The sequence below is a fragment of the Neodiprion pinetum genome, chromosome 1 (genome assembly GCF_021155775.2).
Source record: "Neodiprion pinetum isolate iyNeoPine1 chromosome 1, iyNeoPine1.2, whole genome shotgun sequence".
NCBI classification, from domain to species: Eukaryota; Metazoa; Arthropoda; class Insecta; order Hymenoptera; family Diprionidae; genus Neodiprion; species Neodiprion pinetum.
Window position 1 is genome coordinate 1,359,054 of NC_060232.1, and position 122,579 is coordinate 1,481,632.

Here is a 122,579-nt window from a genome sequence, read left to right on the forward strand (position 1 = left end):
TTCCCTGTTTGTATTTATTTTCCAGTCTCACTCTAATGCATATTAAATGAAAGTAAAGAATCACTATTGAACAGGATTTTTTGGAATCAAAAATAGGATACCGGGCTTCGAATTAAATCGGAGTTTTCACTCTAAATGAAACTACAAACACGAGTTGAAGAAGAAACCCGACGTGATGGAACTTTGTGAGTATTTTACCCGGTTTCAGTGAATCAAAATCCATAAAAAAACAGTATAAAAAACCTGTACAGTTTTTTTGTTGTAGATCTGTCCATCGTCCTTACGTTTAACGGCTGACCGAATCCTTGGAAGGCAACCAAGTCGCGTAATGAAAGATGAAGAACATGAAAAGAAAGGAAATATACATATATTCATAAAAAAAAAAAACCACAATTTATTTTACTTACAGGTAAGAAGACGCATGCGACATCATTGTGGAATCAGACAAAATTACTGGAAATGTGACATTGCTGTATATAATTGTACTCCAATAATTATAATTAATGTATAAATATGGAGTAGTATAGAATAAACGAAATAAAAATCATAAGTTGCGAATACAACCGAGTGATAAAATATAGACCTATGATTATTTTCTCCTTAATCACCGACACGTTATAAATGATTATCATAAATTTCTCGTGACCGAACAATTGTCCGACTACTTTGCAGATTTCGGGGGTCTGGTTTACAAAGTACTTTAAAAATCGGAGGTGCCTGTTCGCTTGTGAAAATTACAATAGTATATCATATGTATAACCCAATTGAAACAAATCACTTATTCTCGGATCATTTGTACCTGCGCATCACAAGTGATGACTGAGAAAACTGAACTGATTGTGAAGTTGCTGCATGGCCAGCGTGCGTAAATCGCAATATGCAGTACAAACACAAAAATGTATATTTGAATCAACGTATAGGAAATGATTTCCGGACAGCTGGTGCAGGGAGTACTTGTCGAAAAGAAAAAATAACTTGCTAAACCAGCAAGTTTTGGTATCAATATCGTCGTAGCAAAAAAATTCGGTTGCAGCAGCCAGGAATTTGCAAGTTTAGTTGACGGGTTTGCTACATTGGAACTTCGCTTGGCTATGCTTGTGAAACCTTTGCTGTTGCGTTGAAAATTTTGATTTCGACAGCTAATATCTTGCTGTGACTATATTATCATTAAAATTTGCTAGTCCAGTGAATTATTTCAATCGGATGAAATTCAGGTTTGAACACGGATAATTCACTTGCCTTATATCGGCATTCTTTCTGCCTACCTCTGACATCTGTAGGGCTACAAACAGACCGTATCTCGCGGGTAACCAAGTCTCTCGGCAACTGAACACGACTACACACGAGCCTGCCTTCATTACCGGCTGAGGTGAATTCTACGAGTTTTGCTATGCTTTTTATCAGTGCATATTTATTCTCGCTACGTCTTTTGATCGAGTATACTTGCCTTGTTGAATGAGTATTACGTTTTTTTTCTTCAGATTTACGTGTTCCTGTTTTACCGATTAACTACACATTCAGATTTTAATTTTCCGCGCTTCAAATCATCCGTCGCTGTGGAACTGGCTGAATTTTTAAATCTACGTTTTAAAGTTCTTAATAAAATATGTTTGTGACGTATTTTCAATATGGCCACCATTACACGCTTGAAATTTCATCTAGGCTGCAAGATAATTTCCATCACCTGTCATTGGTCAAGCGTTGGTTCACGGCAAACAAAATTGCAGCAAGAATAGTTCGGTCATAAATTTTCCTATAACAAATGCCCGAGCACTGAGAATTCAGCTTGTAAAATTCCATCGTACCTACGTAACGCGCGTTGCCTATGGTTTTCAATCAGATTGCGCTTTTTCGCCGCCTACCCAGCTTACGTCTTATGGACTGCATTCTTTGCGTGCGCAGATTTTCACGAAAGAATTCCTTGACTCCATGCTGGCAGGAAGGTACCGTTTCGTTGAAACAGTCTTCGTTTCTTTTGGAAGACGGGGAGTGACTTTCGCACCTGAAACACAAAACAATGAAGCTTACTTGAAACGTTCCCGTAGGCAATGTGTAGCCTGTGGCCGTAGAAAGTTTCGTTAAGCCGAATTACTCTTTGTCAAGTTCCCGGTTCCTCATGGCGATGTCGAAAAGGGCGTCGATCAGCTCTTCGGAAATCCCAGTGTTCTTCTTTCCGTACTCCGTCAACACGCCGAGCGTTATTTGGGTCGGGATCATCTTCTTCGATTCGTACATCATCCTCAGGTATCTGGGAACCAGCCGGCTTTTGAAAATCCGGTGGGACGTGACCCACTCCAAGTGAGCAACGAACTCGGCCTGCTTCAGCAACCGACGAATGTAGCCCTAGTCGCGCAGGAATTTCAAAATTTACATGCATTAGCTGAGTCATTTTCCGATCTCTCCCACAGATATAACTCATAGTCAAGGGCAATCCGGGTCGGGTTGCTGGTTGCACTACCTGCTTTCAGGTAGGTCCGTCGTTCTCGAATAACACCAGGACCATGCCAACGCTAGTAGAGTTTCAAAGGTCATTAAATTACCTCCTTCAAGATTCCCTGGATATCGCTGACCGCCAAACCGATCATTAGATTCATCAGCACAATACTGGCAAGCATGACAAACATGAGGAAAACGATCCTTCCGACAAATTGGAGAACGACGTTTTTCTCCGTAATATCCATCGTTTTCACGAGGTCGTCGAAGTTGTACTCCCCGGTCATCATGACCATGGTCTTGATCACGGCCTTCCAGGAGTCGGTGAACTGTCCGCCGCCGCAGAACAGAAGCGAGAAGCTCAGAGCGAAACCAATGATAAGCCATACGAAGGCTATGAGCACCTTGAAGACGTTTTTCAGTACGGTCGAGAACATGAGCGTGTAGTACCCCAAGGTTGGAAATCTCCCGATGAGCAGCATTATCTGGATCCAGGCGATGAGTATGGCCACGCTGACGGACTGCAGGATCCACTGACGAAAGCTTTCGCTCTCAGCCTGGTTCGTTGCTTCCATCATGGTCGGACGGTACTCTCCGGCAATCGCCACTCCGATCGAAATGGTCACACAGATGGCTGACAACCAGGTTTCGAACTGCCTCGTGTGGTGCCTGAAAAAGTGAACCTCAAATAATAACTCGGTCGATCGAATGAACTCGGCAAAAATTAGCGAGGAGCCTGATAATCGCTAATAAAACTGTTCTCTCGGCGTTATCTTGATAATCTTGATAATGTGTATGGACGTCTAGATCTCGAAGGTCTCAATAAATAAAGTCAAATTTATCACGCCTGACTTTCGTTTAATTGATCTTAAATTCAATTACATTATGTCTCCAAAGGAACCGAATAAGAATGTGTCATTTTTCTCTCAACCTAGGTGAGCTTTTTAATTCTAAGAATGGTGGATCAAGGTGGATTTCGGTGTGAGAATAAACTTATCCCTCTCCATGTCATTGCTCGGGTGATGACTGGACTACCACATGGACTAACTGACGTTTAATTGAATTTACCGCCGCTATACACTTTTATGTATTTTCACCGTCTCGATGGCTGTTTGATCTTTTATATTGAAAGTTTCACCTCCCACGTGAGGTTTATTGTATTTAAACGTAAGTGATTCTCAATGTTTTTCTTCTTCCTTCCTTCTGGTGAAACAATAGTCATGTAATTTCTATCAGTTACAGTAAATGACATATGATAGTTTTCCGAGGAGGACCCCCCTCAGAGTCAAAGCGTCGAAATTTGACCTTATTCATTAAGACCTCGACACCGAAACGTCCATACTTAAGAATCACCTCGGCACTATGAGCAGCTGGAGTAGATTGTGGCCAAGAATAATACAGGCGCAGAGAATGAGGACTCTGCCTGCAGGTATCGCGATATCGAAAACTTTCTGAAGGAGGATCATCGCGTAGCACGACAAGGAGAGGACGAAGACCACGTGGATGATCACGAGGAGGAAGAAGAACGGACGAAGCCGGTGCCACTTAATTCCAAGGAAGGCTTCGATTAGCGGGTGTTGGAGGATCGTCATCTGCTCGATGCTCGGCACAGCTCCAATCAGGGCAGAAACCACGGCCATCTGAATTTCGTCTCGGGGTGCCAACGGCTTGAAGTCCAGGACGACTTGCTGAAAGGAGAATATCAGTCTTGTTGTAGATCAGCGCCGATGAAGAGGGACTAGGGTGGAGGTGTGCTTACGTTCACGTTTTTGTCCGTCCCCCGCACCAGCGAGTCTAGAATGTTCGTGATGAAGGTGATCGGCCGGGCGATGTTTTCGAATATGGCGTCGATAACCGTCACTCCCGTCTTTGTCTCCGAGGCCAAATTAGACCCGCTGTCTACCAGAACCCGAATGGAAGCAAGGTGACCTTGGTAGGCTGCCGCATGAAGCGGTGTACGTCCAACCTGCGCGAAGCCATCTTAATGTGAGTCGGGATTCCACCTCGTGCCGGCAACTTGGAACTCAAAAACACACTAACCTCGTCCTGGACATCGACGAAAGAGGAGTCCATGTCAAACAGCAGGATCCGTAAGATGTCGTGGAACCCGGCGCTAGCCGCAATATGTAGCGGGGTGATTCCTGTTCCGATGCAACGAGCCGTCGGCCAGGCACCGCCCTCGAGAAGTCGCTTCGTAGCTTCCCGGCTACCCAGGGTCACGGCGTGGTGCAGCGCCGTCGTGCCTTGGTGGAGAGCAAGAGGTCAACCATTTGCGACTGAACCACAGACGATGGGAACTGGATCGACACTCACCTGTGTCCGGGTGGACGATGTTGACGGACGCCGAGGCGGACACGAGGATATCGACGATCCTCTCGAACCGCGACATGTCTTTTGGGTCATTCGAGTCCACAGTAACGGCGGCCAGATGCAAGGGCGTCACTCCTCGCTGGTCCCGGGCATCCGGGTTCGCCCCGGCTTTCAGGAGGAGGTTCACTATGTCGACGTGTCCAGCTTTCACCGCCTGGTGAAGCGCCGTTCTTCCCCAACATTCCGGCAGTGGCAGCTGAGGATTTGGATGGATTTGGATCAAGATTTAGATTATTCGGAAATACCATGCGACCGGATACTTATACGTATATCAACAGGATACTTGTAAAATAAGAATGAATTTACAAAATTTGGTAATCCTACCGGAATAAAAAAATAAAAGCCTCAACCGGCTTTCCCTTTCGCAAATATCTGAACAATTAATTGTCTACGGACTCGACTCCTTGGACACACTGTGATTTTTGTACGTACACTATGTCCGATATCGCACTTTGGCCAGGAGTTTAAAGCGGTGGCACTGTAAGGTTCATCCTTGGGTAAGAATCTGACTTCGAATCGGTTTTCGACGGCAGCTCCTCGCTCCAAAAGCCACTTTACGACGTCGACGTGATTTTGCTGTGCGGCCAGGTGAAGCGCACACCTTCCTAACTTGTCGCTCGAGTCAAGGTCCGCATTCGAGATTTCAAGCCGCTGGAGGATGCTGAGGTATCCTTGCCAGGCTGCGAGGTGGACGAGGGTTACTCGGAGCGAACCGCAAGGCTCGACGAAACTTCGGTGGTCGTTTGTGTTGCTGGACTCGATGATTTGCACCGCTTGTTTCACGTCGCCGTTCTCGACGAGAGTCATGAGCTCGAGTTTCGTCGCCGGGGCCCGGCAGACCGTCATCTCTTGATCAGATTTCAACCTGGGGATCTACGAACGGCGTTCAAGAAAAGAGCGATCCTTACTCCGACTGTAATCTCGTGAGTATCAAACGCAACTAACCCCCAACACCCACGAACGAAAGAACACCACTAACAATTTCTACTTCCATTATTTATTCGAGGATGTGGTTACCAGAGGAAGTCATTTAGCTGTTTGCAATGTCGCTGCTCGGTGCGCTTATAACTCCTAGTTAATTCTTGTGAACCTTATTATCGCCCCGCCGTATATCGGCCTGGTAACGACGAAATCTTGGTTCAAACACTGATTTCGGCTAAGCCAGATTTTCATCTGAGATTGAGCCCAGCCCCTGATTCTGAATTGTTACATTGAACCAAGGAGACGGAGCTCTCGACATCGGTCAAAGTTCCGAAATTCACTCGAGTCAGTCTTAATTTCTCTTCGTCACTGGCAGTAATTGGAAAATTATTCGATATATATCGTATCAGAGATCATAGGGCATAGATCGTAATAAATTTTTTCTGGCTTTCTCCACGTGCGTGGGACGAAATTCATACTCAATAGAATGAGAATGGACGAAGGAAATCATAGGTTGCTTACGCAGACGCAGGTAAGGTTTTACTACGACAGGAGTAGGTATTAGAGGCTGATCAAAACTTTCCAGCCTGCGCCTCGATGACTTATGGCTTCGACCTTGTCTCAATCAATCAATATCAGATCCCGCCGAGCTTCTCCCAGCGTCTGAGATTCTTACCCATTATTTGTCTCTCCTTTCCTTTGGCTCCTTTATTCCTTCAATCTTCTATGCCAAAGCAGTAGGTTCCATTCACCACAGATCATTGTCGAATTTAAGTGCGGCGATAAGCTTTAGGCGTAAGTCAATTATACAAGGTATTGACCTACGGGTGAAAAGAAGAGCGAATGAATTGATTTCTCAGAGAATGAAAGAAAATAATCCTCGGACTATCTAATTGACCTTCCTTGAAAGTACTATGTCAATCAATCCAAGCGTTACAGTAGATCGGAGCACAAATCACCCGGTCTTGACCCTAAAAAATTGGGTCAAAGAGTACGAGGGTGATAAAAATTCGGGGTCTCTGCGTCCAGTTGAGGCATTTTGAATCGGGATGCTTGTTGCATTGATTCCAGAAACATTGCGATTGGCCGGATGACAAGAGGGCCAAAATACGAACCGATTACATCAGCGTTTGCGGTGATCTCATCTCTCAGAGCCGGGCTGCGATCGGCTCGAGTGGCTGCTTGAACGGATCGAACGCGATGCATTATAACGCAGAACGTAACGCGTTGCGGGACGCAAGAAGCAGGACGGAAGGCCAGAGGAGGGGAAACCCGGCGACCGGGACCAGACGCGATCTAGTGAGCGGTTGACCACGCCGAAGAACGCTTCTCAGACTTCAGAGACGATTCGCTTCTAGCCACGCTCACGCCCAGTTAGCCTGCATCATGCCGAACTGCCCAAAGTGCGAAAAGCCGGTATACTTCGGTGAGTCCTCTGCTTTCACTGCTTTTCCATCTTAGATTAGATTTTCCCCATTTTTCTTCTGAACCCTGTTCCACACTTTAAGGCTGAACAAAGGTGTGTCGATTTTTATCTGCACTGCCTGGAAAAAGAAGTTGTACAACTCAAGTTATTGTAAGGAAGTTTGATAAAGTGGGCAAAAAATAAAGAGCTGCGGAAGCTGCGGTTAACTGGTCGAAACCATTTACCGAATGTATATAACTCAAGGATAATTTCAGGCTCGCTTAACAACGCTCTTAGTATTCCTTGTTTATTCCGGTTTCATTCTCTCGTATTGTTGGTTTTGATGTTGAAGGGAAATCGGTTTGCAGGTTGATACGCTGCTGAGTTAAATCAATTACAAATGAAGCCTTAGGTAAAACAGTGTCGCGAGTCTTAGCACCGAGCTTACAATTTTCGCTAGGATTCAGTTTTGATGATCCGGAGATTCCCGCGTCACTTTTATTTACGACTATGCCGTAATAAGCTACGAGCCTCGGTGTATGTGGGTGGGTCCCTCTGTGATTAATTATAATTATCGTTACGAATGTGTGAGCGTCAACACGTGAATACATCAGCCAAACGCAAACGAATGTGATGACGGATGTCTGAGCTCCGTATCGCGGTGCACAACCGGATGCGGAAAATGTCGAGAGACTTCCACATAAAAATTAAGGATATTTTATAACACGAATTTACGTTTTCTCGACTGGACGTGAGGGTATATTCCTTGCCAACACGACCGGCGATTCGTTTACGCGTCTCTCTTGGTCAGCGATTTTTGACAAACGTTGCAAAAACGAAGGAAGCGCGAGAGTCGGCAGTTTGCTTGCATCGCAACGCGATCCGGAACGAACAAGAGAAAGAAAATTCACAAACACAATTTTACAAGAACGAAAGAAAACGTCCACAATTTCGTTGAAGCGTAATTGGTGCAACGAACCGAGCGCATTTCTGCAAACAAAGTCGAAGAGAAACAAACGTCCTTGCGGAAACGCGTTGTGTGTCAGCGGATGGTGGAACTGTGTCAAGGCATTGTTATCGGCGCTGTTATTCCTCGATAACGCGACTTTCGAGTTGTATTTTAATTAGCGATGATCTCAGTTATGCGTAAGAAAGAAGGCACACGTTCTCTTTTACTCTCCTCGTGCAGCGTACTTGAAAAATCGACGCGATTCTCGTTGAGTTTTTGCTACCGAATCCGAGCCAAGCGCGGAATTATGCACAGGTTGTTTAAAATTATGCGGACGGATGAATCACGCGGACCTAACCGTGACCTCATCTTCTCAACCTTCAAGAACTTTCTCTATCCACGCTTCGAGTTACGTGTAGGTTACAACTGCACCTGAGTACACAGAGCTCTAATACGTACAGGTGTGAAAACATGGACGTCGGTTCGAAGTCGTATGTTAATATAGTACATGCGAGTTGAGAAAAAAGAACTTCATACCTTTCACCTTTACCGATGAGCGCGTCGTTCAATTTTCCTCTTTAATCCGACAGTGATCGATCACGAGACTTGAATTCGAAAAGCTGTACATTTATCGCGTCGATTTATACATCGGTAAACCTTCGATTTGATAATCATATCGTCGAAAGGTTATTCTTTTGTAACGTAATCGAATTCGACTCCTCCAATCGATTGATTAACGATAGATCCTCCCTCCGTGATGACGGTGAAAGCAACGATTACGACCCTGCGGAAGGAAATGGCTCTGCACATTGATCGGTTTCACGGCGAGAGTGTTGAGATAACATTTTCGACACAGCGTTTAATGCTACGCCTCAAACACACGGTTCTCCGTATTTCCTTGATGCGCAGTGTCAGTATTTACACCGCGAATGAAATACCAGAAACAGAGTTAAAAAGAAGCTTGTGAAAAATTGAGGAAAGTTACGCGAGCTGACGCTTCGTTGAAGCCGACGGATATCCGCGTGAGCGTATAAAATTAATTATCAGGTAGCGATTAGTCGTTGAAAAATATCAGGCGTCAGTTGCACGGTTAAGCAGGAAACTATGTCGTTATACGGTAATAAATGGCACTAAACGTAATTGGGCGGCTTATCGCCTAGGTATATTGTTTGTTTTCCCATATAATCGGTATCGCGTTATATTATCAGCTTACGAAACATTTCGTAGTATTCGATAAACCTTCACACACCCCTCAAAGTGAAATAATCTCGAAATTGTCGGCGGATAAGATATTTAAGCTTTAAGAAATTGGTAAACTACAGCTGATTACATGAGCGTAGCAGCGTTGAGTAACTGTAACAATTCTTTCTCGATATAGCTCAAAATCTTCTCCAATAAGTACGTACTTATTATCATACCAGTATCAACGAACGCGGCTAACTTCTGGCCCCATAATACGACTCTCGCTCCGCGTACAAGGCGCGCACTTTTGGACCCCGTTTTACACGGTTCGGTACCTCGTGCATACCGACGCATGCTGTACATCGGAGTCTTTTGATAAAAACCCGTCTACCTCGTGAATAGAGCCCAGCTCTGTTTCGGAGTCGTTGACGAGTGACGCTGAAAGCGTCGTGCGTCTCACGCACCAGCGTTGCATACTTGAGCGTATACGAACTAATGTATCCATACGTGGAACCGCACCTACGCGGTGACCGAAAAGAATCTACGAGCCAATCGCGGTGTCATCCGGTCACAAACCGAACCAATCCTGAAACGTTTCCTATGAAATATAGAAATGTAGCTAAAAATTGTAGCCTCGGTCGAGTAATTGGAACCGTGAAAAATAAGTAGACTCTGCAGAAAAAGGAGCATGTAGGCAGAAATTAGTCAAGGGATCAAAAGTTGGTAAAAAAATAATTACCGTATTGCGGTCTTCTGATTCTACCCACCGAGTATCCGGACTCATCAGCCGGGTGCGGCGATATGCATGTACACTCGACGGCGTTGATTCTCTCGGTAAATATGCGTGGGTGATTCTTGAAGAGGGGTGAAACGAGGGGTGAATTTTGAGTAGCTGCGCACTAGGGTGATCCTTGAAAATATAATTTTTTAATTTCGACCGGCTCGCTCGGCAAATCGGCTCGAGATAGTTCAAGAAGAATTTCCTATTTTTTTCAGACTTTCATCTCTAACCTATGTCCCAAAAGGGATGGATCCCATTCCACCCTTTCAGGGGAAATCAGTTTTACCGAACGGATTTAGATGAAATTTGGTTCAGGGGGGTTTCGTGGGTCCGTAATTACGAATCTGAACTCGAAATTACAAAATTCAAAATGGTGAATTCAATATGGCAATATCAAGTGACGTTTGCGGTTTTAATCCACCATATTGGACCCGAAACTTTGAATTTTGTAATTCTGAGTTGAAATTCGTAATCAGCGACCCAAAAATCCTCTTTTACCAAATTTTGTCTAAATCTGTTCGGTAGATTTGATTTGATATGCGCGGGTTAGAGTCGAGATAAAAATCTGAGAAAATTAGGGAATTATTTTAAAATTACGTCGGGCCGATTTGGGGGGCGCGCTGCTGGAAATTAAAAAATGACCTTTTTAAGGACCACCCTACTCCGAACGTTTCGTCTTTGTCGAAAGAGCCGCGAGGGTTGCCGATGGCAGCATCGGAGTCGTTGATGAGCTTAGAGCGATTCGGTCGAAAGCTCGTCAGGACTCGGGGGCGGAGTGAAGTTGGCCAGGTGTACGCGGTGCGCAAATCCACACAGGCGCGAAACCGTAGAGAGGAAGGTTGCGTATACGGACCCGGCGTTTCGACATCGCCGTCGCCCACTGTACAACAATGAAGCATCCATCCGCCTGCGAGGACAGCAACAAAGCTCTTCTGCCCGCTCCGACGGCCTTCTTCTCTGCCTAGGTAATAACAAGAAGAGCGGACCGGGCGCCCGGAGATGAGAGCGACAGGTTTGTTTGCGGCGAAATGGCAATGAAAGTGGGGTTGCCCAGCATCCGTTATCCTCCTCCTCGTCCCTCCGGCCCGCACTCTTTCCATCTCTCGGCCTAGGGAGCGACTTGGATGCTTCTGGTTTACATAACGCGGATTTGTTACGCTGATGGACCCGTAGATGAGAGCCACTACACAACCGCAGCCTGCGAATTGTTCGCGCTAATAACTAACCCTCGAGGGTTTGGATACGCTGGTTAAGGTCGTATAGTTCTGCTACCTTTACCGACCAGGCAAACTCACCCGTTTGCTTCCTATATTAAATAAACGTATGGATAGGGTTCAAATTTCGACGGTGCATCGATAATCGTCAAAAAAATGTGCGGTTTTTTAACACGTGCTACTATTCCCAAATTTCCCGCATTTCAGGGGTCAAAAAGTGCATGGTTTAGATACTTTGGGCAATGACGGAAACAATGAGGAGTAGAATGAGCCTTCGTGAAACTGTTTTCATACAATATCGAAGTCGCTAGACGAGAACTAGGAATTATAATAATTACGTATGGACCGTCAAAACTTGAAGTATTTCCGTTCGTTTGCTTATCTAATATAGGGAGCAAAAGGGTGAGTTTGTTCTTTCGGTAAGGGTAGGAGTATTACACGACCTTACGGATTGCGGATCCCAATTTCTAAACGTCAGATTTTAATGACTCTACTCTCGATTCACGAATCAGCCCCGTTGTTCGCAGAAATTTCGCGCGATCATTTGGACCAATGAGATTCCGCGTGACAACTGTGAATCTGTATACATTTTGACGTGCACCGATTTTACATTGGCGCGGTGCACTCGACGCTCTTCGGTGGAACGATGAATCGGTGCCGTTGAGAAACAAAGGCATTGGCTGTTACGGCTGCCGATATCTACTCGTGATTGCCACGATGCGGTAATTCAAGTACCTGGCGGCGAGTAGCGATGCGTAATAAACATCCCCATTTAATACGATATCGCAAACTCATTTGGGATGATGGATGCATGCATGCGCCGCGGATTCTTTGAAAAGAACAAAACACCCGGTGCGACAATGCTCGGTTTTGCGGGCTCCGTGTTCGCTCCCCGCGGACATCGCCGAGTTCACACCATGCGTGAAAAGGGGTTTTTCATGAGAAAGAAAGCTCCGGGTCTCAGAGGGCGCCTGGTGTCTTCTTGAAATTCTTAATTAGAAAATTGCTAATGCGTCGGCTCGGTTGCATCGATTTATTCATTTCTCTTGGTTCCAAAGCGCGGCCTGCGAGTCGTCTCGCATTTTTATGCTTATTCCTCCCCCTTTTACAACCCGTTGGTTTTCCTTTTGTTCCTGTTTTCTACAACGCGTATATGTGTAAAGTCTCCATACTTCTCTGTTTTTGTGCAGCGGAACGAAAAACCTCCCTGGGAAAGGACTGGCACAGCGCATGTCTGAGATGCGAAAAGTGCAACAAGACTTTGACCCCCGGCAGCCACGCCGAGCATGAGGGTAAACCGTACTGCAATCAGCCTTGTTACGCCGCGTTATTCGGCCCCGGAGGTGAGACACTTTTTGATTCTCCGATTCGATGCCTGCGAACAAACGAAACCAGAATTATTCATAATCACCACAAGCGGACGAGAATTTCTTCAAGTTTTATGCATTTTATTATTCTCCTTTAGCAATTTTCAATTTCATTTTGGTTCACATTTAACTTGTAGAAATTAATTACCACTAACAATTCTCACGTCTTAAAGTTGGATAACTCATAAAATCCCTCTATGATAATTACAGGCTTTGGACGAGGCGGTGCTGAGAGTTATGTTTACAAGAAGTAAACGCATTTTACACTTGAGGGTGGTGGCGACCTACATTCCAAAAGAAACGTTCCAACCACAATAACGCCAGTATAATAACCGTATATGTTAACGACACATAAATATACCCTACATTATCTATGTAATAAGCATAACGTACCTAATTACATATCGCTGATATAAAGTACCTTCAACTATAAGCGTATAAAATAACAATTGTTTTGTAATTACACATGCATATAACTTTACAATAGCTATCGCACAAAGTTCAAGCGTAATGCATTTATTGGAACAGAATAAGATTAGAAAAAAAAATCATATGACAAAGTTCGCATGTAATGATCGTTCGGACTAATAAACATATCGTCATGACTCGTAAGTGATTATAACTCGATACCTCGTTACCCATTCGTGACAACCGGACAACATTTACGTCTTATCTCACAATCAGCTCCGTTTATTCATCCCGTGTACTCGCAGTAGTTTTGCCAGTTGCATCTTTTGAATTTATCGAACGAGCAGCTCGAGCAATATCGCAATTAGTAAGCTTGCAGTGTAAGACGAGTCGATGCTTTAACTGGTCAAGATAAAACGCAACTTTCCATTAGCCGGAAAGCTCAGATGCTATGGATCCTCGACCGGTAAGACAGCCATTTATCAGTTTCGAATGGTAATCTAGCTGCCTTACCAGCAGTCGACAAGTTAGCAGCGGTAAGTTTCAATATTGTGGATGCCACGCTAGGTATACGGTTTGGAACTGATTCTGATTTCACGCACTCTTGCAGAATGTCTGCAATTTTTTCATTCACGCATTCGGTACTTTGTAACTCGATATGAAAGAAAAAAAAACATCTCGATTGTGAAACAGAGTCGAGGGGCAGGTGAATGGGCTTATTAATGCTCGCCTTAATAGGCGCGAAGAATACGAATAAGGGGATTCGAGATCTCGATAGGCGCATAAATAATCCAGTAAAGATAGCGCATAAAAGTAAGCGAACATCGTTATGCTCCAGATGCGTCGCAGTCCACTTTACACATTTGTGTACAAGCTTCGCTCACCGAGAGCACTACACCCACACGAATACCGATCTAGGGTATAAAACGGCGACGATGGTTTGACACCCATCGTATATAAAACGGACTAGTTTCGTTAAAAGTTGACGCGGCAAATAACTAACTGTTAATACAACACGATCAGCGGAAATTCCGCAAGTCAACCGCAAGTCGAAACCGTCTTACAACACCAAGAGTCTCTCGACCGCGGTCGAGTTGAGCCAAATTCAATGATTACACCTCGTTTGTTTCCTCGATTCTATTCCTCGAACTTCAAATTTATTATTTTCAATTCACCCGTGTCGTACACTGTCAAATAGTACACAAATATTGCCCACATATTGGTGGATTCCCATATCGATATTCATTGATCGGTAATTCGGATCGCGAACGCCGAAAAGTTTCCATTTCCTCTACGGAGATGTAGAAAAAAGGCCCCAGCTTCGACACGGAATGAAATGGAATTGTATATTGAAAAAAGCGCATTCGCGACAGCGCGTATTAGAAATCGCTCCAGATTCTGACGGCAGGCGAGAACAAGGCATCTGTACTACAAGTATATTTTTAATCAGAATGGAACGGTGCAATTATACACGCAAGGTGAGAAGATACGCTCTCGCGAATAAACGCGTCGCTTATAATTCGATCCGATTAAAAGGTCTGCAGCTGGGCGAAAAATCGTCCCGGTTCGGTTGTACAGCTCAGCTACTGCATGGCGGGAGCCAATTGCAGCCTCATCATCGCTGCGAGTTTCCTAGACGACCCAATTACCGGCTCCAAATGAAAAATAGAACCGGAATTAATTGTCTCGTAATTCAAAAGGGTTCGGTGACCGAAAAATCGGCCTCTCATAATTGGAAATGGGCCTTGTTTACCAAACTGTAAGTGGTCCTCGGTCAAGTATTGCTTTGATTCGAATTCTGTATCGATTGATTTTCCTCGCTTCTGGGCAATGAGATATCGCGCGATAAAGCAGGTTATAGATCTCCAAGTGTGCCGATTCCTGTGAACCGAAATTTCACCGCGAGATATTCCAAGTCCGCGACGCGTTTTTATACTTTTTCTTCGCGACTCAGGTTGGTTGTAAGAAACGAGGGGCGAAAAAAAAAAAAAAAAAAAGAAAATGTGAGTAAGTATCATAAAATCGTTTACAAACGTTTAATTAAGAAATCTGAGCTACGATCGCGTTACGCAAAGTTGAAAGTATAATACACAGAGAAAGGATATATAAACTTCATATTTATTTAAAAAGGATTTACAGAGTTTTCATTCTTTTGGTATTTTATTTATTTATTTTTTTTTCTCTTTTTCTTTCATTTCTTCTGTTTTCTATTAATAATTTTTTCAATTCTCCATGAGTCGACAGCGAAACATGAGAAAGAGTGGTGCAAACGGAACGACGAGTTCGGAGGTTTAGGTTGAGGGCTTGTTCATTTCAAACACGCATGTACACGTAATCACACCCGCGGAAAAAACGCACGCACATCGAACGCCGAGAGTCGGACGATATCAATTAATCGATTATAAGTTCTAGAAAACAACACAACACAATGATAAATTTATTGTACAAAAGTATACTATATACTTTACGCGTGTAATAAAAGTTTAACTGATTTAAATTTTGGCTCTATACGTATATATTGCAAGTATGTGTATATGCAGATTCAAATAATTTAAATACAAATCCTTGTGGCGTACTTGCCGGTCGCAATAGTTAATTTGAAAGTTTTTCTCGTAATCTTTTTCACTGTTGTTGAAATTCTCGTAGCTCTGTTTCACGAGGAATGTACCGGTAGAATTCTGAATCGGTGTTGTACATTTACACAATCGCATTTTCGATCTGACGGTAACTGTTCAATATTTTTATATATATATATATATATATATATATATATATACATATACATGTACGTATATATGTGTATTAGAGAGGTGACTTTCCATTTCATAATTCTCTATATAATTCTTTAAATCGTTATATTTCTCATTCTTTCTTGCTTCGTTTTATTTTCCCTTTTTTATATAATTTTTATTCATTTATTAAAATTTTTATTTCAATTGCATTATTATAGTGGGCTGTATATATAATATATAAAGTATTACCGTTATATTGCTTTGTTCTGTTTTTTTTTCTTTTTTGTTGTTTGTTTGTTTGTTTGTTTTCGTTTTTTTTTTTTTATAGTGTTCTTTGGCAAAACTTATTACACTTAGGTCATCATCGTATGTAATTAATAAATAATAAAAGTATTAAATAATAATAGTAATAATAGTCATAGTGATAATAATAATAATGATAATAATAATAATGAAAAAAAAAATTAATAATATTCATAAAGTAGCTTCAACAATGAAAAGTACGTACATTTGTGGATAAATCGTAGCAAGTAATAGATGATGGTCGTGTTTAAATTATAGGTGAAATATGCACGTATAAGATCATAATTAAATACGCTAATTTGATAATAATAATTATTATTACAGATCGCGATCAGACTCTGTTTTCTCGAGGATCGCGGAAATCAAACGTGACACAAAATTGTTATGCGATTCTGTCTTCGAGTTAATGTTGAATACGTTATTACTCTTATTATTATTATTCAAGTTTTTTGGTTTCTTCCTGATTTTCGTAAAATGTTCGACGCGGAAATTTAGAAGAATAATAATAATTATTATTAAAATTACCACGAATTGGATTTTGAATATCGTCATTTTGACATATCATCAAGTGCAGTATTACATTATTTTATATATATACCTGTAAAGTATATGTATATACATATATTTATACAAATATATTGATATATACTTATATCAATTTATGTTACATTCTATTATATAGAGGTTGATTTTCACTAGTTACAATTTATGTAATCTATCTTACATAGGTGGTGATATATCGTATCATATATACCTACTAGTGTACAGAAAATAAAATGTAATTATCGTACAGTAATATAATATTATATATAAGCATTTATATAATATTATGATTAAGAACGTGATAATCAGAACGATCATCGCATACGGTACGTCGTTTAGCATACCTACGAGTGTATGGTTCTATACTTTCTTTCAGTTTCATTTCGCAAAAAAAAAAAATTTCCGGCGAGCTTTTCTGCCCCTGTATGGACATCGGGAGACTGTAAAGGCGATTCCGCGGCGAGACACGACGGCCATTTCCGACTGGCAAACCGAAAATGGGGGTGCAAAACGGGGTAGTCAAAATTCTTTCAGAGATGTACGACGTGAAAGAAAAATAGGGTAACGCGCGCGAGGTATAGTCTTTACAAATATACTATAGATTAATCGGGAAAGATACACAGCGACCATCGATTCGCGAAAATTGTAGCCTTCTTCGGTTTTCTTTAGTTTCTTGCTGTCGCAGTCGTGTTTGTTTTTTGTTTTTTTAAATTTATTTATTTCAAATTAAACGAAAGTCGGTTTAGACATAGGATTTATATATATGTATATCTATGACAATAATAATAAAAACACGGTGACGTACCGGCTTTCAGATGTATGTATATATATATATACCTATATACATGTACATAACATATAGGTGCTGTCAAAGAGTTGAAATTTAATCGATTTTTAATACACTCATTGTTTATTATTGTTGTTTGTTCTCATCAACTTGCGACTTTGTCATCTGCAGGTGTTATATCCCTCGACAGCTTTATTTTAGCTGTTATTTGACATAAACTGTCTTCCTTACGAAAGAAAAATAATCCATTTATTCTCATACAATTCGAGCTATTCATACAATTTTTATATGCATGCATATATAGGTACATTTATGTGTATACTATAATATTGAAAAACGTCGTGCACGCATCACCGTGTATAATAAATTTTATTTACAACAATTATGTATGATATAATCGTGATGATAACATATACCGAGAGTTCTTCTTAAAAGGATCTGTTCGTAGCGCGCGCGATCCAACTTCCTTAATCTTGATTGGCTGACATCCGTGCTCGAAGCCTGAAGCAAACCTTTGCTGGTAAGAATAAATTCCCTAGAATCGACACTACGCGTCGGTGACTCTGCCTACCATGCCGGTAACATTTTTACGAAGTTGGCCACGCTTATAAACTAGACGAGTAGCAATTGTCGAGCGGGTCCTTTCAAGAAGGACTCTCCGTATATTTATACGTGTGTATATGCCTATAATAACCTGCACAGATAAGTATAATATAAAAATAATAATATAGTTTTAATAATAAGAATCGCGTAATTAAAGTCGCTGTAAACTCTGCCTGTCGAACACGACTTCGTGGTCTTTGGTTTCTACAAAATATATATATATATATATATATATATATATATATATATATATATATATATTCATGTATATATAATATATTCTTAAAAGTACGATAATAATGACGAATAGATGTAATTACAATAAAAATGTGTCGTTATAATTTGAACAGAGAAGAAAATTTAAAAAGAAAGAAAACAAAATTGAAATAAAATAGAAATAAATAAATCTCAATCAAACCGCGATTATTATAATTAATTATAGATATCATACAAATAACAAAAGATTACCTGGGTTTTAATTAGTACGTACCGGGGAGACGTTATAATCACATCTGCGCACGTTAACGCAACTTATTCAAGTTATAATTTAATACAATAATAATCATAATCATAATCATAGTCATAATAAGGATACCATGTATCTCAGTGTGTATAAATAGGTATGTTCGGTGTGATTGGCAAAATGATTGCATAAAAATTACGCTCTATGTTATAGGAATTAATGATTAATCAGTTAATTAAGGATAAAAATTAAACTATCTAAAAGCTGCGGCAGCTGCTCGCGGGTCACCGGAATATACCTGCGTGTATAATATTGTTCTTTCGCTAATCGAATTTCAGAGACGATGATGGTATCGGCTCGCCTTTTACCCCGATTCGCACATTATATACATATAGTACACGACAGACGTATGCCACGTGCAACGTTGCAACCAGAAAAGGAATCATTTCAACGAACGCTGAAAGCGTCACCGTCCGCTCACGATTATCATTCAAGTCCAATTATACGATTATTCTCAATTCGATACTTTCACTCAGGGTGAAGGTTTGGTATATTTATCTACAATTTCTCCGCGTGTTGCAACAATCGGATGACATTGCATCGTCGTACGTTGTAATTGAACCGCGAAACTCGTCGCAATAACGTCATTCGTCATCAGACATACTACGTCCGTAGAATAAGAGATCAGTGGTCATGATTTCCCCCTTCCCTTTGCACCCTCATCAAACTTTCGGCAAGCCCCTCGTCGGCGTTTTCTCTCCCCCTCCCCGTTATGATATGGCGTCAGTTCACAAATCGAATGCTGCACTTTCGTCGTCACGATAACAACGATAACGAAAGACGAGATTCAACCGAGGTACAAATCCGTGGGCGTTGCGATCGGATGCTCGGGTTTTACGCAGGCGCTTCCGGTTGGCGAAGCTGCGCTAGCGCCGCTGCTCGCCCTCGTTGCTGCCAACGGCGAACGGCTCGCTACTTCTGCGCTGCTCTCCGAACCCGCGTTGTGATTGTGGTTATGGTTGTGGTTGTGGTTGTTGCCGTTGTTGCCGTTGTTGCTATTGCCGCACCCGACACCGATTCCCATCCCACTTCCGCCTCCCTGTTGCCCAGCGTTATGGGAAGACGCCAGCGTGTCCCCATTGCAGTAGTAGTACGTCGAATCTAAGCAACGCGAGATCAAGGGGGGAAAAATTAGCCTCAAGGGTCGGTCGATCATCGAGACTTCTTTCTCGTCGAATTGCCGCTATTCAAACCGCTTGAAACAACACAAAATTAATCGTCAAGGTAAAGGTTCGAAAAGCGGTCCTTATCCGAGAAAAAGATGTCTTCGGGTCAATACGCGCCTTCGTATATCGGCACACTGAATAACGTCTACGTCGGAATATTGTGACGAATCTTCACGACATTTCGCTCCGTTAGACAGAGTGTCAGCTTTAGGTACGATACAGGAGTGACTATATTTAAGCATCGAGCTGAGGTGGAGTTTTCATCGAAAATCTATAGGCAAGTGCGAATATCCTGGATCTGGACAATTTACAGCAGACTGTCTTAAGTTAGGATGAATAAATGACGACTCTTGGATCTACCTGATCTAATCGGTACTCATACTCACTGTTTACTTACTGAGCAACCCGCTTGTCGCCGTCCCGTACCCGTAACCGCTGTAAGGTGCGCTGGAGTACTGAGAGTACGCCGCGCTGTAGGCGTAGTCACCACCGCCTGTTGATAAGACAGATAAAAAGAGCCGGGTCAGCAAAGGATTTATTCGTTGCGAAGGCAGGCGTCGTAACTCCGTTTCTCAAACTGCGGTCAACGAGGTCACCCGCGTGGCTGAAGTCACCTTTGCATCCAGGACTTATTCAGGAGCTCGAGTGACTTTACGGAAGACTTTTTGCAAAGAAAGCGCGAGTCTCTTCGAGGCTCGTGACCGGTCGGTCAGTTCGGAGCATCGGTGAAGCGGAAAGTACGGTGTTTCGCGACTATCGAAGTGGGTACTCACCGGTGGCGTAGTGTCCGAAGCTCGGCAGCATGCCGGAGTAAGGCGGTATAGCCGACGATACCTGGGACTGGGAAACTGGTGGCTGAAGGACCGTCAGTCCCGGGTCCCCTCCGGGGGTGTTGGAGGCGGCAGGGGCAGCGTTAGCCTCGCTGTGGAGCGATATCGGCGGACTCTGCTCGCCCCCGCCCGCCCCAACGACAACGTACGGCACTGCGACGGCACCGTTCTCTCCTACGCCATGCACAACACAACACGACATTCGAATCAAGCACAAGCCAATTGAACGAAATAACGAAACGAAAGTTAAATAAAAACGCTCGGCGGTGTCTACTGGTTCGCGTTCCACCCCCGGTTGGTCCAAGCTTTCCTCTTCGACAATTATATTCGACGAATTCTCGTGACGATCTTCGACCAACTGGCGGTGTTATCGAAGCTTTTGCACCATTTCGTCGAGTTCTCAGCGACACGCGGAGTCGACTTGGAACCGGGAAATTTGCTACATAGGTGAAGGTGAACGTGAACGTGAACTCACCCGTGGTATGGTAAGGCGACATGTTAGCCGGGTCCAGAGTTTGGCTTAATTTAAGTTCCTGCATCGTCAACGGGGCGAGGGGCGTCAAGGTACCACCTGCTTTCGAAAAATCCCCCAAGGTTTTTCCCTATTTAGTCATCCCTCGACAACGTTCAGTGATCCGCTCGCATTATCGACGTCGCTGGCCGACCTCGCCTCGCCTTTAATCGTTCTTTCTTTTTGTCCTTTTTATTTCACCCGAAATAGGAGAGGGGGTTACTTTCGCCGATTTGCGAAAACCCCGAAAGGGTTTTTGATAGCTCCCGAGGTCAGAGCCGGGGGTTGTTGTTGCCCGTGGTCCCCTCGAATGGGGTTCAATCCGGCCACCCCAACCCACGTTACGTTATTATTCTCCGATCTCCGGCACAGTGCAGGAGTCATGTGTCTGAGTGACATTTGACGCAATCCATTATCGAAGGTTATTGTTGTACAGTTCGGTACGCGCCAAATACGCACACGATGCAAGGCGAGGTGAAAAAATGTTCGGCGACGTCGATCACGCGGCTTTATTTCACGACTAGAAACATTACGCCTTTCTCTTCCATTTTCAGGAATGATAATCAGCCAAATTCGAGCTTCCCATGGTCCCAACCACCGCGATACCGTTCTTTGACCTCTGCCTGCCACCGCCATCATGCATCGTTTGGAAATGCGAAATTATAAAGCATATAAAACACAAAGCCAGCGATACGCCGTTGCATCTAGATATTTACCTGCAGATGATATAACGGTAAAAAAGCTCACGGCCACTAAAACAAGACTATACCTACTTGAATTATACAGTAAAAGTGAAGAAGAAAAAAAAGAAAAAAAAAAAATACAAACAAACAGACGTGCACTTTTCGCAATCATTGCACAGCCGCAAATCGGCCAGCGGTGACGAGGAGCAAAGGTGCGATATACGTATGATAGGTATAATCAAGAGGCAGAGCAGAGCGCGGAAGAGAGAGAAGGAGATCAACACGATGTGAAAAAAGTAGCAGGAGGGAAAGAAAAAGCTAAGGGCAAATAGAGGGAGAAGCTCACCTATGGTACCCCCTATGGGCGGGGTATAAAGATGGGGTGTTTGCGCCTGCGTCATCGTTCCGATGGAGCCGAGGGAGTCGTAGAGTTCGGTGGAGGTGGCCACGGCGGACCCGGGGAATCCCCCGTGTTCGTAGTACCCCGGACCACCGCCGCCACCGGCGTTCGCCCCACCGCCCCCGCCGCCGCCCCCACCTCCGCCGCCTCCGCCACCTCCTCCGCCGCCCCCAAGTTCACTGAGGAGCTTATGCTCGTCCTTGATACTCCATTTACTCGACCACAGCTGCGTCAAAGAGGAACAAAGAAAGGAGGATTAAGCAACGTCGGACAAACGTGTCTCCCGTGGCTTGACCGTGACGGAAAAAATGCAGTTTCTCCAGTACAATCGAATCGTAGGAGGCCCGACTGGTGTCGTTTCATATTTCGACTGACGATAGAAGGAAACGTCGACTTACGTTGGAGTAGAGCTGATCTCCGTTGTAGCTACTTCGTTGTCTCTTCAAGTCGTCCTCCGGGTGATCGCTCAAGTCGCGATTATCGTCTGCGGACAGATAAAGCGGGGGTGTAACGGTACGGAGAGATACAAATAATAGGCCGTTGCGTGGGTATTATATGGGTAAAAAAAGCTCGAAGGCGGGCGGTGCAGCATCTCAAGTACAGAGGAGGCATGCACGACGTGCCTATTATACCTCGGACATATTTGCCGTCACCGCTCCGCATCCGGGAAAAAGATTTACTACACATCTATCGCGTGTTTATTATATATCGGGATTTACGATGAGAAAATGACGCGTCCCTGGCGCTTCGTAAATGTTTTACACCTAACTAAGCCCCCGTTAAACACGCCACGAATGGTTATAATGTATAAATTTTATTCGGTTCATCGATGCCGGAACTGTCCATACGTTTTTTTGTTTTATTTCTTCAATGTGCTTTTTTGCGCCTGGCCTATATCGCAGGTAGTAGGGTCGTTAACTGTTATGGCGCCCCATCCACGGACTGTGGAATTTGCACGATGCGATTGAAAGACTCGTTTTCGTTCCATTGAAAGATCGATCGTGGTTTCGATCGGTGGAAGACCTTTTTCCTTTCGAATATTCGAAAATTCTAGGAGAGTAAAACAGACCTTCAATGTTCCCTCTTACTTTACTCATTGTCAGTAATACCAAAGCTATCGAATGATCCGCAATTTGCTCGAAGCTGTTCTGCGGCCGTATCGATGTACATTGTATTTCTCTTTTTTACTACTCAGCGCGATCTTACATGCCCACATACCTGAAACACACGTCCCGTTCTGACATCAGACACGGGTGTATAGTTATACTGTTTCGCGGAACGGTCTTGGATCGAGTACAGCGACACTTATCGATTTCGCCAAGAGCAGCGTTCACCCCGCATATTGTTCCGTAAGATGAGGGAATGATGCCAAGCTGGAGTCGAGGTTTCGTACCGTGGATACAGGGCGATTCAGGTGTAACTTCGAGAAAAATTTCACTTCGAGGGACGGCAAGGTTTCCAGTTCGAATCGGTGAGTGACGTTTAATTTCAGAAAACGTGGATCTGCCGCTGCAAGAGCAGAAATTGATAAAAACGGCTGATTTCGCCCCGTAGATTCGAACCAAGGTACGGATATATGAATTTCCGGTATCCGGAAAGGTCCTGTATGGCAGGTAGATCGACGTCACCTGCGCGAGAGGCCAAAGACACAAATGAAACGTGCGATTTAAATTGAATCCGTCGAGTCGTCGGTCGGGATCGAACGAGTTGTGCACGTGTTAGCGGCAGAGCCGGTGCAGCATCGCCGCGGGCATTGATGGATATAGAGAAACAATTTCGACTCCATTATACGTACACACATCTTTATTATCAGCGGGCGCAGCCTACATCCGGCGACGAACAACGCCGGCTCTCCTGGCTGCTCGGGGTTCGTTTGGGAATACAGTGGATCCGAGGGGCGGAGGGGGGCTCGAGTATCTCGAATAATTAAATGACCGGTCCGTCGGGGGCCTGGGGTCCGGGGACGAGCGTCGAGCAGAGGGCTCGTTAAATCCCGTCCACCCTGTCAAGTCGCTCCAATCGCAGATTGTCCGGCGTTTCGTCCGCGTGTGCGTGCGCCGTCCTCACACGCACGCATTTTACACCGTCGCGTCGCCAAAGTTCGCCGACACAACCCCCGTGTTTTACACCGCTCCGGCACTACCACTCGGAACCCGCTGCTGATGGCGGCAGTATGGGACTCGCCCCTTGCTCGGGATGACCGCCATAAAATCCGCCTTGCCGGAGGTACGCGCGTCCAGCCCGCCAGCTGACCGAGCCGCGGTCGTTGAATTTCGACTTTACGATTGAATCGTTTGGATTAATTGTCGTTGTAATTGAACGCGCATCCGACTCTTCTCTCTATTTTCTCTCTCCTCCCGAGAAGCCGGGGTGGTTTTGGACGGGGGCGGATTCCCGTACACTTGCCGGCGCGAGGTTTAATTAGATATCTGTATAATTCAAGGTCAACGGATCACTGGGTACCGATTAAAGAAATGGAGGAAAACAGGGAATTCGCAGCGTCGAGCTGGCTCTTCGGGGCCACGACGTTGCTCCTTTGACATTGAGAAGCGGATGTCGAAGCGCTTCTTCTCCTGCTTCTGGTATCCGTCGTCGGGGGAGGGGAGGGGAGGCATGAATAAGGAAAATTCTAGGGTATCCGGGAAAGAAACCGGCGACGCCAGAGGTAGGCAGAAAAGTTAACGTCTCCTTGAAAGGAGCGGTAAATTGAATAATTCGATCATAGGTTTGAAAGGACCCCGGTAGTTTCCCATGCGTTATTCGAAAGCAATTGAGTCAATGTCGAGCGATACAATACAAGGGTAATAATGGACTTTGGGATGAACCCGGCCCCCGTCTACGTACCCACCCCTCGACCTCTGTAATATACCAACGTCGACGTGTTGGTCCGACACGCACACGCTCTCGAAATACCCTGACAGGACAAAATCTCACCCGGGGGTAGTGGAGGGACGGGGCAGATGTACCGAAAACATTGATTCGAATTTCAAATATGCACCGCAAATCAACTCAATTATACTCCAGTATTTAATCAATTTAACACAGCTGTTATTCTCCCTCATTTGCAGAATTATATCGGCAAAATAGAAACATTGCAACGATACCGTGTAAATTTGTACAAATTATATAACTGTGGTAATTTTTATGACCAATTAGAGATAATACTTTTCATCCGGAGTTTGCTGCAGTGAGAAAAATTTCATTTGTTACAGTAATTAGAAAAATTTAGTGAAACATTTTGCGCTACCGTCGATGCTTTTTTGGTAATTTCAACGCAAAATCAGTTTTTTTTCGGTGTACTCTACTTTTTTATTTAAATAAGGCTTTATCGTCAATTTATCGTTGCACAAGCATTAAATTTTCGCAACAGTTGCAAGAAAATGTAGTAAGAGTGATCGTAATGAGAAAGAATAGTAACGGATACTAGACTCTCCGGTAACAGCTACGAAACTAATTTTCATTTTCTACCTACAACTATATTTTTCGATTGTGATAAAAAACGAAAATAATTAATGACTGAGCGGTAACCGAAACTAAAAATTTCTCTCGGTGTGTCATACTTTTTCGGAACAAAATCAGTTTTCAGGGCAAGATACCTAATTGATTTGCATGCGATCAAAGGCGCAAGAAATTCTGCGCTGTATGCATAAGCATAATAATCGCTGCGACGACGTTGGGAGGTTAAAAAATAACCGTGTGCAGCATATGTGACTCGGCGACGTCACCGGGGATTTTAGCCAAATATGAAAACGACGCCGGGCGTCGACTCTGATGAGCGCTAATGCACCCGCCGTCCGTTTGAATTAGAACCGACCGCGGTCTTTGAAGTTTATAATCCGATACGCTCGCCCCGACGCTCGTCGCCAGGGCATTGAGTGCTTTCGCCGCAGTACCTACGCGCCACTTTGCAGTCGCCTGGGTGTAATCGAGTTCCTCTTCCCGATGCCTGTTCGTCTCTCCTCGACTCAGATCTGCGTATACGTATACAAGGCACCGACGTTACAACGCGTCGCCGTTGTTATCGCAATTTTTGTCCTACCTTACTCGTTAATTTTTAATTTTATTCCTTTACATTTTTCGATCTTCCAACATACCCAGAGAAATGTAACAGAGATACAATTCTCTGTGAAAACTAGAAAAAAAAAAATAAATAAATAAATACAAAATGGACCAAGGGAAGAAACCGGAGGTCGGCCGCCTCGAGTATCCGACACGGTTTCGCAGGGGCGGATGAGCGGGGTACCCGGGGCCCCGAGTCCACCGCCTTCGTCGTAGTCGTCCACGTGTCGGGAATATTTCAAACGCGTTAAACTCACGCCGCGTGACGTAGAAATGAATGGCGGCACGTGCGTCGGGCCCGTTGACATTTGACCGATAGCCCGGCAAGCCGGGCGCGAATTAGAAATTCGTGTCGATAATCGCACGCACCTTACAACGCTACAGACGCCATCGTCGGCATCGCTGTTGCGAAACAAAACCCGATTATTACCGCACTACGGTCTTTTTACCCGGAATAATACGCCATTGTTGCAATTATATAGTCGAACCTCTTCCTCTCTCGATTCAGACCCCCCCCCCCCCCGCTCCTCCCCTACGCTCCCTCCTCAGCGTCTCTTTGTCGCTTTTTGCTTCCTCGTCTTTTCGCGCTCGCGTAAGTCACTTTTACAGGCCTCACTCCCTCTCTCTCTCTCTCTCTCTCACTCTCTCTTTGTTCCCGTTGTTATAGATTTAATTTGTATCAGAGCGACGAGCACCTCGGTATGCACACCCCTTGACATCCGACTCCTCCTACCGCGAGCCACTCTATCTCCGAAAGTTTGCAACAAAGTACGGCTGCATAACAATCGTCTTGTTTCTTGCGAAAAGCATTGTTTTCTTGTACGACGATTGTAACAAAAGCTGAATAGCTCAAAACTCGCCTCTACAAACGAATTCTACATCTCATTTCGTTCTAGATTCTTGCAATATTTCAAGTAGAATATAACAAAGTGAAGCTTTTTGACTCGTTCAGAGCTCGGTCAGCTCTTATACCGTAAAGTACGCTTAAAATTCTACCCTGAAGGGAAATAGCGGAATTTGGTCTCTTACCGTCGTCGGTGCGTTTCCGCTTTATGCTATTTCCATTGGGGTCCTGATGGTGAGCCGGGATACCGAGGATGCCGCTGATGCTGTAGGCGTTGGGGGCAGTGGCGGCAGGGTGTCCGGCAGCGTTGGCGGGGGCGTGGGTGATGACGGATACGGAACCGCCGGACCCAGGTTGACCCTGGGGTTGTCCTTGCTGCTGGGCCTGCTGCTGTTGGTGGGCGTGTTTCGCCTTCTCGGCAGCCTTGTTCCTCACGATCCTGGAGCGACGGATGGTTCATGAAAAAGAATAACCAGAAGAAGAATTGCGATTAGACGATGGTCGGTGATCTGCCGCGGCGAACGCATATACGCAGGTAGAAGAAAGGTCGCAGCGATCGACTACCGAAAGTCGAACGAAACTGGCATGGCGGTGGCTATTCACCGCACGCGGCATTGTTTTCACCGGTCGAGTGGATCCTCGGTTATCGAGTGATTAATTACGATTAGGAGGGTCGCTCGTAGGCGGTCCCGGTTACTGCCGACGTATGCAACACGTATATTATACGTTATTATAGGTCCTTCTGGGCGGGTTAACGTCGGCTGTGCCGATACACGCATTCACGGATGCAGACGAGGAACCCAGGATGATGACTCGCGTTTTGCCACGCGTCGAAACACCGCGTGGTGCCGGCGATTCACCGTGCTACATCATCCCTCTCTCCCTTTCCTCTCTTCGTCCGATACACGTAAAGATACCTACGACGTCTACTTACGCACGTGTATTGTGCATCCGCATCGATCTCGCATCATGATGTACCTACAACACTCCGATACCCCGTACCGGGGAACCTTTACATACATCGTGACAACCACTAGACGTCCGCATCGATTAGCTAGCCAATATTGTAGCCGGTATTACTTGCTAGTTTGCCCTTGGTATCAGATTATATTTATCATTTCTCATCCCCTCGAGATTGCACCCGCTGTCGTTGGCGCTTTTTTCTCGACTTCCTGTCGACTGCCGCCTCGTCTCATTTGCCGCGAATAGTTAATCGGTAGAAGAAGCTACTCCAAAACTACTTTCAACACCTTGAAAACATCGAGTTTCAGATCTAGACGTCGGGTGTGGAATTAACGACGCGACAAACTTGGATACAGAGTTTTTTTCATTATCAGATTGATAGAAACAACACGCATTTGAATGAAAGGTAACCTTATCTTCTTCCTTAATCCCCAACCACCATAACCTGTCCTGATACCATCGCTTGACCGTGCAGGAAACATACTAATTGCCCGAGGCTAACACCGATTACCGAATATCGATCAGTTTAATCTTGATCTCGATCTCAGGAGTTCGTGACCAGGCGGTGGGTTCTGCATGGCTATGCGTGGTGAAGTAAATTCAGGGGTGGGGTTTCGGCTCGGGGGCGACGCAGTGATCAATCAGGCGACACCTGTTGCCCCGTAGCTCTGGAAGTTGGGTAGATACCTCGACCTCCGCTAACTCGGGGTGATTAGGCCCGATTCTCGCGTCTAGGTCCGTCCCTCACCCCCGCATCTCCGGGGGCCGCGAGTGCAGACGATTGTGAGATCGGTCTAGGCCGATAATCACCGCGGTGTCCGCTTTGCGTTACGCTCGAATCTCGGCTCCTGCATGCCCGACTGGCTTCGATTTAACAAAATTGCGATGCCCTCGGTGATCGCGGCTCGGGCGCCACTCGAGTATCGCGTTATTGGAGCGCTGCGGGTGCTCCAGGTTCTGTGGATACAGATGGCACGTGACGCAAGGACACGAGGACTCGAGAGGAGAGCAAACAACGCCGTTCTGCCGCTTCCGAATTCCGGAATTGCTTTTTAATTACCTCACGTGGTAATGAAGATCACTTCGAGATCGATCAGGGAGATTTTATGAAATTCGCACGAGTCCGCATTGTTTCGGTAGATACTGTTTACAAAGTCTGGCCGCAGATTTCATCCGAAGGACATCAAATTTCAATTCCATCTATTCGTTTTTTCTTTGCGAAGATCCGAAATGTCGGAAGAAATTTTATAGAATTTTACAGCTTTTCATTTATCGTTAGAAATAGTTTTCCCTCTTTTTCGGAAAATCTAGAAACTCTGAGCGCTTACCTGATCCCGCGCACCGATTCGGTTCGACTCAAAATATCGACCTTACGTTTTCCAACAACTAAACCACCATTCACGGCTGAAACACATGGACGCCAACTAGGGAGTAAAGGATAAATTGTAGAGAAGCGGCGCAACACCGCGAGGTTAAGGATAAGTTGGAACCGGGAACGGTGGTCGTAGGACGCAGAGAGTCGAAGGAGGCGCAGCCGGGGGTCGGGGGGTGGAAAGGTGGGGTAGAATTATGGGGGCAGCGAGGCGAGGCGCCACGTGGGTGGAAGCTATGCCTCCCTTGGCGCCGGACGATCGCTCCCTAACGGCCACTCGACGACTAAACTACCCCGAGTCCTCCTTCTCCACCCCCGCCGCTGCCGAGGTCGTCGTTCCCGCGTCTTAACTCGAGTATCTCGCGGCTCTCGCGGAGAAGAATAAGAGCGAGAAAAACCAGAAAAAGATAAAGAACAGGGAGATGAGCAGAGAATTGTGATGTTAGGTATGTACCTATGGTAAGTACAGCCCGGTGAAAAGAGTTCCTCGTTCGATGAGAGCGAAGAATGAAAGAAGGAGAAATTGAGTTGAAACAAAGAATTGCGTACCATCGATTCGCTCCGAACTGTACGCGATATAGTGAAAGAGCCGGAAACTCGTCTGCGGTCGTTTTCAATCATTGCAGGAGTGATGAAAAAAAAGTTCATCGATGCGACAAAAATGATTGTTACAATTGTTCCAAATGACGAAGCCAGGGAATATCGTTTGTGGAAATAGGAATTAAAGCATCCTGCGCACACGCGTGACCGATGAAACGAGTCGTTCCGACCAAGTCTTGTTCCAAAAAGACGCCTCCTTCGCAAAGTTGTTAAAATTCAAGTTTTACACGTATACGGAGATCTCATGCGACCGTTAGAAATGAATAAAACGAGGAGAAATCGAGAGTCGGAGTGGAACAGCGTTACCGGTACCTATGGGTATTAGGGAGGTGGATAACGTTTGAGTTTCGGAACTTGTATACGGCGGGGGAAAAGGAGACGAAGCGGAGGCAAAGCAGCGGCTCCGGTCTGGAACCGCAAACTTTAACGTCGGCATTACTTTTATGCGCAACTTTATGCCAAGTATCCCATCAAATATATGACCCAGGTCTTCTACATTCCGAGTGGGTAAAGAGAGGAGTGGTGGAGGAGTATCTGCGTGCCTTCGTTATACGTTGTACATACGTGTGCAGGTACATTCGCGTATCCAGACCCGTAGCCAGCTGTGCCGACCGACGGGAGGCCGCCCATATCCACTGGGCTAAATTATTGCAAATAAAACTTTATACACGCGAATTTCCCGCCTACCTCTGCAGCTCAACTCTAGCGAAAACTTTATCGCATTACGCAGCGTGTCTCCCGGTGGGAGTTGTGAAAACGTAACACATTCATCCCCCTCGTGTGGAAAATTCCGGCAAGGTTACAGCGGCGAAAAAATACGGCCTGAAATTTTGATTGTCCGCGGATTTGGAACGCCCGGGTAAAAGGTTGTTGCGAAATTCATGCTTCACACTTCGGGATGGAGCTATTACGAGCGGTATTAGGAGTATTACGGTAAGAGGCGGCGTCCTGCGGCACTCGAGAACGGATTACAAGGGATTTTGGTATCCCCCACTCGGTTCGACCGAGCCCCGGTTCACGGGGAAACGGCAAAGTCAAGAGGGTCGCGTTCCGGTGCAGCAGCCGCACAATACTCGGGAGTCACTCTACCTATACGGATATACACGGGCATTGTGTGCACCGGGGCTTCACAATGCTCTGACTGCACGACTGGGTTATACATATACTCACACACACACGTACGTGTGATGCCTAGGCGAGCAGGCAACGCCACGGTGTATCAATTCATCTACTTATGTACTACACACACTCCGCGGTACGTACATGACCATGTACGACGCGATCGTTGTAGGTACTGCACTACGACGACGCGCACACTCGGAGAAACCACCGTGTCGGGTCTCTCACTGCGTAACTTTTTACCCCGTGCGGTAATTCGGATTTTCCTGTAATCAGCACGGATTCCTTTGTGCAAACCCTCGGTGAGGAGAAAAAGTGAAGCAACGCGACACGCGCGATACGATTAACGTTTACGAAATAAGAGAGAGAATCGAGATGACTGGTCTGGTTCAGCGCCGTTGGGAAAGTCGACGACAAACTTCGTCAATCGATTATCAACGTCATCGGTATAATCATCCGATCGGAATTAGCAAGGATGAACCGGTTTATACCGGAACGGTACAAGTCCGTACAGCACGGTAATCGAGTAGTGAATAATTTGTCGATGCAGCAGCAACGCCAGCGAGTATTGGGCTGGATGCGGACAACAAAGCACGAGGCGGACGGTATTCGAGGACGAGGAGCACCCCTGGTGGTCGAGCCATTTCGTCATTTTGATGAACTGCCGTGTGTATAGTGTACGGTAGCAGCGTGGAGTGCATTATATTATACGTACACCTATCTCGGCGTATATACCTGAATCGCATTGTCAAAGAGGAGCAGCTGCCGCATCCCGATCCCCGAGCAGCATTTACCCGCGATGTTCAGCGGTGCTGGTACACAGTGAGAGACGACTATATTAACCGAGTATCCCTGACGTCCCGGTGCACCGTCGCCTCGGATGCCGTGCACGCCGCCGTCGAGAGGACGCCGTGTTTGTTTGCGTTGTGTCCCCGACTGCACAAAGGGCCCAGGGGGCCCCCCGGAATACACCAGCGAGTCAACAGCGACGAGGACGCTTTTCCCGCTCGCAGTCCCATACAGCTCGCTCGATTTACGATGTATCATTCCACGCTGCCCCGTCCCTTCCCCTTTCACCCTCCATGGGGGGCACCCTCCTCATGGGAAGCATGGCAAGTTAGTTTTACACCTCCGAAGTCGAGGCAAGGGTCCGATCGTTCGGTGGATTGTCAATTTTTCTTTATTCTTTTTTATTTAGCAATCAACGGACCGATTTGATCCTCTTTACACGTGCAACATTCTGCTTTACAGAAAAGCTGCATTATCATTTGATTGGAACTTTGAGAATCGGTCGTTACGGTTTCTTGACCAAGGCACTGATTAAAATTCTATAACTACAAGACCTGAATCGAAACGCGTCGTAAGGCCGCATTTTTATGGGAGCTGTACGCTCGTTCAGCAGTCGAACCGGATATCCGAAAATGTTGAGTATCCGTAGAGAGGGTTTCTTTGGTTTCCTCGCATCGGTCCTCCGACCTCGGATTCTTGATTTCAAACCATCGCTGACAATCGAGGAAGTTCCCGTGTCTCGGGGTTCTCGAAAACCGCAGAGGCCACCGAGTAGAAAAGGTCGGCGGAAGCGAGGGTCACCGAGTGGGCGTATCGCGATATCATCACCCGAAACTTTGATCGGAATGAATAAAGCCCGCGTGAATAGGTGGCCGGGAATCCGCGGCAGCATCGTCGAGTCAAAATGGAATTTAGCGAGGTAGGATTTTCGCGAAGCTGTGGAAAAGGGTCCCCGATATTAGGGCGAGCTTCCGGTCCCGTCGTGGCTCCGTCTGTCCTCTGACGTCTCCAGGGCAACGGTTGCCCTCCTCCCGATTCCCAGGCCCGTTCTCTCCGATCCTCCGAGTGTAAGAGAGTCGAAGGGATCCGCCGCCACCGGCGCGTAATTGTAACTTCGTTTGAGGCTAATTTCGGGCTGGAGGGTATGATGAAACGCGGTAATAATTGCGTTATTCAGACAAAGGGCCGTTATGGATACGCGCCGGTGGTAACCGCCCTCACCCTCCGTCGGCCGGGGATCCTCCGCCGCCGTCGACGTTACCGCGTTTGGCGAATAAGGGAGGAGGGTTACACTCCGCAAATATGGCCGCTTTAACGTACCTCCGCACCCGGGAACCATATTGTCTCTCTATGCCGTATATTGTAAAACAAAATTATGTCCCTCGCCGCCGTGTCTACCCGCCCGAGGCAAATGGCGACCCTTCCACCATCCCAGTTCCCCACCCCTCTCCTCTCCTCTGCACCTACACCTCCACCTACACCCTCCTCGTCTCGTAGGTCTGCCCGAATACCCGGCTCACGTAAATCTCGTTACTCCCGAAAACCCTCTTTGTCATTTCGACGAGTCGAACGACGGGGATACTCCGCAATTGCACAGTCAACGCTTGTGCCAATCTCAAGGATTCGTTCCGTTTTGATCGTTTAAAAAGGTACTTTGGCTTTGACACCTGTGAATTTTCATCCACCTTAAGGCACCGCGATCATCTTCGACGCGAAACGGACCAATGCACGTCACGGATCAAGATGTACGTACACGGTTGGTACACCTGTCGCGATATTGGGCGGAGTGAATTTCCGCGGGTTATTTATGTAGGTGTAATTTAATAATCGCGAGATGAGGAGGGTAGATAGGAATATGTGGGTTCGAGTAGAGCGGAGGTCGAGTAAGTGGCACAAAAGTAGCGTCGGCGTGGCCGTTCCTCGTTGCTTACGCCGGGCCATATGGCTGCGCGGGAGTTTTCGCAGGGGTGCGAAATGACATGGAAGTAATGGACCCGCCCTTATTGTGCATCCGGCAGATTGACCCGTCAGATAGAGTCGAGAGTCCCGCTCCCGGTATCCACACCGAGAAAAATCTACGCGATGACGGATTGATACAATTCCCGAGAGCGAGATTTCGCTCGACAGATTTTCTACCAACTGTTACGCCTCTCGCTCGACTTCCTTCGGTCCGACCCGACGCCACCTCTGCCTTCGACGACCGTTCTCCCGCTCCGCTGGCCTTCCAGCTTCGTACCGCGAACACCTTCTGGGTACACGGTGTCAACATTTTCGCATGGTTTCCGACATCCGTTCCGTCCACACAAGCGGTTTTTACCGTATCGATTCGACCATTGTCGGCCTCTGGAGTATGTTCAGGGAGTAATTCCTTATCAAACTATACCGAAAAACGATTAACCTGCACTGTACAGATTACTCTCCAAGTGCGGTAACGTTTCCATGTAAGTTGGAAGAAGCTTGGTATACAAAGAGCACCCGAAGCTCGACACTCGCAGTTTTCGCGCAGACGCCAAGTTGCTTTTAGCTCTCCCATGACGAAAGATTTCCAACGATTCTGTCAGCTCTGACGTTATCCGATTTTCTGCTTTCTGTTTCACGATACTCGTACGGCGATATTCCGTTCGGACAGCCAGCTATTGAGGTTTGTCGCAACAAGCGGTGGAAATAAATTGTTCGCATGGGATCAACGATCGATTTGCAGTTTCCGTGAACCTGACCATCCTGACTTCGAAAAAATAATCAAACGCAGGATTGATTTCTGACGAGGTACCGTTTGAATGCTAATTTTAGACTTCAGTACCTAATCCGCGACGATAATTTCCGAACTACCAAAGATGTGACCAGTTTTCACAATCGAACAACGCCGACGACAGCTTCGTTCCAAAAGTTTGCCGGTCTTTTTCCCAAGGTTTCAAAGTAGTGAAATTGAACCGATCTCTTGAAAAAAGGTAAAAATAAAGCGCAACGAAAATGCGGCAGCGAGTTGGATAGGTAAGGGGATGAGAAGGACGGGGAATTTTCAGGAGGAAATATTGATAGGCTCGGCTTTGGCTGCGGAGTCACGGTTGAGCAGGCGGTTCTCCGCCGAGGTATATCTTACGGTTTGCTCGACGAGAGTCGTTTCGTTGTGTCTCGCACTCACACCCCCACGGTTAAGCCGGGTACCTAAGGAATACGACTTGCGCACACGATCGCACGCACGGCGGCACACCTACGTGCATGGAAGGAGCGAGTGGAGCTCACGGCAGACTCTTAGGCGCGGATCGATAGGCACCGAGCAGGCTTGCCCAAGGTTCCCCTGCACGCTCCGATATCCAGCCATCCCGCCATCCAGAGTCCAGCCGCCTCCTCCTCGCGCCTATCCAGCCGCACCACTTTACGGAGCCCATGGAACCCGCAACCCCGGCAGCATCGCAGAAAGCCTTTTTCCCGGCTTCCTGTTGGTCCAGATACGTATTTATCACCCCTGCGGCCGGCTTCCTCGTCCTTGGCCTTAATCCCGGTGGTCCGGGCCGCTTTTCGCTAGCAAAGCACCACGCCGCGGTTCGAGCGGAGCTTCGCAGCTTCGGTCAGTTCACAGCCGTGAAATCGGCGAGGATTGGAAAGGGATCCGTGCGATCTCGATTCGTCGCACTGTCGCAAAAACAAATTCGTGTCTTCTGCCTCGTACAAAATGGCCGGGATTTTTTGCTCGTTTATTCACCGCCGATGGCTGAGGATCGTTTTCCTCTACTCACTGAGCTCGGGCTCCGACTAATTGCCTTCCTCGCTCTCGCCTTATCCCCGTTTTTCACTCTCTCTCTCCCTATCTTTTTCTATCCTTTTCCGCTCCATCGAAGCCTCGTGGTTCTCGGTCAATCGGCGAAAACCTTCGCTGACCTACGCGCGACAAAACACAGGTCTAATCGGAGGGCGATAGTTTGTCAGAAACGGAAGGGACCAATTGAGTTTTGACGCTAGATTGCGGCGAGTTTTGTTCCGATGTTTTCTTTTTTTCTTACCGCAGGACACTCGTCTCAGATTCCCCTTCGTCAAAGGATCGCTTCAATTTTTCCTTACTGCAGCATTTGCGTTTTAAAATAACCGACGGGTAATTGTGTAACGGATACCTCACCGAGACACTTGAGTACAAGCGCGTCACTTCCGGACAAAGAGTAGGGGGGGGGAGGGGGGGGGGGACAGAGAAGAAGAAAAACCGAACTGAGAACGAGAAAAAGAAACGTACAAGAAAAACGATCGTCTCGTACAAGTAAAATAATGGTCGAGTGGCTCTTTGCGAAAATAACATCCAGGATATATTTCATCCCTAAACAGAAGAACGGAGGTAAATATGTCGCGTGATGGTCGGTTTTCGGGTGATAAATCCTGAAACGTGGAACAAAAGGATAGCTGGAATTGCCCGGACGTCGTGGCGATTGAAAAATTCTCGCTCAGTTCCCGCGTCCGCGTATAATTTGTCTGTGTTGAAAGATCGTTAGCGGATCCTAGGCTTGTGTGGGTATATTTATAAATTGGTTTGAATGTTCGCATTATGCGCGAGCTCGATCTGTACCTAATTTTTTGTTCCGCTACTCCGCAACCTTTGAGGGGGCTGATATACAAGCCGGTACATTCCCACCCGCGGAGGTTTATCCTCTCTATAGAAGGACTCGAGGCGAGTTTTTCCGAGCGATCTACTCTCCAGATTCAGATCAATACCCGACATCTGGGCTCTCGGATCGCGCGGGGCCGAAGAGGACAAGGAGCGAGGAAGAGGACGAGGAGCGACGAAGAGGAGGAGGAGGAGGAGGAGGAGGAGGAGGAGTAGGAGGAGGAAGAGGAGGAGGAGGAGGAGGAGGAGGAGGATAAGGATGAGGTGGCGAGGTGGAGGTGGAGGCCTCGCTCGAGCAACAAGCCACAGCGGCACACCCTTGGCTGCAATCCTAGGAATACGAAACCACCGTTTTCCGTCGCGGCGGTATAACTTGATGCCCGTTGGTGTAACAACGCTCTTGACAAACCCGAAATTCGAATCGGGAATTTCGCTTTGTAACTGAAATTCAATCAAATATTGACTACGAATGAAAACACAATATCAGTTCAATGTACCCCGGGAAGAAAAGCAACAAGATTAAAATTGACTTTATGAATTCAAAAAACTTGACCCGATATCAATTCGAAAGGCCCAGGAACTTGGACTTGTACCATGATTCCAAATTAATTTTCATGTCACGATTTCACGTGACTTCCGATGACTTTATAACAATTCTGACAAATTACAGCGGTACTGTAGATGATTGAAGCGAAAACTCGTTTTGTTTACACAACCGTGTCGTTTGTTCGATATTATACAGCCATTACCGATAGCACCGTCGCTTCGGCATATGCCGACACCGATCGCTCGAGTGTTTGGATCGAGGTTAAGACACTCGAGATCGCTAATCACTGACAACGAGACGACTGCACTGTCAGGCTGACGACATTCGAAACATTATCTTCATCAAAAAGTTAGCAGAGAATTTTTCCGTGAAATAAAAAAGTTAATCATCGATCCTGTTGATCCGCAGTACAAAATGAGTCGAAAAGGAAAAAACAATCCGTATCTTAAATTCACTGATCAGTCCAGACCACCAGCATGTTGTTTTTCGGTGCAAATCTTCGGTTCTCGACTCTCTTACAACAATCCAACACGATTATCAGGCTCTTATCTTCACTTTGAACACGCGTACCTACGCACCTGATTGCGTTTCTTCACCCCGCGATCTTTCTTATCGCTATTCATCGGTACAAAGTACAACCAGCGACTACTGCAGGGCGGCGAACATAAGCGTAGAACGACTACCGGCATGGTATAGTCCCGAGGGCTGGTTGACCTTTTCGAGAAGCGCGGCAGGTCCGCCGAGGGAATTGGGGGATTAATTCAAGTGTTTTTGGCCCCCGGGGGTCCGCGGCTGGGGTAGGGGGGGGGCGAAGCGGGCCGATCGACGGAGCCACGTTCCCGGCTGTTCCCGGCGCAGAAACGGGAACTCGGGGGTGGATGCGGCGCCCCCAGGGGAGGGCATTACGGCGTATCAGCACCGCACAAACCCGAGATCGGGTGGAAAGGTGGCGAGGGGGCGATATGGCGGCAAGGGCGCGGGGGTGGGGGGGGGGGGGGGAGAGGCGCCCCTCTTCATAGGCAGCCCCCGAGCCCGAAATTCGAATAGTCGAATGCTCGAACACAGCCTACATTCAACCCCCGAGTTTCCTTGCCCCCGTCAGTCACCTAGCTCGTCGTTGATCTGCTCACATATGTCCCGAGATTTAATCAGCCGGTACTTCAGTCGGCTTTATCTCCTGCTTATCTACAACCCCGGATCCCTTCGCCCCGCAACACTCAACCTCCTCCCCCTGCGCTCTTCGTGGGTGCTAATGAAATTGAGTGTAACGCGTATCGAATTCGCTACAAGTGGAATCCGCTAACGCGATCAACTAGTGTTAATGGTGCCTCACGCAAATTAGTTTGTTAGATGTGCGCGGAAGTTGAGCGTCGCTGTTATTATTATATATGTATGTATCGACCGAATGGATTTCTATAAGTGTGAACTTTTTTCAATGCAATTTTATGCCCGATTCGAAACTCGATGTGTGAGCGAGACGGGGGAAAAATATGTCTATATTTCATGAGAAGGGAGAGGAGTTTACGCGTTTCTTGATTTCGTTAAGGTCTGACGGAAAAACGAGAAAACAAAACCAAACTCGTCACCGCTGATTGTCAAGTGTAATAATTTCCAATTAAATGACGTTCGTAATACAAGCATACATCTTTACATCCATCTTTATTTTATCGAGTCAAATTTTCTATCCAAAAACTGTTGATAAAACTTCAAGGATCTCGTCGAAAATCGTAACATCTATCGTATAAGCTTGACGAGAGTCAAAGTAATCGTATTCCTCTGCAGAATCTATTAATAAGTTTGCAACCGACTGATTTTATTTATTCTTTCATTCGACTCACCGGTTGATCGACGAGACGGAGGGAACATTGTCCTGGGAGCAGATGCCCTCAGCCAGGAGCCTGTCCCGGATCTCCCACGCGAACATCGTCGGGTTGTCCCTCTTGTAGTTGGCGATAGCGTCGACGACCGGCGGCGTTGCTACCTTAGGTTTCGAGCCGCCTATCACGCCGGCCTTGAAGCTTCCGGTCTCGTAGTACCTGCGGGGTGAACGAGCGTGCGTATATACACAAGGAAACGCCTCGTAAAAATAAATGATACAACCAAAAATAAAAAAGTAAAAAGAAAAAGAAAAAAAAAACCAATAAAAAACAAACGCCCGAACCAAAATTTCACCGTTACGCAACAACCGCGTTCGAGAAATGGACACAACAGGATCGACCATTACGTAGATATAGAATACGTGGATTAGGACCCCCCGCCATGGCCTAGGCGGCGTCCGATCTTATCAATGCGGGGTGGCCGTGTTCTCAACGAGCCCTTTGTGCCTAATTAGTTAAATAATATCTTCGCTCGTACTTTGATTCAATTACGGAGAGCCCGCAATAATGGTTCGGTTGTGGCCCCGGGCTCGGTTTAAGGTCCTGATTGATGCCGGTCTCGTTGCCGCCGCTGACGCCGCGTTCTCTAATTCTCACCCATGGACAGTTTTCCACGTAAGTATATTACGCGTGATACGCCTGAGATTCTCTGCTTATGCGAACGTGAAATTTTCCACTTTTCCCCATGGAATTTCGCAACGTTCTTTCGCAGGGTAGAGGGGGGAGAAATAAAAAGTAAACTAAGAAAAAAACCTAGCATAAAAGAAGCACTCCAAAAGGGTAAAATTTTGAACGAATTTTTTCCATAAAAATCGCATAAAAATTCAGCCCTGTTGTTCAAGGCGGGTCCAGACCAGGAATAGCCTGTATAGGCATCGTTCTGCACTGTATGTGCGATTAGGTTTATACGATTATGACCCTCCCCACATCCCGGCTCGAGTCGAGGGTAGAAAAAAGGAAAAATTTCACCCGCGAACACATGGCGTCGTATTATATTCTCGACGGGTGAATAATGTACAGTGTGTGGGTGTTTGTTATACATATATTTACAACGTACGATACTTTCTTCTCTCTTATTATTCGCGATATCCTCCCTCGTGCACACCCTTTTCCAGAGTTGATTTACTCTTCTCGTTTTCACAAATCTACCGAAAGTCGCTTATATCCGAACACGTGTTGTGCTGCAACGTGTTATAACGTTCCGAAATGCATGGTGAACTTGAAAGTGTGATGAAAAAAAGGCGGGTTCGTAAAGGTATGAATCGCACATTTTTTTTTCTTCCACATCGTCTCTTCGCGATTTCAACCCTTTCCAACAAACTGACATTCGAATAACGGTATTATTTGAGACGTAGGTGCATCGATTCGTACTCTTCGAGTGTGAAATAAGATTGCAGATTGCAGAGTACAAAGAGAAAGAAAAAGGAAAAAGAAAAATAACCCGCGACGACGATAAAATGGCGAAGGGCTCGCTAGAGGTGGAGGGGAAATACCGGAAGGAAGGCCCCGGGCGGTGCCCGATGCGGTTTTCGTGTTTTTTCGTCCCGGGCATAACCGGCCTCGTGCCCGTTTGATGGACCCCCGGAATTGGCGACGATTCCGGACCGCACGCTAGCGGCCTCTCACAATAACAGATCCTTAATGCATACATGCCAGAATTGCTACCCAAGTGAGCGCATAAATCTAAGCAGATAGGCGTACAAATTTTCTAACGCTACGTTCGTCACTCATAAATTACATTATATTTATGCAAATAATAATACATATTATAATAGTTATTGTATTTATTTTATTTTATTTTATTTTATTGTATTTATTTTCTCTTCGCAAATTTGAAAGTAAAGTTGAACCAAAAATAATCCCTACATTATACTTCGAAAGCCATCTCGAATTTGTAAAAGAAAGTATCTGTTACTATTTTGTGTATTCGGATACGAGATAGTATAGAACATTGAATATTTCACAAATTATTGACGCATCTGGGAGCCAAGATGGTTTTCCTGAGGCAAAGCAGGAAGCCGAACACTGAAATTGTGCTCAAGATTTTAGATACAGATCTTCTAGTAGATTAATTTTATTCCGCTGCAGAATAAGAGTCGTTTGTTCTACTGGAACAACTATTTTTTACAAATTCATTGGAATAGTTTCTTGTTAACAGTCGATTCAATATTTCTCTATGTTTATCACTGGGTACCCGGACAAATATTTAAATAGTATTTAAAATGACAAAACATGTATATCCATTATAGACTTAAAAAAATAAATTATCGAAAATTGAAACTCCATTTTCTTGCTGCCAACATCACACTTTACGTAAAAAAAACTAAGTAAGGAATGAAAATGTTTTTTAATAAAAAATATATATCTACATCTTAATCCGGGCTCTATCGATAAAAATCACTACAAGCCATTGTTTACAATACTAGTCTACCATGTCTTGCGTCGTTAAAAAATTTCCCGTGGCTTGCCGATACCCAAATTCACCCAACACACAAAGTGCAACTACCTCGCGATGAAATGACTAAAAAGTATTGATTCTCGACTCGGCAACCACCTTAAACACGTTGGTTCAACGTCTCGTCGACGGATCTGTGAATGGGTACGAGTGCATTCGACGCGCACATCTCGGTATTGAACAGAAAAATATTCGCCGTTATACTCGACCCTCGAGTAGTTCAATCGCTTTCCTCCATTCCTTGAGCTTCCGGTCGCGCCGGCTTCCTTCCCGCAAGGGGCAAGGGGTCGTTTATACTTTCGCCTGCGCACCCCTCGACCGCGACGCATCACGAATCCCGAATTTTCCGGCGGCAATCGCGGAGCGGCGAACTTCCAAGGAACGGAGGAAATTTCGCGAGGCGCGGAAGAACGAGAAACGGACGAAAGGCGAATCGATGCTCGAAGGAAAACTCGAGCTACTCACCTCGACAGTATCTTCGAAACGCAGCCGTGAGATACCCTGAGTTGCCTGCTGATGTCGCAAGGTCTGACGCCGCTGTGGGCCAACTCGACGATTCTCTGCCTCACGACGTCCGGCAAAGGTCTTCCGTTAACAAAAACGCCCCCAAGTTGATTTACTCCACCGTGGCCTGGAAACAGAAAAGAAAAAAGAACGATCAGACTTGAAAGTCTTTTTTTACCCTTTGACGCTGTCGGGTCAACTCGTGCACGAGTGTATAACGCATGGGTGGGTACGTGCCGAAATAACGAATCGATCTGAAATCGATCGCGGTATAAAGTAAAACCGGCCGATTTATTTTTTAACTGTCCGTTTCTCGGTTTTCAAAGAAAAAAGGAAGTTATTGTAGTCGCCGCGAAAATCGACAGTTTGGTTTTCACTATATCTCCATATTTTCAAGTTTAGAGATTGACCTCCAATCATTTTCAGATGGACGTCTGTCCGCGTGTATGTTTATACGCATGGATTTACGTGTGTCGTCAATTTTTTTACCGAACGAGTTACCGGATTTCAATGATTTTGGTCTCAATCGTTGCGGCTTTTCCATACTTAGAACCGATAAGATTTTGTTTTTGATCGGTACCGTACTTTTTCAATTATTTAAATAACAAAATTCCAAGAAGGCAAATAAAAATTATGGTATTTTGAGAATGGATTAACGGATTTGAATGAAAATTGATACCTTGAGATTTTGCTAAATGAATAAGCTGAAAAAATGGAATAACATAGTGTGTATTTTGCTGAAAATTAGCACTCGCCGGCTCGTTGGCTGTCTGATCACGAATCTGAAGTCAGATTGCAAAATCTAAAATAGCGATTCAATATGACGGGAAAAAATCTTCAAATATCCCGATTACAGTAGAAATTAGTAATCGGAACTTTTTTGGGTCGCCGATAACCAATCCAAGTTCAGACTTCCAAAATTTATCATAGTGGTTCGAAATGAAAAAGATCGTCATATTTTCATGTAACACAGTATCCGAGGGCTTTAAAATCATTAATCACGAATTTGAATTTGTAGTTCAAAGTTCGAATTCGGTATATTATTCTCTTTCTTTCGCCACGAACTTGGAACCTGCAGTGCGAGAATGGAAAGTTCGAAGGCTGGCTCATGACCAGTCTAAATCCGCTTATTCACTGCAGAATTGCAATTTTTGAAACAGCGTCAACGATTGTAACGTACCGAGTGTAACTGGGTCCCGATTCGCTACGGAATGAATTTCAGCGAACCGTCAATTTCATGGCTGCCTTGTCGGAAAACAGCAGCTCGAACAAACTTCTCTCCGAGAGAGAGACGTACGTGGAAAGAAACATCGAGTCGTAATAACACCGTCGACAGAGACCAGGGCACGAGATAATTCTATTAGCCGGAGGGGTGGTTCTTAGGGGTTGTTGTCGCGGGGCGGCTGATCATTTGATCATTGGTGCGCTGGCCCGAAAGCAGGGACATATGTCGCCGAGGCCTTTTCGCGCGTGTTAAGGTGCCTCGCAGCCCTGCCATGCCCGACAGGCGAAAACTTCCATTATAATATTAGGCCACTGGCCGCACCGGGTTATGCGTCAATTTATTGCCGTACCAACGGTATATAATCTCATAACCAACCGCCAGGCTCTCTTTCTATCTTTCTCTCTTATTTTTTCTCTCTCCGTTGGCCACCCGGGGCAGCCAGATGTCGTCTCAATTCGCAGGACTAGAGGCTGCTTTTCATCCGCACAACTCGGTCGGAGAATCGGTTAGCGTCTTAATTTTCAAAATTAAGAAGATCGAGTAGGTATGCGAACAGAGAACCCGAGGTGATCGGAATCTCAAACGTTTCCTGTCACGGCGCAGCTTTGCAACGCTCGATAAATTTCCTGCGACGGTTAGCGCGGTGGAAACGAATGAAAAGCGACAAACGTTAACTCTGCGTCGTTGATTTCGAAAGTAGATGAAAAATTTTTCGCCGCAATAGCGAAACGGTGAAAATGAATGAGAATATTTCCAGACCTGGGAATCTAGCTTCGACTAACGCGATATTGTGAAGGGAATACTAATAACGTCTGCAACTTGCAGTGATAAATGACGTCGGTCTCCGAGAAGCGATAAAAACGTTTTCACCCCGCTGCAGAAATAAGAGCAGGGCATGGATGGCTAGGAAGTTGAAGTCCGCGCGTACACGCGTAGATTCCGCGTTTTTTCCACCTCTCATTTTCCCCGATCGATCGGCCGAGAGAATAAAGAAACAATGAGGATATTCGGAGAGAAAGCAGACACATATACGCGTTGCGGCTAAGCGCGGTGAACGGTCGTTATCGAAATCGGACTGCAGCCTGCACGGCTCCCGACTTCCGGTCGCAAATCAATTGCTATCCGCGTTTATGGTTGCGCCCCGCGGCGCGGCATCGGGGCATCGAAATCGCGGTTATACGCAAAAAGCTCCGCTGTGAGATGGACACTCTGGGATTTCCTACGCCGATCGTTCTCTGACCGTCAGCGACCATCGCCTCGCTTCCGATTGCCCCCCCCCCCCCCCCCCCCCGCACTTCACCCTCCAGGGTTGACTTCATTTTTCTTCTTCACAATTCATCGCGAAGCACAAAACGAACTCACGCAATATACGTATACATATATATAGTATATACTCGTATATACGGATTATAGATGCGCTGCTACATAATTGTGAGGTTTCGGGCGTGGGTAAAAATATAGAAAGATCATTAAATTGATGGAGAAGAATGTCGAGTTTTTAAAGAAGCGAAAGCTCAATTTATAGGATTTAAAATTTTTTAAAGTAAAGGTATGGAGAAGTAAAAGAAAAGAAAAGACAGAACATGAAATACCGAACTGTACAATCGTCCGAATTTCTCTCGATGATATAGAATCGTATAAAGATTTGCGATTTTGCCGTTCTACGTTCCGACTTTCTATATTTACAATTTTTTATACTCGGACTTTTCGAATTTTAAAATTGTATGCTCAAGATTTTCGCGTCTATGAAAATTCGATATTCTGATCCTTCTGTCAATCGAAAATTCTAGTTTCTTACCCCAACCTGATATTTTTCTTTTTATTCCGAAAAAGTTTTTCTGTCATATCAAAAAAAAAAAGCCTTCCTAAAGTGAAAATTCAGGATCGAAACGATTTCTGCTTCAACGAGTTAGTATTTCTTTGGTTTCAAGGACTAGACGCATAATTTACACGCAGTATAAAATCGAATCGTATCTATACGTAGGTCTGTGGGTATGAATCCGCATGCAAGGTGAATGCATAATGAAAAGTGGAAGGCACGCGCGTTCACGCAGATCTCAAATCACCGGGGTAAAGGAATACTCATGCGCCGCGACTTGTGTCACCAGAGAAGACGGAGTATCGAATACGGCGGGAATATCCTGGAGGTGATATTCGATACTTTTGTCGCGACGTGTGTGTATAAACCGTATATTCTGTATACTCCGCGTCGTTTCCTGTCGAGATAGATAGCTGGAACTCTGTTATTCCGCTCGCCGATTCACATCGAGATGATAAATCTTGCCGAAAATAATTTGAAATGGAATAACAATATTTATTACATTAAAACTACGAAACGCGTTGCAAATCCCAAATTCGATAATCAAATTCGTTGACATCTGGCTTACAGTCGTACTCGAAACATTTCCTTGCACAACTTTTTGATGTAAAAAAAGATTAATCGTCAATACTTGTTTGCGTGTAAATGTAATTACATCTCACGGTGATAACACGGTAAAAAATCTTTTCAACGAGTGGTCGAAGTGTGCAACAAACAACGTCTTGGACAAAATTCACATCCGTCGGAGTATCGCATCCGCGTGCAAAATATCCGCTACGAAAGAGCTGCCATTTTTTCTTACTGTTACAGATTGAAGCTCAGTGTACGAATTTAACAATTTTTTACTGTAATTAAAAAATTTAATCGGCACTGTTGACACAACAAGAAAATGAGAAATATGGAAATAGAATAATATCGTATGATGGATAAAACGAGTGTGAGAACGAAATCTCTGACTTTGACTGTAATTTGATTCCTGTTCTTTTTTTTCTTGTTTTTCCGTTTTGCACTCTCTTGTCTCCAAAGAATAAAATTTCGAATTTTCACAGTTTGCGAATATTCTGTACCAGATTGTTACGTCGTACGTTTCAAAGTACAGAGACCGTCGATCGGCGATGCGACGGCTCGACGACGCGGTCAGAATTTGCGACAGTAAAATATGAATCGCGTGAGTGAACAATATTTGTATTATTATTAACAGCGGTAGTGACGCGCTAAAGATCGCATGAGCTTAAGTAATTCCTCAATTATACTCTTCTACAATAGAAAATAAAGAAAAAATAATAATGTTTTCCACATCATTCCCGCTCCTCTATCAAAAATTTGCAACACTTGTATGAACAAAGTTTTGCCGGAAATTATTGTCACAGACAAACAAATTGGTCAACGATTGGCTAGAATCGAATCTGACGTACACAAATAGTATACCATGCAGATCGTTGAGAATAATTATGGAAATTATGTAACTTTTTAGACGGTATACAGAGCTCAGGGTGCAAAAAATCGCAAAATCAAAACACGTCACACGATTCCTTGAAACTAAAATAAAAAGAAGCAGCAAACGTCAACGACGGAGCAAAATTGATAGAACGAAGAAGAAAAATAAAATGCCAGCAACCGCTCACACTTATCCTAGAAAACTGTTTCACCGTTGCTACCGCATTTAATTAACAACCGCACGTTTGTCACTGTGAAGCGAAATTAGCACGACAACGTCCGAAAATCACGCGCGAAGGATGTAAATTTTATCAGGAACCGATCGAGCATTTTACCGACTCGTCGTGAAAAAAATCATGATTCATTACACGAGGTAACATCCGTCTCCCTTACAGGTATAATATTCCATCATGTTCTGATTGTATCGATAGGCGGTGCTCAGGTCCATGGCGCCTGTTTCGAGCACCTGGTCGAGCTCCGTTCTTACTCCGGGCTTCTCTCCTCTCCGGTCACTCGGAATCGCCTCCCCCGCACCAATTGTCAAATTTGAAAAGCCCGAGGCCGGTGATCTCGGTTTGGCGCTTACAGACGAAATCCTCGTTGATTTTTCACGGGGACAAACCGTCGTCAAGAAATCCTTTGTCGAGGACCGCGGGTGGCTCTTCGAGACCGCTGCGGCGGCCCGGCGGCCCCTTCATCCCGGGGCCCAGGATACGATTCTTCGACCCCGAGGATGGGAAGGGAATAGAAATAAAATCGAAAACAAATATCGCACAAGATTTCCACGAGTCGCACGGATTTCGTTCGTCCTTTCACGTCCTTTTCACTTCGGCTACTACGTTTCCATTTCGCACCGCTGACCACCTATACCTTTATACACGTCCGAATAATCAACCGGCACCACAACTCCCGACACGCACTGCACTGCCGCGGCCGCGTTTACTCTTTCCCCCGAAAATAAATAAAAAAACAAACAAACAAACAAACAAACTTATAATCCTCCCGCACTGGCGTAATCGCGAAAATCGCGGGCGCGGACGGAGCTGCGAGGCGGCTGCTCGCGGGCAGCGTGGCACGTGTGATTTTGACTTCTAGAAGCCCGCGAGAGAGAGAACGCGGTGGCTCTCCTCCTCGCTCTTGAACGGCGCTCCGCCCCCAACCCCTAGTCAAGGATCCAGCATCGCGACGCCGGGCACCGATTCGTTCGGTGGCAGCGTCACGTGGCCGAAAGGGGCGGGACGAGCTTCGGGGTTGCTACGACGACGCTCCCGCGACGCTCCCGCGACGCTCTCCGCACCACCGAACTATCCGACTCGATTACGACGGGATCGCGGGGCAAAGATTCCGCCAAATAAACGCGACGATTTTGAACTCGGATTCACGTTCGCGCTTCGGGCGGTTGTTACCGTACGAAAACAATATCGATTATTCCCCTTGGCTAATTCCCGCGTGCCCACGTGGGGATGGTCTTCGTTACGTATACGTGACGATACGCATGTTTATGGATTTTGCGCGCTTTTAAAAAAGGGGATCGAACGTGCATGCACTCTCCTTGTTTTCTCAGATGACATTGGAGAAATGACTCGCAGCGGAAAATTGCAGGCTTTGCGTATCGAAGTTGGAGTACCTGAGAATTCAAAGTCTGTAGAAGTTGAAAAAATTCTATCATTCGTAACTGACATATCCTGTGAGTAATGGATTTAATATAATAAGTAACTCGTAAGTTTTCCAAAGTAAAAGTAAAAATAATCCCAGACTCGCCTGAGTCTAGGTCTTTAGGATCGGCTTCTGTATTGAAAAAATACCAAATTAAATTGAAACCTTTTCACAAAATGAAAAACATTCAATATTGAATCAACAATAAAAATCATACAAGACAAAATTTTCAAAAATACACTTCATCCAACATATATTTCTCGTTCTACCCGTAAGCCAAAAAATTATGTGACCGTTCGAACGACTGCAAAAAAATGCGCTAATAAAATTAGCTCCAAGAAGACGATATCCCAAAACCCTCAGGGACATATATACCAAGAGTCTCGCAGTACCAAATTTTTTCAAAAAGTTCGAACGGTGAGTTTTCCGTGAGACTCGCCGTGCACTTAGAAGCTTACGCGTATAGAATTGAGCAGCGAGTTTTACAAAAAAAAAAAATTCCCAGTGTATTCAAAATCCGCAATATATATAAGTATATATTTTTCAGTATACAGGATCATGTTTTTTTATGACAATCAGCGAAATACTGAACATCGCGTCTCCTAGCCCATGAGGTATAATACCGAAGGTGGATCGGCTCGCTCGGGGGTCGACGAGGAGAGGGGAGGAGAGGAGAGGAGAGGAGAGATCACCCCGATCGGCCGGAAGGTGCGGTCAGCCTCTGTGGGATCGCCACCGAGCCGCGAATCTCACACGGACCGGCTTACGTTCGAGTGTGACACCCCCGCAACCCGGCGCCCTCTTTCACTCATTCTTTACAGCCGCGCTCTATACTTAAACACCTACTCGGCATCCAGTAGGTGTACGGAATTAGTTTCGCGTTGTCACCAGACACTCGACGGCCACGAGGCGACAGGTGCAGCCTGCATTCGTCGTCGTGGTGCTCGTCGTGTGTCTTGTATATTACACGTCTTTCCGTCTTCCTGCGCCGCCGCAACGTTAAGGAATCGCGACACCTTTGTAAGGGCGCGATGCTGACACGTTCGCGTGTTGATGTCCCGCGTTACGTACCCTCTACCTTCGTCGTGCGGATTGACCGGTGTTTCCGTACGGACACGTATGGAACGCAGATAATGTGTCACCGGCACCGTAGCGTGACGTCAGGCAATAGGGACGAAAAATCATAAGCAACAACTAGATTTTAGCGAGCATCGAGATTTGAGGATCGTAACGGAGGTGCCTGATAATTATACAACACGTAGGGATGGTAGTTTTTTTCAAAAATAACTTGTGCAGATAATTAATTCGTAGTGATAGCGATGAGTGGAAAGGTTAAAGGTATCTCGGTTCGAACAAGAAGATAAAAATTTTCACCCTATCCATTTTCCAAATGGGAAATACTCGTTACAGTTTACAAAGTGTATATTATCGTTACTGTATGGTATACGGTTTAACGTCGTTCCTTTCTTTGTATTTCCAAGTTTCATCAAATTGTGTAATTTGAGCATGATAAGATTTCAATCAAATTGCAACGAAAAATACAATTCCCCTGGAAAAAAAAATAAAAATAATCTCTCATCGCTAGAATAACGACGATAGTAACAACGACAAGCCCAACCATACCAGCCTAGAAAACTGATAACGAAAGTAAAATATCCGGTAAGAACTTCCAGCCTACCACAGGCGGCTGCGGAATATCGGCAGGGGCATCGTTTGTCACAATTCCGTTTATAATCCGGTTATAAAAGGAGCGAGATTCTCAGTTTGGCATATAATTTGCGGAAACGAACGAGGAGCTCAGTCCCCGTTGACGTGCAATATGTCCGTAACATGATTGCACCGAGGAGCAGCGGGTGCAGCAGGGCTGAAGAAGGTCGCTCGGGTGCATGCAGGGTTATCTCCGCAGCTCGTAGAGAAACACGCGAATCGGGGTGCCGGGGGTCGAGTTTAGAGGGGGGGGGGGGGCAGGAAGGGGGCAGCGCCAGATGCAGATGAGCCGGCCCGCCGCGGGGTGCATCGATCACGAGTGCACCGGGACACGTAATCAGTGCACGTCCGGGTCTCGGGGGTGGTTCCCGTCCTCCTCGTGATCTCCGCCGAGTCCTCGCAGCATCAATCATGTCATTTTTTGTTTTATTCTACTTTTTGCCAGGGTTTGCGTCGGAGTAGGTACTACCGACGATTTTCAAATTTAGATTTTCTTCTCGTTGCATATCGTTGCAAGCGCATTCAAAGGGCTGAGAATTGTTTTTTTACGCCATGTAGAAAAGGGCGCACGCTGGATGAAGGAAGAAAAATTTACAATCGGTGCAATGTATTATATCAAGAGACGGAGAGAGAGAGAGAGAGAGAGAGAGAAGGAGCAATTTATTTTTGCAGTATCAAGTCGGATGTGTCTAACTAGTTTGCGATCCTGGGTTTCGTAGAGGATAGGGGGCCGGCAGGGGCACGAGGAAATAAGAGGCCTTTTCCCAAGATTAACGATACTTTAGTGCTGTTTTAAAGAGGCCAGAGTCCCTCCCTCCCCCCTTCCCCCTCCCCCCATCCAACCTTCTTTCTCGTTCTCCTTCTTCGTTTCTTCCTGCTTTTCCGAGTCCCGCGAATCTCTTACATACATATATACATGTACACCTATACAACCTGTACAGTGTGCAAACGTATATATTTGTGCACGGATACAACCGTTGGCGAAGTTGTGTGCACGGGTTGCTCTCTGCGGGATAAACCCTATTTCGTTATTTTATACACCCCCGCTGCCGCCGCTGTGTTCCCCGTTCCTCGCAAGAGAAGAAGAAGAAGAAGAAGAAGGAGAAGAAGAAGAAGAAGCAGAAGTAGAAGCGGGAGGAAAAAGAGAAGCACGGCAATCGTCGAGAGTTGAGAGCAGGGCATTTTATGATGACTACAGAAGTGGTCGCGGGATATCGCTCGACCCGGACCATCGCGGTACGTACAGCAGTCTTGGTGCCGGTGTCTGCAGGGGTGGGGTTCCAAGAAAAGGAAACTTCCCCCGTGGCGGCGGTTGAGAGAGAGAGGAAGGGACGAGAGGGTGGATGTTCGGTTAGGGGGGGCTGGGAGTTCGCCCGGGGAGAAAGAGAGGGACTTGAATTGATTGCTTTCATTACGCAAAAAAAGTCTCCCCTTACTTGACTCGGTATTTTTAACTTCGCGGCTCCCGACGTGGCGGTGGCGGCGGATAAGTAAGTGCGCTATTTACATCAGGGATCTCGATAAGTTATCGCTTGTCGACGTTACGTGTACGCGTAGGCTATATACCTCTGCTACACCTGAATATTGAATATCAACACACGGGGATATTCGGAGTTCCTAATTAACTCACGCAATCGTCAAACCGTACGATGCCGCGCGATTTATTCTCTACGGGAGTCCGAAACAATGAGCCATTAGCTGTCCATTATCCCTCGTGCACAGAGCAACGCGGAGTGATCATTTGCGCCAGGGAAAGAAGAGATTAAAAAAAAAAAAAAAAAAAAAACTCGGCGATGCGATGTATCGGGGTTTCGGTTTGACGGTGCGCCCCGCGGGAAATGCTAAATGTCAAACACACCCCCGGAGTTCTTACCCGGGGGACGTAAAGGGCACGAGATCGTAATATTATTAGGCTCTATCCATCACGAGCTTATTTATGCCGAATAAGCTCTCACGTATATTACACGTATACACACGCATACCTGCACCTCCGGGCCTCGGCGAAACGAACGGCGGAAGGTGACGACTTGTGGTATTATTTCTCATTCCATTTTCCCTCTATTCATCCAAATTATAGTCAAAGTAAACAGTCAAAGTTTACCCGAGGCTTTGTCGCCCCGCAAACAGTACACAGCGCAAACGTAAACTCGCCGTTGCCTCTTGTCACTGTTCGGCCTTTCGGCAATATCGAAGCATTGTACACACGCCGTATGTTTCTCGCTTTACGTGACACGCGTCGTCTCTCCTCTGAGGATATATATTATCCCCCCCCCCCCCCCCCCCCCCCCCCTCCCCTCCTTAACTTCGCGCGTAAACCAATCGACCTGAGAGTTTCGTTGGTCGGACGGTATCTTTTCCCACAACCTTTTCCTACGAGGGAAGAAAAAAATTCCTACCTGCGCAGAATCGCAACGACGAAAATCTACGGCAGGGGGGGGAGGGGGGGGGGGGGGTGGATAAAATTGCAAAGATAAACTTAACGTATAAACCGTAACCACAACCACTTACTCAAGAGGAATATTTGCTCGTTTCCTACGTAGAATTCATTGGGTTCCTGGGACTGTTTCTGCCAGCTCTGATCATCGCCCCAGCAGCTGTTCGCGTGCCGAATGGCCACTGACATATCGTTAAGGATCACCTTTTAATCGCAGCCGCCGATACAGAACCCCACTAAATTCACTCGTTTAGTCGTTAACGTAACCGCGGAGACCGATTAACGAGCCGCTAAATAAACTCCGTACACATCCCTCGCTCACCGCACACGCAAGTGATTTTTTTTTACCACCAACAAGTGTCCCGATTCTGTGCGCGTGTAACACGGCTTGGCAGGTACTCGTAAATCGCTCGTCCCGTCGCGGTACTTGGCTCATGACTGAAGCTTGGACAGGTGTCCTCCCTTCCCCCCCTCCCCCCCTCCCTCTCTCTCTCTCTCTCTCCCTCTCTCTCTCTCTCTCTCTCTCACTCAAATCCTCTTACTGCCGAGGCTCAAAGTTTGTTTTGATTTCACTCAGATTCCGTTCCCTTCGGATCGCCGAGTCAAATGTCGGTGAGCGGGTAAATCGCGTAACCGGAATGAATGAACGTCGATGACGTTACGATTCAACGGCGTTTCTCCGTTTGAATGACGAGTTTTCCTCTGCGGTTGGATAAAATATTCTTTTCGGCAGGGATGACGGAATAATTGAAGGATCGCTGGCTCGAGGTTATCGACTTTTCCCCCCGTAAAAACAACGGGTAAGTATAGTAACAACCCCTGTATTCCGGCGATGCTAGGGTATTAAGGGTTGGCCGGCTCGAGTGGATTGTCGCTGCGGTGTCGCCGGCTCGTTTTGGCCGCGCCGCGCCGCGTCTCGCCGCGCGGCTGCTGCGGCACGTGCCGGCGCGTGGCTGAAGGGGGTGCTGCTTATGATCTATGCCCCGTCACCGTGCCCATATATATGGAAATAGTTGCTTCGTCGTCCAAAAATACCCCCTTTAACGTCTTGCGGCGACGTGAAAGTTTCATTGAGTTTCCCCGAAGAGTCAGGGGGGCTCGGTGTGTGTGTGTGTGTGTTCGTGCGTGTGTGTGCCGGAGCCTTTTAAAAATCCGCTCCGCACTAGCTGCACTCTTCGCCTCGAACTGAATGCCTCCGAGAGAGAGAGAGAGAGAAGCGGTGACGGGGTGAAGGAGAAAAAGGATCGGACTCTCTTTGTGCGGGTTTTTCGCTCGGGCCGACCTCGATCAATCGTGAAAACGGCGAAGAGAATTCTGCCGATTTTTTAGGAATGACGGTTCGGAAGCCTGACAAGACATGGGAATTATAGACTCGTGTAACGTCGCATTGTTTTAGTATGTCGCGTCGGTCTTGAAGGTGGCGATGTAATCTCGAAAATAAGGAAGGACGGACGGAAGGAAGGAAGGAAGGAAGGAAGGATGGAAGGAGCGAAGGTCCTTCGAGATTCCAGCGCGCCCGGGGTGCGGTACATATTTCACGCTCGGTGGTTTCATCTCGCGGAGAGAGAGACAATCTGAACCAGGATGGATACATCATCGCCGTGACGCGGCGTATAATAACCGGTGGTCCGCCACCGCCGCTGCCGCCGTCGACGTCGACGACGACGGGCGAGAAAAATCCTCCTTATTTATCCGTATCGTTGTCGTTGCGTGCGTCGGGGGGCCGAGGAGACCGGCGTCGCGGCGAGAAATCGCGGAAATCGAACATCGCGAGGCCTACGCGACGCCGGTAATGTATTCTGGGTAAGGAGGTGACGGTTGGAATAAGAGCCGGCGAAGAACAAGAAGAGGCGGAGGCTGAGGAGCTATTTGTCGCGTGACAAACGAGCCTCGAGCGACGCCGGGCGTCGTGGGTGGCTCGGCGCTACGCGGCATCGGGATCGACGGGCACCTCGCGGTCCCGAGGAGGAGGACGAGTCGAGGAACCGAACCCAGAGACCCGTGTCGACGGCTCGCGGGAGCCGGAGGAGAAATCAAAGAGCTGCATCGGCCCGCACACGTGACTCTCCGATCACTCATTTCGGTAGTTTCAACCTCGTTCCTCCCCCTCCTACACCCTACGCGGCTCTGAGTTGCAACACCGTCCCCGTATGCCCGATGTGTGGGTAAATACAGGGTGGCCAGAAAAAGGACGGGAACGATTTGAAACGTGAATAAAAAGCGAACGCGTTGCCCTATTTTCGAAAACTTTCTTTTCCTCAAGTCTGGAAGAATGGATCTTTCATTTCGCGTTTTAATATCCGAAATATCTTTATTCGCTGCTGAGATAGACGCTCTTCGAAACCCGGTTTTGTAAAAAGTCGATCTTAAATTACGATTTAAGGAATAATTTATTTTAGTTTAATTGATTACAAAAAAAAATATATATGTATACAACACTGTGCCTTTCATTTATTTCGTTGATTCTTAATATTTCAAAGTTTTCCGATAATTCACATTATCAACGTGAAAAAGCAAATGGGGAGCGGAATTCAGTTGTACGGTTCAGTGGGTCCAACATTCACGGTTAATACTGCTAGAAACAAAGTTTATCTTAGTAACGTTATAGTAAAGAAAAATTGGGGAAAATATCAATATTTTCTTAATTTCACAACAATTTTTGGAGAACTAAGATTTCCAAATACAAGTGCGTTTCCTCTTTTTACGGTTTACCGAATTTCAAACAATTCGAAAATATCGAATTAACGGTTTTTCCTCAGCATGAACCTTACGATAATGTTACTAACTTCAATACGATTGCCACAATTCTTCTTCGCCATGATGCAATATCTTGTGCATTGAAGGGTAAGAGAACAAGCCATGTGACCTCAACTTCCACGAGTGTGTGAAGAATTCTCTCCCGCAACTGAAAATGTGACGCTCTAGGTAATTCGCAAATATCAACAAAGTCAGTCGCAACACCATCTCGAAAAGTCTAAAATGTTCGTTATAACTGCCTGGTGGTTGGTCGTTGACCGAATCAATTTTGGTGTACTTCTCGACATCGTTTACAGTCGACTTTCTGGAGAATGTCCCGAAAACGGAAATTTAACTTTGAAGCGTGGGTTTTGATTCTAATTTTACAAGAAACGTTTCACGTTATGTGAATAAAATTTCAGAAGGAAATTGAGTTGAACATTCTTTGTTGCTAATTTTTGTCAGTATCAGTTTTCGAGAAAACAAAAACAGATTTTCGAAAATCGTTCAATACGTTTGGATTTTATTCACGTTTCAAGTCGTTACCTATTTTTTTTTATTCAAGCCCACCCTGTACATGTGTACGCATGTATGCTCAGCGTCGGATGCGTGCTTCTCGTTTCCTGGGAGCTTTTTAAACGAGCCCGGACTCATGGACCGCGAAGAGTGACACATTGCACCTCGTTTCGGTGCGGGACAATATTTATCAAAAATGAATTATCGCGCGAGTGGCGTTGCAACGCACGTAGGTGCAGCATTGCTTTATATAGCTCTGCTGCACGTATCACGGGATACAAATGCCGTTATGTCGCGTTTTCAAAAACAGCTTGTGTGAAAAAATGCTCTGCAGCTCAACCGATGCACTTCTCAAGTTCATAAACGGACTATTTTAAACCACCTTTTTTTCTATAACAGCATGTGGTTTGCCTGCAGCGAAAAATATAAACAAATTCTTCATTCAGCGAGTAACGATCGACAATTTTTAGTTTTGCGACTGTAAGCAGATAATCTAGTAGGTAGGTATTTTTCGATACAGTCACTCGTGACATATTTTGACATGACTTTTGCAATAGTAAATTTGACGTAGAGAGATCGCTGCTGTAAGTATTAGAAATTTTAGTATTGACAGGAATAACAGTCATTCTACACTGTATAAGTTAATTGTGCCACGTTTTACTGTAATCGCGATACAGTTTGAAACTATTTCGCCATAATCTGTCGCAAGAGTAGCAAAGTGAGATCCCTCTTATCGTCGGTATGCCTTTCGAGTAAATAAAAAAGACCATCAGAGACCACCTTTGATTCACTCTTGTCTTTCTATTCATATTTCATCCCAGGTACCCACCACATTCGCGTATATCTCCCCAATCCAGTTTTCTATGACACAGTGCAGGAATAGGTCGTACAAAGCGCGGTCGTATAGACGGATTCCATCCGCAGGGCGATGCGAAAATGCATTTCGGTGAGCCCAAACGGGCGGCGGCACGAGGGTTGGGGGGTGGGTACGGTGCTCTTGGATTTCGATGTGACCGGGAAACACATAATGTCTAATGGGGGTGATTGTGCTCGCCTTCCGTGACGGATCAATCTGCCACCCCCGGCCGCACCAAGCCCTGTCCCTCCCTCCCACCCTCTCACTCTCGGCAGCCACCCCTACAGGACGGCCGACAACTGAGCCGAAACCCAGGCGCGAACTCGAGCGAACAACGATCGTATACAACGATTTTATACGTTAATACAGATCGGGCCAGTGATCGCGAAGGCTGAGGAAGGACCAGAAGTGGCGCACGCGTAAACGCGTTCAAGGACTGTTATTATATCGTCGAATTATTATTAAGCGTCGTCGAGCGCCGATTTTCACCGGATTACACGGGGGCGAAACTGCGGGCTGGTTCTGAGCCCCGCTCTCAATTCCGTGGAGATTTATTGCCCCAAATTTTTGATTACACCGCACCCGGCGGTAGCCGTTATAATCCCGCCGTTGGCTTAACCGCTTGATTCAGTCTAATCGCCTCGCGTCCCTCCGCACGTTTTCGACTCTCCAATTTGAACCCTTCGAGTCCCCTCTCCCCCGCAAAAAAAATCTCGTCCGAGCAATTATGCAGAATCCCGTTCCGCTGATCGGCCGATCGGTTTGCGCGGGTTACATGTTATAATCGCAGGCGAGAAAAGAGTGGCAAATTTTTTGTAAAAATTTTTTTATGTGCGGTAGCGTAAAAAATTCGTCGAGCCGGACTCTTCGTTTAAATCTTACCGCACTGAAATTTCCCCCCATGAATATATGAATAACAGGAAACACCGAGACGGTCATTCTGGTCGTCTGTATGTGTAGAGACGGTGGATGGCGAATGATTACCCGAGGCCAGACAAATAAAGAAGCAATAAAGCGTGTGTCATAAACGACTGGAAGATTTATGAGTGTGTGAATATTTCTCTATTTCTGTTTCCTTAAGTTATATTAATTATCATTAATGTTTGTTTCTGTTTTCTTTTTTTTTTGTTATTCTTTCTTCCTCTCTCTCTCTCTCTCTCTCTCTCTCTCTCTCTCTCTCTCTCTCTCTCTCTCTCTCTCTCTCTCTCTCTCTCTCTCTCTCTCTCTCTCTCTCTCTGTCGTATTTGTCCGGTCAATAAATTAACGAGAACTCGTATAACAATAAATTGCGTTAGCGATATCGTGCGAGAGCCGAAGGGAACTATAACGCGTTATACGGTCATGTGTGCGGTATTACAGTACCAGTTCGAAAGACGTAGCGGTTGACATCCTTGCTCAATGAACGAGGCATCGGGAGAGAAAGAGAGAAGAGAGGAAGAGCGAGAAGGAGAGCGGGAGAGTGAGCGAGAGAGACGGGAGATCCAGAGGCACTTCCGTCGTGTGGCGTTAGGTGGCAGCAGATATTCGTCAAAAGTAGAAGCAGCCGTGTACCGTGGATATTGTCCGACTTTGTCGGAAACGTAGATTCTCGTTACCCGAGTCACGAGGCACTCTCACTCTTGTACCAACAAAAATTCACCCGATTATCATGAACCTGCCGCCATTGCTGCGAATTTTATCGCCCACGCAACGAATCTGGACCATAGAAGCTTAGTTTGAATTTTCGTCAATACATGGTTTGCGGATTTTGCATTCAACGAGAAAATAACAGCAACGAAATCATGCTTCTGGCAACAGTTGTCATAGTTTGTACGGTCGGAAAATAATCAAGAAGCCTCGAATCGGCTCAAAGAATACCGATGCAAGCCAAGTTTATAAATATGCCGAAAGGCGCGAAGCTTACGGTAACTCTGCAGAGTTAATAGTTTCGCCGCGATACCAACTCCGCTGCAGGCTTCTACTTCTCGTGACTGAAGCGCAAGACGCGTTAACGGAAAGGAGAAGTGCGTAAACGTTGGAAGTGGTCTCAATTTTTTTTGCCCAGATACGCGCGGAAAAATTTAGCGAATGATCGCCGGAAGAGAGGTAGGAAAAAAGAAGCTGAATAACGTAGAGAATGAAAATCATAACGCGGCAACGGAACGAGGCGAAGTGTCTTTATAAGGAGTCGAAGCGACGTCGAGATGCAGTCGTTGAATGTTGAATGGTGCACGGCATGCGGTGGGCACAACGTCGCAGTCTCTTATACGCATAGCTCGAGTCGAAGCCGTTCTTGGCGCAGAGCAGCGCAGCAGAAAGTGCATTAGGTAAGGCGGTGATTATCTCGTTGTGTAGTACAGCGTTCGCCGCATTAGCATTACTATCAGTCGAAACCTCTCCCTGAGCGCTAAGGCAACGCATGCCGCATTACGCAACTCCCGCGCTCGCACACACACATGCGTTACAAAACACCGAGCAACTCCCCAGCGTGCGGTAGGCAGGTACCCGAGTTATGAGTTTTGTCGAGACATTCCTCGCTGAATTACACGAGCTTTCGTCGCAAGCCGCGAATACGCGCGTTGTCCTTAGGGAGCACGGAATCCGATCAGCTTCGTGCGGTGTCTCTTTTTCTCCGAGCGAGGCCGCGGGGACCAGGACCAGGATCAAAAACTGCACGCGCGAAGCGGCCGCACGGATCCAGCGGCGATAAGTGACCGGGAGCGAAAAGCGCGCGTCCCTGATCGGGCACTTTGGGACTCTTTAGCGAAGTCTTGCGGTCGGGCGGATACCGATAATTGGGTTCCTCGAGGTCAGGCGAGTGTGCGGTACGCGCAGAGCGGCACCCCACGCGTCGAGCTTTGAAATCGAGTTCGGCAGCTTCCGTTGATCCGCAAGCTCACCGTCAGACCGCAAGAGCGCGGCGCCGACCGCAAAAGCTCGCGACTCGTTGTCGAAATCCTTGCGGACGAGCGTATCGGCGCGCAGGTATAAGCCGCGTGGAAAAATCGGACAATTTTAATTTCGGACGAACCGCCTGACGTCATGTCAGCGAGACGACCGGATCACCGGGGTGAGTCATTCGGTCGGAATAGCATCGCGGCAGCTCCGCTGGATGCCGGGACAGAGCGACTCGCAGCCGGCCTCGCAAATCGTTTCCTGCCGGCTTCTGCCATCGAGGCAATTACCGCAGGTAGGATACGCGTGTCTGTGAATCACGGGCGTGCGTTAACGCTCACACCGACTCGTTCTGTACGTACAAACTCACGCTTTCGGTCGAGCCTAACCTGCCTTTGTGGTCGACCGAGGCCTCGTCGTCAGACGCCGATGATAAACTCCCGGGCGCGCCTCTCCCTCAAGGCTCGTCAAAATACAGACAGAAGTCGTGTGTCTCGATCGTCATCGTCATCGTCGGCCGCGTCCGCCGGCACAGCGGCCAAAATAAACTTTCCCCAGAGTTTCGAGGACGAGGATTAATTAACGCGATTTTAATGATAATTGCCATCGACGTTGCGGGTACGCAATCGAGCTACGCGCCGATGAATATTATACTCCTCCCGCCTTGCATATTACACTCGTCGCTTTCTTTCGCACTTTCCGGCTGCCTGTCTGGTTTGTTTTCACCCGCAGCTCTCGTAACCCGCGATGAAAACGAAACTCGTCTACGCGGGAGTGAAAAAGCCAAGGCACGAGGCTCGGGATCCTCGAGATCCACGCCGATAAATCATCCCGACTGCACGGCTCTCGGTTAAAAAGCTGCAGCACGCCTCGCCCTGGGACGCGATTTTACAAGCTCGCAGCGGATGCGCCGACCCGCGGCGATGCCGAGTCGGCCGGAAGTCGCCGGCTATCCCCGTGAGAATCGGTTATCTAATTTTCGGATTGCGGAGGAGGAAAGTTCGGGCGACCGAGCGCCGGGGTGCCGCCGTTGGAAGTTTGGTCCTCGTTGCGGCGACCGAGCGCTTCGACCGTTTTTCTGTCAATCTCCCGTGATCCCTGTAATTTCCTGTCTAGAGAACCGCGCTGTGGCTTAATGTTCCATTGTCTCAGCACGCTCCCGCCCGCCGTGCACACCGTACACCGTACCTTTGCACCCTCCGCTTCGGAGCCTTCCGAGGAAACCGAGGAGGAACGCTGCACTACCTCCCCCTTTGACTCCCACTATTTTAACTACGCGCCGCCGCCAGAGATTCTCAGTCGAGCGTTGTTCCCAGTCGTTCTCATTTTTGTATCAAGGCAATTTTTATTTTTTCATTACTTCATCTTCTCTCTTGCTCGTTCCAGGGAGGTTCAACGATTCACAGGCGAGACCGCATCTGGATCAATTCCAGAATGGCATTGTGCAGGGAGTTCAGCGCACACGGGTTAACCGGTCGGCTTTGTGTTGCAACGGGAGAATAGAGAAAAAAAAAAAAAACGAGCAAAGCGGTAGGAACATTAACGCCGCTAGAGAACGTTTCCAGGAACGGCGTAGGGAGTAAAATTCAAATTTCTGTCACGGTAGATGAAAGGAGCGGGCCGATCTGGCTCGCGTCGATCGCGGGATCCGAATTACCGGGAGCCCTGGTCTAATCTAATAACGAGGCGCGAGTTGAGTGGAGTTGAAACCCATGAAAGCGGACCGCGGTTGCGGGCGTAATTGCCTCGAATCCAGGACTCGTCCTGCGGGGCGACTCGGAGGGCAAAAAACGGGCCTAGGTACTCAGGGCTCGCCGCCAGAAATCCGAGAGAGAGCCGCGATCCGTATGGCATTGCGGCTCTCGGAGATCGGTCGCACGATAGAGCCGGTCAAGGACGCGGACTTCGTTCCCAGAGCGGGTCGTCTTCGCGTTTTCGCACCTTCGGTGAAAAACCGATGCCGTGGAGCCATTAGGTACCGGAGCCGGTTCGCTATTCTCACGCCGGCCGCGGCGCGTCGGGGCTAATTTCGTTTTTCATCCGACACCCTCGGGCTCCGGGGGTCGAAGGTTCGACTTCGCCGAGGCGAGGCGAGGCGCTACACTTTCACCGCGCACCTGCGCTATGTGTGTTATAGAATCGCGGAGTTTAAAGCATCCTCGATGAGCGTTGCGGAGGCTCGCGTTTCAGCCAGTAAGTCAAGGGGGACACAACGGACAATGGGGGCCGCGGGAGCAAACACAAGGACGCTCCCACGTCGCGCTCCTCCCGATCCCACCGCGTCAACCTGCGGCTAAAGCTGACTCGAGAATCGGACGAGGCCTGCGGCGAAAATGGAAGGAAGATGGAAATTACAAGAAACAAGCGATTGAATCGATCATCTTTTCCCCATTAATCGAGTACAATCGATTCATCTTCCTCACAATCGGTTTTTCATTTTTACTCCCATGAACGACGCGATACGATATCAATTTATGGGATCAAAATTTCAATTATTATCATTGTCCTACTTACCAAGTACCTATTTGATATAACAAGTGAAAGATGAATGAATATTTTCACCTCGTATTGAAAAATATCTTGAATGAAACTTTAAATTATCAACAACTCTTCCGCTATTGAGACTGCATTCTGAAATTTACAAAATTTTGGTTTCATTATACACCTTTTCAAAAAAATGGGAAATGAGCGATTCATCGGTTAACTTTTACCGATTCAATCAAGTCGTCTTCGATTATTTTTAGCTTAGTGGCCATCGCTAGAGAGAACGAGGGAATTCCATAATGGAACGGCACGCTGTCATCGTGTTTGCTTCGATTTGGCCTGACTGTACCTTTCGTACAACTTCGAGGCTCTCGTAACCCGCAGAAATCATAAAATTAGCCTTAATTTTAATTCTGTTAAATCATCTCCAAGTCGAACAACCAAGAGAGACGGAAGGCTCAGGAAAGCTCGCGAGCTCTTTACCCAATTCCAGTTTCGAAAATCTCGTCGGGGGTGGTCGATATTCGTCCTTGGTCGAGGAGTAGCTGCGGAAGGAAAGCTGAGCCTGTTCGGCGGAATCCTTTGACGAAGCAATACGGCGATATAGGCAAGACTGTTAAAGTTTCTTCACCGGGAATTGGATGAATAGAGGCCGATTACTCTGAGTGAGGTTTTCGCCGAGCGTATTTACGGAAATTACCGGCTCACGAGTGCTGCACCTGCTCCGAAGATCCTTGTCGGGGATTCGTACTAAGTTACATTCCGGGAAATCCTTTACTCGCTTCCTTTTCCCTTATTCTCTCTATTGTTCAATAATTTTCACGCCAAATTCACCTGGAGAGAACTTGCACTCGGAGTAAAGCCGAGGAGAAGCTTATACCGTCGATTCGAACTAGAAAACTTGCCGTTTAGTCGCTTTTCGTCTCTCGTAGAGGCCATGAGGATAATGAGGATACAGAGGACCCGTAGAAGTCCTGAGTCTATAGATGACCTGTAGAGCTTTTAAAGATATTCTACTCTAAGCCTAAATGTGGAAGAAATGGAAATATCAGCCAAGCTTGGGTCTACAATGGATTCTCTTTTCGATACAAAGTTAGTCTTCCAACCAAACGTAGGACTTGCAGGTCTACACGAGGATCTAAATTTCGACTCGGGCTATAATTCAATGATCCAAGCAGGATTAACTTTCCACAACTTTGGTCGTAAGTATAACCAAAACGTTCTATACTTGGGAAAAAAAAATTGCACTCGCCCAGAAGAGTGGCCCGCGTTTCGTTTTCCCCTGCGCCGGATGAATTCCAGGTTCCACTGGGTGATCACACTTCCGGTGGTGCAGTGCGCGAGAGCACAAGAGGTTCCTACGTGCGAGACAGGCCTGCCTCGGGTTCTCGCACATTATCGTCGCAGACCAACGAAATTCTCGGCCGTTCGAATACCGCCTGCGTTTCACTCGCGTTAGCCGATATGTCGACACGCGGAGCGATTTCGCGGCGCGTGATTACCGCGATCCTTAAAAGGATACGCCATGCATATATATTCCCCCCAGTTTGATCGTTAGAAAAAGGAAAACTTGGTGCAGCGTTCGCGGGGTTTTTTCTTTTTTTGTTTTTTTTTTTCAATTTTTCAAACAGGCATCGAGGAAAAGACAAATTCGAAGAATAATTTCGGATATCCTACGAATTCCGCATCGCTGTTCGAACCGCGAGTCCGACTCGCGCTTGAAGCCTTATAATATTATGTGGACGGACACACAATGACGGTACGACCGCGTGTGTAACATGGAGATACGGGTGTAAAATGTGGGTCGCGTGCACGGGCGCAGTGTAGGTATTACCTGGGTAAGTATACGGCGAACGCGAGGCACCGGATTCCGAGAGGAAGGAAGGGGATCGCAACGAGCAACGGTCCTGGAGCCGCAGCGGCGGTCCGGTGGCTTGTTAGAACTCGGGCTACATATCTACATACGTTTCATGCCGTTTTACGGTACCGAACGACGCGACGTCGCGTTTCATTTCTCCAGCCTCGGCTGCGCGCGCCTATTTTTTGTTGAGTATACTCCGGAGTCCGAACCCCTTGAATAATTGCCTGCGGAACTTTCGAACCACGTTGGCCTGTGCCGGAAAAGTGCGATTCGAGTTCATCCGGAAGGAGGACGACGGGAAAGACTCGCGATTTCGAGACGAGTCGGGATCCTGGATTCCCTCGTCTTCGTTCTAGTCAAGCTTCCGCGAGTTACGACCGCACAAAACATGCTAAACGCCGTCTTCGGCTAACCAGCTGAATTCATTCGCGCCGTCGCGGTTATCTACCTTCGAATATAAACGAGCGAGGAATAAGGCGGAAAATTACTGCGCAATCCATCTTCTCTGTCGGATGCATATAAAGTCATTAGCAATCGCGCCGGGAATCCTGCACGGCGATCGGATGGATCTGCGAATTTATAAAAGCTATCGCGAAGACTTGTCAATCCTTTCCTATACGAATCGTTTAGCTTTTTATCGCCGCGTTTCAATCGCTCGAAAGGATCGGCGTGTATAAAACAAACAGATTCAGGCAGAAAAAGCTCGATCTTCGCGGATTTGCATGTCCCGTAGGGTAGTTCATTTTTAACTCGTTTGTTTTAAGGTGCCACTTCACAAACTTGTGACAAATACTGAAAGGAATAACTGTCGTAAAATCTGGATGAGATAGGAAAATATTCAAATGTCGCTACCAATTTTAATTTGAAATATTATTCACTTATTTCTATGTCTACACTGTACGGACTTATTTGTGGTCCAATTAATGATTGTTCATAAAAATCATTACTAAAAACGAAATAGGGACATATTAAGGTGATGCGATACTCCTTGGACCACGATACGAGAAAAATAACTTATATATACATACAAGTCCGTAAGGTGTACGCACAAATATAATAAAAAAATTTAACATTAATTGGTAGAGACCTCTGAATATTTTCCTACCTCATCCAGATTTTGCGACAATCTTTTTTTCAACATTTGTCACAAATTTTTCGAGCAACACCTTGAAAAAACAAGTTATATATAAAGGGAAGAAGTGCGATTGGACAGACCGAACGCAGGGATGCGGAGTGAAGTGATCCGGCGTGAGGTTAGCCGGGCGGATCAGGGGCGGGCGTATCTACTGCAGGGGATCCAGAATCACGGCTTGTTTCGTTCGGCCGATTCCCGTTGCAAGCTCGACTCGCCGCGGGCGATATCGCTAATAATAATACTGCCCACCATCGCGGTAGACACAATAAGCGCGTTTGTGCGAGTGACTCAATGCAGCCTGGAGATCCGACCGAATACACCGTCATTAAGGTTTTACTGTTTTTCCGCCTCACGATCTCCTCTATCGTCTATCTAACCGCGTTACGGTTATCTCGCCTATATATTCGCGCGTGTATTTCATTGCTAATCGCCATTCCTCGAGGACACTATTCCGCGGCCTGCCGATGTTTCTTGTCACAGATCCTACCGTTTCTACAGCTAATCACCAGCACGTAAATCGATTTCCCCGACGCTATTTGTCTCCGAGTATTATACGTGCAACGTTTAACGCGGCGTCTTACACATCGCAATTATTCTCCGCCGAAGGCTATCGCTTCATTTTTTTCTTTTTTTTTTTCTTTTATTCTTTCGTCCTTCTCACTTTACGGATTTTCTCCTCGTTAATGTATTATATACCATTATATCGCTTCCATAAGTGACCGCGGTATCTAATTCGATTCCCCAAGTCGGTTGTGAAAACATTGCTATTGGAAGTTTTAACTGCTCCTTTTTTTTCCCCGTCGAAAGTCGGTGCAGGCAATTCGTGATTACTGCATCCCACAAACTTTTAGTCAACGATTGTTATTCCCATGACTTTTCAAGCATAGGCAGGTATAGCTTTTCCTATAATTTCAACATCTACCATTTAATCTGAAACCCAATGTCTAGGTACCACGACCATATCCTAAACCAAATCACTCTTCAAAAATTGTACCAGGGGTGAGGAAAAAGCGAAAAAAAATATATAAAGTCCTTCCTGAAAAGGGAAAGCCGAGAAGGATCAAGCGTCCGCCTGACCTGGGTCAAGACCCGAAGAGGAGCGAAGCGCGGTTCGTGGCGCCGGTCGTGGACACCTGTCGCGGGCGTTGGCCGCTCGATCGCCCAGGAAGAAGAGCTGGAACCTCTCTCGGCGAGCTTCGACCGAGTGGCTTGCGGAGGTCAATGGTCCTCCCGGGTTCCCCCGTTTACCCCGGGGCAAGGACGCCGATTATATCCTCGGCCCTGAGTAGCGCCCGGAATGCATCCTTCGCGGAACAAGAAGGCCGCCCGAATCGATTCCGGATTTTTCCCTTTGAACGGGAACTTTCATACCTTTCGACAGCCGAAGGTGCGATTACACCCAAAATATAATCGCGAGTCGGGATCGGTAATTCGCAGCGTGCGGATTGGCGGTCGACTAACCGACTGACTGACGGATCGAATAGGACGAGATCGAGACGCTGCGGAAGACAAGACCGGGACTTGCAGGATCAGGGCTGCTGCTCGGAATCGACGGACGCCGAGTTAATTTATCCAACCGGAGCCAGTCAACCGCGAAAGAAATCTTTCCGCTTGCTCGCATCGTCGAAGGTGCTAAGCGGACCGTTTATGCTAATTTTATGGATAAATTATTGTTTACAAAACGGAAAATTATAAACCCAACGACGATGGCCGAGCGATCGTCGTAGTACTTATACCCCGCAATCGTTTCATTATTTTCACTGCAATTCTACGTCAGATCGGACTAAACGATTTGTCGTATATCTTGATCCTTTTCGTTTCTCCTTTGACAAGTTTTCGTCTTAAAAATTGGCGGGTTGGAATATCGCCTGCGTTTTATTTACCTGATTGTAAAAAGTGGTAGTGGAATAATTCACTTTTTTTCTATTTACTTTTTAGTCCAACATTATACCGAGGGAATAATTGTGATGTGAATACAATCTCGGAAGGTCAAGATCCGCGGACAAATGTATTTTCGAAAAACCTGTAAGGTCGACTCTCGAGTTATAAAAAGTTGGAATAACGCTCGACCCACCCAGCGAGTATATCTTCTTTCTGAAAAGTTCTAGTCCCTTCAGCTTGCGACAAAAACTTGGACCGAGGTCGGTCCGTGCCTTCGAACGAGAAGGAAGAGTCCCACGGAATCGAATACGCACTTTTTCCGTCGACTCGTAACCACAGCTCGAAGTACCACCGCCTGCGGGATGAATATGCCGGCTCCCAGGGGGAGCGGGAAGAGAAGGGAGGAGAAGGGAAGAGGAGCGAAGATGAGTCGAGATGAGAAGGAGGAGGACGAGGAAGAGGAGGAGGAGGAGGAGGATATCGGGCAGCTAATCAACACGGAAGTGTTCCGCGAAGGAGTTCCCATGGTCGCGACGACGAGGCAATAGACTGTAACCGCAGAACCGGGCAGGGACTTGGTCGATTGCTCTAGTAGAAGAAGAATAAGACGAGGGGTACGAAGGGGGGGCAATGATCGTCTCATTGTGGGCGTCGCGACGCAGCGTGAGATCTTTTTCGACGGGTGATCATCGCCCTTGCGCTAAACGAGTGAAGACAGCGGCCCCGAGGCGAGCCTGACAGTAATCACTCACTCCGCAGTTTGTACAACACGGCTGTTATAATATTCCCATTCAGTTTTCACCTTGTTCTCCGCGTCGCAATTACCGCCTTCGATCGGCCGCCCCTTTCGCCGAAAGACGTTGACCTTACCTATCTGACGCGGTTTATGCCTACGACACATGTTGCAGATGGTTGTGCAGTTTGCCTACTTCGATTCATTGACGAATCGTGGGATTTTAAGTTTTAGGAAATCGAAACAAGTTTGAAGTACAGAAAAATGTATAAACGATGACGATGGGATGGGATAAATAGTATTGCAAATTTTGTTTCACAATTCGCTTCACCGATCAGTCAAAAATAAAACACGTAAATCAGTGAAAACGTCTTGATAATAAACACCCGTTCGGCCCGTACCTGCTGACCACATAATTCTTATATTCAACTAATAATTTTTCAACATTTCGTACAATAATTTATTTAAAACTCGACCGTGTTGTTACGAATTATAAATCGCGAAGAACAAGCTCCGTTGCGCGTTACTTTCACCTCGATTAAAAAATCTCGCTCGAGAAAATTCAGCGAACCGAAAGCAAGTGAAAAGAATATACGAAAATTAGAAGAAAAATTGAGAAACGAATCCGTTGTTTGATTAGCTAGGAACGTTTTTCCGAGGATCTCGCCGGCGTGGGGCTGACCACCTGTTAGCATGAGACGAGGATCGATGGGGCATAAGATGGGCTATTCACTTGGGCCCGTTTGCCCGAGGAGCAAGCCGTAGTACCGGCAGTAAAATAGCATTGATATTCCCGAGGAGGATCGGGAGTCCGTGTGCCGATGGTGAATAGGCGAGGAGTCGTGAATATACCTGTAGGACTCGAGTTGGCCTCCTTATTAGACGCGGGGCGAGGGGGGGGAAGATTACACCGGAGGTTGTAAAATGATTACCGGGATACGGACGATCGGGAATCATCCTCCAGGACCCGGACCGGAGCGGCACCGAGAGCCCGAGATAGAAATCGCGTCGGCCTCGCCGGACCACTTTTACCGATCTCGATTTTCGATACGGACCGCTATCCTTTGCGCATCTCAAGATCCTCCGCCTCCGCCTCCGGATTATTCCCGCCTGCCCGCCTAAGTGTAGGAAGCAAAACTGTCGTCGGCTTATCTCGGCTCGTTCAGCTTCTTCCTGCACTTTTCACCTTGCGGTATCTTCACCCACCTTTTTACCCGTCGCCATTGCCTACGGCAGCTTTTGCCACCGCCCCGTCGCTACTTTCAACCACGATGAACGTATCGGGTATAATTTTTATTCCCGGCTCAACCGTGATGTTAAGACGGAGGGGTATGTACAGCTTGGAGGGTCCAAAATCGTACCTATTTTTAAGACTTTTTTTTTTTAATCAAATGAAAACACTCGGAGCAATTTGAATTTGAGGGATATATTATTTATAGTTTGAAGAACACTTTAGAATTTTTTCATCGAAATTAAATCAATTTTTATCCGTTTGATTTGACATTTTGACAAAGTCTTTAAAACTTGTTTATCTATGTGGCTAGATTTTTGAAGTTCAGCCCCACGGAATGCGACCTCCAATTCGAAAAGGTGTTTATAACTCGAAATTTTTTGAACCGTGATGTCAGGATATGCGCCACGCGGCTATTTTCTTATTAATTTCAATGAAAAAATTCTAAAATGTTCTTGAATAATGTGGCCAGAGTTGAGTCGGAAATAAAATCTTTTACAATCCATACAGAAATAAAAGTAGATTATCCCCTTGTTACATAATGTACTGTTACCAAAATTGCAACTCTCTTTTCAGTTCCCTCGAAAATAATGAAAAAATAAATGTAGCATTCCTACAAGAAGAATGCAATATACGACTATAACATACAGCTTTTCTGTGCCTGTGATTATTCGCTTATTTATTACATTCTACATTACATTTGGTACTGAATTCCGCGAGCAGAGTTCTTCCGAGTAGTAATAGGAGTAACGTCGTCGTCGAAACGAGTCGAAACAAGGAGGGCTGTAATTACGGGTGTTTACCGCGGGATCTGCGCAGCTCTCTACCAGTTTGTAAATAAATGTTGGGCTTCGGTTGAAGCGCCCGATGCCGCTGTGTAATACCTACGCAGCTTCCATTGTTTCTTGTTATCGATCCTTGAGATCTTTCTAAAGTCAAACCTTGAAATCGGACGCCGCTATACCTACACATAACGTACGAGCTCCAAGGACAGAGCGGCGTCACTTTTCTCGCTAAACAATTATAAGCTTATAACGTGGCTAAATAACAACGTTCTCGATCTATTCGGCTGTCTGTCGTATCTTGAGACACCGGAAGACGCGTATGCCTCGGTCATCGTCGTGACGATGTTAGTTGAAACCGATAGACGTACAATTTCATGCGTCAAATGTACACAGTTTACGAAATTATTCCCATGGATAGATTTTCGGCATTGGAATTGTCATAAAAAATGAACAAATTCCGAAAATTTCATTCAAGTACTTGTCAAACATTGCCTGTAAAGTTTACAATCTTTCTGCGCAGGATTGATATTTTCATCGATTAAAGTACGGGACAATATCTGAAAAAAATTGAAAACCTATTCGAGGTAGATTTGTATAAGCCTAAAACTGCAGGATAAATAATTCATAGGGTGGCTAGTCGATGGGTTTACGAATGTTAGATTAAATCGAGGCTTTCTACGATACTCGAAAATAAAAACTTACCCCAATTGGTTGTAAGAATAAGGTGAGAATCGGCAAATGATCCGTGAAAATTTAGCGCGACAAGTTTCAATTACAATCTTCACGCCTTGGATCTGAATTATTACCGGGGTATATAAGAAGGGCGATAATAACCTGTAATGCTAATGTATAATGACAATCGAGTGGATAGATAACTGCACTGCAGCAGTCGGGCGTTCAGGGAGCTCCAAGTTGTGAATGTAGCGTTCGCGTGGACGCAACGAAGCATGGCGGGAGTAGTTCGCATCAAGCTGCTATGCCGCCTCTTACACGGGCAGGTATCTACCTACCGCTCGCAGGTTCAGGTAATATCATTATTTCAAGCTAAATAATAATTGAACAATTTTAACCGTTTAACCGTCGGTCAGGACGACCGACACGAGCCGCTTTGTGCACCTCCTACCGGCCCGCGGAATACCGTGATACGTGCTGCAATTAGCGCGGTGATGCGGTCGCGGAATGATAATCGATACAAAAAACGCGTGGTTCGTCGAAGATGATCAGACATTAGACGGTTCTTATTATAATTTCGGTGATTGGATGGAAGGAATTTTGTTGGGCTGGAAAGCAGGAAAGCTTCCTCAATGGCACAGAGGTGCTGCGCGTAAAACGAGGATCGACAGATGGAATTTCATTTATCATGCCGTTGTCTCAAGAAACAAGGTACGAGTAGGCTGAAATTGAAAACTAGAAGATAAAGTGAAATAAAAATAAAAATTAACATTTGCACGTATAAGTAAACCTATCAATGTGACGACGTATACAGAGACTGAAATGGATAGAACATGGATATAAATAAAACCAACAAGAACACCGTGACACTGGATCGTAAAGTGCAAGAAAGTGAAACTTCTCTAGCGCGCGTATTGACGCAAGGAAGCTAGTTATTTACCCATTTCGAGCATGTGTTTTTCCTTGCTGATTCCGATTCACTGCAACTTTGAAAATCACGAGGTTCGAGATCGTTGGTTCTATACGAATCTGAGGTAAGAATTCATAATTTCGGAATCAGTGACGCTTTAATTTTTTTTTTTTTTTTAACTCTGACTTCATACAAAATCTCGTCGTAAAAGTAGATACCAAGTTTCATACGAATCAGGTAACTTTTTAAGCCTTATATTCCTATCACGCCGATAATCCGAATGCCCAAGTTTTGAGTTCACATATAAGACAAATATGAATCGTTTCGTTCGTCCAGTTTTTGAAATTCCCACTCCAAAAAAATTAATAATTTCACGGCGATTTCGAAGTCTGCGCATCATCTCGAGCCTCTGTCGCCTATCTCCGAAAACTATTTGCGGGGCCTGCTGCGTGACAACCTGTTATCCTAAAACCGCACACCGCCAGGGTTGTATTGTATTAACGGCATTTCAGCCCGCAGAGAGCGGCGTCGGCGACGTGTAGCTGATGCTGATGCTGATGCCGACGCTGATGCTGATGCTGATGCCGATGCCGATGCCGTTCGCTACCTGTACAGCATACGTCGAACACCAGACTGCGAGCGCGGTTGCGGCCGCGGTGCGACCAGACCGCAGTCATTATCCACGTCCGGTCAATCGCTTTTCGATCCTCCACACCGGCTCCTCTCCTCTCCCTAGGTCCGCGGATCCAGACATTGTACCAACTTTAGCCCTCGTTTCCCGCCATCTTAATTTCAAACAGTGCACGTTCAGCTTCTTAACGAGAGTTCGATTTTTTCACCAGGCGATGCCGAATGATCTTTATATCCGCAAGTATGAAGCGACTGGATCACGCGACGCTTGATAAAATTATTATCTTTTAAAGCCACTGCCAAACAGTAACAATCATCTATCCGCACTGCAACAAATCGTGATCCAAGGCAAAGACAAAGCCCCGTACGCGAAGGAATTTTGCGGCGGAAGTGAGATTTTGTTTTATTTTGCAAACTCTTTACTAGTTTCATCTGGTTTTCTTTTTTGCTCTAAGAATTCCCCACCTCCGTCCCTCAGGTTTTATATTTCCACCGGCTTCGTTCCTTCTTCCAAGACTGACGTAATCACCTTCAAATTGTCCATCACCGGAAGTTCGCTGACCGTTATTTGCAGTTCCTAATGATATCTGTCAACGCCTTGTAACGAAAATGCGATCGCATGTTCCGTGTAACTCATTTGCGATGTACATAATGAAACAAACAATACAGGTACCGATAATTTTTCCACAGTGTGAATCGACGCAAGCCGAAGGTGAAAATTTGGCTGAAGGATCGTTGACCCGGCCGATTCATCACGAAGAGCACCTGTTACGCCGTAGAACCGAGGCTTTGCTGGAGGTCGCATTAGCCGGGCACTGGGCGTGGATTAACACGTCAACCGGACAATGGCCGGCGGTCCTAACGCGTCATTGTTACCGGCAGGTAGAGGTGCACGGCATGCCATGCATGTGCGGAGACAACAACGGCCCGGTAGAACGTGGACAATGAGCTCCGGTGTTCTGCCCGAGTCCAGAACCCCCCGGAAAGACGCCGCGGCTACGCTTTGGCGTCTGTGTGAGTGACCCGAGAGCCGACGTTGACGCCCAGAGTGAGAAGATGAGTATCTGGTGAGTTTTTTGCCGAGTGCAGGAAGTTTCCCTTTGGACTCGATCGACCTTTACCGATCGAGGTCGTTCTGCCAGGTGGCTGCTGATTCTTATTTTTTACGAAAAGTTCCACTTCTCCTTTCTCCGGCTCATCCCCTGGTAAGTCAATTTCGCCGGACACACCCTGTAGAGAATGCACTCTACGAGGTGGTGTTGGGTGGAAAGGCGTGCAGCGCGTAGTCAGCGCTGCAAGGCGTCTATGACCGGTCTATAAATCGAATAAATCTTAAAACGATAAAACGATCGGTGTTTTGCCGAGCAACAAACAGGTTACTAATGCACCACGATCCAATCACTGCCCGGTGTTCATATGTGCTCGAACTTTTCCGACTCGTTGGGTCATTTTTGTTCTTCTTCTTCTCCTTCTTCTTCTTCTTCTTCATTTTGTTCCATTGCTTCGGTTTACTTCAGCCTTTTTTCGCTATCCTCATCCTTCCTTTATTTCTGCAGGAGCCTCGCTGGCGCACCATATTATACACACTCTGCACTATAATGTGCTACAGTGAGTAACAACCGTCTCATACCGAGTTGCGCGGACTCGTGTGCAGCCCTCGGATTGAGCCTATGTAGGTATACAGGTACGTGGGCATACACCATACACCTTCCAGGCCGACACAGGACTGCCTACTTCGTAATTTGTTTGAGTGAGCCAACGAGCCCGCGTTGTCTCTCAGATGGCAGGCTATACTTCCTGATCACCGTGAGCTTGATAATAATTTATTTATAATTATTTATAGGCAGCTAGTCTGACGGTGGGCAATTCTCGCGACTGGCAGCTCTGCTTATAATACAACCCGTTAACCAACCCATGAAACACAGGAGGACAATGACCACCGTCGATCCTTGTCGACTTCGTACACACTCTCAAACCGATGCCTCGTTGAGATTTTCTTCGTTTTTTTTTTTTTTTTTTATGCATCGGTCGATATTTCATCTCACAAGAGAACTCGAGTCCCTTTTGGTCAGACCACGATCAGCGATGGGGATTGCGACGAGGAAAGATGCCAGCTTCGCAAAATTAGAATGACTGGAAAGCGTCGGATGACATCGTCTGGTCATCCAGAAGTACCAACATCATCAAGGAAGGTGATCGCATATTGCGTTATATCTACGGTTCCTTATCTGCTCAGCTACAAATGTTCCGAAATGTTTGCGACGGTGCGAACAGGTGAAATCGAAAAATCTTTCCCTAAAGCGGGAGAAGAGACTCGCCATCGGATCGTCGAGTTATCTATCGCCATCTTGACGTGTTAATTAGGCGTTCGTGTCTTGCGTCGGTCTTGACGATGACGCTCTGTAGCGAAGAAGCGAGACAGCTGCAGGACTGGATTCTCGATTCTGCGAGTCCGGGGTCTTCGAGTTCGCAGCATCCAGGGCGTGGGCGTATCGCAGTTCTCGCATGTGCAACAGCGACGTACATGAGCACGGGGTTCGTGCATGCAGACCGCGGAAGCACCGGATTACAACCAGTCCTAACATCGTACTATCAGACTCGAGCTGTCATCCCCGTTAAAAGTCAAAGCAGTTATGCAAATAGGGCCAAAGACTGCGTATTACATTACACTATCAACCCCGAAGGGTAGGCGGAATGTACACCGAGCGTTACCGATCCAGTTGGAACCATTGGAACCAGTGCCGGTAAGTCGAGTGTCCCAGTTATTGACCCTGTGCCAATGGAACACTTACCTTAGTGACCCCTTGATACTTTTTCAAGGAAAATTTGAAAGGTTCATCGCTTCGATAGATCTCATGCCATCGCTCTATCTCTTTTCCCCTTTCTATATCTTTCACCCGCAGGCCAGGTGGATGGCAGATAAGATCTGAAATAATTGTCGAGGCATATGATTGTTCGAAATCGAGTTATTAAATCGCCGCTTTACGGTTAGGTATACAGGCATATATTGTATCGGCGCATAATACCCGCCTGTATCTCGGTTCCTATCCCGCCCCTGCGAGCGGGCAAGGGAAGGTCAAAAGGTCAGTCTGGCTACCGATACCAACTAACCAACAACTTTCATTTCGCAATGGTCTCCGTCCGCCCGCCTGCCGTTACAGGCCGATCGATTGTTGCACGTTACATACCTACACACACGTATAATATCTAATATACGATATCGTTTGCAATATCCACTATAAACGGCGAACGTAATTGCGCCTAATTGCACATACCGAGGAGAAAGAAAAACTGGGAAGAAATCAGGAATAGAATCGGATCTTCTGCCCCGTCTGGCTGGAGATTAGCGGAAGGATCTTCCGACCAGATACAATGTTACGTTGCCGATCGCGTATCGTGCCGGGTGAATCGACGGATGCATACGTGGAGGAATAAGGGAAGATGAATTGTAATTCGCGGTTTCCCCACCATCGTATTATCGCGGGCACGAGTCAGCGTACGTCAAGCCGTGCAGCTTGCTGCGGACCGGCGCAGGGTCGACCGGTCACGATACCCTGGATAAGTAATGATAGCCTGCCCTCGCCTCGTAATCAGTCCTCCATCTTAATTTATGTTTGCCCCTGCCGGGGGGTCTTCCCTTTTTTCTATTCCCAGCTGATCCCTCTTACCGCCTCCCGCTCTTCTGCCTCGGGCTCTCTTCCCGTTCATCTCGTCTTTCTCCCAACTCTCATCAAACCGATATCTGTCTCAATCGAAAGCGATACGTTCGAGAAGTACGACTCAGCGAAGAATGTTCGAAGCTGCAGTCAACGAAAAAGCACTTTCACGGTGTCCTGGAGATGTCCTTGAATTTTTCCCGTCTCCTGGAAATGTTCTATTTTTAATGTCCTTGAATTTGTTACCAATTTTTTACCGGACACCATGACTTTGCACGGAGCATGAAAACTCAAATAGCCAAAGTTGCAATATATTTCGCTTCATCTTCGAGTGTAACCGAACATTACGAATGGCTAATCCACGTAAACGCGTGTAACGTTGGAACCGCATACGGAATGGTCGTAGCTGCGATCGTTTGAGCTCAGTTTAATGCATGGCGACATAGTGCAAGGGTTGAACACTGCGGGGCAGAATGGTCTACAACTTGTAGCCTCGTTACGGTAACGGCGTCATGCACCGTTGCTGTTTCGGTCGACGTGGCTGCACTGCAAACAAACCCCCCTCCCCCCTCCGAAATCCCTGCACTGTTACAGGGTTCAACATCATGCTCCGTTGACTTCTTGTAGTTCCCGCGTCGCGACTATCGCCATCTTCGAAATCATCCATCCCGACGTTTGTTTTCCCCCCTGCACGATGACGCGACGAAGTGTAAAAAGGTGAACACGAGAACGGAATTCGTCCCGCAACCTGCTGTTCCGAACGCGCTTCCAGATGGCGAGGTGGGCCGGTTTACAGTTCGTAGGTGGGTAAATCTATGGGGCAAGGGTCGGTCCCGCCGACTGGCGAGCCGCCGTCCCCATAACCACTACTCACGAGCTAATTGCCGCGCGTGTCGAGGAGCGTAGCTACCGACACCCGCCTTTCCCCATTCTTCGTTTCTAAAGAACGACCGTTAAGCCTCCACCTTGTAATGAGGGATTTTAACCATTCGGCAGCCGTTCGATCCCGTTTAATTAACACCTTGTCAACAGGTGTCGTCTTGGAGGCCAAGCACCGGTCAGCCAGTGGAAACCGTGTCCAATCGGGGAATTAACTTATGGTCGTTGGTTGTAGGCTACATCGAAGGAGTCGCGATGCTGAAAAACCGCATTTTCATCCATCGGTAGAAATTTGTTCAGTTATTCGGTCTAGCGGTAGAGCGGTCGTCCAGTCTAAAAACTCTTCCGTCCGAATGACCGTAGAGCTTGAGTTGACCGATGGACGGTCATTACTGGATTTTCAACTAACTTTTCTCTCCGCAATCTCGACGCTTCGCGATTTACCTGGCGAATAATACGAGCACTGCAAACGGCGCGCGTCCTGTGCGCCAGTGTTCCGAGCACCTTGGCTCGGCCACTGCTATGCATCCACCGACTGTCCGTTGCCCGCTACTTTCTCTACGGCATCTAGAGTAGCTCCGCTCTGCATTATTATCTGTCTACGTTCTGCTATCAGTCTTTGGTATTTTTTACGTGCCCCCATCGCCCGTCGTACATGCACGTACACGATACACACGTAACAGGATACCGATTATACACGCTGTCCTCGGCAATCTCTCACTGCATTATACGAGCATGCGGTGCACGATGTGGAAATTCAATTTGACGGCGTTAGCGAGGGATCGCAATTAAGGTGTGATAAATTTTTCTCTCATCATCCACCGAATCGATTCATCGGGAAGAAATTGAAATAGGAAAGAACGAACGAAAGTGATGGATGGGCTTATTTTTGACGCGATGTTCGAGACGGCGATCGAACCACGAGATCCGAAAGGACGAAAATCGGCCGTTGCCCAATTTGAACGCGAATAGCGTTCGATCGTTGCTAATCCGCAAAGGCCGCGTGCGCGTGTAGATGATCTAAGCCGAGGAAGGCGCGTTATGCGATCGTCTTGAGAGACGGGCGCGAGCCGGGAGATCTATTAAAATAATAAATTGAAATAACTGGAATAACTGCGGTAGAGGAGCGCAAGAAGCATCTCTCGGTAATATGTATGATAATAATTGCGCGTTGTACCAGAACTCGAGCGTATTATTTTACAGGTAGGTAGACATCCCGCGTTAATACCGATGTAGATGATCACGTATTACCTACTATCGTCATCCCGCATACCTTACCGCTATACATCCAGTCAACGCGCTCGCGACGTCCAACGGCCTTCAGTCATTTTCACCTCCTGATCAGGTTTCCGTTCTTTCGCAGCGTCGATTTTTCCCCGCTTTGCGAGAATCATTTTTCCTCGAGCTTCGAGAACAGGCTCTCTCGAACCATGTGGGGCAACTAACGCTCCCCGATGTTATAACGCGGCACAACCGGCGCTCGGTCGTAACCCGATCGTCAATCACGCCCACGCGCCAGCTCAGCGCCAATCGGCAGTTGCAAACGGGGTACCCTGTCTCTGCTTGTCTCCGACTAATCGCCATCGCGTTTAAGCGACAAAAACCGCTGCGACCCAGAGTGGAAAAAAGCAACGGACACGTCTTCGACCGTCACAGACGTATTGTACGAGGAGCAAATTTGAGGATATTTGCTTTTCGCCCAGAGACTGGGGAATCGTGCAAAGACTGCGATGCAGCCGCGTGCAGAACGCGTCGGTTCTGCATTAGATCCACATAGGCATGAGGCGATGTTCGTTGATGATACCGTTGCAAAGGAGAGAGCCACACCCCTGGGACAGCGCGAAGAGCGGACCCAGGTACCTGGTACGCCAACACCTAACCGTTCGTACAGATGCGCGTAGTTATACGTGTTCTCACTATATTGCTACTTATACTCTGTACATATCCTATAACAGCTATACCCGCTCCGGCTCCACGGGTAGGTTACTTGTTCAATTTGTTCTCATGCAGTCCAGCCTGCGAGCTGAGACCGCGTTTCCTAGTCGCTAAATCGGCCCGATCAATTATATCACTGACCTCGAAAAGCTCAAAGTCAAACGAACCGTTTTTTTGGATGTTTTTTTTTTACGTATCAAGAGCACTGCGCAAAATAAATTCATCTTCAATGATTGGTTATGGCGATGGTTAAATTTCAAAGTAAAGTTTCGTGAACCGAATCATGGATCAGTAGAGTAAATTGTGATAGAATGATTGTTTTTCATCTTAACGGATTATGGTATATGTCTTTAATAAAATCAACGATCTTGTTGACTCTTGGAGAGGAGGTGAATTTTTGATCATCTAGACGGTCAACGGGTGACGAACCAGAGTCAGTTACCGAACGATCAGGCGTTCGCAAGGTATTGGAACAGGGATATAGGAGATGCCCTCGAGGAGAGGCGCGATACTGGAAGTATGTAGGTCCGCGCACACTCCGCACCCACACAACGGACCTGCGGTACCGCCGGATCCGTACGGCGTCACGGGCGTCCTTTTGCGAACGGTATATCGGGGCCTGAAGGGCGAATCGTGATTGGTATCCGCGGCTGAATTTCCCGGGGTGGGAAAACCACGAGGACGAGGACGCAGGTCCGCTAACGATAATCTCGGTGATAACGCGCGACAGTTATCACGGAAATGAGGATGCCGGAGGCGCGGTATCGCCGGGGTTGTCGTTAAACCAGTTTACAGCGCGGCTGACTGTTTATTTATAAACGTACAGACGCTGGGCCCACGTGCAGAAGAGAATTATCAAGGGAGGATGACGCTTCGGAGATGCTCCACGCACGCACCACCGAAGAACGAGCTCCTGACACTTCTCATCTCTGACCCTGACGTAAACAATTTCCGAATGTAAATACCCCGGCTCGAGATACCTTCGCTCTCTAAAGAGGCTCATTCTCGCACCACGTCGCTCTCCCCCCCGGGCTGCCGCACCTTCTTCACCCCTTCAACCCGGGTAATTACGCTTCACCGTCCGAACTGCTGCGCCCGACTTTCAGAGAGCGAGATCGTTTGACCCCTCACTTGTTAAGTCGACTGTCTTCCCTCCTCGCCTCGGGCGGGTCGGAAAAAATCACTATACTGATACGAGGTCGCAACAAGTCCGAGGGACGTCGTCCGTCCAAATCCCGGTACTGGATTGGTCAGTTTTTTGGACATTGGGGAGAAAGAATATGAATAAAAAACGATGCGGGCTTTACTCACCGTCCTGGTTCATCCCGTGGCTCCCGTCATCTGTGGCAAAGCAAAAAAGAGGTACATTAGAATCTGGGTTGGCCGACGCAATCGGTGCAACGTCGTGCATTGTGACGCTGGACAGGATAATACCTTTATTTGCCAGGGTTGTGTACCGTAGGCACGAACGGCCGAGCCTATTTGTACCGCGAGCTGCTATCGCCGCATCGTGAGTCTTCCTTTATTTAACCCCATAAATTGCAAGGCTATCTTGAAGTGCCTTCGCATATAAATACACGGTGAAAATATACACGTCGGAATGTGAAACGTTGCCCCGCACTCGCCGGCGTCCACGCGCACGACGTCTCACCGCGGGTGGAGGGAACAAAAAATCAATCTCGAGGTAGGAAAAATTGATACAAGTTGATCATTATACGCGCCCGATCGCGTGACCAAAATGTCCGAAACCCTGCCGCGACGGTTGCGCAAAATATCGCGGGGTAAAAGTCGTGCAAAAAGAGCATCCAAGGTAAAATAGCGGTTTTCGCGTCCCGGGCTGGCCTCTATCAGTGTGGGCCAACCGATCGCGAGTACCGAGTGATTCACTGCAGTCAGCGAGCGATTATTACAATTCTTCGGCTCAAGTCTGAGCGCGGAGTGACTTTGGAGCGTTTGTCGAGACTCCGAGTCGTGTGTAAAAGGTGCTTAGAAACTGTTGAACGGCGTAAAAAGCGCCGCTAGCCGCGCAGCGTCAAGCAGGACGAATCGGTTTTACGCAGGTATAACACCGCGATCAAAGTACAGCTGGGATCGGAAGTCGATTAAGTAACCGTGGTTGTAAAAAATGTCTTAAAACCCGTTTAATTAGCCGGATTAAGCGACGTCACCCGGTCAAAAAATTACCCACAACAGAGGGAATAACAACACAGAGCGTACCCCGAGCCACAATCATCGCCATTAATCAACTCATGCACTACCACGCGATCTTGCCGGTCGGCTTCAGCGCAGCCTGAACACCCGGATCATTTACCTCGATGCACGTGCCTCCTAACGAAGTTTACGCCCCTGACAGCCGCGCGTATGCTAATATTTCCAGTTTCGATTTTTTCCAGCACCAGTTTGAGTTCCCGGCACCCGACGATTCCTCCGATCCTGCAGCTTCGACGATTCAAATATCGCGCGTGGAACCCGACGCGTCGATGATGGGACGGTTTGTCGTTCGGGGAAAAACGGCGCTCCCGTCAGCCGATCGTGACAAGGACGAAGAGGACGCGACGCCCCCTCGCCCCTCGATCTTAAAACCCTCCTGGTTAATTCGGCGTGATATGGAGGCATTCGAATTGATCCTACGGAGAGACAGTCCCATTTGTATGCCAGGTTTATCGAGTCCGAGCGATCGGGATAGCGCGGCATCTCATCCCGGGTCAGTGATACCGGGAGGCAGTTACATATTGAGCGTATTAACGAGGGAACAGCAAAGTCAGGGCCCGGAGTCATCGGCGATCGGCGGAGCGCGTTTCGTGCGTGGTCCGCACGCTTCTTCCTCTAGATCCTCTCGACCCTCTCGATTCTCCCGGTCTCTTCCCGGTCCATCGTCCGTCTGACGCGCTTTGTCAAATACTTGATATCATTAGGTTTAACGACCCAGACTCGTGCAGTGTCACTGGCTCCCGGCCCCCGCGGCTCCTTTCATCTCGTTCGCCCCGTACCTACTTACTGCTTACTTACCTACTGGGTTATTTGCTTAATACGCCGTCCGCATCAGCCCCCGGCAGTCGAGGCTCACCTACGGGCCGAAACAGCTGCCCGTTTGTTCCCGAACCGTATGACGTGAGTGTTTGTGTACAGTGCAAGAAAACAGCGTCGGTTACTGCCGATCGAAAATATACCTGCTCGAACTCGATCGCTCGATAGTACAAACGCGATCGGAACCACAGCGGTACCACGGCAGTGTCTCTGTTCAAAGAAATCTTCCCGCCAGCTCCTCCCTGCATCTCGGACAGTCATGCTCCGCGCTGATCATTAGAGAAACTCCGATAGCAGCGACAAGCGGTAATTAATACCGTATCGTAAAACGCTTTCGCTTCACCCGCACCGTTTCGAATTCATCCCCCCGTTCCCTTCGATTTTTCTACGCCCACGTCTTGCCGATTTTTCCTGTCTCCTTCGGGCTAATCGGTTGTACCGATACGAACGCGTTACAGCGTAGCCGGGTAATCGTCGGTTTCTGGTCGTGTATGGATCGTATAAGGTTACGGGCGGGTGTATATAATACTGCGGTTGAATTACGAGATGATCGGCGCGATGTATCGGCGTGTATGGCGGTTTAATCGACGGTGAAAAAGCCGCGTTCCGACGCCTCGTGTCTTTTTACACCGGAATGCCAGCTCCCGTCGCAAACGCGCGAATAATGCTGGCAAGAAGCGTTCGGCGAGCAATTACCGCGAAAAGAGGCGCTCCGGCACACGACTGAGAGATTGGCATCCTATCTCAACACCCGACTTTGTCATACCCGTGAGACATTTACACCGCGAGCCGGTGTGATTTTTAGAAAAAAAAATGGATTCGAAAGAAGAAACATACGTTTTTTCTCGGAGTCCTCATTCATACCTCCGGGTGTTGCATTGCCTGAGGCATGGTGGTGGTGCATTCCCAGGGAGTCCTGAGGGTGCGGGTGAATCGACGCCAGCGCCGAGTCCCCAAGGTGGAGCCCCCCGTGCTGCGTCGCGTGCGAGGGCAGCTCCATGCTGATCATAGCCGTGCACCGAGGTCCTGGTACCGCTTCGTCCTTCCTCTGCCTCCGAGGCTCCGATCCAAAGCCGACGCGCAACGGATCCTGAAATCACGAAATTAGATGGGTCCTGGGTTTTAGGAAATCGGGAGATCTTGACGACTTCTAGAGATTCGGGAGGCCGGTACGATCCGGCGAAGGAGCAACGAAGGTTAAAACTTGCTCGAGAGCGATCTTTCGAGGAATGTAACGTGATTCGATGCTAATAAAGACGGTGTCCGTAGCGGCTAATTTGCAACGGAATGAATGAATTTCTGCCCCACTCGGCACGGCGATCGTTATAACATTCCACAATCCGATCACGAAACTGCGTGCCCGTATGTATCGAGTTGAAGAACCTGCGAGTCAATTACCTTATCTGTCAGTACCGAGGATGTTATGAGGATAGAGAGAGAGAGAGAGTCCAAACAAGGCTGTCTGCCAGTGCACGTGTGCAGTACCTACGCAGATCGAGATCGGATCTACACACGCGCGGGTTTTGGTGTAGTTGAGGAATGGATAGCCACATCGAGTGACTAGAATAAAAGCATAATAAAAAGTGGAGCGTGTGAGGTGGCGGCGGCGGGGGGAGATGAACGAAGGATCGAGGAGTTGCTCCGGGTTTTAAGAATTGGTTCTCGTGTCCCTCGCCGTCCCGCGGCGGTGGTCACGTCTTCTTACGCTGATAGAGTGTGCACGGAGCGACTGGGCATCGTTGTTACCAACACATTTCGAACGACCCAGTGTGGTGCGGTGGATGCGATGGCATGGCCAAACCCCGCTCGGAGCTCTAAAAATAAAACCTGGTGGTCCACGTTCCGGAATTGCCTGTGCTACGCTTTTTGTGGTCAAAAGTAGATGATTTCTTAGCCCCTTTCTACGTAATGGTTTACCGTGCAGGCTCACCGTTTCTTTTTTCTTCCCCACTCTTCTTGCTTCTTCTCTTCCTTCGACCTACCGGTTTTTTATTTATTTTTTTTTGTTTTTTGTTTTTTTCTTTGTTTTTATTTTCCTTTTTCACTGCCGTACCACCTCATATTCCGCCTTCGGCTCCTCCGGCTACCGCCGATGAATGAACGGATGAATGAAGTGTAATTGCGTTCCTACCGTGCTGCAGGGCCGCCGTCCCATCCCGCCGGATCGCACCCGGTGTAGCGTGTGCGGTGTTGGAAGTACATGCAAGAAAAGTCGAGCTTGGTAGGTACCAGAGACCTGCGGCCCAACGAATGAAAGGCCTAGGCTTCTGGTGTCGGCTCGATGCTCTGCTCTTCTTTTTCACCTTCCTTCTCTTGTACGCGTCTCGTTCTTCGTCGAACGAGAGGAGAGAGGGACGATGGAATTATTTTCGAGACGTTTTCTTCTTGTCCGGGAGAGGGTAAAACCGGACGATATTGGTACGGAGTTGATATTTTCATCTCGGGCCTGAGAGCCGCAGAGAGTAAGAGAGAGAGAGAGGGAAATCGACGGGGGGAAAGAGACGGTGATAATAACAAAGAAACGAGAGGCCTCAAGCGGACGGACGGAGCGGCTATATAAATCAGGTGGAAAGTAACTGTTTCACTTTTTCTTTGGGCTAGCCCGCCGTCGTCGCCCCCGCCTAGTTTCAACGCCATTATATTCCGCGCGCGGTAATCTAGTACGAGTACCTATACGTGCAGCCTACGAGTATAATAGATCCAGTCAAAGTGCTATATTTCGCTGGTAAATTCCTGCGTTGCCTTTCTTCTGATCTTTCTTCTGCCGTACCCACTACCTGCAAGTCCATCTTGCGTCCAGGGTATCTTTTACACAACTTTTATTTCCTGGTAAGAGACCGGGGCCAATTACACGCGACTAGCGAAACCCGCCTGCGTTCCCGTATTTTCATTTCACTCCTCTCTCTCTCTCTCTCTCTCTCTCTCTCTCTCTCTCTCTCTTCCCGCAGCCGGCGCGGATATACCACGAATCGAGCCCGTTCAAAATATTCAATTTGCGCTAGTCCGAGGATCATAAGCAAAGAGCAAAATGGGCCGGGAATTGTTTAGAAAATTGGCTATAGTATTGAGTGGGTCGTAACCGGCGTAGATGCGCCTACTCTCGCTGGAATTTCACTCAGAGCGCCTTGGCGAGTGAAGTAGGAGTGTAGATCAGCGGAGTCTAGCAGCAGACTCGGCAATTCTGGGTTTATACGACGGCTCCGTATCCTAATGGACCTCGGCCGGGTGGAGAACGCAACGCGCAACGCAGACCGGCGCTGCGTAAACGCCGGAGAGATTGGCTCGTAAGTTTTAAGCAAAGTTCGAGCAGTCCCGCACCCGCCGATGTTCCGTGCCTACTCGCGTCATAACCCCGCGTGCGTCGAACATTGCACGTATTACGCGAAGGTATTACCTCCGACCGATGTACCTGCCTCGGCCCTTGCCGTCTAACTCGACCAAGCGAGCGAAAGATTGCCGTGGGAGTTTGTTTGCACCGGGGTGCCAGGCATCGCTTAACCGTTGTTTACGGGCCGTCAACCACTTTGTACTTCGCTAACTACCTTCTTCTTCTCCTCCTGCCTACCTCGTCACCCACCCTTCGCGACCTTCGTCTTTCTACGGCCACTCGACACTAGAAGAAGATACTCCGCCAAAAGGAGGCCTCTTTATTCGACGGACGTCTGCCTGAGACGAAATTTAGCGCTTACTTTAAACCCTGCGTAGGGTTAAAGATGGAAAAGTGGGTTCTATTTCAGTGCAATATCAGACCCTACTTTGAGCGTAAGCTTGGTAAATCGGTAAATTTCGGACATTTTCAGCCTCGAAGTAGGGTCTGATATTGCATTGAAATAGAGCCTACTTTCCATCTTTAACCCTACGCAGGGTTTGAAGTGGGCGCTAAATTTCGACTCGGGTTGTGGTTCAGAGATGAGACACTCAGGCAGCATCTTGTCAGTTCGACGCCTGGATGGTTTGAATGATTCGCGACATGCTCAGTGTCCGTCGTGCAGAAACATATCCTCATCCGGCTTCTCGTTGCAGTGGCAACGATCAAAGGCGAGAGCTGCATCTTCGGCTCTTCGGAGTCGAAAATCGCAAACGTTCACGGGGAGAAGTAGACGTTGGGATTCAGAGAAGTCGAGTAGAGTAATGGTGGCGGATGATCCGTGGGATTTGTACAACGGAATTGTACCTTTAATGCAATGGTTCGAGGAGGGGTTCAACAATGCGTGACAATATATTCAAATTGACGGAACAGCCGGAGATGGAAGTAGAAGCGTAACACGGAAGAGGCTGCAATAGCAGGTTCAGGGCGAGGATGGCAGGTTCTGCCATACATTATGCAACTTCTTGGTTCGTAAACGAAGACCTATGCGAGGAATTCGAAGAAGCATTCGAACGGCACCCACCCCCTCCCCAATTACCCCCGAGGAAAAAGGAAGAGGAGTGGTATACATGTATATTTACACTTGGCTATTAACCTATTCCTCGCTTCCTGCACCTCTTGCCTCCTGATCCTTACGCAGGAACCTGTGAAACTGCACAGCAACACGTAATTCGTTCGTATATTTCGCGGTTCGACGCCGAGGCTTCTTTGTTCGCGGTTTTATACTTCGTTACTTTTCTTCTTCGGGCAGATTCCATGCTCGTCTCGTCCGTTGACACGCACCTCGCTAATTCCACGCGCGGCTATCTGCCGATCTACTCAATGCCGCGAGAAAAGGAACGCAGCGGCAATTAGCAATTTGCGCAACGGACTCGAGTGTTGCCGGCTGGCTGGTGCGTTCGTTGTTTGCGAAATTTCCCCATTTTCATTTCCCCGTCTTATTACCCGCCCATTTTTTATTCATCGATTCTCCGCATCCCGCAGAACAATTATTTTTCATGGCAACACGATACCCTCCTCTCTCCCTTCATTCTTATTCGCTGCTTGCGCACTTATCCACTTACCATGCCACTTAATTACACAATGTTTGTACGTTCTTTTTCAGACTGGTACTGGATCGCGTCCTGAGCCAGGCGCAAACGAATATCCCAGCCTTCGTTGTCGCCGTGGTGAACACGGAGTGGTGGACGCATGTGTCACGGTGCAAGGTAGGTATGATATCTGCACGGGAAGGCGAGACCGCGCTATTACTCAAACGCGTGACACACGCGTTACGTATTCAATGTGCGTATGATACCGGCCCCGGTATAATCTATGGATTAATGAAGAAAAATCCGCACGGTACCTAGTAGAGCATGGCGACGGGACAGGACGACGCGGCCTACGTACGATCCCAAGTCTCGACTCTCAAGGTACCGCACGCATGGCTCTGCGACTTGTCGGGCTTTCTACCTGTCAGTCCGGCAGTATTTCTGCATCCACTTCTCGTCTCTCGTTCGCCCATTTTCGTTGCACGGTATCAAACACATCTCGCTGGCTAATCATGGCTAAAATTCCTCATCGGGACCGAAAGACGTTCGCTTCCCGCAGCCCTCGTCGGTAGAACACGTACGTTGAACCATGCACGAGGTCCGCGAGCCGAGTGACAGCTTCGCATGTGCGAGACGGATACGTAGGTATGATTGGCGAGTGCACGGACTCTGCTTGAATTCGCATCCATTCGGTGCGATAAAGACAAATCGCAGTTGAAAGTTTTTCTTCCTAACTTTTACAGCTTAATTCGTGCCTAAGACCGTGAGAGTTTTCGAAAACGGGCTTTATTCAGATCGTCCTATGTGATTAACAGCTGTTATAGAGACTCTTTTTTGCAACTGTTTGGAAGGAGAGGTAAAAGAAAGAGGTTCTAGTGATTTGCGCTGTTCATTCTGTGCTCGTAATCGGCACAGGGCAGTCTCAACTGGCCATTAAAGTGGTGTGAGGATCGGAACAAACGATCGGCATGGTCGTCTAGACGCCACGGATATTATTCTCCAGATGCAGAGGTATACCTGTAACGTCTATATACCCGATGAATTACGACTGCGGAGCAGCCATGTTGCAAAAAACAATTATTCACACGGAACGGCGCCGCGCAGATTTTACCCAAACCGGAAGATCGGCTCTAGGATTGTTGATACGATCGGCCATGGATCGGCCGAACGGATCGTCCCAGAAGTTGAGGGAATATTGCGCTTCTGCAGCCACTCGATTCAGCTTCCACGGATTAAATTATTCCGGCTAACGGTAGGTCGGATTGATTCGGTGCTGTGATCAATCGGACCCGAGCGTGTAGCATCATCAACGAGTACAGTTACGCGCTTACAATACCCACACTCAGGGAATCGACGTGATTCTCGAAATATTCTTCGGTGACAGTGCCTACCCGTATAATAAATTGATTCGACGAAGCCACGGCACGGATTTCCATCACCTGACGCTGTACGTAGGATTCGATCCAACGCGATCCTGAATGAACTCAAAATAGGACCTAGGTGCCACATTTTCCAACCTTGGCCCGGTTCGAGGATCGCGGTAGCTGTGCCGTATATTCTTGGCTCGGCTATCGGAACGTGGCTGTCGGACCGATTACGGGTGGAACGAGACGTTTTTCGTACGGCTCGATCGATCAACGGGCGATCGAGTTTTGTTCTCTACATCGTGACGACGATGCCCCTCTTTAAACTGGAAGCTGGTAGCATCAACCTAGATGCGATGTACAGGTAAATATACAGAGATGACGACGACGACGATGATGATTATGCGCGCCTGTGTCGACAATCACGAGCCGTTCGCGACGTGATCTGGCAAGTGAGGATCGTGAATAAGAACGTCGAAAATGCGGAAGAGGGGAAAGTCCGACTGGCTCGATCGAAAATATGGATCGATTTATACGCCTGCAGGTTACCGCTTGGCATATTATTGTGATACCTAAACAATAAATCTGGAGTAGTGACACACTTTGCTCGCATTCCAAATTTTTCGACTATATTCTCTTTCATGGGTTGTACATAATATTGTAACGGTACAGGTACGAGTATGAGTGTGCACCGCCTCGGAATGGTCGTTGATAAATCTGTCCGATGATGCGAGCTAGCCAACTCTCGTCTCGCGGCGAGCTTTTTATCATTCGATTTACAAAGCCTCCCGACTCGCGGCAACGATAACAATGCGGCTTGATCGGGCACGATCAGGTGTATAATCGACGTTTCCTCGGTATTGGTGTAACACCGTAACACACTCGATGCCCAACGACGAACAAGAATTTCTTTTACTCCGTACCCACCCAGTGCATGTAGTACCAGGACCGAGGCACGCTGCCGATCAAGAACGCGTCAAGAGAAAATTACCACCCGGCTTACAATGCTCACGAAGAGTGTTGCGACGAAAATTTTCCAAGCGAACGGCAGTCGACGATCCCCTTTCTCACCCCCAAGTCGAGACGCTCGACACCGGAGTTAAGAGGGAAGAGGGAAGAGTCTTACATGAGGTTAATATTCGACACGGTCGCAGTCTTGCGACCGACGCGTGGCTCGGTCACTGGTCAAGCAATCAATCGGGGAGAGCCAGGCCAGGTAGCAAAGTGGAAAGAATCGAAAGACGAGATAGCGAGACTGGGGAAAGGGAGGAGGAAGACGGGAGGCGAGGGAGGAACGGATCAGGAACAGAGAGACAGAGAAGGACCGGCGTGTTCAATTGATTGGTCCTGGAACATCCTGCCCCGCATCTATGGGAAAGTCGAGTGAGACTTTTTGCCGGTGACTCTAAGCCAAGGGCCGCGAGTTCTCTCTGTCTCACTCTCTCCATTCTTCATCTCGGTATCTTTCTCCGACGAAATAAGACTGCCGAACCAAAACTGCCTCATTCATTGAATCGGTGTTGCCCGCCTGGCGGCGGCGAACTGGAGCAAACGGCACTTAATGCCAATGCGCCAATTTTGTTCCTCATATCCAAGTTCACCCACGTTTTCGTTGATAACCTTGACGGGCAGGTTGACGGCTACGCGCTCGGCAGAGATACCAGGTGCCATGCCGGCCGACGGAATAAAGTTGCCCTGTGCTTCGGCACGTAACGGTGATGACCTTGGCCGATGGTGGGTGGTACGGGAAGTCGACAAGGTTTTTATCGCGGCTGACTACTCCGTTACCACGCTTTTCAACCCAACTGCTTAGGCCTACTCGTTCGGACGAACTACTTTACGCGTTACCTTTGCTACGATTGTTTCGCGGTATACGTGAAAAAAATACTGTCTAGTAAGAATGAGAATCGGTATCAGTCTGGTCAGTCTTGTCGTCAATTTTCAGGGATTGAAACGAGTCGAGAACCACAATTATGCCCAACTGGAGTTAGTAACCGCGGTTATTGCGATATAATTGTAATATCGGTAACTAGAAATAAAAGTTATGGCCATAGAAACGCGATAAAATAACGGTCTAACCTCAGGTCTTTGCAGTTCTTGAGACTCATCTCTTGTACAGTGGCAGGAATTGAAAGACAAGCGATGGAAATTGACCATTGGGGTATGATAATTGGTTGCATTAAATACAAAATACATCGATCTTCTGCGAACAACATTCGATGATTTTGGAAAATATTCGGGACCAAAGAAACATTTTCTCAAAAAAAAAAAAAAAGAACCGAAATAAAACAATAACGTCAGCGTAATATTGCGAAAGACACGATGAGAGTCATAGTTTCACTCTCGCCAAACTCGAGCGTTTGTCTAACGCGTTTAGGTGCCTGGTAGGCATGGTTTGTACACTTGAACAGATATACGCGGAGCTGCGGGTTCCCCTCAGGCCGGATGCTCCCAGCGGACGTCAAATTCCTTTCAGGTTTTTATACCTCCGTTTTTTACTATTTCTTTTATTCTAGCTCTCGCTCTCACTCTCCGTCTCTCTCTCTCTCTCTCTCTCTCTCTCTATTCCATTTGACTCGTTTCCGTTGTCGCGGTTGCCGTTTTGTTCGAAAGAAAATTAGGCTGTTTCTCTGTAGCACATGCAGGACTTTCCGTGCGATACCGGACTGCGAATAATCGAAGACGTAAAACTGGGGGACGATTCGAGTCTCGAACCTTAGGGTCTCCCAGGGTCCTCGATCAGGCTGGAAGCGACTGCAATTACCCGTAATCGGACCCTCTCCGCCACTCAGCGACTTATATCTCGACGACAAACTGTACGGTGGCTCTGTTTTGTGGCCGGTTTCCGTTGTAAATATGAGCGAACGTGTAAAACGCGGTATGGAGAACGTGTTACGCTCACAATGCGCCCGCTCGCCTTCCTGACTCGGCGCTGAAGATTCGATCTGATTCGATTCGATTCGATCTACCGATATCACCCGAAGCTCGCAAATAATGATTGTTAAACAAGGGGACCGATCGTGCGTGCTAAACAACGCCCGGTCTCACCTCGTTAAAGTCGAGGCGCGACAAGCGAAACGAACTTTTCAACTCACCAACGTCCGAGAGAATCCGCCTTGTCTTAACTATTTATTACACACCCGCGAAGCCCGTTTTACGAGGCCGCAGCTCGACCACCCCAAGGACGCCAGATAACGTCTTACCATCTTTTCTACATTTTTTCACTACTCTTGCTCAATTCAATTTTATGAACGTGCAAATTTTAATACGAAACATTTTTCCGTTTCGTTACCTGCAAGGCTGCCACCGTGAAATAATACCAAATTGTGCGTCTCTTTCAGCGAAATCGTTGCCGAAATTTATGTTTCAAAACCTCACGTTATGGGTATCTATTCTGGTTTTCAAACTATCAAATCCCACCGAGTCCCCAACCTTCTGTCAAAATCGCTAAAATTCTTGGCCACGGTGTATCCGCAGAAACGAAGAATAGTCGGAAACTGGCAAAAAACATTCTCGATACGCAACAAGTATCGTAGGTAAGGTAAGCGTACCAGTTATCGACACGTTTAGACCCAATTATTAATCATCTTATTTTTCAAAATTACAAATTGACAACACAAATTGTGAATTTCTCGATGACCAAAACCAATTGCTAGAGGGTTAGACACACTACCGATTTATTTTTTGGTAATTTCAGAACTAAGGATCAAACAGATACAGCCAAAAATGGTAAATAATTGGGACAGGGTCAAGAACCGATACACTTACCTCAGACATATATCCGAGATGCTGGATGGATGACGGCTTTTTGTATATCCGCATCTGAATATATTGGATTTCAGAAGAAAAGGGCATGGTAAATATTGTGAAAAAGCGCGAAATCCTTGGCTGCATTCGCGGTAACAAAGAAACTCGATTAATGCACACACGCGGTCAATTCGCCTTGCGTAGGACCATCGGCAGGGATCTCTCGTTGAAATCCTGCCAGTCACGAAGAGGCGGACGGGTGTTGCTCTTCTTCGTAATGCCCAGCAGCAAGCCGAAGCCGGGCCGGTGCGGTGGGAGCAACGCGGTGCGGTGCGGCTATTAGTTGCTCGCATTATTACAACCTGCAATTCCAATTAGTTAGGTTTGATACGGCGAGAGGGAAGGCGATGCGGCGCATCCTACGCCTCTGCCGTGTAATTGCGGTATATGTACAGAGATTAGACACGAATCGGGTCTGCAGGGTGTGCGTCGGCAATCGGTCGGTATCTACCTCCGATTCCGAAGCGAACCGCGCTTCAATCCCGGAGATGAGAAGATGAACGCGGCTGCGGCTCGTTGCCGCGCTTCATCCAGCCTCCGTGTGCAATGAAATTATAAACGCACCTGTACGAGCAATCGCCGATTTACCGTCGTTCAATTATTGCAAAATCACCATCAACTCCGGGCGAGCGGGCGGCAACTGCCATGCTGCACTTATCCGCGTCTGGCTTCGCGGAGGAGGCGTGAGGTGCTCTCGATGCCAGGCGAACTGTTTCAGAAGCATCCCAGGTTTATTGGTCGATAATTTGATTTCCTCGTTCCTTGGCATTTTAATGAAAACGTCGAAGATTCCTCGCCAGGAATCAATCGCTCGCTCTGTAAGCGGTTATTCGCGCAGCTGATAACTGAGCTTCGATAAACTGCGTCAATGGGAGCTTGGATTCGGACTACTCGAGTTACCCTCGTCCTTCGATTCGACGAAAATTGTCGATTCACAACGAGCACAAGTTGTTGGGAGGAGGAGGAATAATAATAAACTCCGAGGTAACGATATTCTGGCCGGTTTCTCGAGCTCAAGTTCGTGCGCTCTTATCGGTTGGCTTTGCCTTCACCTTGCCCGAGAGTGGGCAGAGGAGGAATCCTCATGCATAGTCGACGGTTGCACCTGTTCCACGCACTTTGACTTTATTACGTACAATATCTATATATCCTAGATCTATATACATACTAATAGCTAAGTTTACGACTTATAAGCGGACTATAACTCGATTTATGACTTAGTGAAAATTTCCAACCGAGCTGCCACTGCGCCGAGTAATTACAATGGGCTTTAATGGCCTAACAACTATCCCGATCAACTGACTCAGGCCTCACTCGAGCTGCGATCACTCCGGAGCCCCCGGGTATCGCGAATAATTTTCAATTAATACTCACGGACGAAACCCACGGCCGTTATCCCCACCCACGTGAATATTGTGCCAGTCGTAAATATGCGGTATGTATTCGTCGCTACTTCAACGTAGCAACGCTCTTACGGTTGCATTCGCGTCAGTTTCAACAATCCGTTTTTCCACAGGTAACCAAAGCCCAGAAATTATATACACAAATAAAAACGATATTCTAACGTATTTATCGACGACACTACTGAAGGGAAATACGCGTTCAAGAATTCCTTTGCACTGATTGCGCACATCTGTTATTCGAATCCGGAAGACGGAGTCCTGATTGATACGCTCAGGCGAAACGAGTTCTTTCACTTCGCATGCAGAAAACGTGTCGACGAAGTCCTGCCGGGCGCTGCGCTGCTAATTCGCGCGCAAAAATTCCCGCGACGGGATTAAAATTTGAGCGGGAAAGTTGCGCAGCTGCGCAGGAGCTAATGTGTCAGGATAACGCGTCCTATAAATAGAATCCGGGAGCACGGCTCTAGCGCTGATCTTCGGGTCCATGCAGCCGAGTGCACGCGGCCGGTTCGCGCGTCCGCACGTCTAACTGTATAACTCGGTGCAATGCCACTATGCAATTAACCGTCGAACGAGCTCCGCAGTCTCCGCTCTGGATACCAACAAACTAAACGGGACGACCGCACCCGCGCCTCGCGTCTTTTTCCAACTCTTTTTCGAAAGGACCCCGCAGAACCCTCATGGAAACTTTAAGGGGATTTGAAATCAGACAAATCACTCAAATAACTGCGCAGTCGATTCTCGAAGATAGGCGGAGAGCTGTGATTGATTCCATTCATGAACTCGCTGGTTTACCGGAAGGAGGTGCGACGTCAGATTTTGCCTGGAGAACGAGACTCTCTGACTCTTTCAATGATCGACTTGTCCTGTTTTCCACACGTCTGCGGAGTCTCTGTAAATCGGCTTCGCAGTCTTTGAGTGTTATATTTGATTTCGTGTCCCCCTTGAAGCTTTTTAATTCATAAAAATCGCGTCGTCCATATATATTAAAAAATCCATCGACCCCCCTTTTGAAGTTTATATCTCGGAAACAACTAGTTTGCGGGACTTGTGTCCATGAAAACTTTTGATCGAGAGGATATGTTTTGTAACATACTGTAGATCCAGCCAATTCGAAGGGAAGCCAGTTTCCATACGGATTCTGCGGGGTTCTTTCTTGGGGTCCAATCCGCTTTCGTGCCATGAACCCGTCCAATTTGGAGTTCGTTATCTTCGCTTGTGCCTACGTACAATCGCAGGGGCATCGCGGTTTTATCTTGGCGCAATAATCGTCGGTTGAATACAAGGATACACTCGCAGGGCCGACGCAGGCCTGCTGAAATTTCTCTAGGGCCGACTACCACCTGACGCTCAAGCAACTGCCTCGGAAGTAGCAGTTGTCTTAAACGCGTAGTTGCGTTGCACGTCCCGTTTCGAAAAGGGTGACTCGCCCTTCGCCTCGCGGCACCCGCCAAGGGCAGATGCTACCGTGTAACGTTCGACTATTAGGAGAAACGAACGAACTTCTTTTGGGGGCTCGACGCCGACTACCCCCATCGGCCGCGACGCCGGAAGGGAAGATACTTTGTTCCTTTTCCCGATTTTCACAATTCTTTGCTATTTTTCGTATTTTTCAATGGCAGAGCTCGCAGAGTTGCGAAAAAGTTCGAATCTCAAAAGAGAAATAAATGACAGCTTACAAAGGGATGCGGAGAATATCAGCGGATTACTGCGCTTTGAGAGACGGATTTTTAGAGATTCGAGAACGTAAGTAACGGTCTTTCAATCGGATTCAGTTAATTGTTGTTCTCTGGCCTTTTTCCCTCTGTCATCGCTTAAGCTACGTGTAGATCATACCCTATTTAACGGTGTTCGTCGATTTTAATTTCTTCTTCGCAGATCGATTCGCCTGCAGTAACTGTAACGTACCGTAGGTAATCCAATATGCATATCTCTAACCGTGTCTATCGGGACGTGAGTAATTACGTCCAATCTTGAAGTATTGTAAATAATGCAATCGTGAATGAAACAAATCTCAAATTTTAACAACCGCGAGAAGACTGTTAATAATAATAATTCTCAGGACATAAATCGGCAGCGTGCAAATCGATCCATGCAATCGTTCCAAATCGATGATCGGTACTGCCCATTGAATTCCTGGTGTCAATAACGTTGATATTCTCGTCACTCTTTGGGCGATAAAACAGAGTGTGAAAAATCGTGGGTAAAATATCAGTCATCGTGTAAAATAATTGTGAAAGAATGTTTTAACAAAGTGCAAAAAGACGTTGTCGGAATATATTTCTAACAAGGAAGAATAGAAAAAAGAAATGGGGAATAATAATCAATTCTCGACCGAGTAGTGATCGAGGGCCGGGGGGAGTGGAGAGAAGGCGATGCAGAGTTGCAGTATAATGTAGAATCAGGCAGGCTGCACGCAGAGAGGCGATGCAGGCTAGAAGAAACATGGGCATAGGTGTGCCTACGAGACGCTCGCACACACACGCGCACGCACACATACACGCGGACGGCTCGAAGTCGATATTTGCCCGTTCATTATTTTCCGGATAGAGTTGATACGTGCACACACCAAGAAACGCGATCGCAAGGGAGATATATTTACGGAGCGTTACTGCATCGCGGCTGTAATTGGCGAATGTAAACACAGTAGTGGCGTGCGGGCCCCGTGCCCGGGTATCCGAGCTGTGTAACCCACCTGTAACCATGCACCTAGTGCGCCTAACCCATATAATCGGCGAGCCAGGCTGGCCCGGGTTCAGGCGGAGGTATATGCAGCGGGTATAGAGAGATAGACGGGTAGGCAGGGCTGAGAGAGGCGGCAACGCGAGACACGCGATCGTCGCAATACTCAGGCATGCAAAACCGCGGTTACTTACCTAGGATGTGTGCCCGGCGATTCACCGTCGCGCGGACGCCCGAGTCGAGATCCGCAATTCCCCGGAGGTCCAACTTCCGCTGGAAGCGTCACGGCCCAGGTTTCCCAAGCGTTCAAATCTCCAGGGATCGCTGCAGGCCGCCCGGACCGACGGATCGACGGATCGATCGATCGATCCTCCCCCGCGATCGGCACTCCCGCGCTGTCGCGTATTCCTCGACACTTCTCAAACACCGTTATCTCATATCCGTTTGCTACGGGAGGTTTACGTTTTGTTCACTGGCGGTGACCGGGCTTGTCGGAATTCTACCGAAGTTCACACTAATCCGCTTGTAATTCTCGCGCACTAATTATTCCCCATATCCGCGGTCGGATACATTTTTTCCACTAAAATACGCCGGTCCGTGGTTTCATCCGCCGATCGGCGAACGATCGGTAACGAAACTGAGAACGGAATACTCGAAAGTTAGCGGGAAAATAACCACCCGTAAAACTTCACCGCGACGTCACTTCTCCGCAACAAGGGGGTGAGTAAGGAAGCGAAGTGCGCGTGTGTTCCGAACCGGTCGTTGATCACCGAGTGAATCCTTCCGGATCGATGATCACTGGAGTTTTCCCTCAGTTGGATGTGTGTCACAGTCGAAGAGTCAGATCCTCCCTCTCTTTCTCCCTCTCTCTCTCTCTCTCTCTTCCTCTTCCTCTCCTATCTTTCGCGCACTTTCGTCGCAGCCTCCCGAAGGACGAGGTAAAAATCGAACGAAAGGAATCGATCTGTCGGCTGTAGATCGCGGTGCGACGTAGCAACGCAATGAAACGCGGGCGTAGTAAAACGCGTAGCGTAACGAGACCGTAGTCGGCGAGAGTCCGTGAGAGTATCACCTAGGCTTGCGTACCTCTTGAAGCGTGCAGCGGGAGGCGTGCTGTCCTGGACTGGACTAGTCGGCGGACGGCGGACGTCGGGGCCCGCGGAGGGAGTGCTCGGTCTCGCCTCGGTCCCCCTCCTCAGGTTCCTGACGCTTGTACCTTCGTCCCAGAGCTGTCTTTGCTGCTCGCGCTTCGCGCTCCTGGGCCCCAGGAATGAGGGGTGAGGGGCTGTGGCAACGGGGGGAGGGGGGGGAGGGATAGATCGGCGCGGTGGGGGCGGGAGGGGGGATTGGGTCCCCGGCCCCCCTCCACCCCTTCGTCCGTCCGGTCGGCTACTCCTTCCGCCCCCGCGACCGGAACGAACGAGCTAACACCGAATCGAGATCGGAGTCCAGATCATCCGAGCTGTCTACAACCCCGGAGGGACAGGTGCCCGACCCTTTCACGGGGGACAAATCGGCTTTTTCTTCGAGACCAGCCTCCGAGGGTCGATGACCTCGGATTTAGAGAGTCCCTGATGTTATGAACGGGGCTTAGGAGCTGCCGATTTGCCGTCGATGCCCGTTTGTGTGCCGATTTGTTTTATCCTATTTGTCGATTTTGAAACGTCACCGTAGACGAAGAGTCAACTTCATTTTTCGAGGGAAGATACTGACGATGAGTGTGGAGAATATGATGATAGAATGATCGGTCATGAAACGTTTCTAATCGCTGTGTGTACACGATTTTCGGAAGCGAGTTTCCTTGCCGCGTTGAGGAAATAAAAGAAACCGGCGAGAGGAAAGAAAGAAAAAAAAAAGAAAAAAACAGTCGAACAACAAATAGAACCAGGTACCCGAAAAAAAAGGGAACGAATTGAAATGAAGTACAATTTTCCACAAGAGGTGTTACGACGGGTGGGTGTAGAGAATGGATCTGGAAACTATATCGGAGGCGGTGAGGGGAACGAAGAGCGAAGTGAGAAATAACGAATCGGCAGTCATTAGTCGTTCACAAATCCCTTGTGAACCGCTTAAACGTTCGCGCCAATACCGTTACAGGTGGAACGACGAGCGGAAGCACGGTTCTTGATCAAGAAACACCCCGTGGCTTTTCCCCTACCGCCTGTACGCCGTCACGTTATGGCGGTGCGATGGTCCGCTTCTCTCCCCCCGACGTAATCGACGTCATTTAAATTCGACTCTTTGCATAAACTTTATGGGTGTGCACAAAGCTCGATCGTTCCGCCAACTTTTATCGTTCCGGTGAGCTTTAGTTCGGGGACTCGAATCGCACTTTTATCGTTCAGCTTTTCGAAATTGAAATTGTTCCATCGCTGCCTCGTCCGCGGTCGACGATTATCTACTAATTAATTCATCGCTCCGGCTCGAATACCGTGACACTGTTATACCGTTTGTTTGCTTATTACCGACAATTTTATATCCTTATCCATTCATTTCCCACGCTCAGTCGGTCCCGTGCTGAGCTTTTCAAGCTCTCAAACACAATGCCGTTTTTCCGTTTTACCGAATATGTTGGCGATTTTTGAGTTGCAACAAAACTGTCTCTCGCCGATTTCGATGCGGAAATTCGATTCCCATTCAATCTGCAATCTTGTAATTCTACAAGTGACACAAAGTTATGCAAAATATTGTGAGGTGAATTTACAACCTCGAAGGAGCAGTATTCGTTATACACAAACGCCAAACTTTCTATGCGTCACCACGACTCGTGGCCACGAGATAACAAAACGCAGTTTCGCCACATGCGGCAGAAAGTTGTCACCACGAAAAACGCCTGACGTGGATACATGAAAATGTCTGCATGTAGAACAAGCGGACATGTCGCAACGCCAAGAGCTGACGTTACGCCCGGTCATATCGTTTTAAGTAAACAAACGTCTCTTTTCTTCTTCCTCGTTACTTGGTTGAATTTTTGGCGTGCTCATCACTTGCAAGAACCGAAGAAGCTTGATGACCGCATGAAACTTTACATACGAACGCGACGTTAAACTAATGTAAGACAAAATATCGGAGCATTGGTGCTTCAATGGTTCTTTAATCTTAAATGCAGAGATTCGATGGTGGCTGATTACTTTATTAAATCCTAGCGGGGGTTGGCCACCCTTGTTGCGTGGGCTAGCCAGTCATTAATCCTTGACGAAGAGCGATTACCACGTAGGCAGAACTGCGGGGACAACGAACGAGGCGAACGGATGTCGAGGGGCGGTTGTTCCTACCTCGCACTTTACTCGGGGGGCGAGGAACGACGACGACTGCTGACAGGCCGAGTGGGAAACAGGTGCTACAGCTGTACAACAAGTGCATCGGTTGCATTCGAATATCGGCAGACACATGGGCAGCGCCAAACGCGGGGCTATTTAACTGAAACGAAACGAGAAGGCGTCGCACCCTCCTCGAGCCGTTGACCGGTAGCCGAGTCCAACGGCTCGAGCCACGCGTCTCTGAAAACCAGGAAACGAGGGAGAGGAACCTTCGATGGAAGGGAATGCTCGCAGATTTTACAGTCACGAGTCTTTCCTGACAAGGAAACGCTCACGAAACAGGGTTTGAACCTCAAGATTGAAATTTTCGAAGCTACCGTTATATTGGGTACTCAAAATTTCTACAGTAAGTCCATAGAATCCATTCCGAATTCCTATAGATCTGCCAGATTCTTATAGAGTCCCATCGGAAATCGGAACGAACCATATGGATTCCATGGACTATATTCACTAGGATTTCACGTATAATAGTGAATTGACGAGGTGTTCCAAAAAGTGTAAAGTATGGCCATCGCCTTATCATTCCGACAGCCAATTTCATCGGTGGGTTGAAAAGTGCGGGAAACACCGCGTGTCTGATGCCATCAGCTGGTCTTCGTTGGCGGGAAAGAAGCTCGCCGTTGGATCGAGGGCCCCTCCGGTTCCCCTCGGCTAGCACATGGCCCTTAAACTCCAGGGCTAGTTCTTCGACTTCCGAAGACTCGAGGACGAGGGGACGATCAGCCGTTTTTCCAAGACACGCACGCGCTTCGTGAGTGGAGGGTTCGCCTAATGGGTGATACCAACGGACACCAGGAGTCAACGGCTTTGGCACCTGACGCCATCCGCGTCCTCCTTCTTCCCCTCGAGTCTGTCTGGTGAGGACTTACTTACTTATGTGCTTTTTACGACCTTTGCCGAACATTGCAGATACCATGTGCAATGTGTCTTTCAAATTTGACTCTCTTTTTGGCTCAACTCGGAGGAGGACGAATCAATCTCACATCGTTCATGATTCTATATGTCGCAGAAGACGGGCCAGGGAATGAACCGGTAGACGAAGACAGCCACCAGCCGGTACCGGCACTTTGTCCGAATTCGAAAGCCGATACCAAATCCGATTCGCCCAGCTTCCTGTCGAACATTAGAGATGTCGATACCCATACTGTCGGGGTATTTCGCGGTGATGAACTCTTCTTCCAGAGCTTCTTCCGCGCGCTAATAACGGTCGTTACGTTTTAATTGAAGGGCCAGGAGCGGCGAGCGGTACGTTTGTGGAAGTCGAAGACCGAAGGCAACGAAGCCGATATCCATTACGGCAAAGTCAACTCGAAGCCGCGTCGTTTAAGTACAAAGTGGTTCGCGGTGACCGCGGGGCAACGATTAGCCGGTATCGGAGTGACGAGCTCGGCTCTCGATTGCGTTTCCAGTGTCCCCGTGGGGCGGGGGCGACGCGCTTTGGTTCCCCGAGGTGTTCTTCGCTTCAGCGAAGCCTCGGGCGTTCGTTCGACCGCCGAGTGTGGTCCAGGAGGCAGGGAGCCGAGGCGCGGAGCGTGGCGAGCTAAGCGCCCGGAGCAACGGGCGTCGTTTACCTCGCGATTAGCCGCGACGCGGTAGGGGAACAGAGCGGATCCTGCGGGGCCACGTCGTGACGGCGAAAACGTCGCGGCGCGCGTTCGCTAATCGAGACAGACGAGGCGGCACCCGGTGTTCTAGCCTCCGGCAAGGCTGCAGCAACGCCGAGTCTTGCACTAGCCTCCGGTATACCCGATTCCTCGCGCTCCACGACCATACGCGCGTACTCGGATATGCACGCAGGGCGCTACCGCGGTTCCAAACGAACCTTTCGCGAAGACATCTCTCACGCGGCAGAAACTTGACCGTCTTGCTGACTCATTTATTTTGTTGTATAGCTGCAACAGCTACACCGACTTTAATCGCTGCTTCTTCGTCTTCATCTTCGACTTCTTCTGCTTTTTCTTCTTCGTCGGAGAGGAGTGTAAAAAAGTATGGAAACAGGCCTAGGATAAACCCTTTCGACGAGAACGTCGTAGGAGGTAGATCATCGGTCGATGCGGCGCCCGAGGTGGACCCTTGGCTGGTTATTGTTTGGACGCCTTCATCGGCCCTGCCGGCGTCGGCAACTCGGTTCGTAAAGGCCACGGCGCGTTAAAACGACTCAACCTGCACTCCACGGTGCGTCCCCCGATCTGCCCAGAGGCGGCTCGCCTGCCCCGGCTGTATATATTCTCTATCTTTCTCCCTGAAAGTAATGAGAAAATAATAGGAGATTACACACCCCGCCAGAGCGTGGCTGTCTACCGCTTGACTCGACGCATGTTCGATGCCTGTTGCTCGTCAGGACCGGCCTGTACCTAGCTTGGGTGTAGAAAAACCACCACCAAGGCTTATGTCGCGTCTGCGATGTAAAATACCAGTGCAGGTCTTCGTTTTCCACCAAGTCAGGAAATTACACCACTCAATTCAGTATCGGATACACCAACAAAATCATGATCCGGAGATGGCAAGCCGAACGATTGAAATTGGAAAAGGGCCCGCTGGTCAGTCGGTGGTTAATTTTAAATCCCACGGACCGTGAGACCGAATATCGGGAAGCTGAAGACCGTCCCAGAATCAGCGATGAATGAAATCCGTTCGGTATTTCACTCCTTTAGTCAACGTCTGTTTTCCCGATCACTTGAAAAATTGAATTTCAAGAGCATAAGCGTCAAAGTCGACGACCACGGACATCCCCCAGAAACGCGTCGCGGCACAGGCGACCATTGACGACCGTATAAAAATCCGACGTACTGGAATTAGGATGAGAAGCTGGTCGCGTGGAGAGGATTGGTGAGCCAAGGATCTCCCGCAGTATAGGCTTTGTGGCGCGTGGCAGTTTCTCGGGGTCGTGAGGTTTGGGCCCGGCCGGCGGGCCGCCGTTGGCCTGAGCCGAGAGAGGGCAGAGAGGGCGAGAGGGCAGCAGAGAGTAGCATCTAGCAGCCAGAGCCGGGTGATTACGTCGCCTGTCGGCGCGGAACAGTCTCCTCCCAGGCGCGTCGCCCACCGACTTCCCATTGGCTATCCTCCTGGGCTGCGAGGAGGCGAGGTGAGGCGAGGTGAGGCGAGGTGAGGCGAGGCGAGCAAGGAGAGGCGAGGAGAGACAAGGTGAGGCAACGAGAGACAAGCCAAGGCAAAGAAACCCGAGGCCCCGCGGCCGCGGGCCCAACGTCCGTCACACTCACGGGGGGCCGCCGATCTCTCCTCGGGCCGATTAACCCCGGCTTCTTCAACCCCCGCGGACTTTACGAACGAAGTTTGCGCCATTCGGGGATGCGGCAAGGATGCTTGTTTGATTGCTTTCTTTCCTTCTTCGATCATTGCTTTTAACAACGAGGAAAAGACCCTCTCGTCAACCTTGATTTACTCACTGTACGACAATCCGACAGTGCAAACACATCTAGACCATAAAATCAATAAAGAGTAGGTATACCATATTTTTGAGGTTGAATCAACCATAAAATTGGGTTGAGGACGTTCCCATGATCGATGCCGATTGTTCGTTTTTCGGTTTAGATGTAGCTAACATTTTTTATTAATCTTTCTCTCTCTCTTTCCATCTAGTACTCTTAGTATCCGTGCGCATTATCGATCATTGTGCCCACAGCATAAGCCAATACTCACATTTTTGGGTATCAAAGCTACTTGGACTTGAATACATCACCTTTTTATACCGGCCTGATGGTCAACCCACCAAATTCAATCGCGATTCGAATCGTCTGTTCGAGATTTATCTTTTTTCCGAACATACACGTTCATTTCATATTTGGCACTCGAATGATCCAGTCGATATCAGAGCTTTTCGCTTTTCTTTGTATTTCAAATATATCCAATCACATTAGTGCTGAAAAAACACCTGCGAGTAATCAAAATATTGTACACGATCACGACACGTTAATTTTTTATTCCTCTGCAAAGAATTAATATCAATATCTGTATGGGTACACGTTCAACTGTCAAATTAACGAACACAGCCTCACCCGTTCGACATATACATATATCAGGAGAAGCGATTGGTTTCAGAATTAAGAATGGTGGAGGTTCGGTGACAGGCGATTGGTGTGTTACAGCTCGATCATTTACATAATCATTCATTCGTCAGGTGGGTGGGAGTTTCTCAATATCATCGTACCTACGTATCAAACAGTTGAACAAACCGCAACTGTCTGTGTGCATAACGTGAATGTATGCAATGTTGGGATTCGAAGGACCGAATTATTGCGGCCGCAAACCCGACGATATTTATATATATACATACTTCTCTTATTAGGGAAACCTCGACAGTTACGTAAAGTGTCAATGACTCACCCGCGCGGAGTTACTCCCGCAGATTGCGAAACTATTTTCACCAATTTCTCAACGGAAAATAAAGAAGCAAATACAAGAAAACAAGAGACAAAGGCAAAAGTAAAACGAAGAAAAGAGAAAAATCTATACTAAACCTCGACAGCTGTTGCAGGGTAAAGTACTTTTTTCATCATCCCGGTATGACTTGGCTCGGTGGGTTGAAACCGAATTGATAAACCAAGTAGGATGTGCCTAATATAAACGGGTTTTTAAATTTCGAATCAACCGATTTTCGCCCCTCAGTGAGCACGGCTGGACCTGAATCCGACCAGAAATAGGCTAAATACGCACTGGACACTGCAGTATTGGTCAGTGATCACTGGCCAGTGACCACAATCCTCGAGGTAAACAGTGATTATCCGCAGGTGGTGATACAAATGGGATATTGACGGAGAGCTATTAGCGGCTTGTCTCAATTACAGATTTGCGCAGCAACGGTCTATGGTCCATTGGCCATTCGCTGTCGTGATAGACTATTCGGATTACGGTTTAGACCGGCCGTCCGATAATTCTCACAATTTCTCATCGAAAGACAGCGAACGTCCACAGCCGTGAGAAAAGCGCCGCCTGCGGAAACTGCCTCGAGTGCAGAGAGTCAATGGTCGCCGATAAGCTGGCACAGCTGCGATCGAAGAGGAGGAACCAAGTTGCTTGCTCGAAGACCGAACATCGTTCATACGCGTCGTGGATATAATTACGCCAGTACTCGAGGAGCAGTCGGTCCGGGGGCGTTGGAGAACACCTGGATGCACCTGTCTCTTCGACTCTGGCAGTCAGCTCGAGCCGCCGTCGCTGCCAGGTCGCTCAACCATGACGCGGCACTCCACTTCCAGGTAAACGACACACAGCCAAGAGTCGAAGAGACGCTGCAACGACAGATACGGCCTGCAGCGGAGAACGCCGAGAGTCTTGGCTCATCCCGCCGAATGGCCGTTACGCTTTTCTTGTCGCCTCTACACGAGACTCTGATCAACCGTCGACATTGTCATCCCGATGAACACCACTGACGAATGTTCTTCTCGCAGGATTCAGGGAGGGAACAGAGCTATCCGCAACTCGATGTCTCCAATGCTTGGGACACTGTGTCAGAAGCGTGTTTTTGCCTGAGAAACGTAACGCACGGTCTTCTTTTGCCTCGCAGCCGCGCAAAACCAACAATCATCCAACGATCACATGGTGATTCGTTCTGTAGCTTGACGCGAATTGATCAGACCGAAAGATTTTTTCTTTCTATTCTTCTCGTTCTTGATCTCTACGTCGCTGAAAACGTCCTCGAATAAGATGAATACTGTTTATGACTGGAGTAATGTATTATTTTCACGATTCCATGACTTTCTAGGGGGCAGTTACGGTAGGTATCTGTATTTGAGCACCTAATCGCCCGTGGACCGGCTTTTAAGCGTCGATTCAACAGCCGGAAGCGATTCGTAACAGAATAGTCCGCGGGGCAGTGTAATGGCAGGGCAAAAACTGGCACCAGGTTAGAAATAAAAAGTTGAGGCTCTTCTTCACGTTCAGTTACGAAACTGACGGTGTATACCTGCATTTTCTGAATCCCCCGAAGCGGGGAGCACGAATTCACTTGACTTAGGTAAAATTACGATCTCGAGTCGAGAACCATTACGACCAATGTCTGTTCGGAGCCCGACACCGAGGAAGAAAATAACGAGAGCAAAATGGGTGAAACGCATTTTGCACAAGAGTGGAAAAAATGAGGGCAAAAAAATCGGCCGCGTTGTTTACCGGTCTGCCTGCCGGGGGCAAGGCAGTGGGAATAACGGCACCGCAGCCGCGCCGGGACGAGCTTATGCTAATGTTTAGCCTCCGAGACACAATTCGCGACAAGGATGCAAGGCTATCCGTGCAGCGAGCCGGAGGCTGCGGAGCTCGCGTGACGGGCAGCGGGTGCCTCGTAGATCACGCGGTTGCCGTTAACCGCTCGATTAATCAATTTCCGCACGCGGAAAATCGATCCCCTCAAGCAGACTGATCCGTTTTTCGGAAAAGTCACTGGCCGTCCGATTGACTTCGAGTTTCGGCGCTACGGCGTCGAGCTTGAGCTCCGTTGGTCTACTTTTTTAGGTGTTTGGGTTCATTCATCGATTCAGCCGCTAGGTAAACCGGTTCAGGACGTAACTCCGGTAGCCCAAAACACCCGGTACTCCAGCCTCTCTTCTCGATTTCGGTTTCACTTAGCTCCTAGCTCCGTGTTTCAATATCCACGAACTTTCCTGCAACCCCTTTTTCGCCGCCCCGCTGAAAGTCTCACTGTCGAGTTTCAGACTCTGCAGTATCACGATCCAAAGAGATCTTTTCATTCGTTGTGCAATAATAATTAGCAAGTTTCCGATACTGACTGAGGTAGCGAATGATTATCGATATTGGAAAAGTGATGTGATCAATACGGGAATGGAAAATCCTGAACGAGATGACTGGAAGAAACAATTACCTTCGATACACACCGAACGTGTTTGGCAGTGGTCATTTAGAGTCGGTGGTGCCGACGGAGGATCTGAGAATAAATAAATATCTGTATTAAAGGTCCAGGGTGATATTGAACACGAATATTACGCGCTGCACAATGTAATAAACCCATTCCAGCAAAGGAAAAAAAAGGGAGAACCCAGCCGGGCTGTTTGACGTGTGAATTTTTCGACCGCGATCATCAGACCTTATTACATTGATCAGCTGCCGAACGGTGGCTGTCGATACCGATTTCCTATACCCACACCTGCGGACGGTGTGGATGGACTGAGGCGCGTTTTCGGGCAAAGACCGACACTCGGAGCGGCAGTTTCGGAGGATTATATTGTCCGACGCACACGCGCACCGCGAGATTTGCGGTTTCGAAAAAATAATGAGGCGGGGCTTCCGATCGCGGCCTGCGGCCGATCGTCTGTGGCCACCGTCTTTCGTCCGGATCTCTGGCTGTGGGTAAAGCTCGCGGTTCACCCATACTCAGCGAACGGCGTTCATTCACACATGTAAACGATAACTGGGGCCTGGCATGGGATCGCTCCAGAGATGGATTAAATTGTGAAAGACTCCTGCGAGGTGAAGTCAAGAGGATCGGAGTCACGTGCGACGTCAGTGGGACCGGAAACATGCCGCATAAAGACAACTAAAGACTAAGTGCGATCGAGATGGTTTGACCCAACGACACGGCGGACTTGAATTCGTTTCGAAAAATGACCCCTGGGTGATTTAAACCGGTTTTTGATCCAACCTCCCGTCGCAGCGACAAATCCACGACGCGCTATCTTTCGATATTGGAACTTTTTCGGCTGCGGGATTAACGACGCCGATCGAAAATTCGCCCGTTCAAGATCCCGAGTGCAACAGTAGCGAACGTTGAACGAGTCAAGTTTTTAGCCGATGGAAAGGCGGCCCACGTAGCAACGCGGCTGAACGCCTTCCTGCAGTCTGATCTCGGCAATCTCGAGGTCTCAACACTTTCTTACGCGCATTCCGAATCTCCAGGATCCCCCGAGTCTCAAGCTTGCATCGAGTTTATCGGGTAACTATAAGTCTGGTACCGAGTACAGGCACTGCTGACGGTTTGCACCATTTACCTCTGAATTTCGAATTTTAGATATCAGGATAACGCAGACGCGACCGAAAACGTCGTGTCCCGAAGAACGATGGACGAAAAGTGTTATTCAAATTACAACCGGCTGCTCGACTTTTTCCGGTTGCTTCCTTCGGTCATTTCGAAGAAAGTACGCATCGAAGCCAGAGCCACGACATTACGCCTGTGTGCGAAACGAGAGCGTCGAGAAGAGCCGCGTGCACGTAATTCGTGAATCAGAGCTGAACTATCGTCTCTATCAGTGCTAGAGAGCCCTACTTGGCATGCAGATTGAATATTCCACGAGATTAGCGTTCTCTCGACTCTTTCACCAACAGAATTCAAAATTCTCGTCTCTTCTCACCAAGTCTTCAAGTTTTACATTCCGCAAAGAATGTCCTCAGTTTCCCAGTCAAGTTTGAATAAAAAAATTTAAATCGAACCGCGAAACGAAAATATTTTGCACGTGTCTGAGAAAAATCACAAACTCCCGTGAGAAAATTTTCACGGTCTACGGCCTGAAATTTTTCGCCAAGCATCGAGGGTCAGGGGACGAATCTCTGCGGCCTGATTCAAGCGATACTGGACCAGGAGGCTTCGAGGTTGTGCGAAGGTATTGTTGGCTTGTGTCGCGGGTTGTCCGGGTGACTGCAGGAGCGTGATAGCTCACTCGGTGCAAGTCCAAGTCCGCCCTCCGTGGAACAGCAGTCATAGCTGGTCACCCACACCGATGCAAACGAGTCGATCCGGCTGGTGGAATCGTACGTGGAGTAGAACCGCGTTGTCTGTCTACTACGATAGAAGTCCGAGTGAAAGCTAGGTGTGGAATAAGAGGCGTGACAAATTGCAGAATTGGGTCATCTATGCGAAACGTTGCGCCGCTGGAACGGCGACAGCAGTACAGACTTATCGCCGTCGGCGTGGGGGATTCGCTCGTGATCGATGATAATAACGCCGCACAGGGGTTAACGACATCGATCGAGCTTGGCTCGGTTTTCATCGATTTCCAACGTAGTTCGTCAAGTTGTACCCATCCTTAAATCGGACAGCGTCAGTTAGAATTTTTTTAATTTGGTGATAATTAGCGACACGCACCACGGTGACGATGAAGTGAAGGTTACGTACAGAAAGACCGTCACTCAAGTTTTTTAGGGAAATACCAACTGCTATGAAATTGTCTGAAACATCCGCTCATTGTTTGTTTGCCGATTATTTTTTCACCCGCAGATTCAGTCAACTGACTGATCGAGGTTCTCGGAACAAAGTCACCTCGGCGTTTCCGACAGTGTAGGCGGTATTCGGTATTTTCGAAGAACCTGCGATTGATATTTGTTTTTTACAAGAAAGAAGATCGCGGTAAACTTTATTTTTCGATTCAAAATGGCCGCGGAGCAATCTGGAGAACGAGCTTGCGTTCGTTCGGTTTAAATAACGAGTTAACGGTAAGCAGTGAGCAAGAAACGAGAAACAGAGGATAGGCAGACCTCAGACCATGCGGATTGTAAATGCAGGAAAAATCAGGTGGCACACAATGGGGCTAAGAATTTTTTCGCCTCACTTCCGCCGCGAGGTTTCCTTATGCCGTACTTATAACCATACCTATACCTATACCTTCAATTTGTCGTTCGATTTCTCTTCGCGGCATTGAGCCACTAGATACGGCTCCGTTTTTGCCGGTGCAACAGGCGGTTCGATCGAATATGCAGCGGCTGAACGACTCTTTGCCGTCAGACTGCGTAGTCGTGTAATTGAGCAAGGTGCAGAAAGAGACTTTTGGCCCTTGCGCGAGTCGAAATTTAGCGACTGCGTTTGACCCTCCAAGGTTCGCGCGAACCTACTTTGAAGGAAACTGAACTTAGAAATCCTACATTGACCCTCCAACTCCTAAAACTTAAAGTACCAAACCCTACTTTGACGCTCTCAGTAGACGATTGAACCTATTTTGATGGTATTGAATCTACGGCTCCTCCGTTGGACCTGAAACTCGTTTTCTATAGATACATTATTACAACGACATTCAAGTGTTCTCAATGAATGATCCAATTGCTTTTCAACCGTATTTAATCAACATTCTTGAGAAAATAAAAACCCTTTCAACTGATTGAATATACAGAAAATACGATTAAACGCATGTGTAAACCAATTCCTATGCGTTGGGATTTTAATTTAATTTCATACGGTTTAGTCGGGTTTTTTGTACTTCAATCATGACCAATCCGAATCGATGGACCTTTATCAGCGGGTCAAGATTTTGAGCGTTAAAGGAGGGTTTCAAACAAGCAGGTTTAACCCCATCTCTGGAGGGTTGAAAGAGGTTCTAAACAGCCTCTAATTTCAGCGTAAGCTTGGTAAATTGGGAAATTTTTGACATTTTTAGCGTCAAAGTAGCTTCTGATATTGCATTGAAATAGAACATGCTTCACTATCTTGAAACCGTACGTAGGAGCTCAGTAGACTCTAAGTTTGGACTCGGGTGAAAACGGATCGAAAGCACGCTTGGTTTTGAAAACCAGTGGACGAGCAACGTGTAATTCCGCCCTGTCGAGGCACCTACTCGAGTTTAACTCTGAACCGAGCGAATGGCGAACCATTGTGCGGGTAAGGCCTCTGCACGCCAGTATCATAGACAAAGCGTAGGATTATTTTTCATCCCGTCAAAGGAAGAGTGACTGCATTGTGCTCGGAGTAACAATGGTTTCGCTTTTTGTACCCGGCCTTGTTCGTGTTACACTTGTTTGACTTGTCTTATATAGGTAGAAGAGCTACTTCCACCTCTGCCCGTAATCCCAGTCTCTCCGACAACGGGCGCCTCTTCTACCCGTCTCCGATGACCCAGGGATCTCGATCACGACCGAGTTTACATCGAATTTCATCGGAAGGCGAATCCCCGTGAGGTCATTACTTGTCAGAGACACGTGGTACGTCTACCATCACCCTTGCAAACTGTCCTCGGCTCGTCGTCAGTCTCGTCGCAGAACTGTAAAACCTGAAACTGCATCGTACCTGCGGTTGGGAAGGTGATTCTTGAAAATCAGCGAAAGTGCACAAAGAAATTACGATATTCATTTCATTCAAATTCGCCCAATTAATTGGACTGTCGTTATGGTTGATTCTGTACCGAACGTTCGATCATTTCACAAGAAAATACGAGGTAATTGATTCTGCTATTTCTATTCGCGAAATCGACTCAATAATCAGCGACTGGTGACTCGTAAGAACGTTGGGCAATGTTGCAAGTAGCTTGATTGAATTATGAAAATTGAGTGGAATAATCCGTCACGTTTTCTTCCGCTCATTAAAACGCGAAGACGCGCAGCGAACGCAAGAATCGTTCCGACCGCGCTACGAGCGATTGCGGTCCTGGACTTTTTTTATAGGCGAATGGAGTTTTTGCGCGAAGCATGGTAATTTTGAGGAATAATAATCTTCGAGGAAAGAATACCGGGTCGGGAGGTTAATTCAGAGCCAACTGTGAATCCGATTCCCATTTCCCGGCGGCAGCGCGAGTCCCGTTGTGTGTCAAATGTGAAATGAGGGCTCGTTTCGGTGTATCCGCGTTACAGCCGCTTGCTTCTGGGTATAATATCATCCGTACATGCGGTCCCATCTAAGCCTAACAAAAGGCGATCGGGAGCGAGGTTCTCCGCAACCTAGGTGGGCATGCTGGTAATATAAATTTATTAATTTCACGGGTTCCCTTATTTTTCGAAGGGGGTGGCCCGGCTCTCTCGGGGATGAGTCGAGCCTCTCCTCGCCACTCGAATCGCTCCATAACCGGCGGCCGGCGGTGACGTAGCTTGTTCAGGCGGAACCCCCTGCATCGAGCCGTACCGAATCACGGCTTCCTGCCCCGATGCGGTACCAGGCCACGTCCTCAAGCTCCGATCCTCGCCAGTCGCCTGCGACGTCCAACTGCGACGCGACTTTCCCGAATCGGCGAAATCACGAGGATTCTCAGCCGAAAACCGAGAGCTCGAGAGCAACCCGCTTGAAATGAAATTTGGTCGAGGAGTCGAGTGATCGGATCACGACACGCCGAAACTCCGTTGCCGTTACAGTATCGTTCGGAGACAAGCCACGAAACTCGAAAGTGGTGCGAATTGAACGTCGATGGGACGAGTTTGACGCTTTGGAAAATCGTCGAGGTACCGATCGATCGCGGGGTCGGGCGATGGATCATTTGGTTCGATAACCGAGGCGTGGAGGCTAGAGGCTAGGATACGGGTGACGAGGCGATAATGGTAGAGTCGATGGTCTAGGCACGTCGGTGCACGGGCTCGATAAGATCTTGGATCAACTCCGGGGGACCTCGGGGGCACCGGGTCGACTTGTGAATCGGACTGTACTAGGTGTGAGTGCGGGCCCGGCGGACAATGAGAGTCGTCGGAATCCCTGGGTCCGCAGAGAGTGACGGAGGGCGCGCGCAGCCCGCGTTGTCCCTGCATCTCATTCTTCTCCTATCGGAGCCAAAAGACAAACGCACAATGCCGGCGACCCCCGACGTCAAGACGGATGGATCCTCTTGTTCGCGGGGCACCCCGCGAATGCCGAAGAGCTGCTCAACATCGCGACTTATCCAGCATGTCTCCGAGATCGAGAACCCCGATTACGTCCGCGGTGAGGCCCGGAGCCGTTTGATACTCGCGCCTCGATTTGAGACATCATCGACGCCTTTGCTCCGTTCTACAAACGTGACGCAAAGTGTCCTCAGGTACGATTCACCGCGGCGTTGTAGAAAGCCGCGGCGTTCCGTGGCACGTGGGGGAAAGGCGGATTGGCAGCGTTTCGAAGAAAGGACGTCGGACGTCCCCAGGATGTTGGAATGATACACATTAACGGACTGTCATTACATACACTGGCCTGCAACTCTAGCCGGAAGAAGCCGCCTCCCCCGCTTATCGTCCAGCCTACCACGACGCATGCACGTTGCGCTTTCCATCAGCGGAACCGCGGCCGTATTTTCCTAGTTTTCCTCGCGCCGTTTCGTTCCCTCGTCGAGGGCTTGATCCAACGTCTTTCGACTTCGTCGGAGGAAATGGAAGGTGTGACGTGCAACGGAACGTTGGTCGAAAGACGATCCTTGAGTGTCCGGAGGCCTGAATTTCGAGCTCGTGGCAATGCGGGGGAGGGGGGGGGGGGGCGGACGAATCGGTGAACCGGAAGTGCGGGCGGTTGGTCACGGATCGGAGAACTCGGCCGTCGCGTTCCTCCGAAAACGCACGGGATCGGCCGTCTGCATCACGGAGGTGATTACGCTCTGAAGGTATGGCAACCAGCGCTGTGATATAATAAAAAAAATAAATGTATCGTCGCAGCGATTCTATTTGCGCAACGCATAACGAGTCTCTCCCGCCTCTGAACTGCATCCGCGCTCATATGCGCGTACAATGTCGGCTATAAAAGGAGAGTGTTGATCGGCTGATTCGCGCAGTTTGTAACGAACATTTGTCGCAAGGATGCAGACTCCTCGAGGGCTTCGCTGCAACCTCGGCATCCTCGCGCTCCTGACGGCCGTCCTGATCCTGCGGACCGACGCCCAAGCGCGCGGGGTCTTGAGAGGTGAGCGAAGAGGAGAGGATCTTACGTTTTACCTTGCAAAATTTTTTTAACCCGGTTTTACGCAGACGCCGCCATCCGAGCCGCCCTCGCGGCCATTTCCGGCGGAAAACTGCCCCTCAGTGACGATCGTCTCGTCGAACTTATACAGGAATACGTGCGACGCGTCGTCGCCGCTCAGGCTGACGGTCATCCGTCGGACGGAATCGAGGCGGCCGCCAGTCTTGCACAGGAAGCTGTGTCCCAGGTTACCGCCGCCTACGCTGCGGCCATATTTCAATCTACGACGGCTCCGGAGGCACAGCGACTATTCGCCAGATTCCAAGACACCGTTGATAGGATCGTCCAGTTCGCCAAGAGTGGCGACTTTGGGATCGGCGGTATTGATCGGCCCGCCGACCGAGGAAACGAGCGCCGGTTCGATTATTAGATACTTTTTCTCACCTCTTCTTCGATAGGTGAGAAATTCTACGACGTATGAATTTGTATGCGTAGATTAGAATTCCTACGCCTAGGTTCTGAGCGTCTTAATTGCGATGAAACTTCACCATCGCGTTTTGGTGGCTGTGAAATTGATTCACAATTTTTTGTCAAATTATACTTAATAAATGAATTGTAAACTTCTCGAAGTTCTTACACCCGGTTTAATTTATCGATTTTGTATTTTTATTTACATCAAGTTTGTCTCGCGATTATTTCTCACCCAATCGAACAAGTTGATAATAAATAAGTTGATAATGAAATCGATACGTTGACGAATCGTTCGATGTAGACGAAGATTCGTTAAAAATTCTTCGACTTCGCCCTGGAATTTCATATAAAGAATAAAGATCATGAAATCCTCCAAAATTGCAGATACGTAATAATAAATTATAACGTATTTGTATTTTGTTCCTAATTTTTCATGTCTGTAGAAAACAATACGATTATTTAAAAATGATTACGCCTATCTGTTCGACCTACGCGCTAAATTACGGACAGGCATTTGCGCACGAGTCTCAGTTTTTATTCCGAGATTTGAATCCGGCGGTCATACAATATCTGGATGTCCGAAAGTGTAAATTACTTTGCTCCGCGTACATGTATAATTTATACACGCGTATACGGTGAGCAGCAGCGACGTGCGGGAGTTGATAATCTAGCGATGTAGGATGGAGAATCTCCTCCCGGAGTGACCGGAACTGCGCCTATGCTCGCGCCGGAAGTACCGCTGCCACATGTAGTAATATAAATTGTAATGCCCTTACGGTGTGTTCTTCTAATTTTTCTCTCTCTCGCTCTCTTCTTTTTTGCTTCTCCCTGCTTTGTTTTGCTTTGTGTCGTTTCGTTCGGTTTTGTCTCCCCCTTTTCCCTTCTCCCCGTGTTCGTTTTCCTTTTGCCCGTTTTCCCCTCCTTGCCGCCCGCGTACGCGACTCTCTCAAATTTGCATTTAAAATACCGGAATCTACCATTGTTGTGGAAATTGCCAAATTTATTTTTAATATGCTAATATAATTAATGTATGTACCAGCTGCTGTTCTTTATTACTATACCTACGTATAATGTTACCTTCGTAATTTATATTTTATACTTATAACCTAACGTGTATTATATGTATACGCTATACAGCTACGTATACTCGCCATCGTGACACGATTAATCCAATATTATACCGACTTTGTTTGCCGATTTTTATTTAAAAAAATTTTTTTTTCAATTTATTTATATAATAGTTAAATCACTGCGGTATTTAGTGAAAACTTTGCCCATGCTAATAACTATAACAACAACTATGTCCTTGTCACAGTTTGGCGCTTTTTTATTCAACGTTCGATCTTGCCGCGAGATTTTAACCATGGTTATTACCATTGTTAGAGTAGCAGCTCAGCTGATTTCTAAATCGTCGCGCTAGTATTATGTACGTGTATATTATATATCTTTCGGATAAGTAGAAACGTCCTTCTACCCGCAATTAAAATTTTTTTATCTTCTTATTATAGTTATACACGCTTCGTACCATAAAACAAAAGAAAAACACTGCGGTTTAAAATAATCAAATAATTGAATTAAACCATTCATTAGATGATTGTAGGAACAATCGTTGAAACGACTACAGGAATATCTCGTGCCTCCGAAGCGAGGAAACCCGTAATCAATTTTCATTTCCTGTGTTTTCCGACGGGGTTTCCTTAGATTTATCACCAGTTCGAGTACAGGATTGATCGGATAAAAGAGGCAATATCGATTTTGCAGAAAATGAAGAATTCGCGTTCTGGTAAATGCAAAGGTTGATGCCGGGGTCCAGGACCCTTGCCCCCGGTGTACGGACATATCCTATACCAGTGCCGCACGGCATCCGGCGTGTATTTTGCTTTTGTTTGTTCGCTATACACGTACAATAAACATGGGTGGCTATCGAGCACGGCTACCGCATCTCCGCTACCGTTGCCTGCAACTTGCAAGCCGGCTAGCATCGCTGCCTCCCTCGAAGAAAACAATGCCGCATTGTCCCCCAGGTCGGCAGGCAGGCAGGCAGACGCCGCGACTTAAACCACCACCTCGAGAGATTAAGCCGCACGGTAGATATCCTATTTGCTGTTTTTGGCTTTTACGCCTTCCCGATCCACGAGGCCAAGGCAGCCGGGACGGAAGATTTTTTCCCTATCGTATCGTGGCTGCTGGTATCCGTTAATCGTCGAGAGTTGGCTGCTCGCCGACGAAAACTGGAGAAATCGATAATCGAAAAAGGACAAATTGACACCGGAGCTCGGAGAGAGGCGGGATCGCGACCATCGAGGCTCGAGCTCGGACGTGGAAGGGGTTGGAGCGGCATTCCGAGGGCATAACTCAAACACGGATCCTCCGAGCACGAGCCTCGAAGACGGGTCACGACGCCACGTGTGCGGCCGCCGGACGACGACGTCCTAGAAGCCTAGATTCAACCACACCCTTCCTCCTCGAACGCTCCTGCATCCTTTATCCATCCCGAGGCGATATAAATTGGCGATGTCCGAAGGTTCGGGAGTGGAAATCACTTCCCAACGAATACATACGTCGAGAATTTCCATGCTTGGAACCTGACGGGATCCGGAACAGAGAATAAACAGTCGACAAATTCGCATGCGTGAGATCTTGGTTGAGACTCGAGACCGGCGACTTGGAGGCCGTAGAGATAATCAGGATCCCCATCGGGTGCGTGTAGTGCAGATACCTGTAAAAATTCTCGCCGCGATGTCGGCGTCTGTTGAACCTCGAGGCTTCTTGCGACCCTGTCACGCGGAGCGATAATTAATTATCATGCGGAAGCCGCAGCCAGCCTGCCGGAGAACTTTTCCATCAAGTTTGCGAGGCAGCACTCGAGCTGCGTGTATTGGCTCGGCAGAGGTACACAGGCGAGAGGACGCCGGGAAACCAGCGATGATCCGGATGATCTGGATGCCGAGGACTCGAGCCACCTGCCTTGTACCACGCCACTTTCTGCAGCCGCCACGATTCTGCTTGTGGGAATCTTCCGCCGTACGGTCGGGGAATTCCACGATCCTTTGGCTTCATAATCGGCGCTGATTAATCTAATCGCGCTCGAGAAATTGTTCGGAATATTGAAATAATTGGGTAGATTCATCGAACTGATATGATCAGGTACCGAGAAGGTACGGTTTTCTTACGCATCTTCGAGTCATTCGTAAAAGTTTACTTTTCTAATACCATCCTGGAGCACCAACTCGTATACACGGTGTTCACTGAACGGTCCGTAACAAATTCACGGACATTTCCAGGACATTTTCAGGCTGTTCAAGGATATTCAGGAAAAATAAAAATACGCGAATGCAGAGGTCAGAGGGTACTGTACATAGTCGGCGCGACGTACGAGATATAAGTTATTTCTACTATACAACCTGTTGGTAGGGAAAAACGGAAAACGCGATTCTAGCCGGGAATTCCTTTTTTATATAAGAGTTACTCAGTGAACACAAATAAATATATCATTCGTGGTAAACCTTAAAAATATAACATTTCCAGCACCTCAAGGACTCCCAGGACCACTGGTCACCATGGTACAGTTTCGCATTTGTTGTTCATTACTGAGAGTCAAAGAACAAAAAATTTGAAACTCTTGGTGGATATCCTGATTACGGTTAAGGATTCAACGACAAGCTGAAAACGACGTCCAGTAATAACTGGAAAGCGGCCTCTGTCATTCCGGAGTGCCCGACATCCCGATACCGTAATTAATTCGCAAGATTCTGGTCCGAAAGAGGCCTTCGGCGCGTGTCTGAGATATCTGGCGTGTCGGGTCTTGTTGTAGTGGTAAATTAACGAGTGAAATTATCGCACGACGAACAGCGGTAGGTACCAGCTGGGAACGGAGTGTGACGACGGTGCGCGTGTGTCTCCTCTCGTTCCTGTGTTTACGACGGCGTGGGCGGTGCGCGTGGCACGCGGACCCGAGTCCCGGATCGTTTGGTTCCCCGGAAGACACCTCTCCTTCTTCTTCTTCTTCTTCTTCTTCTTCTTCTTCTTCTTCTTCTTCTTCTTCTTCTTCTCCTCCGTCTCCTCCTCTTCTTGTCCCTCAATCTCCGCCTCCGTCTTCCTCCCGTCCGCCTTCCTTACCTCGTCGGCTCCTCTTCTTGCGGAGAGGAACTGCGGGTCAGAGCCTTCGGGCCATGAATACGTGGAGCGAACACGACGGAGACGAGCGTACGACGCCCGGAGACGGCCAAGACAACGTACGAGGACGCCGTGGCTCGTGCCCAGATTCAGTGGCGTAGCCGCTTTTCATCCCTGACCGATCCGGGCCTCTTCATCTTGATTCGAAAGTCCAGGTTCCTCCTCATCCCGGCAATCCAAAGCTCAGGGTTCCCTCTCGCATACCGACGTGTAATACCTACTAGGATAAGAGAGCTTGCAAAAGACCATGCTGCATGGTCTTTGTGACAGTATTATTTTCACAGGTAGCGGAACAATAAGACAAGAAGAGAAACCTCCGAAACCAGACGAGCATCGTCAAAGTCCAGGAATATCGAGGATGGGCTCGAAGGACTCGGTCGATGACAAACGGCAGAAACGGTCGAGGTCGAGTATCGTGAGGCTGCGACGAGCGTCCCGAGGTGCTCACGACTACTTGTTGGAGGTGCTGCTTACGAAGCCGATGAAACGAGTGGTTCGGGAGTCGTTCGGCACGGCGTAAGCAGGTGTGGACGATGGTTTTTTAAGTTTTCAGGTTTCGCGGAGTGCGACGCCGATGTGTTGATAATGAGAAGCGGCCCGGCATCGAGCGAAACGAAGTAGCCTAGCTTATGGTCGGCTGGTGCCCGCGGAGCATAACAGTTCGCGGAGCATAACGCCACGAGCCATCATATCCTCAGCGGGCCGCCCGCGCGCCGCTCTATCCGTACGAAACACGCACTCACGCACGTATTCGCTGAACGCATGGAAACGAGGCACAGGTAGATTCCACCTATCGCGCGGCACACATCGCGCGTGCATATCGCCTCGCCGAGGGTAAGGGCGACTTCCGCGAGTCAGATCGTCGGCGATACCGCCGGGAGCGGAGTCTGGTCATTGTCCACTGTCCACCGAGGCAGGAAGCTGCCCCGGAGACGAGAGATTTTTAACGGATAATCGTTGCGAAAGCTCTGCTTTCCTCTCCCCCACCGCCGCGCCATTGTCTCGAAGAATATTACTCGCCGTCCGGTCGCTTCCAGGTGTAGCGAAACTTAATTGCACCGCCGATAACAACCCACGGAACTCGGACACGGACCGAGAGTTGGGCAACCATAATCGCAACCCACTCGTCATAATCCCGGATGTCACTCGCGGACTCGTAGTTTGAAACGAATTTCCTATTTATAGCACCGTGACACATCACGCCTTGTCGTACGTACTTTGTACTCGGGCTGCGATTTTACTTCGAGCTTATTCTCATCGCTTCCGTCAAACTTTGGCCGCTCGAGCAAGTCATTTCTGTCGTATCCAGCGTCGAATACCAGGATGATAAAATCCTTGCTTGATATTTGACGAGGGGGAGAAATCTCTCGGCCGTTGCGGAATGGCCATAAGCGAGGAGGTGGCCGCGTTGCGGCTCTTCGGGGCAAGGGGGAACACCTGACCGGATACGGGTCGTCACAGTGAGTGCCTCCGAAGTCCTTCCGTCCATCCTTCCCTCGGAGGGGTTGAACATTCGTAGTCTTATTCGGGGTTTTCCTCGGCCTCTTTGCCGTCGTGGTTCTCTGGTACCGGGGGCAGATCCGTAATATACTTTTGGAGAATTCCAAAACCATGTCGTCCGAAACCAAGCAAAGTAGATCCTTCTCGATCCCGTTCGCCAACCAGTTTCAAACCGAAATCTCGAACCGTTCCATTCGCTCCAGTTTATCGCCGTCCTTATATAAGAATGGAGCGTAAAAGTAAGAGAGATATTCCGGCCGGGCGAAGGACCGCCAGCACTTCTGCATGCGGATATGAATACCGTATACATACGTATACCTACTCCGGGAGTACGACTTAATGTCGCAATATCTAAACAACTGTATTATCAGCATGCAGCAGCGAAGGTCCGCATAATGTGAAATTTGTATATAATGGTGCTATGTACGTATGCAGGTTTAAATATATGTATAATATGATGCGAGGGAATGTCGATATCGTAAGGCATAAGCCAATATGGCCCCGGACAATTGTATGGAAATATAGCCATCGCGCCCGCACGCTGTTCCGCAGCGGCTGCACCTATACCTCTACCTATTCGTCTATGAATGAAGACACTTTCATTTATGAAACTTGCAGACATAATAATGTAACCGCCTGCCTGGGCCCGTCCACCGGACACGGGCTTTGTAACATCCTGCTATTACGCGTCGTCCTTAGTCTTTAAACCCCTGGTTATCGGTTTGCGTTCCGATCCAAAAGGAGAGAATCAAGCGGTTGGCATTTTTTGGTTTTGATGGCATTGGTTGGGTAAAAAACACCCTCGCATTGCTTCGTTTCGCACAAACAATTACAAATTGAACAATGTACCATTTCCCAAAGTTAGCTTAACCGAACTTACGAAGCATGGCTGAAGTGTGAAAACGACTTATTCGTCGTAACTCCCTGACCTTTGCCCAACTTTTCCCGATAGACGAAATTCCCTGACTATTCCCAGTTTTCCGGGTCTGTCGCCAACCTGAGAGAGTGGGAACATTTTTTTATGCACCTTTGGTTCGAACAGGGGAGGATTTTCCTTGCGATCGGGAATGGCCGGCGACATCGTTCGCGAGCATGCGAGGATAGGCGTCGGCCACACCGGACAGGAAATCTCAGACGCACCCACCGAAACACCCGCCGACTCGTCCGAGCCCCCCAGACTCGATTTAATGTTTCGTTTCCTCCAGATATATGCGGCCCATGCGTTACCGGCTGTTTATGTGCAGGGACTACTGGCTACGATTCTAGAAAAGTAGAGACGCGTATATAAAACCTGGATGTATACGTAATACACGCCGGCCTACGTCCGCCGACGTACGGGAGGGACAACCCGAAATTATACACCTAAATGCACCGTATAAGCGCTGCTTCTACTTATAACCTGCACGTTTCAAACGCCCTCCGCTCTCCGGTTCAGTCCTTGGCTACCGATCCCACGATAAACGGATTTAGAAAGGTGAAAGAGTTGCATTTTTTTCGTCCTTATCACTCGTATTATACTGCGACGTTTTTATCATTCCCTCAGATTTATCGCCCGGATAACTTCTAGACTGAGAATTTGTTTCAGGTGCAAAATATCGAAACGGGGTGACGAATCCTGGGTTATGTAAATCTACTTTTCGAGGACTTTTCACGAAGAGACATTTCAATTTATTGATATATAAATTTATATACGTATTGGGGTGACAATGAACTTCGTTCTGATATTTTTTAAATGTAAAAACAATGATTTTTAAAACAGCTATAACCGATCTCCGGAAGCGCCTCTAAAAAAAGGCGGCTTGCGGTGAGCAATATATTTCTGGACTGGATTATTCGAAATGAAAAACTAATAAATATTTACTTAATATAAAGTATTAGCTGGTCTTTTCAATCAGCAAAATATTGAGTTTTACCAAAACGGCGGTTAATCAAAAAAAAAAAGTTCGATTTTCCATAAAAATTTTCGCCTTAATTTGTTTATAAAATGAAAAATATTTATCGGCGAGAAAAAACCTTCGATCAAGGACTGAAAAATATATTCACAAAGCTCGTGTAAAAATTTAAGACTGATCGGTTCTGCTGTTTCCAAGAAATTTTGCCACCCATCTTTGAAAACACAGTTTGATAAAAATGCGTTTCAAAGTTTCAAAAGCATTTTCAAACGCTTCGGGACGTATTTGCAAACGTGCGCGTAACTTTGAGAACATTTGTCGGATCGACATGAAATTTTCTGTGCACATACTTGAATATATGTACATTACGAAAATGAACTTGAAAAAAAAACAATTTTTGAAAAATCCCGACTATGCATAACCCCTCGACAAACAGGATTTTCTGCTGGTTCTCCATCGTCCCCTAGTACACGTTCTAAATAATAATATTTCCGTCATCTGCACGGCGGCAGAAGCTACCCTGCATGGCATGGCCTTGGTCCAGGGGTTGCATATTCATTTTTCCGGTTGGTTCTTACGGCGGACGGTGGATTTGCATGAGTGTGTGACATGCGCGTACGGTGTATACGTATATGCGTAGGTAGAAGTAACGAGGGAGTCCGAGTACCGCCGGCGTGTGCATATGTATGAGGTTTTACAATTCGAGTGAGGTTCCGCCTCGGCGCCCCTGCACCCGCGTTTCATTTTATTTCATTTGTTGCGATACCGTTTTTTTCACCATTTTTATCCACAAAATTAACGAGAGCCGCAAATTACTCGAAATTGCGGCCCCGCGTCATTACTGACCAACCTAACGAGCCAGAAACTAACAAACTTATGGAATATCGGAATAAAACGGATCCCCGCTCTCGAACCGTGTGCAACTTCCCTACCCTGGAGTTTCTCTCTCCACATGCACTGCATTCACGAAGAAATTATGTTGCAATATAATCTTCGTTTTCGGCAATTGGAAAATGTCCTCATGACGTCAGAGAGCCCGGTTGTTGGCGGCGCCATTTTATCGCCACATAAGGTAAGTGTTCAATTTTAAAAGAAGCAAATCGGATTCGTTGGATTTCAAATTACTCGCGTCACGTAAATTAACTGGACGTAATCGATATTATACCTGTTCAACTATCCACACGCGAAAAAAGACTGTCAATCGTCAGTTGTTAGCCTAGTTGCATTAGTTTAATCTTTTTTCACCATGTGACGCATTGCAAAATGACGATCCCTACAGGCTGAGCAATATGGCGTCGGAGAGACAATAATTGACACATCGCGTAAGATTAATTACCCAAATGTGAAGGTGCGGAAAAGTTCCTGCGAGCTTTCCGACACCCCTAACTTGTCAGAATCAGTGAAAAAAGTCTTTTATCGTTAAATAGGACCGACTAGGAGCAGCGATTTCCGCCATATCGGACCTGAAAGCCCCGGCGTGCCTTGTTCCGATGGTCAAATTCCGGCAATCAGAGGCTGCGTAGGTGATTTCCGATTACCGTATATACCGCGACCAGTTTGGTCTTCCATTATTTCTAGATGCTCCAGATTGCGCCGACAGCCCGCAACGCGACGGGGAAAAGAAGACGTATTATATCCGATGGGAGTTGCAGGGGGCTGGAGGAATTATGGAGAGGGGGGAAAGAGAGATGATAGAATATAGAGGACGGGATGGAAGAAGAGCGGAGAGGAGAGGAGAATATAGAAACGCCGCTTGCGCATTAAAGCGCAATTAGCTGCGGCCCGCGAGCACGCTGATGCCCGGAAGCGATAGACTCGACGTGCGCGTGCCGAGAACTAAGTAACGTAACTAACTTATATGTAAGTATAAGCAACATAGGTACATACCTGGGTATGAGTAATTCGCGAGCAAGGAACGGCCGAGTCGTTACGCGTATTCCGGAATCGAGGCAATTCTCTGGTGTATAGAAATTTGATACAGTATTTTTCGAGGCATCAGAGTATGATTTCGTCTAGGATTTCCGGATGCTCTCTTAATCCGGAGGAACTAAATTTGACTCGCCCGAAAACGCAGAGGGAGAATATTTTTCAAGTTGAAAGTCATGCGACGGATTAAGTTGTTTTCGGTTAGAAAAATATACCGAGGATCATATTAGGTGGATCGTCTACGATGTTGAATCGGATATGTAGGGATTGTTTCTACACCCCTCTCGGATACTCATATATTCACGACAAATTTCACCAAGCGGCAACACCAGTTGACTCGACAGATAGGCTTTTGCTAAAAAGAAATCATGATCGGTGCGCAAAAGCACGAAGTGCAAATTCGAAGTGACATCGGATAACCGATTCGCTAAATATTAGAATTTCCGAGGATGAGCGATCGCTTGCAGAAAGGCGATCGCTGATAAATCCAGGCTATAGCCCGAGTTACGGGGGTCGTAAATAGAGAGTAAAAGAAAAAAAAGAAAATAGAGAAAGAGAGAAACAGAGACTCCTCAACAAAGGAGTCAAGTGTTGCGTGAAATTTTCAGCAGCGGGAGTAACGCGACGGAATATATGTGAAACGGCGTGTCGGATTTACAGGAGATATAAAATATCGCGGCTTGTTTGAACTCCGGAACACCGCGAGCCGTGTTTCAGGTATA

The 122,579-nt window shown here is 47.5% G+C and overlaps 4 protein-coding genes across 8 annotated transcripts; 2 read left to right on the forward strand and 2 right to left on the reverse strand.

Moving 5' to 3' along the window:
* Window positions 1-411: 411 nt before the first annotated feature.
* LOC124215262 (transient receptor potential channel pyrexia) lies at window positions 412-6,954 on the reverse strand. Its single transcript, XM_046618429.2, has 8 exons — window positions 5,236-6,954; window positions 4,747-4,999; window positions 4,474-4,676; window positions 4,193-4,399; window positions 3,787-4,121; window positions 2,541-3,102; window positions 2,093-2,343; window positions 412-2,002 (listed from the first exon to the last, which is right to left on the reverse strand). The coding sequence occupies exons 1-8, from the start codon at window positions 5,647-5,649 to the stop codon at window positions 1,837-1,839; spliced, it is 2,391 nt and encodes a 796-aa protein (XP_046474385.1). The 5' UTR covers window positions 5,650-6,954; the 3' UTR covers window positions 412-1,836.
* A 22-nt stretch (window positions 6,955-6,976) lies between these two features.
* LOC124215287 (cysteine-rich protein 1) lies at window positions 6,977-13,234 on the forward strand. Its single transcript, XM_046618490.2, has 3 exons — window positions 6,977-7,150; window positions 12,446-12,598; window positions 12,833-13,234. The coding sequence occupies exons 1-3, from the start codon at window positions 7,111-7,113 to the stop codon at window positions 12,874-12,876; spliced, it is 237 nt and encodes a 78-aa protein (XP_046474446.1). The 5' UTR covers window positions 6,977-7,110; the 3' UTR covers window positions 12,877-13,234.
* A 1,913-nt stretch (window positions 13,235-15,147) lies between these two features.
* Window positions 15,148-96,175, reverse strand: sv (paired box protein shaven). Of its 5 annotated transcripts, none has more exons than XM_046618451.2 (12): window positions 95,260-96,175; window positions 81,775-82,000; window positions 79,195-79,224; window positions 41,793-41,958; window positions 38,834-39,031; window positions 27,200-27,453; window positions 22,510-22,595; window positions 22,058-22,337; window positions 20,993-21,091; window positions 20,461-20,691; window positions 20,085-20,180; window positions 15,148-19,622 (listed from the first exon to the last, which is right to left on the reverse strand). In XM_046618451.2, exons 2-12 carry the CDS (start codon window positions 81,917-81,919, stop codon window positions 19,309-19,311), a joined length of 1,899 nt encoding a protein of 632 aa, XP_046474407.1. In that variant the 5' UTR covers window positions 81,920-82,000; window positions 95,260-96,175; the 3' UTR covers window positions 15,148-19,308. The 5 variants fall into 5 exon arrangements, with proteins under 5 accessions (XP_046474407.1, XP_046474398.1, XP_046474433.1 ...); XM_046618442.2 differs by having other exon boundaries at window positions 20,993-21,088; window positions 81,748-82,000; XM_046618477.2 differs by lacking the exon at window positions 81,775-82,000.
* A 15,603-nt stretch (window positions 96,176-111,778) lies between these two features.
* LOC124222001 (uncharacterized) lies at window positions 111,779-113,401 on the forward strand. Its single transcript, XM_046632521.2, has 2 exons — window positions 111,779-111,895; window positions 111,961-113,401. The coding sequence occupies exons 1-2, from the start codon at window positions 111,793-111,795 to the stop codon at window positions 112,320-112,322; spliced, it is 465 nt and encodes a 154-aa protein (XP_046488477.1). The 5' UTR covers window positions 111,779-111,792; the 3' UTR covers window positions 112,323-113,401.
* Window positions 113,402-122,579: the final 9,178 nt, after the last annotated feature.

What these genes read in the sequence shown, in the direction of transcription:
- LOC124215262 (XM_046618429.2), bottom strand. Translation starts at nt 5,649, where the DNA reads ATGACGGTCTGCCGGGCCCCGGCGACGAAACTCGAGCTCATGACTCTC. An exon ending in CATCGTCCACCCGGACACAG is followed by an intron (nt 4,677 to 4,746) that starts GTGAGTGTCGAT and finishes CTCTCCACCAAG; the next exon opens with GCACGACGGCGCTGCACCAC. An exon ending in GGACGGACAAAAACGTGAAC is followed by an intron (nt 4,122 to 4,192) that starts GTAAGCACACCT and finishes TTCTCCTTTCAG; the next exon opens with CAAGTCGTCCTGGACTTCAA.
- LOC124215287 (XM_046618490.2), top strand. Translation starts at nt 7,111, where the DNA reads ATGCCGAACTGCCCAAAGTGCGAAAAGCCGGTATACTTCG. An exon ending in CGAAAAGCCGGTATACTTCG is followed by an intron (nt 7,151 to 12,445) that starts GTGAGTCCTCTG and finishes GTTTTTGTGCAG; the next exon opens with CGGAACGAAAAACCTCCCTG. An exon ending in CGCGTTATTCGGCCCCGGAG is followed by an intron (nt 12,599 to 12,832) that starts GTGAGACACTTT and finishes TGATAATTACAG; the next exon opens with GCTTTGGACGAGGCGGTGCT.
- sv (XM_046618442.2), bottom strand. Translation starts at nt 81,919, where the DNA reads ATGATCAGCATGGAGCTGCCCTCGCACGCGACGCAGCACGGGGGGCTC. An exon ending in GTTTCGAAGATACTGTCGAG is followed by an intron (nt 39,032 to 41,792) that starts GTGAGTAGCTCG and finishes TTCACCCCGCAG; the next exon opens with GTACTACGAGACCGGAAGCT. An exon ending in TCCGTCTCGTCGATCAACCG is followed by an intron (nt 27,454 to 38,833) that starts GTGAGTCGAATG and finishes CCGTCGCTCCAG; the next exon opens with GATCGTGAGGAACAAGGCTG.
- LOC124222001 (XM_046632521.2), top strand. Translation starts at nt 111,793, where the DNA reads ATGCAGACTCCTCGAGGGCTTCGCTGCAACCTCGGCATCCTCGCGCTC. An exon ending in AGCGCGCGGGGTCTTGAGAG is followed by an intron (nt 111,896 to 111,960) that starts GTGAGCGAAGAG and finishes GGTTTTACGCAG; the next exon opens with ACGCCGCCATCCGAGCCGCC.